This window comes from Hippocampus guttulatus, chromosome 20 (genome assembly GCF_054856545.1).
Source record: "Hippocampus guttulatus isolate MCC_2025c chromosome 20, RoL_Hgut_1.0, whole genome shotgun sequence".
NCBI lineage: Eukaryota > Metazoa > Chordata > Actinopteri > Syngnathiformes > Syngnathidae > Hippocampus > Hippocampus guttulatus.
Window position 1 is genome coordinate 2,839,670 of NC_141280.1, and position 121,896 is coordinate 2,961,565.

Genomic DNA, 121,896 nt, shown 5'->3' on the forward strand with positions numbered 1-121,896 from the left:
TGATTTGGAGCATTCAATAATGCTCAGACTGTCAAACGACACTAAAAACAGCTCTGCTTACTTGGGATGAAAACTCGATTGCGCTCCAGCTCCCCTCGCGCAACCTGTTTATCCGTCAATCAATCTATTAATGTGGGTGAAGTGGCACTCTCTTGCTGTCGCACACACACACACACACACACACACACACACACACACACAGACACCCTCTTAGCGACAGAATGTCAGTTGATAGTGGGGTAACACCAACGCAAGCCTCTCAGAAGGCAGTGAGTGTGTCACAGCATATTATACCAATTTTACACGGCTGCAAGAGTCATTTAGAGACGCACACACGCGCGCACACACACACCTATATAGTATAAGATGCTTATACACACTCGCACACTGAGCCATCACTTCAGTCGTCAGATTTGGTCCTTTTGAAGCACAGCAGAAGTGCGGTAATGTCACAGCCTTGGGCGACAGACTGCAAGCGCCCTGACACCCGTATGACTCCCCGCTTCTCCTCCCCTCCAGCTCACGCCGGCCCTTCCCCCGCAACGGCCCAGCCGCACGCTGCCGACAACAACGCCCACCCTTTTTCCAGCTCTAGAATTGAAGTTAAATATTTTTCCTTACACTTTTAGATCAGTCTCTCAAGCTCAAATAATTTGTTTCCCATACCATCCACAGGCAGGATTTCAGGAAATAATATTTTTTAACTTTTCCCAAATTAGGCATTCATATATTTTGACAAGAATATTCTGGGGATGTGATTCTTCATTTTCTGTTTAATTTGACAGTAAACTTCAACTGGGTGTGCCAGTCAGCAGCTTAAAGTCCCTTTCTTCAGCTCAACTTTGTGATCGCAAATTAAAGCAAATCGTCATCATGACAACGCATCTTGTCTCGAAAAACATGTAAACCGGGTCACTCGTATCTCAAGATCTTTTTTAATCCGTACTCACCCTTAGCGAAATTTCACCTGGCTACGGCATCAGATTTCACACGCTCACAGTCGCAGCTTTCCGGACATGACAACTCAACGTCTCAACTCAATATTTCATCGCTTCCAACAACGCTGCCCAGTTAATTCTCCGCACTTCCCACTCAGCGTTCACACTTGGGAAACGGAAGATGCGGGAAAACGTTGGGGATGAATACAAAAGAGTGTGTGTGTTCCCACGTGCATCGGGCTTCCTCTTTCTTGTACGTGTGGCCCAACTGATGTGCATGTGTTGCGGTTTGCACTATAACTTTTGTGTGTGTGTGTGTGTGTGTGTGTGTGTGTGTGTGTGTGTGTGTGTGTGTGTGTGTGTGTGTGTGTGTGTGTGTGTGTGTGTGTGTGTGTGTGTGAGAAAGAGAGACAGACCATGGCCCGAGGTCATATCTGCGTCAAGCGGCTGCTAGAGCTCAGTGCCGGAGCATGATCCCCTACGCTTTTAATTAGACACATTAACATACACGCCGACACACACTCTTACCACACACAGACACACACTTGGTCTTCACTTGGTCCTCTCTCATTCGTTGCCGCTCTCTCTCCGCCTCCCACAATAGGCCTGTTGCATGACCCGAGGCTATGTCGGCCGCACCACATTAAAACCTGGACTTATCAGCCTTATACTCTCATGGACACTTACACACACTCACACCGGGGCCCACCCGCAAGTCGCACACAGAGCTCAGTAATTATCCAAACAGGATTACACCCCTCCCCCCCGAAAAGTCACATTTTGATGTGATAAGCTAGCTGTCTGTGGTGCTCAAATAAACCTTCGGTCCAGCCAAATCAACAACAGGACTGCCTTCACCTGAGGATCATGAAGGTTGCGGTAGATCATGCGGGATGTTTCCTGATTTATTTTGAAATTTGCATTGCGGCGTCACCGAGGAAAACACATCCGTCTTTTCGCCTGTGGTCAAACAAACCCACCCGCTGAGTAAATGTATAATCACGGACTTAAAAGAAGTGCTCTTGAATTAAATGAGAATTTACTTTGCGTGAACGTAAACATGTCGTAAGTCTCTCGAGCGCAATATCGCGAGCCGAGTCCTGACAAGAGACACGATCGAGGTGACATACCATTCTCGATCGGCATCCCGTGACTCCTCACAGGTAAAGAAACAATCAGTAGCCCGCGGAATCTGTTCTCAAATAAGCACCCTTTGTTGAGAATCAGTAGTTTTCCAGCGGCTAGTTTACTGAGGTTTGGACGTAACAGTAGCCTGGGGGTGCGGAGCCAGGGAGCCTTGAGGCTGCCACGAGGAAGTATTGTGAGTAATAGAGGCATGCGCGGGCCGCTAACCTGCTGTTAAATGCCACCACGATGCAATCGCACTGTGCAGCGTAAGGAGGCTATCGATAAAGCAGTCTGATAGATACCGACCCAACTATTCGTCCGTATTGCGCCACGACATCAAATGAATTCCTTTGCCACCTTTTTTTTTAAAATACGGTACAGTACATTTTCAGTTCAGTTGTATTTAACTTTGACAAACACGACTGTGTTTTCATGGTGGATCTTGGTGTAAAATATTTACACCAAGATTGATCATAAAGTGCGTCACATCAGCATTTATTTATTTTTTTTAACCGAGGCGCTTATTTGTGCAAAGTCAGAACTATTACCTTGCCTGAAAAAATACACACATAGCCATAAAAGCACACCGACAAATGATCGGGGGCCACGGGCAATCGGACATGAGGGGTAGAAAAAGCTCAACGGTTTACGCTCTGAGCACCTCTCCCCTGGAAAACTAATGATTATTGACTCCCCTCCAGCGAGCGATGGGGACGTTGGCCTCGGGGCCTCAACCAGTTCCTTCTACGCACACGTAACAGACACGCACGCATATGCACACACCCGCTACAAAACTACAGTTGACACCAGACACATGCAGCCTCAGAGGCAGAAAGCTTCAGCCATTTAGCATTTTCCTGACAGAAGCCATGCACACACATTTAACTTTGACAGGGCGGGGTTTGCGAGGAAAGGTGCAACGGGGGGGGGGGGGGCTGGATTGAGGGAGTCAAAGAGGAGTGATGGGTGAGAGCGGTGTATGTGGGGGCTGGAAGGGGGGATGGAGGGGTGGGCGGGGGGGGGGGGTGGATAGTCTGCATTTTTTTTTTCCAAACCTCAGTAACTGCATTCTAGCCTGGGGGGCTTGAGATCTGCCACTCCCAGCCAGAGTAGAGGCCCTGTCACTATGTGTCTGTGTCACCGTTTGTGTACTTGTGTTCCCGTCCCGGTGTCTTTTTGTGCATTTCGCCAGCGTGCGCATGCACTTGCGTGCGTGTCCGCATTCCCATCCCGGCGTTGGTTCGTAAGTGTGTGTCACCCCGACTCTGTGTCAGCTGCTTAAAGCTGCCAGGCCGCATTCTGTCCTGGCGTTCTCTCTCTCTGCTTGGCTCCCATTGGCCAGTTCCGTGGTTTCCATTGGTGACCGAGGCGAGGGGTGCTGCCAAGACATTAGATGAGTTTTAAAAGGAACTTTTTCCACAACTTCGAAGTCCGTTTCAGGAATCTGTGAAGACGGTCTGTGGAGATGCACAGCTTGTAGCTTGAATCGATGGGACACGTGCAAACGGCAGCACAGTTGGCAATAGATGAACCGAATACCATCAAATGATTACCAACAATCAATAACAGCAATCAATCACATCAGAATATATATTTTTTTTAACTCTAGATTGTCGTGTATTTGGATAACTCTTAGCTGTTTAAGAAATGTTAGGACTCATTTGTTGGAATCTTTCTTTTGACGCTAAGCGTGTCAGATAAAGCACGCCGATAGCATTTGACACATTTTCTGCTATTTAAACTGCAATTTAAACCAATAACACGACGAGAAGAAATTTCAATTGTAAACTGGGTGGCATGTGACATAAAACATCGCCGAGCCTTTGCTCAGTTTGGACAGCTCGGATGTTTTTTATCGTCACCATCAAGCAGCATTTGACTGATGTGAGGTTGCACTTGTGTGTCTGCAGCCGTCAGTCTCGGATGTCTGACTGGATCCCGAAATATGCGACGGGCGCGGGGGAGCTTTCCCACAACTGACAGATGTGTAACAGCCGCACGGACCCCCGAAAGCCGACCTTGTCAACCTTCAACACGCCACCGTCAGATTCCTGGTGACGAGCTCTAACGGGTGAAATGCCTCTCTTGTTCAATCCTAAGGAGCGTATCTCTTATTTTTTTTTAATCATTGAAATTGTTTGGCTGTCATTAGCAAATTGCGCAAAACTTTTGTTCCCTGACAGAATAACACTCGGCGGACTTCAATTAGATTAGACTAAATCCGTCAGCATGGTAAAATAGTGGTTAGACATCTGTTTTTTGACAGTTCGGAGGTAAGGGGTTCAAATCAAATCCTTCACTGACAAAAAAAAATGAATAATTTAATGAGCTGAATTATTTTATTCCATCCGGTGGTTGCACTACATAAAATCATCCAGATTTGTTTGCAAACAGACCATACATCTACTTCAGAAATGTACAGTATCTGGAACCGGAGGATTTTATTTGGTGCAATCACTTGACGAAATGATATTGAGTCAAGGCCACACCATTTTTTTTTTCGGTTTAGCAAATCTGAAAACGCTAACACATGTAATATTCATCATCTTTGGCGAGTATGACATTTTATGAGAAGCCTTTGATGCTTTTCTCATGTTATTAGATGAATATTGATTTGGACATTGATTGCTCGGCGCGCCAATACAATTGTCGTTAGATGTGAATGCATCTGAGAAGGGTTCTTCGTCTATTTGTGCCCAGTGATTGACTGGCAACCAGTGCATGGCGGGTATCACCCTGAAAACAAAAAAAAAAAAACTGGAGATTCTTGGTTAGCGGATTCTTGGTTAGATTAATTCCAAAGACTATATCGACGCAGCCAAATTTAAACAAACACCTTGAGTTTTGACTTTTCCATCCCAGTCTAGAGAGATGACATATGTCGGGCTATAAGGGGCAAAAAGTCAGACTGTTAACTCCTTTAATTCTGCTGGAAGAATCTGGTTTACCCTTAAGTGTTTCACCCCAAGGGCATGTATGAAAAGTTAATCAGTGCCACTTGGGATGAAGCCCCTCTATTACAATGGCTACTCGGGCATGTCTGCGTGTGCGTGTGCGCGCACGTGCGCAGTGGGCAAAAAGTCATGGTCACTGAGGTGTGTGGAGTTATGTCTAATTGATGAACAGCAGGCCGTGAGTGGGCCGAGTCTAAGCTTGGAGCCCAAGGATCACGTAGAGGAAGAGACGAGTGCAAATGCGCCATGAAATACATGAAATCCAAGTCCATATGGACACATTCAAATGTTTAGCATGCCTGAAGGCGTGAAAGCTTTAATATGAATGTGACAATTCTGTCATGAATGATTTCATGCATTTTTATTGGATCGTTGGGGTCCAAAGTGCAGCTTTTTATTTCATTCAATAGTTGACTTGTCAGGTGGTGTAAGGACAAACCAGTGTGATCTGGTTCTTTGTGCAGTGTGAAAGGAGATATGGACTCCAAGAGCACTCCTATTTCGGATAAGGGCTATTGTCAATAATCTAGGTGTGATGGTTGAGTTTAGGATGGAGCAGCATGATAAACTACATTAATAAGTGTGTGTGTGTGTGTAGTGTGTGTTTCATCAGCACACCTACTTCTCATTGAGAATCGAAGTATTCTGTGTTCAGCATTGGGCAACTCATCGATAGCATTGATCACTCTGTATGGTATGTACGTACTGTGTATGGTAATTCTAGGAAGCTAATGAGACACACACACGCACAGTTCAACCCACCTGAGAGGTAATTGCTTTCCCTTGCAAAGAGGCACCAGAACAAAACATTCATTTATTATTCAGACTTATTTTATTCATCTATTCAATTAGCTGCTTTCCTCCCTCAGCAAACTGAACGAATCAATGCGGCCAGGAGATGTAAAATGCATAGTCCGTCGTCTCCGACAGACACACACACACGTGCACGCAGTCTGTCATGTGAAGCACACACGCAGACATTTTTTTCTTATTTTAATATGTTTTTCAGTCTGATGTCATGTTGAGCAAATATTTTCTCAATGGATCAAAAGTGTCGTTAAAAGACAACAGTTCATTGTATATGAGTGCCCCAAAACAACTCCCTCTATAGTTGTAGAGTGTACTGTAATTGACTTTTAAGATAGGGCGAAAACTACAAATAGACAAACCGTTTTTGTAGTGTCAGGTCAGTACATTAGTAAAATCTAAAGGTGAATAATTATATCACGTGATGGACATCTTCGGGAAAGGGCTCAGTCATATCACCCATGAGTGCCCCACTCTGCTCAATGGGGGTTACAACCGCAGTTTAGACACTGTGAGCTGGATGCAATGCCTGACATAATCCACCGGGCTGCATGGCTTAACCGAAAGAAAGCGCTTAACATTTCGTGAATGGCACTCGCAGACACACCGACACTAGCTCGTGCGTCAGCAACGAACAGATGTCAGCCTCCACATCATTTATGAATCAAGTTTTGACAAAACAGTACTTTCCAAAAGGAGTTTGCCAGAGGTGTGTGTGCGTGTGTGTGTGTGTGTGTGTGTGTGTGTGTGTGTGTGTGTGTGTGTGTGTGTGTGTGTGTGTGTGTGTGTGTGTGTGTGTGTGTGTGTGTGTGTGTGTGTGAGAGCATAGATAGGCTGAAATGCTTTTGATAGCGGTGTCGGGGCATTTTTGGGTCCCTCCTTGGAGGGGCTGATTATCTTTTGCATATTCATATATGCAAACATGACATGAATAATTTCCCTTTCCATCTTTCCCACAAACTCTACAAAGGATAGCTCATTAATTGCAGCCACACAATTAGCAGGATATATTTTTATCATGAATTCTTTTGGTGTTTCTTTGTTAGTAGCATGTGTGCGTAACTTGCAGGACAGCTGATGAGGGAAGGGTCGAGAACGGTGTGCTCATGCTAATTTAGTACGTGTGTGATTGCGTCTGTGTTAAGCAAGGGAGTAGATATTTTGAAATAAAAGCAGATTACATGTAGTTTCTGCACCATCAAGGCAAAACGTACGTGGCAAAACCACAACATGCTCATCTACACACACAGACCAAACATCCTTGTGTTGCTTGTTGCCTGTGGGCCTGCTGTCTTTGAACTGCCTTGCAGACTCCAGTCTGTCCAAATTTACTATGAGAGATCCAGCTCTGCCTGCCTAAACTACTACAAGTCACACACACACACACAGACACGCACACACATTGGCTGCATTTCAGTGCACCCGCACGTCTTGAAAAGTTCACAAAAAGTCACTTCTGTTTTCTACACAGTCTTATACCCTTAAAAAAAAGTGAATATAACATTCTATCAGAACACCTCGGAAAGGAAACAATTTGATCAATAATATATACAACTGCTGTCAATGGCTAGAGTACATAACTGTAATCGGCAAACATTGATCGATTATTTTGGCCGATATTTGCAGAACCATAATTGACTACGGTAATCAGCCGCACCATTAATAGGGCGGGCCCTGTCAGAAAGTTTCACATTTTTATCATAAGGCAACAAGTTTCCGTTATTCCCGCTGCACTGAGTCAACAAGTGCTGAATGTGATAAAAGCCGAATTGTTTCCCTTCACAGTTTTGAATGCACAGGAACGACGCAACAGGATTATTTCAAACAAATTCCTTTGGTCAATGCAACAAGGGCTGCGCTCCTTTATTGTCACGTTATGCAACAAACGTCTTTTCCTTTGCATAAAGGTATGACATTTTCTCACTTGAATGCAGTCTTCAATGAAAAGAGCTCACTCTGTGTTTGTGTGCATGAGTGTGGGTGTTTCAGCACGACACAACCTGTCCTATTCGTTTCTCTCGTCTCTCGACTAATTTACCCACCATGCCTCTCATGTAAGGTGCCACTCTTCCACCACAGCAAAGCAGATGTTGACTTCCACTGAGGCGGGTTGCGCTCATTACTTGGTGTATGTGAACACGAGAAATTGAGACAGAAATGACACGTGGGTGTTTGAAGAATGAAAGGAAACATTCTGCCGCCCTCTCCTCCCATTAAATATATTTGTACATTTCATCGCCAATCAAAATAGCAAATCAATCTCATCCAGCACTTTTCAGAGAGCTCTTTGATGCCGTCTTAATAAACGACCTCACACTTTCTCCATCAACCTCAACCTCACACTGAAATTAAAAAAATAAAAGACTCCTGCAATATTTCTCACTTCACAAAAAAAAAAAAAAAAGTCTTTCCTTTGGGGGGAAAAAAATCCTTGAAATTTTCATCAAAAGCACTTTAATCAGACACTCCTCAGGTCAGCTAATGAGCTAGCAGAAGTGGGGCCCTCGCTGGGCCAGTCTCTTCAAAGAGCTAGCTCATTAGCGTTAGCAACTCTGATTATGATACTTTCACATGCTCCCTTGCATGCACTTATATACTGGTTCTCTCTCTCTTTCTCTCTCTCACACACACACACACACACACACACACACACACACACACACACACTTTGAGAGCCAATGCTATCACTAGGCCAGCTAGCATCATTAAGTGATGAATAGCCAAGGTCAGCGTTTGAAGGCACAATCGCTCTTAAACCAAACTCTTAGAGTGTCACTTTTTGCTTCTGCAATGGCTCCCCAAGTTATAACATTGAAACAGAGGACATACAGAGTGGAGAAAATCAAAGAGAGGCAAAGGAAAAAAAAAACATGACAATCTTGCATAAAGAAATTCATATTTTTAAAAATTTGTTTCCCAAACCAATCAAAGGCCAATGTCCTGAAAACAAAATTAAATTTGACAATAACGAGAAAAAATCTTTACCAAGGCTGAATCTAGCCGAGGCGCCTCCATGTATCTGCTCACTTACTGTAGTATAGAATTTACAAAAACTTCATAAAGGTCATTTCCTTCTTCATAATGGTTTGTAGGTTCATTGGTCAATGCATAATAGAGCCATCGGTACTGGAACATCAATAGATATTCAGGAACATCAAATTCATCCATTCATATCTTTTGTGGTGCACGCACTGAACGTAGTCACGATTGACTATGAATGTCTGTTAGAAAATCTTTAACTGTCAACGTGTTTTCAAGGTGCAATTGTGTGCATGAATGCACGTTATGTGCGTCTGTGTTTGTGTGTACAAGCAGGGAGACCCTATTGAAAAAAAAAAAAAAACTATCCAGTCCGATTAGCTCCATTAGTGGATTAGCCGGATTAGCGGGTTAATTGCTGTCTGTTCCTGCATTGGTTCGCGCAGGCTAATGATGGCTAACGCCAGTTAATCTCACAACACAGCCGCGTAAACCAGCTACTGTCACGTCTGGCAACATGGCACACACATCGAGAAGCTTCCCATGAGGATTAGGAGCAAGAATTGTTTGGAGTACACATCTGTAGCTAATCTCGGATTAATCATTGCAGGTTTAGCTATCTTTTATTGACCACTGTGGCGTGTGAATTTTGTTTGACACGTGTTTTCACGCGGTGTTTTTGTCTCTCACAATATCAGGTCCGCGTCCAACACTTGGCAATGTGAATGCATATGAATATGTTTCCAAAAATGGCTCATACTCGCTATATTCTGACAAACGCTCTTTTCCTAAAAAAATCATGGCGCATTTTAGTTGACCCTGAGTGACTCCACTGCTTTTACTCGACAACGCTAACCAAAACAAACGCGGCCCCAATAGCCACAGAAAAGATGAACGTTTACAAAAAGAAAACATTCAAAGCCCTGTAAAGCGATTTGCCTGCCGTAGGTTGCGGCGCTGAGATCTGAGTGAGAGCGCTGTTATTGATGCGGTGGCCAATGAGGTTTGACATATGGCTTCAGGACAGGAAACGCCAGGGGTTATGGGTAAAATGGGTGCTAGCGAGAGTGTGCAGAAAACCAAAAGCCCGCCCAACCCTATGCACGCTGTTTGCACGCCACAATATTTCTTGTTGGAGGGTGGGCAGCATGGACACACACACACAAACACACACACACACACACACACACACGAGTATAGTGTGTGGGCACCTCGGCCTCATTAAGGGGAAGTGAAGGACTCCCTGCTCATCTTTTAAAGATAAAACAAAGTGCTGTGATGTCATACCTCATCAGCCTTGGCCAAGTAGACGAGAAGCACTTTAGCAGAAAGAGCATAGTGTCTGATCGCCTGAACGCGCAGACCTCCCTCTGACTCTCTCTTGTGCTATTTCACTCGCTCTCTAACTCTCTCGCTCTCTCTCGCACACGTACACAGACAAACACACAATCGTTGTGGCGGTGGATGGTGGATGAGGGATGCATGTTGGTTTGGGGCTAAACATGATATCTCCTTTCCCCAGGGCCAGCCAATCAGAACAGCCTGCCAGGGAAAAACAGCAAAGGCACTCTAGACAAGGACAGGAGAAAAACACACACACACTCGTGAGCACAAGACACAGCACTAAAACAGGCAAGTGAAGCTGCAAAAAACACCCCCCCCCAACTTCCCCGCACAGCAAAACTCCCTCCAAGCAAACAATCCATCGTGAGAAAGAAATGCTTGACGCACAAAACGCAAGTTGAGTGATTTTAAAGGTTACGCAACTTCTTCATCATTATTTTTGCTCCTCACAAGTGGTAATGGCAACACACATACATGGAGGAGACCATGTAGAAAGCCAAACTTCGTCCTCACCGCCATCGTTCTTAGAGTTGCACCAGTGCCCGTGGGGCTGTGCTACCTTCAGGTTGGTGCTGACGGGTGTGGGGCACAGGAAGTGAGTACCTGGGGGGCAACAGTGAGGGGAAGTGCCTAGAGGTCCAGAGTCACCGCTGTGGGCTCTGTTTAAGAAGGAACGATCGGGGCAAAGTCTTTCAAGAGGAATAGTGGCAAAAGCGGCAGAATGGAAGACGAAATCACCAACGTCAATGTGGTGCCGAGAGGAAGAAAATAAATCAAAGTACATTAAAAACCAAAGAAACAACTTGGCCAGGGGAGGTTTCTGTGTGAGAGATAAGCATCGTTAAAATGCCAGAGAACTTAAAATGATTGGCACTTCTTTTTTTTAAAGTATATTTGGATCTATCTATCTATCTATCTATCTATCTATCTATCTATCTATCTATCTATCTAATCCATGTGAGGATAGGATAAATTATCAAAAATTGTATTGCAGCAGTACAGAAAGATAGTTTTAAGTGATGCCAAGAGATGATCCATCCATCCATCCATCCATCATCTACCGCTTATCCGGGGCCGGGTCGCGGGGGCAACAGCTTTAGCAGGGAAGCCCAGACTTCCCTCTCCCTAGCTACTTCTTCCAGCTCTCCCCGGGGGATCCCGAGACGTTCCCAGGCCAGCTGGGTGACATAGTCGAAGAGATGATAAAATCCAAAATAATTTTTTCCTCTAGTTGATCAGCTGTAGAGTACTGCCTGGTTCTATTGCAATTCTGGTTTCTCTTTCTGTTTGACATTCCAATTACATCGTATGTATTTATGGTATTTTTGTATGAATAGCAATGATACAAATCTTACATCATACGCCGATACTATTTTTGTATCTTTTTTTTTAAATCTTGATTACCACAAAGCAGTGGCCCAAGAATAAAGCGGGACGGGGTGGTGAGGTATTTGGCGATGGCGGGGTCATTATGTGCTGTAGCAGCGTGTGGATGAGGGGGCATTGGTGCAGGGAGGGAGGGGTTTGGACATGAGAGGTTGAGGGGATTTGCGCGGGGTGAAGGCTGGGTGGGGGGTGGCTGGTGCTTGGAGGCTGGTAAGCGGCGGGGTTGGGGGTGGACGGTTGGCGCTGGTGGTGGTGGTGGTGGGTTGGGGTGGGGTATCAGTGGGGAATGGTGTCAGCTGCGGAGGCAGCAGGGAAAGCCGACATCTTAATAAAACAGCCTCGGGCTAAATCCCATTAAAGGCCTCAGAGCCTGTTACCACTGCTGGCCAGGTAGCAGACACACACACACACACACACACACGCACACACACACGTAACACACAAAACACATTCCTCACATACACACACATCGGACGCGGGCCTGCGTGTACACACACACGAATATATTATATATGGACCCATGTGTCCGTCTCTCTGTCTGTTCCTGTCTGTCCATGTGTGTGTGGGGGGGGGGGGGGGGGGGGGGATTCTTTGTGGGGTTTGTTTTGTGTGAATACGTGTGCTTTTGCCATCTGACCGCCACATCATTCCCGCTTCCTCTCGCGTTTTCTTGTTGTGGGGTCAAAGGTCATGTGATTTGACTCTCGCGCGTGTAGAAGTTCAAACGTCTCGCAGGAAAAAGACCACAAGTGATGGTGAAACGTTAGGCCCGAAATGACACAAATTTATGAACAAAAACGTTGATCTTTTTAAATTCCAAACAAAGTCGATGCCACCGAAGTACTCAATATGAGTATGGTACTGGAAATAGACGTAAATCATCTTCTGGCCTCCTCTGTCACTGAGTGACAGGTAGATCTCTGTGTCTTTCTTTGCATTGTTATGGTTTGTCCCACCAGGAATATATATCCGTTCGAAAATCCATCCACACTTTCTAACTTTATATCTTCTCCCTCCAGTGTAGCACGCTCTCTTCTCGTCAGTGGACGTCAGATTGTTCCTTTGGTTCCAATCTCCAGTTCTTTTCAGGTCAATGCTGACATTTTACTTCACACTGCATGCAGTGGTGGAGGGAAAACTTCCTGTAAACTAGCAGCTGTACAGATACCATGTCAGCTCTGCAAGTTGTGTCTATTGTCATAAAGATCTCTAGGGCGCATGACAGCGTTGCCGCTGTCTGAGGGACTATTGCATCTCTCAATGAGAAAGATGTGACTTTTTAGCGCCTCCGTGTATGGTTCACGAGGCCAAACGGAAGCAAGTCACCAGCCGGCGTCTCACTTCTGCACACGGCAATCGCCATCCTCTCTCGTGAGCCGTATTTCTAAGAGAAGCACTTCCTTTCATGCACGCGGCAGTGCAACCGTTTGCCGGAGCGGCTCGGGGAAGAGATTTGTCAGCCGTGGCAATTTCTCTGCGGAGCACAACAGAGGCTCTTGTGTTGAGCAGCATCTAAACTGTCCTCTGAGTTTTTATATATTCTGAGGTTGTAGCCCAGAATATCTCGCCGTGGACGCAACGACGCATTTGTACTGCGCCGAATGAAACACCAGCCCACACGTGTGCAAAGTAAGCAATGGGGGCGGAATGAGGGGATCAATTTGCAAAGCGATATCTATACGTCCCAAAGTTGAGTCGAGCCTCCGTGTGACAGAACACACAAGTTCCTGTTGTAGTAAACTATTGTTTTGACAGGATGTCACTTCAGTTCTGCCGAGTGTGTGTGAGAGAGCCGAGCGTCGCGCGCCTCCTCTTTATCTCAGGCCTAAGGCTACTGTCACTGAGCCGGGGGGAGAGTGGGAGACCAAGGCAGACAGACAGAGGGGGAGAGTGAAAGAGAGAGAAAGAGAAGGAGGGAGGGAAAAGAGAGGAAAATGGGGTGGATAATTCACTTGTCAGCTGCCTGATGAAATGCCATTTTAACTGAAGCTGCTAATAGGAGCATTACAGGGGTTCAGCAAGCCCGCGACAACTTGCTGAGTGTGTGTGTGTGTGTGTGTGTGTGTGAGTGTCATGTTGGTGCGCGTGTGTACTGCCAAGAACTTTTTGCACTCCTGACGTGAAGTCTTTTGCCACCAAAAACCAGGACAGTATTGTTGTGCCAGCTATCATCTGTTCTTACCACTTTTTTGTTTGCCATTTTTAAAATATTTGTTTTTACAAAGAGAATGCTTAATGAACTGGTTGTACAGAAATGTATTGCTAGTGCACCATTTAGATTTTTGTGATTGTCGTTTACAGTAGTGTAAATGGGCCGTACACGCAAGGGCCTAACGACCAGAAATGTCTCTCCACGTGATGCTACGCACTTCGACATCACCTCATAGTGCTTCAACAATCGTAACCCTAACTCAGTCTTTAAGTGTACTAAATGAAGTGCTTGTATTTGAGCGCAAAGCGGGGTTGGGATTCTGCATTGGATATCTCGCAGAAACATTGCTGGCTGATGTGCAGTCGCAGCATCACAGCAATCAGGAGCAGTGTCCACCAGCATTAGCGCTTTCAAAGCAACATCCAACAGACACACACAGTCACTCACAAAGAGGAAGGGTTAAGAGAGCCCCCAGGCCAAGTGATTTACGCAAGAATGGGCTGAATGCTCAGCGTCTTCTTCTGCACGTGTGTGTGCAAATGTATATGTGTGTGAGTAGCCAAAGGCTGCATTCTCCAATTTGCATTTCCGTACATTTATATAATAGACTCATTTTAATTGCCCATTTTTATCTAGATAAGGGCACACTTACAAACACATGATCAATACAATTTGTGCGAAATATAATTTAGATTTTTTTTAAATTACTTTAAGCTTCACAAAATGCAACTATTTTTGTTGTTGTTGGGGTTTTTTACGGACCCAAATTTCAATCATGAATAAACTCATAAAAGCAAAAACATAAACCATACTCTCAGATAGTTTGCCTGACAAAAAAGAATCTCTTGTCACTTGAGTTTAAATCCTGACAAATAAACCCTGTCATTGACCTGACATTCTCTCCACCACTGCGGCTGCTTTGAATACGTCTTGATCAATGTCATCTTGTGATGGATAAACACACAATATCGAAATGTCAAGGTCATGTCCACGAAACAATTCGGATGAAAACCTTCTTTGCTTTGCGTTGAGTCTGAATGCCACCTAGTGGCTCAAACGAGAGGCCACGTTTGTTCTCCATCAGGCTTACGGCAGCATGACCGGAGGTCACAGCCAGAGCTACTTCCATGTACACAGCACCCCCTGCAGGCTTTATCTTGAACTGACGATTTGGATCTCCATTCTGTAGTCTCACGGGAGAGGCTTTTTTGTTGTTGTTGTAATTGTTACATTTTGAAGAATAGCACCAAGTTGGGTTGACCACCTCCAAAACTGAGGCTCCATATTGTCAAGAGAGCTACAATTGAGCTCGCTACCTATATCGTCTTACATGAAATAATTCAGTCTGGCTAAACCTGCACGGGGGTTATTTGCTGTCCAGTTGTGCTTTTGTGTCAAAAAATATAGACATACTATATTTTCAAGTCACTTCCAAATACACCGACACCGAATTTAATAGGTAAAGATAATGCTCAGTTTCGTTTAACGCTGTTACCATTGTGGTTATTGTTTACAGTGGTGTACAACTTACACCAAGCACCTGTAAAAGTGTATGAGTATATAGAAATGCTCATGTTGTGTAATTTTATAAACGGGTTGGCTGCAGAGAATAAAGATAAGGAAATTGGCTATTTGAAATAAGGGACTGGAATTGCAATTGCACGTTCATCTCCCTCCTCTTTCGTTAATCAATAAGTACCGTACAATATAGAGTCGAGGAATTTGCTGGACTGCAATGCTGCAGTCTCTCCAACCGTATTCATGTCCCAGCGGCCATCAGTATTCAGCTCGTGAGGAGAAAACAGTGACACTGGATGGGCTCCTAGTGGCTGACTGCGGAGGAGCAGAGGCCTATGGAGATAGACGTAATACACACACACACACACACACACACACACACACACACACCTGCGTGCACCCTGTGTGGCACCTAGATCTCCTAATTTAGCCTCTAGAGAGCTGAGACGTCGGGATGCCAATCTCACAGTGCCGCTCTTTTCCCCACTTAACTTTTTAACAGAGTTTTCTCCACATCACTACCCCCTGTATTTATAGCTACCAAGCCTGGAGCAGCCACGTATTTCTCTCACGATGTGTGTGTGTGTGTGTGTGTGTGTGTGTGTGTGTGTGTGTGTGTGTGTGTGTGTGTGTGTGTGTGTGTGTGTGTGTGTGTGTGTGTGTGTGTGTGTGTGTGTGTGTGTGTGTGTGTTTACCAACTGTTTATTCTTTTTGCTGCGTGCGTATAGAGCTGCACAGCTGTTGATATTGTGGGGTTACGGGGTTTGGTATTTCAGTCAATTTCCACCGAGACAAAGATGAAGCGCAAGGCAAGAGACAGAAGAGGAAGAGTGTGAATCGCTGGAGGAGGAAAAAAAATGAGAGAGCTGAGGAAGAAAGAGATGGCGGTTAAAGGGATGGGGGTTGATGGAGAGGTTTTGAAGAGGATGGAGGGATGAGGCAGATTTCTGGCCGGGTGAGCTGCTCTGAGACTAATTAAGGTGAGGGCAGTGGCAGAGAGGAGGTAATGATGAAGAAAAGGATTTACTCTTTCCATCCCTGCGTCTAAAACACACACCACCACCTCTCTAGACATCATTCGGCAGCCCCTCCGTCCATCACCCCCTCCCTCCATCACCTGCTTTGCCCTCAATCCCCATTTGTTTTGCTTCTTTTTTACTACCTATCCATCAATACTCATTTTGTTCTTCCAACCAACATTTATACAACAACAGAGAGTTGAAGTTAGTGTTAAGGGGCAACAAAAGGTGCAACTAAGCACTGTTTACGACGGCTTGTGAAGTCAGTTGAGCACAGGAACTTTCAAACTTTTGGGTTCAAGGGACCCCTTACAAGATATATGTATATATATATATATATATATATATATGTTATTATTATTCTTTCATAGTGATTGGACAGACATTAAACTCAAACATCATACTGTATTTAATCATAAATGTCAACCTGAAGAACATAAAATAACCTCAACAAATAGTTCTGATTCAGGAACTGTTTGTGTGTAAAACGGGAGCTTTTGGAGCTCTGGACAGTCTGAAAGTTGAGCAGATGTAAATTACTTCTGGAAAATGCACTTTACTCTGTAATAGTAAAACTACAACGAGGACACTTGATGAAGGCAGCAAGCTTTTTAACATGACCTTCTGCTGGGATTGTGGCCCTGATCCTGCAATGGACACGTTTTTAAAAACAGCAGTCAAAAGTAACTCAAAGTACCATTTCTAATAACACCCGTGCATCCATTTTCTATACTGTCTGTCATCATTACGGTCAGGAGTGAGCTGAAAGATGGATGAATGCAACTATTCCCATTCCCATTTATGGATGATTTATAGTTCCTTTAGTGAATGATTTGCACATTTGTAGTACTTTTTCATTCAAAAATAATGTGCTGGAACATTTAAACATACATTTACCAGGCTGCATTCCTGTAACATCTTAAAATGACTTTTCATGGTATTTGTGCTCACCAATAGCCTAAACTTAAATTTTTTAAGGGGTCAATTTAACAAGGTTAAAAAGCAGATGTTTATTTATTTTTTAATATGTAGATCAGCACCAGGAAGCACTTTCGATCTCAGCCCTTTGATGAATGTTCAGTTTGACGGTTAGCCGTTCAAAATGAATGCACTCATCGTTGTTGCTGTTTTTAAACTGCGTCCTGTTATCATATTAAAAACAAATATGATCTTGTATTTATCAGTATATTAGGTATTTCCCAAAGTTATGCAAAATACAAATTAAAATAAAATGCTGCGCATAAAATGCGGGCCCGAGCAAATTTGACCAGGGTGACGTACTCGTGACGTCACCGGGTCGAAGGTGCATTATTTAGTGGGATTTAAAAAAAAAAGTAACTGCAGAGTTAAGACGCGAAACTTTTCTCCAGCGAAGATATACTTTTTTTCACGGCGATGAAGATGTCGACCTCATACCTACTACGCTCAACAAGTCCGCATCTTGCCATGATGTCAACGGTGAGTTTTGAACAATTCGCTTGAATATTTTTCATTCTGTAAAACCGATCATTTCTCCTCAAGTAATGCTTTGCTAGCATCTCTGCCAACGAGCACAAAAACTTGCTACATAACAAATATACTGTACGGTATGCGTGTCTTATTTTTGGGGGCCTTTGCACGTTAAAGTAACTCATATCGGTGGCTTTTTCTACATACAGTAGATGCCAAAGAAAAGGCCTGCAGGAGACATTTCAGGATGATGCTAATGTGTGTTTCTAAACTTATGAGAGTAGAATAATAAATTAAGTAAGCATAAAATAATTGACAATGTCTGTGTCAGACTCCAATCCCCCCATCACCCTAAACAATATATTATATACCTTAAGGTTTAGAAAATGGCTGACTGGATAGATAGTTGGTGAGGGGTATTTATGTGACTGTTGAAAGTAATTGTTGTAGCCGTTCGCCGTTCTCTGAAAATGTGTGTGTGTGTTTTTTTATTTCCAGTATTCCTTACACGGAGACCTGCAAGATCAGGCCCAATATATTTGCAGTAGTTTTGCTTTGGCACCAGGTGGCGCAAGAAGGAAGTATCCCTTCATCAAGTGTAGCTGTTGCACGCAGAACAAGGTAAGTTATATTTTTTCTATTGTATTGTGAACCCATATTTATCCTAGGGGAGCGTACATTCGTTGGAGATTCAGTGTTTACTGACCCGAAACCACCGGTTCCCATATTTTTAGAGTTTTTGACAAGAAATTGTCAAGTAATTGAACGTGTTGAATTTGCAGCCAGTCCAGACATCCAAAGCTCCCCTGAAGAGGAAGAGGAAGAGGTCTTCTGAGACCCTGCCAGAGGCAGCTGTGGTCCACACTCCTAGTTTGACCATCCCACCTGCTTACCTACCAACAGAGGCAGCGCTACCCATTTCTCACTCAGTCATCCCACCTGTCAGCCTACCAAAAGAGGCAGAGGCGCTAATCCCTCGCTCGGTCATCCCACTTGTTGACCAAGTGACAGAGGAAGAGTTACCCGTTCCTCTCTCTGCCATCTCACATGATGCCCTTCCTGTGGCGTCAGTTCTGCCTCGCATCTCACAGACCCCCATCTCCTCTCCATCTGAACCACTGACCATCCACAACCTCTCAGTGGCGGAACACCAGCGCATCTATCACAAAATCGTGGATGACGAATTCAGGTTTGTTTGGCTTAAAAACGTCAACATGTTGTTCGCTGTTTCAAGGTATTGTTTATTAATGTTGTTATTTTTACTGTTACAGGCGCAATAATGGCCGGGCTAGAACTTACAGGCTTGCAGAGGGACGCCGCATAAAACATAAGCTGTGGGAGCGTCTGGGTGGTCCCATGTTCACAACAACAGAGGATGCAGATGGCCGCCTGCATATCGCCCCGTCATACAGCACCGGGGTGCTCCCTCCTCAGTATGAGGTTGATATTTCAAATGAGCCCAAACCTCCAAAGTTTGTCATAAAGATGACGAGAAGGAGAGAGTTTGTGTGAACTTCAGCACGTGGTCTGTTGGCTGCTATGACCTTCAAGTGTCACGTGAAAACACAAGAGGCGGGGGTCACTTTGTAAGGGTCACAAAAAAAAATCGCAAATCCCACGCAAGCACGAGGAGAACAAGATTGTTGTTGTTTTTTTGTTTTGTTTTTTGAAACAGTGTACTTATGTTGTCAGATAAGATTGTCAATCTACTGTGGATACCGATACAGTACAAGACAATGTTGGAGCGCTGAATGTATCTCACAAATGGATTTGGATTTTAACTTCAATTGACTGATTCAGTAATTGTATGTTATTTTTAAAGAACTTTTTGAAATATTTTTATTACATTTTAAGGATATGTACTCAAATTGACCAGTTTCTTTCCAGTTATTTTGATATTTCCAACATGCGCATATTGATGGTTTGTGTTCTGTTTGCCAACAATAATAAATCTCATATACTTCTACACTTGTATTTGTCAATATTTATTTTTATTCAAAACTACTGTGTAAGTCCAAACCGTTTGCACAACATTGTCCAAGGTTCACAAAAAAATTAATAGGCTGTTCCTATGGCCACGAGTCAACTAAATTTCAGGGAAATTAATTTCGCATTTTCAGTGTAATCTTGCCAACTGTGTCTTTACTACTTACTGCTCTGAAAAAAGGTCATTAAAATTAAAAAGCCAGGGGTGGCCTACAAAATTTGCGCAGTTATTTTCAAGCTAAATGACCATCAGTTTCCCCCAAACCTTTTATGTGCAGGGAGTAAAATAAAAGTAAAAGTACACACCCTTTGTTTTTGTTCCTCACTAAACGATGAGATGTATAACCTTTGACCCCTTTCGTGTTCAACTCTCACGATGTGGATGTCCTCATTGGGCAAGGTCACGTGACATTTGGACCCCGTGGCAGGGGGTGAGCTTAGTAGGTTGCAGGTGAGAAGAAGCAGGACTAGCCGTATGTTTTTGAGTGTGTATGCATGTGTGTGAATAGTAGCAAAGTAGCAGCATGTCAGTGTGCCCTGTCAAGAGCGCTGTCAGTCACTCATCCATCCAGCTGGCTAATTGGCTCCTTACCCCTTCTCTCTCTCTCTCTCTCTCTCTCTCTCTCCCTTTCTCTCTCTCACTCCCTCCATCAGCCATTGCTCCTAACTGCACGCCGGAGGCCAAAATGCAGATGAGGACTGCCTCGCGTCAGGGGGAGCTTCTGCTCTGCTTAATTATCCGAGTTTGTGTGTGCGTGCGTGTGTGTGTGTGTGTGTGTGTGTGTGTGTGAGGGATAGACTGCACTAGCTTATCAGTTTAGCCCCCCCCACACACACACACATACACTCAGTTTTCATAGCTGCTGTTGCTTCTATGCTAAACAGCAAAGCATCCTGGGAATTGCAGTGACAGCTCATTTTGGTTTCCTTGCAGTCTCGGTATGAAAGCTGCAGAGAGACAACCTGTCCCTTACCCCATACCCCCCCCCCCCCTACCCACTTATAACACACACTGACACACATGCACACCTTCAAATATACACAACCATACTCCTCTCTCCACAGTGCTCATGGGAACAGGTCCGGGGCCTGTCACCAACCTCCCCCACATAACCCCCCCGCCACCACCACCACGGCTGTGACAGGGCTTGTTGACAAACGCCAGCAGTCATCAGGGCACCATGGGAAATCTTCTGCCACCATTTTGTCAGCAGAATGACAGAAGTTGTTAATGTCTCGCCTCTCGCCCTGACACGAGCCGCAGCGGCTGGCAGACTCTGACACTTGCCGTACACACAACACAAACACAGGTGGTACACACAAATATACACCTTAATGCTCATACCCCGTTGTGCACGGCCAGATCCAACGACACACAGCACGTATACATAAAACAATATGCTACACACACACACACCCTTTATGACCCTTCACACATTGGGTCAGTATGTGCAAAAATGCCTGCCAACAAGTGTAGATATTTAGTGTGAGTGTATGAGCACGGACTGTTAATGAGGATGTGTGTATAGCTCCTAATGACTTAAGAGTGTGTGCGCAAGCAGTGTCTCCATCCAGCACAGATCAATAACATTTACAATCTGGACAGGAGATTGGGCTCGGCCAACGAGTCTAACTGCCCGTTATGAGAGCATGATGAACTCCAGACACACGCACACACACGCACACACAGATACGTATGGACAGTTCTGCTGGCCAGCCAATTGGCACCCCTCTTAAACTAGCCTACTCGCTCCCCTCAAAGCTGCAGCATCCACTTGTGTACACTTAGCGAGCGCCCACCAAATGCAAGTGTGTATTTGTGTGTTTGATACTGAGGATGACAAAATTCCACTCGAAGCGTTCAAAGGCCTAGAAAACAACAAAAGAAACACATTTGTGTAAATGCTGCCAGGTCATGTTTCGAATTGTTGACATTGTATTTAATATTGCTAGCAAAAGGTCATTGTGAGCAGCATTTTAACCTTTTGTTTGTTTACATTTTTGCATTCCCAGGAGTCGTCGACCAGCTAAAATTAATCCAAGAGTGTGACGACGAGTCATCCAGGAGGGGGCAAAAGAACCTAGAACAACACCCAAAGAACTCCATACCTTGCTGGCCTCAGTTCAGGTCAGTGTTTCACGACTCGAACATACAGACACTGGCAAAAAAATGGCATCCATGGCAGAGTTCCCAAGCGAAAACCGCTGCTGCCCAGAACACTGTAGTCACGTTTTATTTGAATTACTTGAGCAAATGCATCATGTGGAGGGCCCCATGACTCCATGGCCATGTTTGTCATCGGCCTCCAAGCAACTCTACGCCCCTGCTTAAGCTTGTACCACTGTACTCTGCTTATCAAAGTATGCGCGGGCACGCCGTGTCAAGCGACACTCCAAGCGTAGCGCGCCGAGCAGGTGTGCACGCGCCTCCCCCCAACACACTTGAGCAGGTGTGCGCGTGCGCCGGAGAGGACGACATGAAAAAGCTCAGACTCCACCCTCTGCCCCCTCCTTCCACGTCCCACTCCTCTCTGCTCGTCCCGCACCAATCCCCGCATCCTCCCTTGCGCGCTCGCCGAGCCAGACGTGCAGATTTGTAGTGACAGCAGCGGATGCCTCCGCCAGTCATCCCCCATAAAAGGTTGTGCGTGATCAAAGGCCCGTTGAGGCAGGGAGGCGGCCCGCCATGTCGACGTGTGTCTGCGTGTCTTGGGTGTCTCGCAGGGCTGAGGCACTTTTTTTTTTTTGAAGCTTTAAAAACACAAAACCTCACCTGTCTCTCTCCCCGCTATTTACATTTGAGCAGCGTTTTGCCATAGCGCTAAAACATTGGTTTTATTCCCCGCGCCTGCAGCCGGTGACAGGCGCGGCTGCATAATCGACTCTCGAGTCAAGCGCGGCTTCAACTGCAAGAATTAAATCTTTAAATACATTTTAAACGGAAGCGTCTGACTGAAGTTATGTTAACAAGGCTCCTCCAACACGAGCAGTCTATGTGTTGAGCAGGCTCCCTTGCGGGTGAGGTAAAAAAAGCGAGGAAATGTTGATATAAATGCAGCGATACGAGGTGAATTAGACAAACACTTGAGCGGGTGATGCTCAGCCCCCCCCCCCCTCCCACTCCTCCCCAAATATCTTCTCTATAAAGTCAACCCCCCCACCCCCAGTCCTCCCCAAATATCTTCTCTATAAAGTCAACTTTATAAGTCAACTGCCATTCACGCCCTTGCATTTCCATATTCACGCTCATTAACATCAGTCATGTAGTCAAGAGGCAGACAGCAATATTCACCATCAATTAATATTGCTGTGCTGACACACCTTGATGCAGGGGCCTACGTGCAAATACCCCCCCACCCTCCCAAAAAGAAGAAGGCAATTCTGAATTCCGATTTTGGGAGGGGGGAAAAAACACTCCCAAATTTTGTTTGCTGATGTGTTTCTTTTATTTGCTATAGCTTCCCGCTGAATAAAACATGGCCATCATCATTAGCAGCAAAGTGGCAAGGCATTTGTGCTCTGTATTGTAGTTTGGGAAGTGGCGTAATCCATTTTTTTATTAAGAATTTACTTGATCACGTGTTCATATTCCACGATTGATGTTAAACAGTGCCGTGAAAAAGTATTTGCCCCCTTTCCTGATTTCTGGAATCTTTGCATATTTATGACGCGAATATTCCAGTTCATCAAATCAATGTTAATATCGCAGAGACAACCAAAGGAAATACAAAATTCAGTTTTTGCAGTTTTAATTTATTTCGAGACACACATGAAAAAATTGCCCCTGAACCTAATAATCATTTCCAATCCATTATATTAAATGTATGGTTACTGTTATTTGGTCTTCTAATGTATAGCTGTAAAATTTACAAAAAAAACCCTAAAACGAAATGAGCATTGTGTCCTCACAACCTTTAATTTCAACAGTTTATAAGAAAAAAAAAATACATTCTAACATGTACAAACGTCATCATTTTAGTTCTTCTGAAGGCCTTAACTTTGTCATGGTACATTGGGCTCAAAGTGCTGACATGATGCGCCTCCCGTTCCCAAAAACCAAAGGCAACATTTCTCGACATTTCACTGCTATGCATAAACAGCCATTTTACACAATCACACCCACTTGAGATTGACTCCCATCTATTCAAGGCAAAGCGGTGCAAATCCATACACTTGGGCTAGGAAGTAAAATGCAGGCGAGAGTGTGTGTTGCTCTTGTGAGGAGTCTGATGCTGTTGGTTCGTGACTGTAATTTACATGCTTTTACTGGGGGTACGCTTCAATCACCATGGCGTGACCCTGAAAAACAGACGTGTGTCAGGAGAAAAATGAATACAAAAAAAAAGTCAAGTTTATGAAAGTGACTAACCAGTCCTCCGGCAGCACATGCTGCCACAAGTCCATACTGTCCTCCTTCTTTCTGCAGTCTGTGTGCGACCGTGGTTACCAGTCTGCAACCGGTGGCACCGAAGGGATGACCCAAGGACAGAGAGCCTCCCCAGTTATTGAACTTCTCCATCGGAGGAGTACCCACCTTTCAGGAATTTCGTGGAGATTGCAGTAAGTAAATGGATAGTGACAGATTCAGACTTTTTTTTTTTTAAATTACATTTACCTTTGATTTTCTTCCCATGTACGTCTGGGCAAACCAATCAGAGTCCATAGCCTTCAGATTTGCCATAATCTGACCCTGGAAAGCACAGAGATAGGCAAAACATCAGCTGCGCTCAGTTACCGCTGTACCGCCGTACTCGGCACACAACTCTTGCGTAACCTTTTCCCAAACGGCTTGCGATAACTTACTGCAAACGCCTCGTGGAACTCAAACACATCAATGTCATTCATGGTCAAGCCAGCACGTTCTAAGGCTTTGGGTGTCGCGTACGTTGGCCTGAAAGAGTCAGATAATAGAATTGTCACCTAAAATCTGGTTTCAGGAAGGGAATACTTATAAACAGAAATATATTTGAGAAAAAAAAAACAATCAGGGTAAAGAACCTGGGGGATGCTCACCCCAGGAGTAGCTGATCTTTGGGGTCCTGAGACACGAAGACAAAATCTCTGTCACGAGGAATAGAAAGAATCATCAATCAAGTGTTATTTGGGGTGAAATGTCAGCTGTGTAGTTACCTCAGGTAGGCTTTCGGCTTGTAGCCCATTGCCAAAGCTTTCTCTTCGGACATGATGAGCACAGCAGATGCACCGTCAGTCTGAAAGCATGAACAAGTATAACACAGGTTGGTAAGGGAAAACAAACAAGAGGCAAAGAAGCTGTAAATGCTGCCCGACCAAAAAGGAGGAGTTGGCGGCGGTGACGGTGCCGTGAGGCTTAACAAAGGCAGGTTTCAGTTTGGCCATCTGCTCCTTGGAGGATGGACGAATGCCGTTGTCCTTGGAAACAATATCACGGCCTAAAAAGTTAATAGGCGAGGGTTTTTTTTAGCAAACAGGATAAGTAATAAATAAACCACTAAAAGGTGTGGGTTCATTGCACACCGGTCTTTCATATCTATTGAGGTTTATTATAAAATACACATGTGAAGAAATATTTACCTGGCACTTTAAAGGAGATGACATCCTCAAGCAAACCTGCATCCTGAGCTTTTTTGGCAAATGTGTGTGATCGCAGAGCAAAGTCATCCTGCTCCACTCTGGAAACGCCAAACGCAGCGGCCAGGCGATCGGCACTGTGCCCCATTGTTTCGGCTGTGGAGAACTCGGCAACGGCGGGCAGCTTCAGGTACGTGAAGGAAAAGGTGCGGCATTATTTATGGATGTGATTTTTGGCAACGCTGCAGACATTTGATATGTTTACAACTGATCCGCATAGAATACATTTCGGTGCACCCCTACTTATTAACAATAGTGTGAATACATACTTCTGGCGAGAGGTGCGCCAGACGGATGCTGCCGATCAAACTGAGCCTCTGGCCGAGGGTCTTTGCCTTGTTGAGCGACAGCATCGTCTTCCTCATCTTGCGGCTGTGACGGATAGGAACGTCCGACATGAACTCGACTCCACCTGCCACTATGGCATCACACTGTCCGGCAGCAATTAGGCCTACCGCTATTAAGGGGGGGAGGGGGGAACAGAAATCAGGCAGGCAAAACAAACCGAATCAGGTTTATTAGTTTGCTCGGAGCAAAGTAAATGATTAACCCACACTGTACTGTATAATGTCATTTTGGGTCACAGTGCAGGACCACATTTCAATAAACAAAAATCAAATCTTGCTTGTTGTGCAAAGAAATACTAGTATTGGCACGTTGCAACTATCCTATGCAAAACATGATGACACTTGTTAAGACTTTAAGCGCCCGTGAAAAAACCTGACAATGACACTGTAGGTCATAGAGGCTCTGCTATACCTGACGTCATGGCCTGGTTGGAGGAGATGCAGGCCATGGTGACTGTGTGAGCAGGGATCCTGTCGGAGAAGCCTGCACCCAGCGCCGCCTGAGAAACACAGAAACACATGACGCTCATCACCAATCCCGGTGCACTACTTTACATATTTGAAGTTAAAATGAGTGTTTAAAATACCTCTCTTGCAACATTGCTTGTCTTAACCTCCTGAATGACGGTTCCATAAATGATGTAGTCCACAGCATCTTTGGGTAGGCTTGTTTTGTGCAGGAGACCTCTACATAAAAAAAGAAAGGCGAAAAGATATTAGCGTGAATAATAGGATTAGTGATGGAAAATGGACACACACTTACTGTAGAGCTGCTCTGGCCAAGTCATGGGGCATCAGGTCAGCATAGCTATAAACAAAGCAAAATCAACATTAAGCTACTGAGGTCCGTTTTCTCATTAAAACTGTCAACGTATATCACATTTTAATTGTTAAAATGGATAAGCTTCCATGAAAAAGCCTGTGCAGATGAAGAGGACACTAAACAAATACGTACGTAGTTCCAGACATTAGGAAGGGGGTTCGTACTCCTTCGACTAGTACTATGTTCTTTACGCCAGGACGGGTCAGTGTCTTCTTGGTTTTTGTCTGAGCTGGAACAAAAACAACTGCAGATTAACACGCTGATAGTCATTAGCCTCATGCTTATGTTCACGCAAACAGTGGGGGTCTGCACCTTGAGCCAGTAGCTGAGTCGTCATGCTAAGGGATCGTGCGGCTGAAACACAAAAGACATCCCGCAAAATCAGCACTTATGATTTAAATAGTTTGAATTAAAATAGGCACAGCAGGGCTTGAAATAGACCCTCCATTTGGCGGGTCACCCTCTGTGATGTACAGTTTTTGGAAGACTTAAGCAATTAGACCAGATGTTGATGGCTTACCATACTGCACAGCCCAAGAGGAGCTGACAGGGGAGCTCCGCATCGACTTCAAGAGCATGGAAGCCATAACGTTCTGCAAAACAAAGTGTGATGTTCCATTGGACTGGTTCCACACCAGAACGCCTTACTACTAGGTAACAAATGAAGTTTAATCTAATCTAAAAATCTAACGGTTTAAATGCCGGCGCAGATACCAAAGCAATCCTTATGTCCTTTAAAATGACATTTAATTGACGGTCACTCAGTCAACCCAACCCTCCTCACCCCGTCTATGACCCTTCACCTAGATTTGCTAACTGGAGAGCGTCCAGACCAAAATGGGCTCAAAAGTAATTTCAAGGTTGATTGTGCATCTACCTTTATTTAAACCGAATATCTACAAACACGCAATTGAAAGATTTCGTTTTGTGTGACAGCAATGTGTTGAGCATGGGACTGTTAGCTTCCTGGCGGCGCTGCATTCTTTCATCGCCAAGTTTCCTTTTAATTTTTTCAAATTATTTTTGTACGATCACAGCATGCTTGAAATAGTTTGTAAAATCCGTTACTTTAATTAAAATGAGGCAACGTTTTTACCTGTACAGTACTTCAAATGTGTATGGCTTGAACGCTACTCTGTCAAAGGCTTAGCCGTGCACAGCACAGATGACTACAAACCCCCTTTCAGTTTCTAGGACCCAAGTTTCGATTAGCTGACCAAATATTTGCCAGAACAAGGTAATGGTTCGAAATGATAATATTGACCTTATATAATTTTGCAGGATTTATACTGCAAATATAAATATTCGACATACAAAATCAATATTATTTACCCTAAAATTAGTCATTATTGTTTTGACTCAGGAATATTTATAGCACGGCGATTTTTTTAGCAACTCATAGTCCAAAAGTCACTTGACTCTCCAAAATCTCTTGCGCCCTCTTCAGTTCGAAAGTCTTTTCTCAGTTTCCACAAGAAGACATGGCTGCTACTCTTTTTGCCAGCTCATTCTCTAGGTTTCCTACCAGAAAGTTCTTCCTCTTGCCAGGTACGTGACACAAACACACATAATAATCTACTGCTTAAAATGGTGACCATCCCTGAATTTAAAGTTTCATTGAGCGAACTGAGGTTAACCTTCGCCGTGATCAGAGTAACAATAATTAGAGATTACGCATGGTGGTGCTATAGTGGCTAAAACTCTTTTACAAACGTACCTGAACATATACGTGTACAGTTCATATTGTGTGTGCTTTGATTTGACGATTAATTCCCCCACAAGAAATGCTTGAAATATCACAAACAAGGTTCAAAGTGTTTTTTTACGATTATTGTAAACAGCAGGGAAACATGCTTTCACCTGTACAGTTCAGTACAAAGTTTTACCGTCTAGTCGGATGTCAACATAATTGTAATTGCAATTAAAACAAAACACAAATCAAAATAAGAGTCTACAATTAGAGGCATAAGAAAACGAGGTAAAGACATCTATAGTAGTTATTGGCATGTATGGTTTGGTATATGTTTTTTTTACAGGGATGATTAATTGGAGCCAATATTGATTTGCAATAATGGGAAAAATATTGACGTCAGAAAACCAAACACAATCTCATACAAACAAAAAAAAAAACCTCGAACTGTTGTCTGTGCAAGGACAAAGTGGTAGTCGACGAGAAGCACAATATACAGAGGTTTGATGTACAAGACTGTGAAAAAAAATAATACAACACAGTATGATTAGAGTCTGTACTGTTAAATGTATGCATTGGTGTGGTTTACCAGTGACACAATATATGGGCAATGTAGATTAAATTTCATAATCTGTCTCTTGTTTAATAGGCTATGCAAGACGGCGCATCTCTGTGTCCTCCTCGCTGGCAGGTAGCTATCAGGTTTTGTCCTTGCGCAAGGACATTGTTCAGAATTTGTGACTCTTACATCCTCATGGGACAGGTGTTGAAAATACTAACAATGCAAAATGTATAGACATACTGTATATCTGACCATCTCCTATTTTACTGTTTTCTCCATCAAGCACGGATACACGTCAGCTACGAGCTCAAGGATGATGTTGCGGTTATCAGACTCAATGATCCAGCATCCAAGGCGAGTCAATGTTTACGAATGAGACACACGGCTCTTTTTTTTCCCCGACTCAGCTTTGTGGTGAGGTACTGTATATGACATGATTATTCATGTGTTTGTGCAGGTGAACACACTGTCTGTGCAGATGCAGTCTGAGCTGACAGAAGTGATGAGTGAGATCTGGTCGAACGGAGCTGTGAAAAGTGCTGTTCTTATCTCCAGCAAGCCTGGCTGCTTTATTGCTGGGGCAGACATCAAGTAAGATGCACTTTTTGTACTTTCCAAACTACAAAATCTCAGACACCGTACATGTGCACTGACACTAATGCAAATTAATGTATCTGGATTGCACATTCAGTTTTAGCTAATGGTAGTTTTGTAGCAGGGCCTATTGCATAAAAACAACCTTCTGTCCACTGTTATGCATTGGTTGTCTTCCTTGGATGCAAAATTGAAAAAAGAAAAAGATTTTAAAGGCATTTGTCTTTATGGATTCCACGGCATGTGTCCTTTCCTTTCTTCTCAGTATGATCCAGGCCTGCAAGAGTCGGGAGGAGGTTACCCGTCTCTCTCGGGAAGGTCAGAAGATGTTCGAGAGGATTGAGAAATCTCCCATCCCCATTGTTGCCGCCATCAATGGCTCCTGTTTGGGTGGAGGCCTCGAGGTGCGTGTTTGCGTGTGTATATGTGTGTGCGCGCTCATTTGTCTAAAATAGATTAGAATAAACAATAAATTGGGAATCTATATTCAAAGTGAACCCTCTAAATCCTCCTTTTTGTGACCTCTGCATAGTTTGCCATATCCTGCCAGTATCGAATCGCTACCAAAAGTCGGAAAACAATACTGGGCACACCAGAGGTCTTGCTTGGACTGCTGCCTGGAGCGGGCGGTACCCAGAGACTACCGCAAATGGTATACAAACACACACTCATGTTAATCGGTTATTATGAAAGGCTCATAAGCTCTGCCGCATTGTTGTGCTAGTGGAAAACGAATTACACTCCAGTATTTTAAGGTCAAGCCTCTCAAGGGGCATTTTAGTTGACAGTACATGAAATATGTCTTTGTGTGCGTGCATGCGTGCGTGTAGGTGGGTCTCCCTGGAGCATTTGACATGATGCTGACAGGCAGGAATATCCGTGCTGATAAAGCGAAGAAAATGGGCCTAGTGCACCAGCTTGTGGACCCTCTGGGTATGTGCTCGGCATGACATTTTTTTCAACATGTACATTTTATTGCCACGCTGGAAAAATCAACAGTCATGAATGCCAACTTTCCGTCCCGCGTATTTATGAGTCGCCTTTATTCCATTTATGTCCCTGCACCTTTCTACATCATGTTCTTTTCCATTACAACTTAATCATGCTCATGTCAAGAGTTTGCTGTATCCAGGTACTGAAATTATACCTCTCCCTTTCGATGTAATGACACTGGACGGACTGTGTCCAACCACTTCAGGTCCTGGTTTGAAGCCGGCAGAGGAGAGGACGATTGAGTACTTGGAGGAAGTGGCAGTAGGCGTGGCCAAAGGTATCGCCAATCAGACGGTTCCCCTTTCAAAAGAGAAAAGTGTCATGCAAAGTAAGTGATGTCGCGGTCGTCCAAATCTCTCTGGAACATAACAGCGGTTTGCTTACTGTTATTCAGCCAAACTGAATCGGCTCACTGTTGAGAACGTTCACCGAATTCATTGTGGGGTGGCGGCGAATACAAAGAAACATAAATAAACTATAAATAGCGCAATGATCCCCGCGCACATTAACTTTGTGTGGGTGTCTAGAGCTACAGGACACGGTGATGGGTCTCGGCCCTGTCAAGAAGAAAATCTACAGGACTGTCAGCGAGAAGGTTCAGAAACAGACTAAAGGACTCTACCCCGCGCCAGTCAAAATCATTGAGGTCGTCAATGCAGAATGTGACAATCAGCAGTAGAATTCAAAGACAGGATTTAACGACTCCGTGTGTGTTCGTGTGTGTGACTCTACATACGAGTAGTCGATCAAGACTGGAGTGGAGCAGGGAAGAGAAGCAGGCTATCAGGCGGAAGCTGAGGTGTGTTTATTGTTTTTATTGTTTTACAAATGATATTTTTTGGGCAAAGCAATGAGGTTAGATATGATATCGTATAGAATTAGAAATAAAGCCACTACATTTCGAGAAGAGTGGAGGAAAAAGTAAAATACTGCAGTCGGGAGAAGATGCAGTTGTGTTGTTGAAATCTATCCGAATGGAGAGATGGAAAGAGAGGAGCTGATTGCATCATGGGACGTCCCTGAGCAGTCTCGGCCCATAACAGTCAGTCCTAAATATAAATGTATCAAAAAGGCACGTCCTCTAAAATATAAATTGAGTGTCTGCTTCCCTGGGGAAAGAGAGAGATTCACAATGTTTCCACCGGAGAGGCGCCTGGTTTCTGAAGGAAGACCATAAAGAGCTTGAGAACCTCTTCAGAATGTATTCTGAACTCTTCTGTTCTACTTTTGGCTCTCGCACAGAACTTTGGCAAACTGGCTGTGACGTCAGAGTCCAAAGCTTTGATCGGCCTTTATCACGGTCAAGTGACTTGTAAGAAGAACCGATATGGGAACCCGGAAAGGGAAGTCAAGTAAGAGCCATCCAGCATATTTGATCCAGCTTTGCAGATCTAGCCATCTACGGCATCTGGTGGCGTTCATGAGATGCAGATTTTTTGCAGATGTACCCAATGACGTGTGCTCCCCGGTCGATGCTGTCCCGCTGACAATTGGCCTTCTGCTCTGTCTTCCAGGACTCTTGCGATCCTGGGCGCAGGGCTAATGGGTGCGGGTATTGCTCAGGTATCCATCGACAAAGGACTCAACACCATACTGAAGGACGCCACGGTGGAAGGCATCAGCCGAGGAGAAGAACAGGTCTACAACAGGTAATATATGCAAACCGTTGGACATTCCCGTCCTAATTTGCAACAAGAAAGGAGGGGACTCACCTCGGTATGTTATCGTCAGTCTCAACACGAAGGTAAAGAAGAAGGCACTGTCCTCTTTTGAGCGCGACGCTACGCTGTCCAACCTCTCCGCCCAGTTAGACCTCACGGGCTTCTCGTCCGCCGACATGGTGATCGAGGCCGTGTTTGAGGATATCAACGTGAAACACAAAGTCCTCAAGGAGATGGAAGCAGTAAGTAAATCCTGATCACACCACTCCTCGGTGTCACATTTCTCCCTGCTAGTTTTCTCACATCTGTGCACAGGTGATCCCTCCTCACTGCGTGTTTGCCTCCAACACTTCAGCACTGCCCATTAAGGATATTGCTGCTGCAAGCAAATGTCCCGAAAAGGTGAGAAGACACTTTCTGTCATCACAGGCAAACACGGCATTCAAACAATTTGTGTCACATTCAATGAGACTTTTCGCATGACCCGACACATATTTTGGACCGAGGCGCTTTCAACCTTCTCAGATTGGAAGCGTGCATTCTCCAAACTGTATGTTTCCATTTTTACACATGTCCAATGGTATTTACATCAGAGGCTCTTCAAAATAATCCGAGGTGTTGTTGTTCGCCGTTGTATTATTTCTTAAAAACTGTTTTTTTTTTTGCAAGCTGTGTGTCTGTAGTTCTGCTGCCAACACTTAATGCGATGATGTGATGCGCAGGTGATTGGCATGCACTACTTCTCACCGGTGGACAAGATGCAGCTGCTGGAGATCATCACCACAGATAAAACGTCCAAGGACACGCTGGCTTCAGCTGTGAGTGTGGGCCTCAGACAGGGCAAGATCGTCATTGTTGTCGGGGTAAGAGCAGATTATCCTCTCTAAACCGAGCCGTAGTATACTTGTTTCCACAGCATGGGTGGGATATTCCTCTAGTTGTCAACAGCATAAATAGCATTTGTAAAACTCTTGGTTTAAGCGTGTGTGTGTCTTTTCTGGAATACAGGATGGTCCTGGTTTTTACACCACTCGCTGCTTGGCTCCCATGCTGGCTGAAGCTGTCAGGGTGCTTCAGGTAACCGAAGGTTTTTCACAGATTTGGCAACCCCATCATAAACAAATGGACACATGAGCACGTTTTCCTCGTTATATACCAAAATAGCCACTCAATTTATTTGTGTGTACCGCAGGAGGGCGTGGATCCAAAGAAGCTTGACAACTTGACAACCAGCTTTGGTTTTCCAGTCGGCGTGGCGACGCTCGCTGATGAAGTTGGTATTGACGTGGCAGCTCATGTGGCTGAGGTACCTTCATCTGCACGAGATGTTGAATGCCAGAGTCGTGTCATTTGAACACCCTGCTCTCAGGGAAGTCCACACTTATAACGCCCAGAAAAGAGTTGGTGTCATACCTCCTCCTGGGAATGATGTACTGGATGTATTTGATTGTAGGATCTCGGCAAAGCTTTTGGTTCTCGCTTTGGAGGTGGAAATGTGGAGGTTCTGAAGACCATGGTAGAGAAAGGCTTCAAAGGTGACCTTTTCATCCGTCCGTTTTCCCGCCCTTGTCCTCAGTAGGGACATTGCTCAGAATATTGTGTTTCCCCACAAATACTCAAAATTTTGCTCGCATTTTTCAATACAGTGTGGCTCGACGTCCTACTTTAACGCAAAACCAATTAGAAAGGGGCTTTAAAAAGCGCAATGAGAACATGACAATGCTTTATCGCTGTCTTTTTGTGTGCTCACAGTGTTTTTATTTTAGGTCGTAAGTCGGGAAAGGGCTGTTTCATCTATGGCAAAGGAAAAAAAGACAAGAGTGTGAATTCCGATGCCGAAGCAATTCTCAGAAGATACAAACTCAGTGCCCCTCCCTCCGTGTAAGGCTGTGGTTCGCGTTTGCTATGTCGTCGCGCCTCTCAGTTTAAGGTCTCCAAAAGTCACCTTGTTTGTTTGTTTGTTGCAGTTCTTCGGACTCTGACATCCAGTACCGGCTCGTGTCTCGCTTTGTGAACGAGGCCGTGTTGTGTCTTCAGGAAGGAATCCTGACAAATCCACTAGAGGGAGACATCGGGGCTGTGTTTGGACTTGGCTTTCCTCCCTGCCTGGGTGGTAAGTTGCACAAAAAGATTCACGTCATTATCCAAAGAAATGAGTTTCAACCGGAGGGTTAGGACATCCCCTCTCGCTCGGTCTACAATTGACCGGTTTGCTTGTATTGAACCACTTAAAATCAATACTGATGGCTCATCTTTGCTGCGGTGTGCATTAAGGTCCGTTCAGGTTTGTGGACTCACTTGGCGCAGAGCGTCTAGTTGGCACCATGAAGCGTTTTGAGGAAGTGTACGGAAACCAGTTCACACCTTGCCAGCTCTTACTTGACCACGTAAAAGACTCGAGCAAGAAGTTCCATAATTGATCCCATCATCCTTCGTCATAAATGTGGGTCAGTTCTAATAAGCATCTCTTGGACTGAATCCATTCTCTAATCATGATAGTTGATGTAATCGTGTAGAAGTTTGTACATTTGACCGCCCTGTAGTTGCAGCTCGAGAATGTTCAAGTAACAAAGACAGGTGCTGAATTAAAAAACTTGGGCACTTTTTGGTCTTGAAGTATTTGTATTCTTTCTATTCCAAATGAAATTGAACCGTGACTAGCGCAATTATATAATAGAGAATTCACTTGAAGCAGGAAGACAAAACTGAACTGCATAAAATTCCCCCACAATTGTCAGTAATCATAAAATAACACCTATTTAAAGTGTGTTCCAAAATGAAATGTGAACATGGACATGCATTGTAACCAAGCATGATTTAATTCATTGTTTACATGACCACATGAAGCGTTTGAAAGTGATCTGAGGTACATTTTAGAAATTCTATTTTTGAGGCAGTGAACATTCACACACGACTACAAACAGAACAACAGTGTGTTGTGTTATCTAAAGAGGGAATGTTAAAAAAGAAAAGCTACATTGTCCCCCCCCCCCCAAAAAAAATGCCACCCATCAGAGAATACTGCAAATGTATTGATTTTATGAATTGTAGATGGCTTCTAATTATATTTCAATAGATGGGCACAAAACCTCAAAGCTATTTTGAAGGATTCTAATTGTCTGAAAAGGGAGGCTGTAAATTACTTTTGGCCACTTGAATGGCGTCATGACCCTCTACTGTGGGTCAAGATAACTTCATTTGTCACCAGCATTGTATATGAAAGGATCCAATGTACCATGTAACTTTTTACTCTACGTCTTTTGGCATCTTCTGACATTGTGCATATTTGACCAAAGCTGTGCCAAAGACATAAAAAAATAATCTATCTTACGTATATCATTGCCATTTGTGAGTAAACCAGTTCCAATGAGGGATTCCGAGAGGAAACGGGTCTGCATGCCACAGCCAATGATGTGTCTGCTGCAGAGTTGGTGGGAGAGGTTTCATTCAAGTCTCACTTGGTCATAGTAGAAGGCACATTTACGATGACTAAGAAGGCACATTCTCACCCCGCTTGCACCAAGTCATATAGTTTGGTTCAGGTTGATATGCAATTTCTATGTTTTTATTGTGGAGGGTTATTCATACCTAACTGATACCATATGATGTCACACTTGTTGCAGTGATTTGGATTGGTCGACAGGGAATTGGTGTGGGTGTTAGATCTTGGGCCTCCACCCTTGTATGAATTGGGTGATCTTCGTGACGTGGAGTCGGCTCAGGTGAAAGTCATGTGACAGGATGTCCTCAGTCAGTTGAACTAAGAGGCTGCCGTCGATTCGCTCCCTCTGGAATATGGCCACCGCGGCCTCCGACAGGCCGATGAAGCGTAGACATGCCGACACTTCCTCCAATGACAGCGCGGACAAGTCGGCTGGGGGGCGCCAGGTCGAGTCGGCGGGTGCGGCCGAACCTTCGGTCGCACCTGTACTTGTCCCGCCTCCCTCCGCACCTCTGGAAAATTCTAAACTGTCCGCCAGCTCAGGCGACGGGCAAGGCGACTGGCGGTTGAAAGGGTTCAAAGCACCGAAAGGCGCAAAGCGACTTTGCGGCGGCGGAGGTCTCAGTCGAGGCCCGGCGCTGAAGCAGTCCATCCACGGCTCGGCCCAGGTGGCCTGTGCCGTCTGAGGGTTGGTTGCATTGTCAGTGGGGATGGTCGAGACTGGCTCCGGATTGGTGGGGTTGGGCGCGGGACAGTCGGTCCAGGAACAAGGGTAACAGTACAGGGAAGTATCTGGAGAGGGCGAGCAGCTGTAACCCAACAGAGAAAATTCACATAAGCGCCGGGCGTAAGTCAGCATGAATCAAAGAACTGATTCTTGGATTTGGAGGTAGTTTTCTAAGGACTTTCCCATGACATACTTTAGGAATAAACAGAACTGATGATGATGATGATGATGATTTGTTCCCACTGATTGAAACAGTCTACAGTAATTCCAAAAGGAAGGTGACTGTACCTGTCCTGCAGTCCTGAGGAGTAGAAGGAAAGATGAGGTCTGGGGCAAGTGGAGGCCTTGGTGAAGCGAGGGGGGACAGGAGGGCTGGGAGCCGAGCTGGGGATGGAGCCCACTTTCGAGCCACGAGGAGGGACTGGAGGAGCAATCAAGTAGCGACACTCTTCTCTCACCTACACACACATACACGCACAGAGAAATGAGAACCACAGCAGGCGCTGTGTGTGTGTGTGTGTGTGAGTGAGAGAGAGAGAGAGAGAGTGAGAGTGAGTGCACTGTTGCCTTGTGTTCCGGTTGGTAAATGTCAAACTTGTGTGACCTTTACACTTTCGACAAAATTCTTAACTATGCTCGATCCACACACACGTCTGCACGCAAAGCTTGCCAGACTAAATTTCAGGCAATGAGTAACACAGTGTGAGTCAGGCTAATAATACAGACGGCGGCTCCCACACGACATTTACAATTCTGTTGTCGGGGGCCATGATTGAAAGTGGGCAATTGAAATCAAAGAATACAAGTCTTATGTGGATAAACAAGGGGGTCACTGTGCTCGAGTTAACTAACAAACGACATCTTACCTTAATCAAAGTATCACAGCAAACATGTCTTTCGTTTTTGGCTTTGTCAAGTCGTATCCTGCATTATTTGGGTATTGCCGTTTACTTTATTGCATAATACTTTGTGACCTTTTAGCTTTTTTAAAAATCTTTCACTAGACATATATTAAGTAAAACTAATACTAAAATTAATAAAAATGGCACTAAACCAAAGCATTTCCCCCAAAATAAAAACTAATAAATCAAAAAGGCAAAACAAAATAAAAAGGAACTGTAATGAAACGATTCTAACCCTGGCGTGCATCGAGAAATAACACTCTGCGTGGACATTGATGTGTTTTGCGCGTACGGCAAGCTGTTTTGTTTGTGTAAGTGAGGTTTAAAATCGCTAATAATTCATGAGCCGCATCCTCACTCTTCAGAAGCGGATGCTGCTTCAAACTGAAGCACGTGTTGGGGAGGAACTCACAGCATCAGATTTTGGCGGTACTGGCGGAGGAGCGGTCACTGTTGTCACCACGGTGCCCAGCGACCCATCCATTGAGGAGGAGGAATGGAAAGAAATGAGGTTAGGTTCCTTTCCAAGGCCGTCCGCATTCTGACTGGTCCAAAGTTCCTCGTAAGGTATCTCCTCAGCGGTCCTCATTTCAGCCTCGGTCCACTCAGGTGTCACATACTCCCTCTCCTCACCTGGTCCCTCCCCCAGCCGGACCCCAAGAGAGTCCCCGCAGCGCTCCGATAGGCTGTCGGAGACCCCGCCCCCGTAGCTGCACATTGACAGCCGTTGCAGGGCCGGCGCCAACGAGTCCTGCGCCGACACACACGTGCGCGATCGTCGCGGGCTCACGCACTCCTCTGTCATACACTCCAACTCGGGACGGGTTTCCCTCACAGCTCGAGAGTAGGCGTCGGGGTCGAAGGCGTAGCGCAAAAGCAGGCTCTCCACGGCCGCCGTGTGCGCGGAGGCGTCGGCCACGTTGAACCGGGGCATGCAGCGTAGCAGCAGGAAGTGGGAGGGCGACACTTCCTGTCGCCGAAGGACCATACAGAGCACCACCGTCTTGCTGACGATGTTGAGCAGTTTGAAGCGGTGGCCTTCTCGTACCGCGTGGCGGTCGTAGGGGTTTTGCGGCGGCCGCGACGGCACGGACACGTTGACGGGGAGGCGCACCCGCTCGATGATGCTGCGCACCGTGTGCTCTCCGCCCAGCATGCCTTGCTCCAAAGGGGAGCGTGTGCAAAAGCGTCCGCGGCAGGCAAAAGGCAAGCTGAGGCTCTGATTGGTGCGATGGTTCATACACACCAGGCAGGGAGTTTTACCTAGCCGCAAAGAAAAGATAACTCAGTCGATGGCAATCTGCAATTTAACTGGGGTATGTGCACGCGTGGCAATAATTGCCCCGTGCGTCGCCATTTTGGGCAGGTACGCTGAAGTCGAAGTCAATGGAACGGAACGTTCTTCCATAACAGCAGTGGTGACTGAATGCTTCGGTGCGTCCCTTCTTACTTGGGGGAGTCTTTCCCAGGCGCCTCAACAGCGCGCTCAGCCCGGTCTTTTCCTTGGTTGGCGTGGCGCATAGAAGCTCGGCCTTCCCCATGAGCGACAGCTCATCTCCAGCCTGCAGAGTGAAGCTGTAGGGCTCGCTGTCCTCGCTGAACTCCCCCGAAACCACCTGCGCAAATGCACACGTGCATGACATCAAGGCCATCAAAAGAATATAAGCAGCCTTTACTTCTCACTTCCGTAGATACAGTCGCCGGCCCCGTCGGGAGTTTTTGTCTGCAATCGTTTCTCCTTTGACACTTGTCAGTGAATAACTGTAGGGATGAACCTGGCATATTCCGAGGGTGGGTGGTTCGAATTTGGTTGTGATCCTGTTCACAATTATTCACTTTGGCAGAGGTCCGCGCTCGACTGAACGCCATTCTAGTCTAGTTGTGCGTGCATAGCAAATGTTTTGGTCAGTGAGTGCCCATAATGTCGAAAGTGTAGTTAAGTCTGCGCATTCCTCAAGAGGGGCAACGAGGCATGAACCTTGATGCTGAAAGTGATTGTTTCCATGACAAAGACTCGGTCGGGGAACACTCCGGCGACCTCCTCCACGCTGCAGAAATACTGGACGGGATCCCTGATGTCTCTGTCTTCATCCAACAATTTGAACTTTCCTGCGGAGAAACAAGAGCGACAGTGAGAGTAAAAGAAGGGTCGGGGCCATTTCCACGCCGCTATTATTGACGAACAAGATTGAGGAGATCAAGGGTACAAAAGAGTCGATTGGAAACGAAGGTACAAAGTGTTTTTGTGTCCCTTTTGACTGCCAGCATTCTTCTTCGTCTGACAAAAACACATCTGCTGCGCACACAGTTCCGGATGACGGGAGCACAAAGACACCTCGGTGACCTCTGACCTGGCACCGGCTCTCGAGCCAATCAACAGTCGACGGGGTCGTCATGGCAACCGGCAAAGGACCCCCATTCTCACGCTGAGCAGAGACACATCACCATGGAGACACCTACACACTCACGCACACACAACCCGCTGCCTTTTCTTTCACTTCCTCGTCCCCTCCTTCGCCCGTAAATCTTTCCCACTCGGTGATGGGAAGCAGGCAGCGTTGCAGACTAGTAACGCTGTTTGTTTTTGTTTGATGGGTGCTCCTTTTTGAGTTCAATTCAATTGGCCCCAAGTGACCCCTAAAGAACAGTTTAAGATGCTATTGCGCTCTGACTCGTTCAAGTACAGGTTAATCCGAATGCTGGGTGGATGTTCTCCTGAATCCCGAGAACCCCGAAAGGTCCCTGTATTTCTTGCCTATGAGGGGGGCGGGGAGAGATTTATTTTTTTGTCTGAAAGCCAGCGCAGAATACCAAACTCCAGCATCTTATTTGCCAGTAAGTCCCTCCTTCATTCTTCCCTGCATTCACCCCCACAATCTCCAGCCAAACAGCTCCCGGGATAAGACAAGACAGAACAATATGTTGCAAATGTTGCATCCCAACACCCCCTCGCTCGCTGGATGACAGTCAAGGAACTGGACATGGGTTCGATGTGACAACAGGGAATTCCACAAGTCCAGAACATGTTAAAAATAGGATGACTGGCTGGAAGTAAAGGCGCAAATGAAAGCCAAAAGATTTGACTACGATGCATGCAAGTCTCTTACAAATACTGGCCCTTTATACATATTCTAAATCAGGGGCGCTGGGATCTTCGATATCTTCTTGTGTTAGCGTACATTGCACCCTAAGCAGCGACCAGTTTTTCGATCAGAGCTGTTGTGATGTCTTCTTTTTAATCATTCAAATTTTGTTTCATCTGCAATTCACCGATGTCACTGGCAAAGGATGGGAATGACCTACGATCATGATGTTCCTGCAAAAGTGCGTCCTGTGCCTCCTCGTCAGGTCCCTACTAAGGTAGGCGGTGATTTCCTTTTCTCAAACTCTTGTATTTTTCTTTTTCGTTCATGTTGGGGGCCCGTTGTGGCTGTTGCTCATCAATGGCATGCGTGCGTGCAGATACATCCCGCTAATCCATATTTTCAGCCGTAAAAGCATTCCGGACTGGCTGTCGGGCGGCTCTGAGGCCCATTCATGTCATGGGGATCATTCAGCTTTTCTGTCCTCTCCAGCTCAGTCATCACTTGAGAAGGAGGCAAGAGAGAGCGGGCAAGAGAGAGCGAGAGGAGCATCCTGTTGTGTATCCCCAGAGGGGGGGAAACCTATATTGCTCTCCTCCTAAGCATATTTGGACTTCCTGGATGAAGTCATCACACAGACATTAGCTCATCACTGCCAGTGGCTTGTGATTCAGCCCAGCAATTACCTGCCATATTTGGAAGTGAGTCAAAAATTAATCATGCGGCTACATTCATGTTTGAAGCGCATTTTGCTTCCAATAATCATAAGATTATGACTAAATAATATTAAATATGTGGATGAAGACATGCAGAGCAAGTAGCAAGACCGAACATGAAAATGCTGTACAAGTAAACTCAATTTATATGTATAAAAAAAGAAAAGCATAATTTACATCACACATTCTTTACTGTACTTGGAAGATATATCTTGCTAATCAACAAAAAAAGTACTTTCCTACCATCCCACAATAAAACAATCATTTGAACTCTACTTGTTGACACTCAACTTCATGTCATCTCTTTAGTTTTACAGAAAAAAATGCGCAAAACATTTCTTTGAAACGAGCAAATCTCGATTCCGCAGCCTTGTATCCTTGGCTCGGTCCTTTATCTGTCAATCAACCCTGTCAAGTGTTCATCTCATCGTACTTCCTTCACTTGACCCCAAATGTTCTCTCATTTTTCTTCAAAAAGGAGCCAGGGAGGCGGGAGTGGTGTGAGGTGACATCAGCGCTCCTCCATCAGCCGAGGAAGCAATGAAGAGGAGGCATAAAGCTCCAGTTACACAGTGAATAAAACGACTGGTCCGGCAGTCTCAAGAACGGGATGGTGGGGTTGAGCTTCGGTGAGGTCATACTGAGCAGACCCAACCCACATCCAGCATTTGCAGTCAGTGAACAGGAGAGAGGGAAACTACCAGTGTTGATTTGTTGTGGCATGACGACAGATTGTCTGGAAGACAGTCTCTCACAAAAGTGAGTACTCCCATCATCCTTTTTTCTTGTATGTTCTTGGGGGGGGGGGGGGGGGGGTGAAGAAATGGCTCTTTACTACAATGTAAAGCAGTCCATGTACAGTATGCATAAGACTGTAAATTGACCGTCCCCACCAATTACATCAACACAAAGTCATGTCTGCGTGTGTGTGAGAACACAGTATCCCCTCACCTTGGTATTGTAGAGGGATGTCAATCTTGGGCCCGATGACGTAATGGCCTTCTTCTAAACTATGAGCGGTCACTGTGGTCCACTGACGGCAGGAGTGGAGCAGAACCACGTCATCCTCTGACAGACCCTCAACACATTCGCCTGAGAAACACACACACACATCCAAAAGCATGGATGGGTTAAACGTGGCATAAACCCCCCCCCCCCCCCAAAAGCCAAAATAAATAGCTATGCGATGTAAAATACGAAAACTCATTCTGTAACACATACTGTACATTGAGGAATGGATGTCCATAATTACCACAGTTGACAGTTCAAAACCCCCAAATCATGCAACACGGCTGGCAGCCCACTATTACACTGTCAACACACACACACACAGAACTCCGCAATAGAGCCATCGTCAAGACAACGGCAGACTCCGACGGAAAGCACCAGTGCATGGTTCGATTGAGTCACACGCACACACGGCAATGAGAGCCTGACTCGTGTTTCTGTTTTCGCGACGACAGAACTCAAAAGATCCGAGCGAATGTCGCAACGCTTTTGAAAAAGCAATTTCCTTCCGCAGGTGTGTTTTGCTTTGTGTGATGCCATCGCAGAAGGCTGGCTCCAAGTCATGACAGAGAAGACCACGGGCCCCACTGTTCTAGGCATGTCTGGTCTCACTGCAGCTACCTGCAAGTTTTCCCTCATCACTTCCATAAAAGTTCTCTTTCTCCTCCAGTTTTCCTTCTATCTGGTTGTTCCACTTTCTGCACGCCCAAACCATCTCAATCTGGCCTCTCTGGATTTGTCTCCAAACCCTCCAGTCTGGAAACGACCCTCTCATGATAGTGTAGATGTTAATTTGTCAAACACCCCATCTGCATGGTGATAAATATGAAATGGAAACAGCGCATGTTCATCTGAATATGATTGAATATCATTTGCGCTGTCTAGCTGCGGAAACAAGCAGCCAGCGTCGCAAATGCAAGCAGGCGTACATTTCGATGGAGCGTGACACGGATGAGACGCGCGGTTTTCTCGACGACGCAAATCTGGAGACTTTCCCCTTGGCGGATCTTTAGTATTCAGCGCATCCGCCGACACGTTGCATCATTTACATATGAAAAGAATTGAGCGGCACTTCAGCAGCACAACAGACACTTTGTGGCTTTTCCGGAGAAGCTCTGGACCAGAACAACTTGGGCAGAACACCCACACCGCTCGTTCCCAAAGTCAAGCCCCCCGAGGTGCAGGGCGACACATTCACTTTGGAAACAAGCAGAGCATATTACAAGAAACGTACAAACGACTTTCATACGTCTCCTCTACAAATCGCTGGTTTAGGATTAAATCTACAGAAGCAAATAACGCTGACTTTGTCACCACGTCAAAATAGCAAAAATAAATGACGCGAGACGTAAATGTATTTCACGTTTGAAAAAAGAGGTCCTTCTTGACGCATATTTTCACTATCTGTATTTAAATGGCTGTATGTTAAGTATGACACAAATAAGGAACATTTTAAAAATACGATCTGTCTAAAATAGACAGTTAAAAGAGCGGTTTATTTTGTAGTCTTCATCGGAAACACGAAATATTTCCGCTGACTTGCTGCAATTAAAACCCCAGTTTGTTAAACTTTACACTTTATCTGCGTAGTTTTTCCAAAGTCAACATCACATGTAATCACTTTAGTCTTTTAGTATTTCTGATTTCGTTTTCCTCATTGCAACACTTGAATTGTGTTTCTTTCTGTTACCTTAACGGCGGGCAATTGTCAAAGTGACAGCACTCGCAACCTAAAAGTGATGTTTCCTGAACGAAGTAGCACCTGCGTGACTGTAAATTCTCTTACCGTGGGCCAGGCGGACCAGAGTGGGCAGACGGAACTTGCTGACCACCGCGTCCAACGGCAGCGCGAGCGGGCCCCAGGAGATCTCCGACAGGCTCGCCGACAACTTCTCCATCCTCCCGGGTCATCACTGTGCCGGAGATGAGGAGGAGGGTTCAGATCTCGGCGGCGGTTGTTTGGATGAAGGTGAGGAGGATGGAGGTGACGGTCTGGTCGTCAAGAGTTTCGCCATGTTTGAATGTGGGAGAAAAAGAGCTGCGGACTGTGTGCGCGAGCTGAGGGAGGGCGCCAGAGACCTTTTTCCACCTCCCCCACTCACATGCTTCAGTAGCAAAGTGATTTAAGTAGCAAAGCCCAATTTAAATCCCACGAGAAAACTAACATAATACGTTCTAATACATTTTTTTTTAAGATGGTGCTCATTAGGCGGGCACAACACATTCACCACAAATCATTCTTGCTTCTTTGTTAGTTATTAATGCTCCCAGATAGTAAAGTTTTTGTTTTTGGAGTACTGTAATTTCTGGAATTTTTTGTCTGACTTCCCGGACCTGCCACCTAACTACTTTTTGTCAAACCAGTACGAGTATTACTATTCACAAGTTCTCACAGACGCATGTTGTACTTTGGATATACAAAATTAAATTTACCATTGCGACAAAATCGTGCAAGCACCGTTCTTAATGCAAATGACGATTCACCAATGTGTCAAACTGCTGCAGTACAGTGTGAAATACCGCCAAGGAGGACTAACTCAATGTTAGATTATTTTTGTCTTCAGGTCTTGTTGCCTGGTATCTGCAATCTCCACAAGAACCGAGACCTTTATCTTATTTTCTGTAGTGTCTGTATGACCTTTACAAGCAGAGGGGAAAATATCACTCATGAAAACAAAACCAAAGAAGTTTGTTCACTGACAACTTTATTAGATCCATATTAACAAGATGTCCAATGTGAATGGGGGCAACTTTACAGCAGGAGGGGTTGGTCAGAAGTGGAAAACCCTAATGTGCTGGCTCTGCAAAAAGAAATACAAATTGAATTAGTCCATGAAAAAAATACTTCAGAAAATTGCACCAAAATAATTGGCTTTTGTGACACTGGCATCTAGAGGAGAATTCATGTAACTGCACAGTACTTGAGAAAAGATCCCAAAATGTCCGTTTATAAAATAATTTAATTAAATGAATTTTCAAATTGCACTTTACAGATCATTCACCAAAATAAACCACAACAATCACATTTCCAGACGTTTGCATACTTACTGTCCTTCACTGCTTTCTTGCCTAAAATGAAAGAAAATGAAAAGTTTGTCACTAATTCACACTAGTAAGATGCAACACCACAATGACATACTTCTGATTAAAAACGGTATATTTCAGGGGTGTCACACTCCGGTCTGCAGGGGCATGATAATCAGCTCTGCAGGAACGTGATCACAACCCTGCTCATTTGAATCAGGTGTGTTGCACCAGGAAGAGATGGAAGACATGCAGCGAAGTGGCCCTCAAGGATCAGAATTTTGACACCCCAGGTCTCTTAGATGACTGCAAAGCTTCTTTAGGTCGATTTTATTACATTTCTAGGGTTATTTTCGACAATATATTATGTATGCATGTAAAATTGCATTTCTAAGTATGTACTCCTCCCAATACATGAAAGTAACTTGCACAGCCAGCAAGACATTTTCCCACACTTAGTTTGGAATGCAAGTTTGCCCCAACAGCAAAATCTTGACTCGCCTCCATAGGAGATTTTGTAGTAGAGGTACGTCATGATGCCAACACCGACCCACATTTCTTGATAGGCCTTGGTGTAGTAAGGGCTCATTTTGGCCCACCAGTTTGCAAACATGCGTCCAGCCATCTGCAGGAGGAAGCAACAACAGAAACGTAAGTAACGTCTTCAGTTATTTGATCACAATGCTATTTGACCGTCAATTGTATCAACTCTCAGTAAACAAAATGTAACGCTAGGAATGCTTTACATTTATTTGAAGTCGATTTATGTCATTTGTTAGTGGCCAGGTTTTTTCTTGTGCAAGATGACGACGAAGCATGCAGCTCATGTGGAATCAATTTAACGTCTCACTGACTTCACATCTGTTCTCCGAAGCTAAACTAGCGATACTAGCTGTAGGCTAATAAGACGAGCTAACTAATCACGCCGATGAATATAACACGCATTTCATGACAAAGCTTTCACTTCATCATAAATGTTAATCACCAACGCAATGCATGACTAAACGAGTTCAATATTGACAGAGCACCTTTCTGTTTGTCACGGAGCAGAAGGAAGGTCAAGCTAGCACCAGTCTCCTGACGTCAAAGTCGTGGTGGTAAAGCTTCTTCTACTCAAAATGACGCAGTTTACCTCTTGAGTTTGTTTGCCGTGCGCCACCTAGCGGACAATTTACCCACTAACACTTAACCGCTTTGCTCAGTTACAAAATAATGCCTGAATGTGTGTATTTTCTGTTCTACCAAGAATTTTCATAGCTAGTCTACCCACGAATTCTATTAATTTTTCTAAATTATTATTCGTGATATGTTTGTCTATGTTTGAAAAGAGTGATCATTCACATAGTCAGACTATGACTCATTCAGTAGCACAACGGCTACACCCACAATTGCCTACCTGTATGAGAGAACTCGATTACATTGATTCATATTGATGAATAGTCTTTCCCTCCGCTGCAAACAGACATCTTGGCAATTGGTCATGTGGAGTAGTTCAAAACGGGTGTAGGTGTAGATCTGCTTTTTGGGGTCATGATGAGTGAAAAAGCATTTCATTATCATTCCAATTTGTGTTAGTGAAGAGCAGGATTATACGACTTGATTTAAGACTTGCTTCTTAGCCCTAGTGTTTACTTGAATGTATTCACTTGAAATTCACAGGTGAGTCTCCGTCACTGGTTTATTTACCACAGTAACGTGATACTTGTAGTACTCCAGACGTGACTTGCACAGGATGACACTTTACTCTCACCTCCGACAACATCAATTGCCTTCAATGAAGCCTCAGATGGGGAATATTTTGCCTCTCCGAACATCTGTTGCGGTCACGAAAGGTCAAAAAGGATGCAGCACACTGCAGTGAGGGAGTGGAATTCTGTTGTTCTCTCAGAGCCAATCAACAAAAAATGTTAACACCTATAATTACAAAGTTACAATTTCAAATGATTCAAGAACAATGTATCAGAGTAGTATATGGTGATTATATGACAATCATAGTTCGGGGTTAAAAGTTCTTTGAAATGTTTCAATGAATTTACACTGATGGTTTGACACCTTTTTGGGTGTACAGGCAATACATATTAACCTTTATTGTAGCCTTTATTGATCCAAGGCACCCGTTTTACATTTGAAAAATATCCTGGCACACCACCAAACAAAACGGCCGCAAAAAGTAGGACGACAAATGTACTTCTGGGGCTGTTTATTTGAACACAAAGGTGATTCTGTAGTTGAAGGACAGAGGATAACCAAAATGGATCTCTTAATATAGTGAATTTCAACTCCATTCAAGTAACTCTTAACTAGTCACATTCTCACAAACGCTAATAACGGTTGGTTGAAAAGGGTGTGCAGTGTGGCAAGTTTTACTTGTTTCATGAAGCTGTGTTTCTGCCCGGCCACGAAAGGTGTGTGTGTGTGTGTGTGTGTGTGTGTGTGTGTGTGTGTGTGTGTGTGTGTGTGTGTGTGTGTGAAAACGCCCAAGTCTTTATTTCAACATGTTCACACCTGCATTCATCCTGCATGTGTGTTGTTGGAGGCTACAGAAAGCGTGTGAGCATTTGGAATAATATTTGCATTGCCGCAGAGAGAGTATGAAAGAGAAATTTGGAAATACACCAGCAACGGTATTTTAAATTATTATTTTTTAATCCAGTATTGCAGGTACACAGTATGCGCTACATAGACTGTATTTGTGCACTAGCTACTCTAATTGCACGGCAACTAAAATATATAATCACATTTTGGTACTGTCTATGCATTATTTGGGGGGGGGGCGGTCCCACAGGATGAGAAATGAGCCTGTCATTTAGCTTTTGTCACTTTTACAGCTCAGTTCATCAGAGAAATCCTGGCAAAAAAAGAACACCACAATTTTCAAAGCAACATAACAGGTGGAAACTTTGAAGAGACACGAAGCACCGTCAAGGAGGTGACTGGGGCAAGCTCGATTAGCGTGTTATTGTGTCACGTAAGGGTGTGTTCACACGGATCTGTTGTTTCTATTTTTCTCTTATTTGTTTCCACTTGCTCACTAAGGAGTGTCCGTTTGTTGCTTTTAATCATTTTGGACAAGCCCGATCTGCTGTGGAAGTGTGTTTCGTAAACCGCACGCGGTTCAATACAGTGTTGTTCGTTTTTTTTTGATAACTCGGTTTCACCGATAGATTCAAGGGCAGAGGACAATTTTAAGAACAGATCCATCACGTCAGCCAGCAAGTGTTCAAAGGAGACGACCTGAAACGGGAAATCCAAGACTCCAGTCAGAAAACAAAGCAGAGGGCGGAAGGCGGCCCTGCAGACTGTTCGACCTTGTTTGAGGTGAGTGAGCTGAAGCAGACTGATCACACAAACTCAGAAAATGGCACTCGATACTATGCAGACCTGATGTCAGCATTCTAATGATATGCAGTGTTTTCCAACCAGGAGTATCTGAGCTCACTGCAGGCGGTACGTGAAGACCAATAACCTGTGGCACAGCTGTGCCAAAATCACAACAGCCTTGTGCCAGCCAAATAGTCTCATTAAAGCTTAGATAAATGATGAAAAGAAACTGAAACTGCGGTAGTGGGTCTGAATTTCAGTCTTCCTGATATATGGATTTGAAGTTTAAATGCCTGTTTAAAGTCGCTCCATTTTCTTTCAGGTAAATGTTATGAGTGATATAAAAATGTTTTTTTTTCCTTTATTTTGATTCCCATAAAAAATGTATATCAATAATTGTCAAGGACTAATACTTATGTTTTGTTGTATAAAGACAATGGCTAAGAATGACAATTTCACATTAAGAAAACTAAATACAGCAAAGCAACAGATGGAAAAACATGGAGACAAGTCAGTCTTGAATGGAGCCCCCGCTCACCCTGTCTGCTACAACGATACGTTACTATGACAACTAGAGGTGAAGCTGCGGCGGATAGAAAATTGAGCCGAGTATAGACAAATTAAAAGCATCATTTGTGTTTTTCGCTTGGAGTCAGCACGAGGTACCAATTTCTCCCCGTCAATTTTGTATGTGGTGCATGCAGCAGACATCACAAAAAAAAAAAAAACTCTCAAATCACACAACCGCGGTGTGATTTGCATTTGCAAGTTCCTGAAATTGCCAGCTCTGAGCAACGTTTGAAATCTCTAGGACCATCACAATCGTCTTGTTGTGCATCACTCGGCGGTCCTTCTTTCTGCTACAGCAGTCTTTAGCAACAAGCGCTTGTGGAACTTTCCAAATTCAATGACTCCAACGGCAGCAGCACATGTGAAAGCGAGTCTGGGCTCCACCAGGATGCAAGTCCACTGCAAAAGCACTCGATGGCGCTAGAAGCCGACGTCCACCTTATACAGCACAATTTTGGTGTCATGGATCTGTTTGTGACCAATAGGTGGCACTGGAGGGTCTCTGCCCGCAGCTGCACACCTGTCCTAAATTGTGTACTGTAATTAGTTGTCACTTGCTGCCCGACCGCTTTGTGTCGGGTCATTGTTTGTTTGTCTCCGTCATGGTTTCCGTTACTGTGTCTTTCGTTACTTTTTTGCTTCGGCCATGGTTTTTGTTTGATACTTTGGACTCTTTTTGTGTTCAGGACTTTGTTCTTGTGCATGCAAACTGTGACATTAAGGATGCAATGCAAGTAGGAAGTGGACATCTTTTTGCCACTTCAAACCCCGTGCAACGTTCAACGTTACCACACTACATAATTCGCCTTCTGTTTGAAGAAATCGGTGCATCAGAATAATCAGTCAAAGAGCAATAATAGAGGATTTTCTTTTCTCAGTATTGTGATGCAAGGTTGAAGGGCCTGGCCTCTGGAGTATCTGAACTGAAAGGAACTGCAGAGTCTCAAAACAAATGCTTCCAGCAGATATCAACATCGCTCTGCAGAAAATTCATGACAACCTTGACAGGTACCGCAAGGTCCCGAACCGCAGCATCCGGTTCTCAACAGGATTTAGTGGGATCACATCTAAACTTCAGTTGTTCTGCCCCCCCCCCCCACTTTGTTCTAGCTGTAAACCGATGGTCCATTTATCAACGAGAGAAACAGAACTGCGTTGACAACATGACTGATGGGGTGAAGCAGGTCTTCAGACAGCTACAATTTAGGAGCCAAACAGTTCAAGCACAACCATCCCAACCGGGCCAAGTAATAGCACCAAACGAGAGCCAATTTTGTACTGATTGCATGTAATGTGTTGAAACAAAAATCATCCATTACTGACCATGAACGCAAAATTACTTTACGCATCCAAGAGGAAGTCAGAGTGTTTTGGTTACGCAAAGTAAACCTAAAAGCAGAGAGTCAAAATGCTTTGTTTTGTCATGCCGTTTCTGTACCTTGAGTGGTATATTTTATGCCCTTAATGTATTTATGAACAGTATTTACATTCTAAAGTCATGTCAGTTGTTATGCCCCTTGAGATACATTTTCTGACCGTCATCTTGTTTTTCCCGCGTCCTGATATTTCCCAATCTAAAACTACGAGGCCCTCAGAAGAGTTTAAAAAAAAAACGCAACGTCTTGCAGTCTCTCGGGCCAGCAGATGACATCGGCAACAAACATTTTCCAACGAAATGTCCATCCTCAGAAAGGTCAAATAAGGCAAGACTAGCAAACTATCCGGAAACCTTGAAGATAACCGATACAGAGAAATCCCTGAAGGCTGGAGGAACGCCAAAGACCATCTTTACGACTGCGATGGAGAGGCTCGATGAAGCCGGGGACGGAGGTTTGAATGGCGCTCTGTCTTGTGAGGGAGCAGAGCGCGAGAATGACAGCGTGCTCACAATTGTGCAGCAAAAATCTGCACCGGACGAGCCTGAGTCGGATGCGTCTCGCGTGTCCGCTTCAGAACTGCAATCCTCACCAAATGGAAACATTAAAAGCCGTAAGTCAAAATCGACTGCAAATCAACAATCTCAGCAAATCAAGTAGTCTCAGGGGTCGGGGGGGGGGCACATTGCATGGCTTCATTGGACATTTTAATCTTGCTGATTTCAGATGCAAAAAAGCCATTTCCGCATGCCAAACAAGAGATTAGAGATTGCAGTCACCCTGGGGGGCAAACACAGCGCTATAAATATTTGATCCCCAAAAGATGCAGTGATTCTTCCATGGCTGAAGTATCTTTGGAGGCCCAGGGGGCGGCAAAAGTAAGGGTTTTTAATTTTTTTATATTTTGTCTTTTGTCAGTCTGTGGCTTTGCATTTTGAAAGGGTACACCATTAAGCAGTCGTGTCGAAATATCTCAACATGGCCTCTCGACTCGCTGTGTAAACTGTAGCTTTTGCCGCCTATTGTGTGGGCTGTTCTCTTCCGAAAAGTGTTTTGAAAAAAATGCTTCGATTTTTACATTCACATGCAGCCAGGTTGCCGTGTGTGGTGCATGCTCATGCTGCCTTCTCATTTAATTGACGAGCTCGTAATCTTCCGTCCCCAGCCCTGAGGCGTACTGTTCCACACGTTGCAAATTCTTGCGTTCGCTGTACTGACTCGCCTGGCTACTGTCAACATGCTAACATGAACAGGAAGCGCTGTTATCCGAGTCCAAACAGGAACAGAATTAGCCTTTTTTGAGGGGTGGGGGTGACCCTGCCCGTGCTTTTATGTGCATTGCTTAGGTCGGATTAGAGAAGTCCTCTGATGTGAGGTTGGAAAAGCCGCCGTTTGACCAGGAGGGCACTTGCGAATCCCCGGGACATCCCAGGTCCAAACGCGGCTCCACCATGCAGGGCCTTTTGTCCGAGATCCAAGACATGGTCGAAAGAAACGACATTATAAATGTGAGTGTTTACTCTTGAATAACTTGACCCTATTTTCTCAACTTGTCTCATTTTCATTCTGTTTCTTACTCCTTCGTTGTGTTGCAAGTTGCATTGACATTTAGTTTATGTTGTAGAGGACGACGCGCTTGGATTTAAACCGGTACCTTCGGTCTTCACCAAGTGAGGCGGAGATCAGATTGATCAGAGCAGTCCAAAATGTGCTGGCTTGCCGATATCTGCCAGCCCAGCTGGATGTCGCGGCTATGGCCAGACAACTGGAGAAGGCGGAGGTACGGAGTCATTTTTACGCTTTACGCTATTCATCTCGGTGTTTGTATAGATTGTAATTTTTTTTTTTTGTATTGGATGCCCCCAATCACAAAATTTTGAACGTCTTTTCATTCTGGCGATTGCAGGCTTACAAGCAACGTGTGCTGGACCAAGTTGCTCTGATGAAAAGTAGCAGTTCTTCTCAACCTTATGCTCCAAATGTCTTGAAAAGACTGCAAGCCCAGTGGACTTCTGCGCTGCTGGACGCCTCGGCCACAGTGCAAGTCAAAACGGCCCAGCTGGAAGAAGCCAAAGAGTATCGCAAACAGCTCGAGACAATCAAAGCTTTCCTGCGTCAAGTCGATACTGAGAAGAAGAACTTGTGAGTAACGAAAACAAACACAAAAAAAAAGGATGCCATCCATGCAGCTGAGTCGCCCCCCGCCAAGGGATGGTGGAACATGCGATTTGATTTTATGCTTCTCTAGCAATTGTACGACTAAGTCAAGTTTAGCGTCGCCACGTTTGAAGGCCAACTCTTGCCAACTCTGTCTTGTTAACGTATGTGTCTTTGTGATATCATTTTGCTTTCTTTTCTTAAAGAGGCGCCTTGGGAAGCAGTGCTCTCCAAGCTGAAAAACTCCGCTCCTTGCTGCAAACCTTGAAAGGAAAGGAAGAAACGTGGCAGGGGCTCCGTGCGTCGAGCAGCCAGTTGGCCGTCCACTTGAGCGATGCCGAAAGCTCGGGCGCTCTTCTCGCTCAGCTTGGAGATGTGCAAGATGAGTGGAGACTTTTGAGCGGGAGTATCAAGAGAGCCCTGTGTCAGGCAGCTAATTCATCCCGTCAATCGTCTGCCCTGATGAAAGAGGCTCAACGGCTTAAAGACAAGATTGAAGCGATTCAGGAATCGGTGGAGTCCCGTGGCAAATGTCACGGCACAAAAAACACGTTAGAATTTTTTGGTTTGAGCGAAGACCTCAAAATGTGTCACCGGCTGCATGTGCATCTACAATCTTTCTCAGATGCTCTTTTCCAAACCGGTATAGGTCAGAACGAGAAGGACAGCATTAAACGTGACCTTGAAGAATTGAGGACCTTACTGGGGACTCCCAAAATCCAGGCCGACCCCTCCATACTTGACGCTGATGCTAACAAGCAGTTCCAAGAATGCATCACGTGGGCAAAACGGATGGAATACCACATCAGCGTTGGCAAAAAGTTGCCTCTTTTCCCCGAAGAAGCTCGAATTCAGATTGAGAAAATGAGGAAATATCAGACGGATATCGTCATCAGAAGGTCCGAGATGCAACGGCAAGAAACGAGGCGGGAAACCGCTGACGCGGACAATGAGGACTACGCCCAAGGGTCAGAAGTCGTCGAAGAGCTGTACGAAACGCTCACTGAAGACTTGGAGGATGTTCTTGACGCGATGATGAACAATCTCCGGGAGAGGGAGGAATTGTTCGATCACCTTGACGGCATCGACGCGTGGCTCGTCGAAACAAACGCCAACAGAGACGCCCGCGCTTATGCGGAGAACGTTTCGAGAGTTGACGTCGGCTCGCTTGAGAGCAAGCGAAAGCATCACCAAGGGCTCGCCGAGGATATCGAATGTCATCTAAATCTGGTCGATTCTTTGGAGAAAAGGTGCCAGGCCATAGCAGAAGGTCTGAGCCCCGGAGAGAGCCATTACCTTGTCAACAGGCTCTCGGCCATCTGGACACAATTTGATGGCTTGCTGGCACAAGAGAGTGCAACCAGCTGGCATTTGGAGGAGCTGATTCATGAGCGTACCTCTTCCGGTGAGGAGCTGTCTACCATCGAGCGTAGCTTAAAGAACATCTCCTCTTGTTTGGACCAACATCATTTCCCCATGACGCAGGAAATCGTTTTAACCATTGCACTGGTGAAGCACATGCTCATGGAACATCAGTGTCAAGTGCAAGAGATTCAACACTGCCAGGAGAGCGAGCGCAGCGCTCTGCTCTGCACCGTTGCAGAACTGCAAGACAGGTGCAAGGTTCTGAGTTTTCATGCTTTTGAGCAAGACAAATATCTGCAACTGAAGAAGCAAATGGAAGATTCAAGGGACGTGTCCCAAGAGCAAATCCGGCAGGTGAAAGATGGAACTTTAAGTTTGGGTGAGAGGTTCAAACGTTGCCAGGCGCTCTTGGTCGACCTCCCGCTGATGAAGACGCGCTGTCAAGAAGCGGCGGAGCAACTGGAGGTGATCGCTCCGGAGCTGCGCCCAACGGAGGTGGATTTGGAGAGGCGGAGCATTAGCGGCGCCGTAGCGGCATTTGCTTCTTCGGAGCAGGCTGCCACGGATGAGATGAAACATTTAGAGGGCGAGCTTCTTCTGGGCCTGCGCTTTTCCTCCGAGCTTCCCGCCTTGACGGAATTCTTCCGAAGAACGGCACGAGAGCTGCGGGGTGCGGAACCAGTCGGTCCCGATGAAAGCGCCGTGGATGTCGCCCTGCAGAGGCGATGGGTGGTGTGGAGAAACATGGAGTCTGCGATGCGCCTGTTGCGCGCGCTGGCTCGGAAAGAGGAAATTGACTTCGAGAGCCGCAGTGATTTGCATTTGCTGGGTGATTCGACCATGCAGGAATGTCATTTACAGATGGTGAGTCGACAGAACATGAATGCGGTGCAACCTTGAAGGTCCAACACGACCACTCGAGCTGCAAAATGATCCGATTGGAAGTTTCCATAAGTAACGCAATCGAAAATTTCAAGTTGTGTGACCTCTCGGGTTTTTGCCACCATATTTGAGCTTTCAGGTTTTCGCAGTGAAAATTGTGTGAGTCTCAACAGATCTTTCTGGAATTTGTCTTCAACAGGAGCGTTTATCCAAGACCCGAGAATCCTTGAAAGATTACCAGTGGGCCGCTCAGGGGGCCATCAACTTTCTTCACCATGCTGAGATCACATTTTTATCGGCTCCCGGTGGCTTCCTTGACTGTACGGAGGAACAGACACAGACGCAACAGGCCATCGAAGCTCTCGAAGAAGGATTTGTTGCCCATATCCAGCATCTTGTTGAACTGGTGCCTCAGCAAGTCTGCCTTTCCTGCTCGGAAACTCAAGATCTGCACATTGGCATCTTGAGTCAATTGTTAGTGGGAAGGGCCGTGCTGGAGGCTCAGGCTCAGCTCAGACTGGAGTCCTTGCAGAGGTACTGGCTCGGTTATTAGGCCTTCTTTTTTCCTGTGTGTTTTGTTTTTTTTCAAGGCGTGTTCAAAAACTGTGTTTCAGATGTGAACTTCGACAACAAAGCCACAGGGTTTGTCACAAAGACATGCGGCGGCGTCTTCTTGATTTCGAAGCTAAGCTTTCGGCGTGTGCGGCGCAAGAAGTGACGTCCTACGAAAAATGTCTGGCGCAACACAAACGTTGTAAGGTAGGCACTGTAAGCCAGTTGTGGCACCGCTCCAGTTGCACCTTGTGCATGAGTTGAAATGTTAACGCCGTTTCGAACCCAAGCTTGGACACCGGAGGCTTTCCTAAAATTCATAACGTGCTTTTCAAGACGCCGCCAGATTCTTTCTTTGTTCTCTCCATTAAAGCACTTGATGGAGGATATCTGCGACCTCGCTAGGAAGATTGAAGAGCTCCGAGAAAGATGTCCCGTGCAGGGATGTGGCATCGGAAAGGATGGAGAGCTCGGCGCCCTCTGGAGGCGCTGGGTTTCACTGCGGTGCGGTGTTGGTCTGCTCATGGCACAAGCAGATCAGAGACTGGAGGAATGGGAGGACATCACAGCTAGTGTAAGTCTCGCGAAATGTATCATGCAAATACTCGGCATCCGTGAAAGCGATGACATTCAACCTTTGTGGGAATTTTAGATTTGATAAATATTCTTCTTTAGGTGGAACAGTGCTGCACCTCATTGTCGAGACTCCAGGCCGAGGTTCCTGACTCCTCCGCTCTCGTGTTCACACAAGATGAACTCCAGAAGCTTCTGGCCCAGGCAGAGCTGCAGCAGGTTGGTCTAGAACGAGAGAGACAAACTTTGGCTACCCTGGAGCACCGCCTGGAGCATGTCTTGAGCTTGACTACTTCCAAAGATCCCGGCAGTCTGCCAGGGACCTTTGGTGAAACCCTTGTGAACATTCGAGAAAACGTCAAACGGTTAGTTCGGTACAGAACATCTTGATATTACTTTCATAGCAGACGTATGGGGGGAAAAAAAAACATGTTCTCTACAGTTTGGAGGAAAGGAATCTCCATGTGATTGCTGCTGCCCAGATTGAGGCAAGGGAAAGGAAGCAGTTTGAAGAGAGGATTGGACAGGTGGAGAAGAGCATGTGCACTATTCTTCCCTTGCTGGGCAACGAAATGGGTTCAGCAAAACACCAGGTGAATTCTTTTTTTTTCTTTCCTTTTTTTATAGACAGCACTGTGTCCTTAAAAGTATTTTGATTATTTTACCACACGAGAAGCGAAAATATGACATTGTTTTCGATTATTTGACAAAAAAAAATTACTTGTATGAATTCAATTTGAACCACTATTTTCTCTCTTTTTATTGATTTTTTTTCCCTCTCTCCTGGCCTCCATTTTCACCTTTTATCTTCACTCTGAAAGGAGCTCACAAAGGATCTGTCCAATCAGAAAGTTAACCTAAAAGGTATCCTGGACGGCGTGCTGGAGCGATATGCTGAGATTCCAGCTGATATTGGCCAGCGAATGCAAACTCTTCAGGAGTCTGTGGAGGAAGCTGAAAGAAAGGTCTCGCTTCACAATAACAACATCCTCAATCATGTCATGATTTGCGGACCAAATTCAAAGTGTCTGTGTCCATTTCCATCTGGCCTTTTCTGCAGTTAGAGCAGAGCGTGTCCGTTCAAAAACTGGCTTGCCAAGTGACAGAGTTGATCTCTGACCTGGACCAAGTGAAATCATCTCTGGGGCAAAAGAGCTCCACTGTCGCTGAGGCCCAACGTGCTCTCAAGGTAAGTCAGTGAGTGAGTGTCACGCGTTTGCCTCACTGGGCCAACGGCATCTCGCCAACTTGACTTGTCAATCAAATGTCCCTGTGTTTTTTTTTCCAAGCACGTGTGGGACGAATTGGACTCGTGTCACAGTCGCTTGATGCTCCTGGAGAGCGAGGTGCAGGATCTGGTGGAGGAACAATCGGAGCAAGCTCAGCTGTTTATGGACCAGCTGACGCGGCCGCTGCAGCTTTACCAAGATGCGGTGCAGACGACTGAGCATCGCACCGCTTTCCTGAGCAAGGTTCGGCACGTGCCGTTTTTGGACAAAGTAATCGGGATATACAAGAACTTTCTGTCTTCTGGACTGACTTAGTAAAGAGCTCTCACGGTGATAACGGCCCTTGTGGCCCACAACCTGTGTTGTGGTCTATACCAAAAGGGTTGGATCGGTTTGGAGGAAGTAGAATTCCTCATAGAATTTTGCTTCGTTTGTGGTCTAGATCCCGGCCTCTCTTCAAGAGTTCGAAGACCTCCTGTGCGGTGCCACTTGTTGGTTTGACGAGGCCCAGGCATGGCTGAGCGCTCCCTGCTCTTTGCCGACATCCAAAGGCCTCCAGAATCATGCCAACACCCTGCAGGTTCGTGACGACAAGCATTCATATCGCAAACGTTCCTCTCTTTGCTCTGCCCCCGCATGCAAAAATGGAACGTGCTCGCTTTACAACTAAATAGACGCGCCATTTTCAATGTGATTCTCTACACCATGATTTGTTGTCATCTACGCTCGCAGCTGGTCCTGGATGACTCGGCGAGAATCAGGAACACGCTGAAGGATTTCCAGCCAGTGCTCGCTGAGATTTCTGCCGTGTGTGATCTCAGTGCGCAGGAGGAGAGGATGGACAGCACCGAGCGACAGGTTGAAAAGATGCAAAAGAGCATTCTCGAGCCAATGGAGCAGCACAAGCAGGCTGTTGAGGTCTATTATACATATTTATAAACCCCATATTGGCCGTGCATATGACTTTCAGGAGTTAATCTGCTCAACTTGCTTTCCAATGCCCATACCAGCCACTCTTGACATAAAAGCCCGAGCACTGAATTTTTATGCCGTCACCTTTTCCAGGTAGTGGAGGCCTTGGAAGAGGAGTTAAAGACCTTAGAGGCGAATGTCCCAAAAATCACAACCATTTTGTCCTCTTTAGACAATTCCAACGTGACACTGAAAGAGCATCTTCACAACCAACAGGTGAAGTTTATAATATTAAAATTGGAAATGTACAGCGGAGGTCCAGTATGGTGTAACCCACAGCTATGAATAAGATGACATAATCCTGTGTGCTTAATAGCCTTAGGATGACGTGGTTTGTTTATTTATTTTTCCTCTTCCACCCCCCCCCCCCCCCCCCCAAACCCGCACCCCGACTTTCCACATCACTTTTTCGCTTTTCACTTGGACCGTGAAGGTGATCCTGGACAATGTCCACTCAATGCAGAAGACATTAGCGGACATGGAGAGCTGCAGAGGAGATTTACGCCTCCCACAGGAAACAAAGGAGACTCTAGTGGTGTTCTCTGGAATCAAAGCGCTCCTGCAGGTGCTGACAGACTTAGAACATCTCACCCAGCAACGAGCCGTTCTTCTGGAGGTAAAAGCACCGACGCTGCATGGAAACCAAACACTGGATTGTGGAATTTAGCGCTGGAAATAATTGGCCCGTGAGACTTGATGGAGCACCGACCTCGGGCCAAGACCAATCATCCCTAAATTGGACCAGCACGAAATTGCTAAAAGTTTAATGAAAATCCAAAATATTTGGGCCTAATCCTTATCCGCAATAAATGAGGAATCCATGCGATCCTTGGTGCTCACCTGCAACTGTATTAAATTTGTTTTGTCCTTCTCACTTTAAACCAGGAGGCTTTTGAGGAGTCAAATTCAGAAGATGATCTGGATGAAGACGAGAGCTGTCACTCATCATCCTCGGACACACTAACGTGCAGTATTCCCGAGGTAGACCTTGAACAGATGCTTTCTATACAATAGTACATTGTCGATATCGTCAGGCTGTGTGAGAGGGCGTTGGTCACAAGCAGCTGCTTTAAATGGGTCACTTCTCAGTAAACACACACACACACGACATAAATGAGTCTGCATATGCACATGGAGCATTTGCATTGACGACTGACATGTTTGTGTGTTAGGACCCAGAGGACACGTTGTGTACTCCAGGGGTGCAAAGTGATGACTTCATTGATCCGGAGGCACGGTCTGACGCCAAGGTAAGTCATCCGTTCATTGTGAAGGCAGTGTTGATGTCATACTGCTCTGACGTATTTTGTATTATACTTCATAACCAGCAGAGCCTAACATATCTTGAATGGGCCTTTAACTGACTTAAGAAATCAACTTTGATTTTAATTTGGTTTTTTTATTTCAGGCTTTGGCCTCTGTGTCCGCCCAATTTTGTGAACCAGTTTTTGAAGCTGAGAGATCAAATAATTTTGAGTCGTCCGGGCTGGATTCCAAGACGTTTGATCAAGAAGATGCTCCAAGTGGATTCACAAGATCACCAACACGACTGAACACTGAAGCTGCTGGTGATGAAGTCCTCGGGTTCCAAATTGTGGCACCCGAGTCTCTGATCTCTTCCACCATTTCTGCCGATGAAGACTGCTCTGCCGCCGTGATCACAGATGACCTTTCTGCACTTCCAAATTTTGACGTATGCGGCCCCCCCACCAACGTACTCTCCAATCAGGCCGCAGCCACAGGGGAGTCCATAGCTACGCATCCAATTCAAGTAAGCCACTGAAATTTATTTTGTTTTTGCTGGATGAACCTTCATATTTTATTCTTCTCAATTTTATCCTGTGAATTAAAGGAGCCAAGTGGACCCGTCATCAGGGATTGCAAAGAGGGAAAAGATCAACACGACTCCGAGCCTTCTGCAATGTCCGTCATGTAAAATCTCCTTTGAAATTTTATGAGCATTCCAAAATACAATCCATGTTAAAATCAACATCGATCCATCATCTCCATACAAGATTGACCCGGTCCAGCGAAGTTCACACAGAGCAGCAACAGTGGCGCCTGCTTCACATTCAAATCGCTCAGAAAGTAGAAAGCCTACAAAAACTTCAGGAGGAGCATCATAAGTCGATTGGCGATGGCAAGGTTGCAACGGTGAGCAAGTGAACAAAACACAAAATGCATCCGAATTGCTTTGTTTTAAAGGGAGCCCACCATGCAATGGAAATAATGCTCTGATATGTAGATATTTATAAAATCTATTATCTGTTTCTGTTTAGGTCCCGGAAGGAAAATTGCTGTCAGCTTCAGCTGTTCTTCAGCATGCAAATGAATCCATCACCATGCTGAGTAAAATCGTATGTCCATGAACAGCAACATTTTCGAATGCCTTTACTATATACTGTACATAAAATATATCTCTCAATAGATCTGTTCCTGCTGACATTTAACAATTTTTGCGGGGGGGGGGGGGGGTAGAGCATTTGCATTCGATACACACATCAAGACTTTGCGGCTGGACCTACTAAGGGTGGCCGCCGTGTTTGTCAAAAATGGCCATGTGTTGTTTCTTAGGTGAGCTCTGCGGATGATCCCGACACGAAGGGCGAGTTATACTCGGCGGCACACAGAGTTCTTCAATGCATGGACGCTTTGACCGACCTTCTGTCGACTCCCGGAGGTGTTGGGGGTGAAGAGACCCAGCTCAAGTCACTACAGCATGAAGTGAATCACATAATCCGTCGGAATGATTTCGTGGGTCTCGCCGACGAGCGGCCCTGATGGTCTCCATCTTTCATTTCTGTGAAGTACGTATCAATGGAGCTGGCGAGTCTTGCTGGCCTGCTGCATGACGTCGAGTCAAAGATCAGTCCCGTGCTTCCAGACGACGAACGGAGCTGTTTAACGTGGCTGCAGAAATGTCTGAAAGCTGCCCAGTTAGTCATCGCTTCTTTCAACGAACTCTCCGTCGACTCTCTGGGTCTTAAAAGCCAGCATCAGGTACAAAATGCTTCGCGGTTGGATACCTTATAAGTGCTCATGACCTTTAACAGATAATTGGCTACTGGGTGCACCCGAAATTGAAGATTTTTAAGATGTGCTGGTCGTCTTCTTAAAATGCCAAATGGACATTGGAGAGATTACCAAATGCCTCGTACTGAATGACGTTAAATTAATCCTCTATGGGGCACTCGTTGAAAGTCGGTGAAATACTGTACTTGAAAATTCTGACGCATGGCAATTATTTGTGTACGTTCCATGCTGATCGAATGACGTTTTTCAATTTTTGTGATATTTTAGGTCTATACATTTATTCATGGTTGTCATTCTTTTTCATATTATCCCACACTTACTGCTTGAAATTAATGAACACAATGAACTCTATATAGACAGGTTATGCAATATAAACACTTTCCACTCAGGAGCTCTTCTCCAACCAGTTATGTTTCATGGAGGAGATGCAGTTGAGTCATCATGAAATATTCCCAAATCAAAAGGAAACTTCCATTCTGCAGGTAATGATTTTTTTTTTTTTTTGGCAAGGTTTTCTGCCGGCGCACATTTTATAATGCATTTCAAAATCTTGGAATGGATTTTGTGATGATGGTGCAACTGCTAGCAGAAAAACAATTCATGGCTCATGGAGGCGTTCATCTTTGTCTGTCAGCAGTGTGTGCTGGGCAGACATGTGAGAGAGAGTTCAGGGGAAAAGCCCCTGATACAGAAAGCGATCCAGTCCTTACTGCACGGAATGCGTAGCCTACTGGATCTCGGTGAAGGATGCATAGCTGAGGGGCCGGCGAGACCCGTTCAAAACATTCGCCAACTACACGTTCGTCTCCATGGAGACCAGGTCCTCGTCTCTTTCATCGCATTTTGGAAAAGTAGTCGCAGTTGGCTAATGAAGTTATATTGACTTTTTTTTTTTTTTTTCGTTTGATTTCATCCAGAAGTTCGCTCAGGTTCTCGGAGCTCAGCTGAATTTTATGCAACATCTATTCCATCGAAGGCCAGATGTGCTGCGGGCTCAGGAGGATGAGCAAGCACAGCTGGAAGTTCGGGGCAAAGCTTTGATCCAGGAGTTGCTACAACAGGAGGTGGCATCTCAGTGGAGAATCCTGGTCTGTGTTGTTCCCCAAATGATATACACCATACAAAGTGCTCTACATTTTGAAGAAGCCGGCCTTTTAAAAATCTTGGTTCATTTTGTGCATTTGGGGAGACAGATGAAGTTCAAAGTTGGCTTACCCAGGGATGTCTTTGAATTCAATGCGATGTCTTTTGACCACATCTTCCCCCCTATCGAGTTCTTATTCATCCACCCATATCGCCGCGTTTCCAATTTCACTCACCGTTTTATCTATGCAATCCCGGACGAAATGTCTCTGGTTGGGCCTACTGCAGGAGTGGAACCGCTGGGAGGATAATTGCGGTCGACTGGGAAGACTGCTGGACGAGCTTGAAGTCTGCATCGGCGGTGCGGAAGCGGCGCAGGCGGAGGATAATGAGGAGTCCCACATAGAACGCCGTCGACGTGCCTGTCAGGTAAGCCAGCAGCCGGTATGTTAAAAACACTGACCGTACGGCACTGTCGGTCAGGAGGAAGTGATCAGCGACACTTTCCGTTTCATTTTGTAATTACAATTCCCTTCCACTGCTGCCCAGGACTCCTGCAGTTTTATGATCATACGACCGTGTTAACGCTTGGCCTTGGTGTCTATTTGAATGCTGGGATTGAAGCTGCTGGCGAAGAGCACTGTTGATTCTCTTTTTCGCACAGCAAACTTTGGTCCAATTGGAAGCGAACCGGGCTCTCCTGGGACAGCTCGTGGATCAGAGATGTGAGCTGCAGACGGATCCTTTATTTGCGCCGTCGGCCGTACAGACAGGGGGTGCTCTGGAGCTGCGATGGAGAAGCATCAGCAGCCAGATGGAACGAGAGCTTCGGCGTTACAGTGACGCGTGGGATGGCTGGGCCAGGTATACGGTAGCGTACAATGAAATTTGTTTTTGTTTTTTTTTCTATTTCGTTGTCTATCAAATTAATAATCTCCAGTGAAATGAATTGAAATGCCATTAATCCATTTCAGCCCTGTAAAAAAAAGAGAATGTAAATAAGTGAACTACTTTTATAAAATGTAATTAGTGTACATCGAGTCAAGCCAAGAAACAACAGCAGCTGTCGTATTGTACATGGGGGGGGGGGGGCAAGTTGCCACTCCTCGCTTGTGAATCTCACAATTTGGGGCACTTGTAGGTGTTTTTTTTTTCCCTTCCCATGCCTACTTGTAATTGTATCTTTGTATACGGCAAAAGCCCTTCGGCATGTGGGAAAAAGAGAGGAAAAGATGCCCTCCACACACGGAGTTCCGATGGGGATTCAAACCCCGATCACCCGAGACGGACGTCGCAACACTAAGTCACGCCGCTGACGTGTTCTGTCTGGAAGCGAAAGAAAATCTCAAACTGACGGCATTAGATCACGTCATCCTGTGGGAGCATGCCATACTTTTCATCTCAAAACAATCCTATCATTTCAACCTGGTTGGCGGTTTCTCATTTGCTTTTCTTTGTTGTTTACGAATACTGTATCGAGTGGATTCATCTGGAACATGCATGATATCGCTAAAAGAAAGTTCTGTTATCAGTATTGGATTGAAGCCCCTGTCCTCTCCTCCCACTTAGAAGAGAAGACTCATGTTCTGCTTCACTAACTGAGATGTCTGTGTGTGTGTGTTACATTTGTCCTCCCCACAGATTCCAGACAGACTTCTCCCTTGTCAGTAAATGGCTCCGTGATGCCAACGAACGCCTGACAATTTGCTCAGAACTCACTGATGCCTCTCACGTGAGCCAGGAGAGTGTTTGCAAGGGTCTGATCAGGTTCTTGGTAAGACTGATCGATACCAAGTACATCAACTGAGGTCTGACTAGTTGCTAGTAACTTGGAAATCATCTGGAGATCCGTCATTTGTGACTATAGTTGTGGAATTACAATTACAAATATAAGTGCAGTATAAAAACTGGCGCACCTTGGTTTTGGTATTTGGAGAATTTATCAGACGCCTCGCTGGGTGTTTTCTGTGACACGCCGCTGACTCACGTGGCAGTTTTGTGGCAGAAACTAGACTTTAGACTAGATAAAAACAGGTCCAAGTCGTGGCGCAGGTGTTGGAACCCGATCTTGGTGGATTTGATCGAAATGCAGGCGGAGCCGTGAGTGCCTCTCCTGTGCGGAGTTTAAAGGGAATGAGTGGAGCAACTTCCAGTGGTCACTCCCACAACAGCGCAAACTTCCCCTTTCTAGCTGCGCCCATCTATGAAAATACCAAAAGAAAGAAAAATTAGACTGAAGTTAACGCTAGACTTGTGGTGGGCATGAAAATGGGGATTAAGATGTTTTTATCTAGAGCAGAGAGTACGTAGGTCCAAACAGCAACATTGTTCCCAATATAGTGTGGGATCAAAATGTTCATTTAAATCCATTTAAAATGAGCATTTTCTGACTGAGGTTAAACTCCTCCTGCAGGACTTCTCTATAGAGATGGAGACCATGTCTGCTCGCAAGGAATCCGCCTCCGGAGAAGCCGCTCGACTGCTCCGTCTGAGGGAAACGGAATGTCCTGGCCTGAGAGGGAGCCTCACAAAGCTGGAGATGACCTGGTGCAAGCTCACCTCTGACCTGACCAGTGCACAAGACCGGCTACAAAAGGTACAAATGACTGCACGTCAACACGTTGTTCACATTTCCATACAATAAATCAACCAGATATATTGATTTTCCACTCGTGTGGCATCGGCGAGTCTTTTTTGCACCGTAAAAGACTTGAGCGCGTCATCGAAATAAGATTTCAAAGGTGGCCGTTTATCAAACATAATGAGGATTTTGGTGATTCCGCCCAGCCCAGGGAGTGACAATCACTCCAGTTGTGCCGCGACTGAGAATACAGTCCAAGAAGGGAGGACGCCTTTAATTTCTCACGCCCATTCATCACCAATGACTACAAACCCAGTTTTTCAACACTTGATTACATTACCGGTTTATTCCAGATGATGAAACAATTTTACTACATAAATTGGTGCTGCTTGTGTAATCAGGAGCTGCTCCAGATGTGGCCACCGATGACGCTGCTGTCTGACTTGGAGGATTGGCTCAAGAACTTGGAGGTCCATCTGGAGCAGGCGAGAGAAAAAGTCCGCGAGGCCACAGACTCCGCTCGGATCAGGAGAAGCCTGCAGCGCTTCCTGGTACGCCCAACCTGTCGAGCCCCACATCCGTCTGTTTTCAGCCGGTCTAGTTCAGAATGAATTCAATTCACTGTCCCATCATCGGGTTCATTTCCAGCAACTTGATGTAGACTTTTTGTGACGAAGCATTCAATGAAGAAAGCTCCATCTTTAAAGATACTACTGTGTGCTAGCGTCACCTCCCTACAAGCCTTAGTTGTTCCAGTGCTGTCTGAAAAGCACGTTCTACAAAAACATCTAATCAAATGTTGCATGAACGACGGGATTCAAAATTTTATATATATATATTTTTCTCCCTCCAGGCGTTAAGGATGTCTTTAGTCAAGGGGCAGCCTCTTCTGGAATTTCTGTCCCAAACTCGCCCGCAGGTGATGGAATTGGCTGTTCAGGCTCGTCTTGCAGAGAGAACAATGTACGCGGAGCAACTCGGTGCCCTCAGGCAACATTGGCTTCACCTGCAGGGGACGCTGGAGAACCAGGTCTCTTTTTTTGGTTTTGTTTCTGGACGCTTCTTCTCCTTCTATATATTTATATGAACGTGTTGGATCTTTATATTGTACTGTAAGTAACTTGCCATGAAACTGCTCTGTACGGAAAGTGTCTTTAAAGTATTTGAATGGATCTTACAAGGTATGTCAGAAAGGTTGCAGGCCTCAACAAAAAGATGCATACTGTGTTTCTTGTGCAGATTCATGGAGATCAAGAGCTGCAATACGCTTGTGCTGCCAGAGAGAGACAGTTGCAGCGTCTCCGTCGGGCCGTTGAGCAGCAGAAAAAGCATTTTAATCGGTGGAAACATCCAACCAGTCAAACGCAAGCTCAAAAGGTTCTGCAGGAGTGGGGGGTATGCAGACAGGATGCAAGTTACAGGTTATTTGTGCGACTCTTTTAATCTGATCTGACAGTCTTGGATTTTTTTTCCCGCCCTCTTCCAGGCTGTTCTCGTAAGAATAAAGGAGCTGGCCGCAACTTTGCAGGGGGTGAAATCCACGCGTGTGCTTGTTGAAAAGGAGCATCCGTGTGATGTCGTTTTTTGTGAGCAGGCTGAGACTGTCGGTCTCGCCTGTGAGGATCTCCTTCAGCAGGTAGAAAGGGAACACCAATGTTAATGATACGTTTTGAGGTGTTCGGAAGAGTTGGGAGGACACAAAATGAGAAAATGTCAATGACATTAGAGTTGAACAAAAAAATGTCCTGGCACAGCAGTATATTGACGGTGTATTATGTGCGAGATCCTCCCGAATCTTTGAGAGATTCAGCAAGATTAACTGTAAAATGATGAATGAGTTGTTTACATTTTATTCTTTCAGCCTCCTTTCCATCCATCCATCCAACCATTCTCTGGACAATATCTCCTCACGAGTCTCAAGCGTGCTGTAGCCTATACTAGCTGTCTTCTTTCCTTGATTATACTTAAGTGACCCCAATGAAGCGAAGCGGATGAGTTCACAACATCAATTATAGACAACAATAATAAATGAAGTCGTAACATTTAATGTGACTTTACCAAAGCATTTCCACAGAGCAGGGAAATAACAATAACAAAGGACCGTTGCCTCATTCATAATGACGCTATTAATCCCACCGAGTCATTGTTCAGTGAACTGATTGTTGCACTTCCAAAACACGGCCTTGAGAAAATATAATTTGATTGATATTAAGAATAGAAAAATATTAATTCCAGGCGGAAAAGAAAACACTAATTTTGTTGTGTGCTGATTCTCAGATGCGGGCTTTGGAGCCAATTTTAGAGCAAACCGTCCAGGAATGGGCTTGTCTGGAGAGAAATCTGCGGGAGGTTTCCCTGCACACCGGCAGGGTACACTGTACCGTGCAGCTTTACGGAGCACTTTTGTTTTCACCGAAGCAGACTGAAGGTTATTTGGAGCTACTGCAGGTGAGCACCAAAGGGCCTTCTGTACATGTGTCACATGTCATGACTCGCAGTCATTTTTCTTGATGTGTAAAATTCCAAATGGTTTGAGAGTCAAAAGATATTTCCTGTGCGCAGCAACTGCAGGAGATGTGCAGACAAGGGGAGAACCTATGGGTCGACATCAACAAATCTCTTGCGATTCTTTTGAAGACACTCGACCCTGCAACAGCCCGGTCACTCAATGATCGAATAGAGAACGCGCAGAAGCGGTCGGTATAGCGTGGACGTACTCATCCTATCCCTTCCATTCATCCAACAAAATATATTTTTTAATTAATGTGACTTTTATTTTAACGTAAGTTATTTTGGTGACTCTTCTGGACTTTTATTTCCTTCACAGAAGGCTATCAAGCTCCCCCCCCCCCCCCCCCCCCTCATATGTGCAGGACATTGGAGTTTACTTTCAAGTTATAAATCCAAAGTTACTTTGTTTGTTCCAGGTGGGAGGACATGTTGGAAAATCTGGAAACAGAACGCCAGAAGACTGACGAGACCCGAACCCTCTGGCAGCAGTATAATCGTACCTTTGATAAGGGCTCCCTTCAGCTGGAACACCTTCGGCATCAGTTGTCCTCCTTTTCGCTTCGACAGGAGCGGCAGGTCGCGGTTCACTCGGCAGAGGTGAGTTCACGCAGTTCACCTTCATTTGTCAAACTCATCGGAGAGCCTGAAATGTTCCTTTTAACACGCAAACTGGATTATTTCTATGGACAAACAGGTGGATGGTCACAGAGTGCACCCCCCCCCCCTCCCCCGCTTGACTCATCACGCACTTAGGCCGCTTCAGCGGGATGAACTCGTGGCTGTTATTCCTCGTTTGGCTGCGCTACGTTGATTGGCCTCATTTTGTACAATCCACAGGCTGCATTAGAGCTTGTTTTTCCATGTTCGAGGGACATGGGCTCCAAACTTTCACGTTTTCCACATCCCCCTTCAAATGTTGGACTTTGGGCCCAGCTATCAATGCTTCAGTGTTTTCTATTTTTCACGGAATGAATTCAGCAACGTGTGAGGATTTATTTTCGAAATGCATTGTCGGTTATGCTATTAAAGGTACTCTAAACAAATGTGCCCCGGTCACCAGTGTCAGCAAGGTTTTTAACCCCCACCCTTACTACTGTTGATAGTCCTCTCTTTCTGTTGAACTTGTTTTATCAACGCAAAGAAATTACAGAATTTTGCCGAGGACCTGCAAAAGAGTGCGACGGATGTGCTGGCCTCGTCGAAGCCTCTCAGTGGACGTCTCAAAGCACGCGTCCAAAATTTGGTCCAATCGGAGATCGTGGGACTGTCGCTTGAGGGCCTCCTGCTGAACCAGGCCATGTCAGACACAAAGAAAAGCCTTCAGGTATTGTCGGGGGAGCGACGGTGCCCATCGGAAGTTGGGTGAACTGACGTAGAAAAGCAACACAGGGTTTGAACACAGAACCTCATGACTGTGCCACACATGCGCTCACTCTGGCCCGTTTCTTTTGGCAGGAAGATTTAGACAACTACAAACTATTTTGCACGCAGCTGGAAGCCCTTGAGCAGCAGACACAAAACATACTGCATGGAGAGAAATCGAACATGAATGACAAAGACATTGTGAAGGTTGGTTTGAGTACTTGCCGAGAGCGATAGTTCCTCATTACGGTGTTATTTTTATTCATTTTATTCCCCCATTGGTTCTTCAAACCTTGCTTTCTTACTTGGCTGAATAGCAGGAGCTGTTGAAACTTATCAAACTGCTTCCGTCACTGGTTGATATCAGCGAATTGAGCGGCTACGTGACCCTCGACAAGCCGGAGAAAGAGGCGCTGCATGCGCTCGGCAAAAAATGGAGCCACGGTGTGAATCGCATGTGTTTTTTGTACAGGTGAGAGAAGTGACAGCGCAATGTCTCATGGCGCTTGTGGAGGCTAGCAAGCCCAATTTCATGCTCTAAAATAGCCGTTGGCGCAAAAGTCTGTTCCTTTTTCCATTTGTGTGAATGCCGTTTTGTCAGAACTCTTCAGCGTGAACATCAGCGGTCCCAAGACTTTCATCAGAAGTGTCAGGAGCTCACGTTCATCCTCGAGGAGCTGGAGTCGGAACCCCCAAGTGGCTTCAACCTCCAAGAGATACTTGCTGTCCATCAGGTACGTCGTTACCTGATCCATTATTGCCCGCGAGGGGACATTTTTGTTCGTGTGCAGCAGAAACAAAACAAACCTCAAGAAGTAAGTCTCTGCATGAAATCATCAAGAGTGGTGACGAAAGATCATCAACACGTGTGGACGCTTGCACAAGCGAGTTGGTGGTTGGTGCACAAGATTCATGAGGCCCCTTGGCTTGATTGACAGAATAGTGGATTTTATTTTTTTTTTTATCATTCACCTCATGGCCGTGAGAGGCATTTTGGCAAAGTACTGCATTATAAAAATGAAACTTTTGATCATTTTATCAACAAAAAAAAAAAAATGGTTTGCCAAGAGGCCAGTTACATTCTTGCAGCTCTCAAATCTCTGCAATGAAAGAGTGAAAGCCGTCAGTGAATTTTGGCACGTGTGTTTTCTAGATGAACTTTCTTGATGGAAATCTCATTCAGCCTTTAGCAACTGCAGATGAATCTTAACTCTGGACATGAAATCTTCGCCGTGCGGCAGACAATTGCCGTTTCCCAAAGAGACTCTGTCGTTTGTAACCTACATAATCATGAACCGTAATAGCTTTGTCATTACTGTGTTGTCTCCCATCCATGAAGAGGCGTCAGATTGAAATGATTACTGGACAAGAGCTTCTCCGAGATCTTCTGTGTGATGCAATCAAGTCCATGGAAAAACAAAAATCAGACGAAAAGTAAGTGACGGAACATTTAAGTTGTTTTGTTTTTTTTTTGATTATACTTTTACTGTTTGATCAGATAAGAAGCTTACCTGTAAGCATGCAACGCTTTCTCACTTTTGTTGTTTCCTCTTGAGGGCTCCACAACAAATAAAGCAGCAAGGAATTATCTTTACTTACTTGATCAGCTATCACAAAATGTTTCCAGGCTGGTCCACCAATATTCTAGTGCAGGGGTGCCCAAGTCTGGTCCTCAAGCCCCTATCCAGCCTGTTTTACACGTCTCCCTCCTCCAATGATGTATTGGTTAAAGTTTTGCGGGTGCAACATCTTTCCCATTGTTGTTCGATGTGCAACTTTAGTTGCTTTATATTGCTGTACTTTGTCAGACACATTTTCGACGGGAGACGGGTTTGGACTGCTGGCATCCCAGTCGAGTACTTGCATGCTTTTACTATGATGCTGTTAGACGTGCAGAATATGGCTTGGCAGTCTCGCTGAAATAAGTGTAGGAATGTCCTTGAATAAGATGTTACTTGGATGACAGCGAATGTTGCTCCACCTGCATGCACCTTTCATGGGTACGAAAACCCCTGCCTCTGTGAAGCAAAATTGGAAAGGGGCAACGGTCATGATAGCGTTGTGAAAGCGGCATTAATAATGACCTAAAGCATATGCGAAGTACTTTGAGTCCTAATTATATGACATAGGCTTCCTCAATTCGAGGTCGGTACATGCCAGTTGCCAGTGAGAGAAGCAAGCCTTTTGTCGGGTCAGACACCGTCGTCAATAAAATAAAATGAAGTATTCTGCAGTTACCCAGCTGCATTTGATTTTTCGCTTGTTGGGTATAATACACTGGATACTCGCCAATGCGACAAAATATAGTAATTTGCAGATGTTTCCGGTCTTGGAAGAGCGAAATGTCCCTCTCCTTGATCCTCCCATAAATTCTGATTGTGGTCTCTTGATACTTGGACAGCCCAAGGATTATCAGTGAGGTCGAAAGGAAAGTTTGTTTCTCCTCTGCTTGGTGGAAGTGCCAAAGGCTGTTAACGGTCGTAAAATGCGACTGATGTTATGCTGATTTGGCAATTGGTCAAAGGAACTATGACTGACACCCGTGTTGTTTTTGGCTGTTTTATTCGTGTTTTATGGGTTCTTTTTTAACGAGAAAAGTCATCACGTTGAGCTATTGATTGTAAAAACCTGATATATATATTTTTTTAATCATACAACTCAACAATTGGACTACATTGGATAGATGTGCTGCGCAGTAGTCCGCCCTTTATGCGTGCGCTTTTTGTTGTGGGCCTTCGTACCAAATGAAACTTTTTGCTTCTGCCGCAGATCTGAGCTCCTGACACAAGCGCTCCATCTGCGAGAGAAGTGGTTCAGGTCTTTGTTGCTGGCCGGCCAGCACCGGGCCGCGACTGGCGAACAGATCCATCAGTGGAGGATCTATAAATGTGGCATGAAGCTTCTGGGCAAGACGCTGAGAAGTGTGGAAAGCCTGCTGTCTTCTGCTCACCCGCTCACTCTATTGCCTTTCACATCGCCGCAACTTGCCGACCAGTGCCAGGTATGTTTGTTTGAAAGTGAGATCTTATCACCACTGCACAGAGCTTGTAAAGCGCTGTTTTCCCAATGAAGCTCTTTGGTGAATGTCGCCATTCAACATGTCTCTCTAAATCTTCTCCAGTGTCTAAATGAAGCTCTGGAGCGCCACTCATCCATGCTCACGGAGACTTTGGAGGCGGGTCGACTTTTGTGTGAGACGACGTCAGACTCGGACAGTCGGAGTCGACTCGAGTTGGAAATTCAGGCCATAGAAGGGGCCTGGAAACACGCTAACTCACTGGTCCAAAAAAGGAGAACCCTGGTCAGCACGACTGTTCAGGTAATTGCGAGAGTAATTCAGCCCGTCAGTGGTGTTATTTACTGAACGTTCAGTTCAGCATTCCTAAGTGTTTGGCCTTTCATGTCATGGCATTTTAGACAGAACTCAAATTGCTTCGGGCAAGAAGTGAAGTACCTTTTACATGTGAGGGCTACTACCGCCCACATGTCTGCAAATGGCCCGCTCTTTGCAGTCGGTGAGGTTAGACATCTGACGTTTATCGTTTGAAGAGCCAAGCGGTAGCGTTGTCATCATCCCGATTGGAGCTTTATAAGAATAGATGCAAGCTCTGGATTGACAGAATCCGCATCCTGTAACGAGTGAGGGTGACAGTGTTGATGTGGTAGGAGAGGGGTTGGGGGGGGGGGGGGTCAGCTTTGCCTGACCCTGATCCCACCATAAACGCACGCACACGAGCACTCTCACACTCTCACACTCGGGCATGGCGTGAGTCGTAGCACAAAGCTCCTGCCAACAGGGATCAAAGTACAGCTCAAATCTATCTCCGATCCACATCCAGAGACAGCAGGGGCTATCGCTGGCCGCCCTTTCGTTCCATCGCAGTAGCTCCTGAAAAATGCAAAGCATATAGAAATGCCATTTGTCAGGAAAATAGAAATGAGCTTGATTTGTCTTTTGCAAATGCTACAAATCCACTTTTAATCGCACGTCATAATTTGTATTCACTCCACTTCTGCTTCTCTTAGAACTGGTCGCGGTGTCAGGACGAGATAAAGGCCAGAATGTGTGAAGTGGATGAGCTGAAGAGGCCGCTGCCCGCGGCGACTGATGCGTCTGTGGAAGCGCTCGTTCGGGTGATTATACCGCAATAGCAGCATTCGTTTGTCGAAAAATAGATTGTACGTTTCCATTCACATGATTTGCAATTGAGCAAAACATTTGACGTGTGATCAGACGACTGCAAATGCTTTCGGTCTTAATAGTTGAGTTTACCGAACAGGGCTGCAGGAGTGACGAAACTGAAAATTGAACTCTGATTTCCACAAACTTATTCTTAACTTGAATTATGATTGATAATAATTTAAAAAAGTGATAAGTGGTGGTATACAGCTGCAAAGTCCCCCCCCTTGCCCCCCCCCCCGCTCAGGCTCCCTCCATTATACTGCTCATTCGAGCAGAGTACTTTGAGTTTACCCCCCTTTTCCTTATTAAATGCCCTCATGGCTTTGCTCCCCTCCCCCTTTATCCCCCCAACCCCCCCTTCCCCCTGTCCCATCCTTTTAATCCGAACGGCCGGAGCAAACAGGAGCCAGAAAATGCGCAGACACAGCTCGTTTATGGCCGGGTGACCGTTTTTACACGCGTGTGTGTGTGTCTCCTGTCTGTCGCCTTTGTGCGATGCAGAAGACGGACCTCTCTTTGCAACGTCTCGCCGGTGGATTGAAAGACGTGGCCTCCATGAAGACCGACCTGTCCCAGTACGTGGCGGCGGCCGATTCCGCTCTGCTGGAACAGCAGCTGGAGCAACTTCATATCCAGTGGGATGAACTCTGCGCCAAGGTGAGGACGCACGGCAACAGTAAACGTGAGCGTCACGCCGTCGTGTTGGTGCGGGAGGAGGGCAAAGTTGATTCCAGGGGTGTCCCTCACACCCTCATTTGGGTGATAAGTGCTCATGTGTGTGAAGGGAGAACAACTTTTTGTTCTTTGCAGCTCATCCACTTGGACCGCACTGTCCGTTTTGGACCCCCCAAAAATGTTTGGTTGAAGGATTTTAGTCCTGACGGCAACTAAAAAGTTCTGTTACCTGGTCCAATCACATCTTTGAAAATAAGTTGGCTGAAAACTTTTGACGACTTTTCTGCCCCGTCCGTTGGCTGACAGATTTCAGCATCAAAATGAAAGCCTCTCCTAACTTTTTATTTTTCCCTGGCACCTCTCAGTATTTAAGTGCCCACTTTTTGTGGTTCATTCAAAAAGCCGTCTGGCAATTTAATGTATTCCCCGGTTAGCATAAAAGTTTAAACGTTTGTTTGTTTTTCTAAAACGGTTGCCGGGAAACTTTCAACAATAAAAATGCTGACCATTTTTTCAGTCCAATCCAAAACTTTTACCGCGGCTTTCAGCATTTAACGAGCTCGACCTGCTCGCTGACTAGTCACGTGGCGCGTCTCTAATTCTGTGCGTGCAACCTTAGTGAAACTTGCTCTCCTTCAGTCTGAACACGGGGGTCAAATTCCTACATTTAAATCTTTTGGCTCAAACACAAACACGCTCTTGTTCTTGAAAAACCCACCGTTATGTCAGCCCGTCCACGAACAAAGATCCTTGCGCGATGATTTACGCTGGCACTAATTGGGTCTCCACTTGAAAATGGATGCCGTCACCTGCCGCACCTTGGCAACCGTTAGCGGGATTCACAGATGCAGCAGGACACGCTGTCCAATTATCGGGGGTTTCTTTTCCTGATTGGTGCTCTTGAGACCTCCAAACGGTGTAGTGGGCCATCCGCACCGTTCCAAGTTTTGTCTTCAAAAGATCTGAAGGACTTGTTTACCGTCTTACTTCCGCAATTAAAGATGAGCTCGCTTTGAATGAGGTCGGCGCCGCGGCAATCTCATTACATTTCTGCAATCGGCATTGAATTTGAAGAACTTCTGTCTGTCAATTACCATGCGATCTCCGGGCGGCTCGCTTCAGAGCCTTACAAGTCCCCGCCATCGAGTTTGCAGGTTGCATGTCGGGGGGGGGGGGGGGGGCACTGGAATGGCTCCGACAACCAGATGGCCCGGCTGGGCTCAAGTGATTCAGGGGGCAGCGTCCATTGTTGTCACTGGAAAGAATCGACTCCTCGCAGGGCTGACAGCGGCTCTGAATGCCTCCTTAGTAGTCAAGGGTCCAGGAGAGCCACAAATTGTGTGATAAAACACAACCGGGGCTTGTTTGAACCAAATAAATGCCACCTAACGATAAAATGTAGTCCCTTTAAAAAAAAAAAAAAAACCCTGCTTTTGACCTCCGCTTTGCAATGCAACGTTTACGTGGCCTTCAGCTGTCATGAGGAAAATGGACCTTGTTAATCAGCCAGACTCTGAAGATTCCCCCTCCCCCATTCCACTGATGATTAAATGATTCACGTGGAATGGAACACGATCATTTTAATCAAACTGACTGATATTGCTGTTGATCAACAGATGTCATCTCCATCAAAAATCAAAATGTGCGTTCATAATCGGACATTTCTTGCATTTTTCTAGGGGGAGGCGGGACCAAGTGGTGACTCCAAAATAGCGTATGCAAACAGATCAAAGATCAGAGACACAAAAGCAATGACGCAGCAATGATGTCGTGGCATCGCCGCACAAAAGAAGAAAAAAAAAATCCATTTGCTTTACAATGATGTCATCCCTATTCTACGCACAGTCACCACGGGGCATCGTTTCGTAGGATGTTGGGATTGTTGTCACGCCATCAGTGTGATTTATAGTCCTGGAGTGAAGTTATCGGTTTGACATTTTGCTTGGGTGACATCACCTCTCATCATTTGCGCGCCATTTTTGAGCTGCGTTACCGCGATGCTTCTACCATGTAATCACTTTCAGAGTTGGGGCAATATTTGTTCGGGTGGTGTAAAACCGCTCCAGGTCTCCGTGTGACGTTTACGCCTGAAACATTTGACAGCAACGTGTTTTCTGAGCTGTGTGTGTGCCGCGTGCACTCCGAGCCTCACGTTTCACTTTCCCAGGTGACCTCGCGCAAGCAGGAAATTGCTGAGCGCCTCAACGCCTGGACGATCTTCAATGACAAAAACAAAGAGTTCTGCGATTGGCTCACCCAGATGGAGAGCAAGGTGTGCCACGGCGCGGATCTCAGCATCGAAGAAATGGTGGAAAAGCTGAAAAAGGTAATTGGGAGAGACGGGACAGAGCCTTTTGTACCTTGGTGTCTCATCACGAGGTGTACGCATCAAAATAATTCCTTCGGAAGTTGAAGGCTCTGTCACCTTTGATACGGTGAGAGAAAGGAGTTGGCACACTTGGAGAGTTGTGGTTCTGTTATTTGCTAAACTGTCTTTTGGTTACTACGCCCCCTTCAAGAAGCTTTTTTTTGATGAGTTATTTCATGAAAGAAAATTTGCTATGCCAACGCATAATCACTTGCAAGGGCAAATGAGGTCAGATTTGCCATTAACATTGATCATGGTGCGTGCCATGTTCAATCTTTCGATAATGTGATTGGATTTCAATCACAAATAAATTTGTGTCCACATCTAGTGTTCATACCGAATGCGATTTGGAAGAACACATTTTTTTCTAATATTGCCTTTTTTTTTAGGATTGCATGGAGGAAATCAATTTGTTCAGTGAGAATAAAAGCCACTTGAAGCACCTTGGAGAGCAGCTGCTTTTAGCCAGCGATGAGGCCAAGCAGACCCAGGTGCGCGCTTCCCTGCAAGAGGTTAACCAGAGATGGCACAACCTCTTCAACCACATCGAGGCCAGGTGAGTACTCAACCTGAATCTGCGCAGTCAACGTTCACTATAGCATGACTCCAATGGGGTAAAAATCCTAATGGCTCATTTCGCTGGGTCAGCACCGCCTCCCAGAACTGGCTAAATTTCAATAAGGCTAAAAAAAGAAAAAAACCCTGCCTAATAGGCGATTGCTCTAAATTGAGCCTATCCCCCTGCTGTTGCTCGCTCTGCTTTCCAGCTGTCAGGAATCCATGACTTCTAATGTTCACAAAGCAGGTTAAGCCCCGCCCCCTAATCATAAAGGAGCCCCCCGCAAGACATTGTTGTGCAGGAGCAGCTGCTTGAATCCCCCGATCGCTCTACACACTCGGCCAACAAGAAGAAAACAAAACAAACTTTTCTCGAATCTCAGACAGAGCCATATGTCCTCATGTCCTGACCGACTACCCTCCTCCATCTCTGCTTCGTCAGGGGGGAGGGTGCGCTAGGAGAAGGGGAGTGGTCTGTCAGCATCAATTATGTCAGTTGATCCCGAAAGCACCATTCCACGAGAGCATTCTAGGGGGACACCCTTGCCAAAATATGGACGGCAACAATGACGCATTGTTTGGAACTGAAAGTCGCCCAAACATTCCTTGGCATTGTCTCGTGAGCTTCCAAGCAGGAACTCGGTGGCTTGTAAATGGACGACAACCAACCAGAAATACTCCTCGTCTCTTTTTAAGATGCTCGATGTCAGTTTGTTTATGTTTGGCTCTTCGTTCAACACAGAGGGTAAAATATCGGTACCATGATTGGAAACACTGACCTCCACTGTCCAAATAGTGCCAGCTCTGAAACTGATACGCGTTCAATGCATTTGAATTGATTTCATCCTTGGATAACATTGTGCAGAATGTAAATCAATCGGATGCTGCAAAATTTGTACTGATATTTGAGGCTTTTTATCTAGCTAGCTAGCTATCTAGTGTGCGTACATTAACGCAACGTTGTTTTCAACAAGTAGCTCTCAGCTCAAGCCCTCCTGTTAAACTTTTGTCCACTACCCAAATATCCTTACTTGATCCTGCAGGCCCCCCACCCCCTGTCACCCATTCCGCTCTTGTCCTTCTCCGATGGAGCCCTGACCGGGGTTTTGTGTCTTTGTTCAGCTCCCGCATTAAGCTTCTGGCTTTTGTTGAGCTGTCTAAAGTTAGATAGGGCAAGTGAGCGCGAGAAACAATTTAGTGGACTGCGGAGGGGAATTTACAGCGACTATGCCGTTTTAAGCCTGAAATGTCACCTCCAGGCAGTGTGTGGTCTGGGTGTACAGCTCTGATCTTTGTTTAACCGACTCCTGAATGAGTTTAAATGGCAAATTATGTCAACCCTATGATGTGTGCGTGTTTGTGGAGGGGTCGGGGGGAGGGAGGACTGAAAAGATGTGCACTCATCTATCCATAGCGATCCGTATTTATTGAAGTTAAACACTATACAAGTGGAGCCCATTTGCAGTTAACGTTTCCTCCTTGAGGCCAGAACCGTTCAGGCTTGATTTTTAATTTTTTATTTTTTTTAATTCATTATTTGCACTGAGAGCATCCCCATCTCCACACTGACCGGCCTCGATGATCCTCAGCAGGAGGGAGAGGATCAAATGGGGGTGGAATTAACTTCAACTCCCCAATGGGACACACCTCAGGCTTTTAAAGTCACAAGGGGAGAGCTTCTATTGTCCCAAGCGTTACCATGACAGCAGTCAGGGGGTCTGTTGCCATGGAGACTGTGGGGGATCTCATGATAAACACCTGAGAATTAACTAGAAAGACCTTTTCGGCTATTTTTTTTTTTTTAGATCCCTCCTTGCTTGAAATGTTTACCTTTTTGTCATGGATTGTAGGGAAAAAAAGCTTGGAAGGCCCCATGGCTGGAGCAAAAAAAAAAAAAAAACTTCAAACTTATTTTGGCCCTTTTTTTTTCCTCGTGTGAGCAATCTTTCGAGGCAACTAAATAAATAAGGAAAATTAAAAGACAATCTAATTGCAACAACAATTTAAAATCTCATTAAAATTCCAGGTTAGATGATCCATTATCTGCTGTATTCGTATTAGTCTTGAGCCCTTAAAAATAAACTCTTTTTCTTGGAATCTATTTTGCGGAGTTTTCTCTATTCCCATCTCTTTTCTCACAGTAAAATCTGACCTATTACATTTTGAATTCAACACAGCTGGAAACTCGAAGTTTCGTGCGTGCGTGCGTGTGTGTGTTTAGAGTGACAAAGTTGAAGGAGACTCTGTTGAGAGTGCAGCAACTGGACAAAAACATGAGCAACCTCCGATCGTGGCTTTCACGCGTGGAGGCCGAACTGTCCAGGCCCATTACCTACAGTGTTTGTCATCACCAGGAGATACAGAGAAGGCTGGCTGAGCAGCAGGTAGCGCATACACACACACACACACACACACACACACACACACACACACACACACACCATATTCTTTGCCCATCTTTTAGATTAATCATAAATTGAGATCACTCCATTGTTTGATTTTGGAAGGGGTTGGCCCACGCGGCCGTCGAGGTCTTTCTAATGTGTGCGCGTCGGTGGGCCTGAAGCAACGTCTGCTTTATTCAAGGAGCTGCAACGGGACATCGAGCAGCATATGGAAGGCGTCACCTCGGTCCTCAACCTGTGCGACCTTTTGCTGAGGGACGAAGACGCCGCCGGCACCGCTGAGGCGGAAAGTGACTCCCTGCAGGAAACCAGTCGTAGCCTGGACCAGCGCTGGAGGACCATCTGTGCCATGTCTCTCGACAGGCGACTCAGGTGGGAACTCAAATAGGGCACCTTTGAATCAGTCAGTGCAGAAACCAACAAAAACGTTTTTTAATAATGTTTGGAAGAAAAAAAAAATCCATTAATACGTCACTCTGAAGTAAAAGGAGCTCCTATTGATAGCAAGTGTTCCATCTGGACATTCTATTTTGTCTGCTATTTTAATCCAATGTAGGATTGAGGAAACATGGAGACTGTGGTGCAAGTTCCTGGAGGACTATTCGCAGTTTGAGGATTGGTTTAAGACGGCGGAGAAGACCGCCGCCAACCCCAACTCGGGAGACGTTCCTTACGCTGTTGCCAAGGAGGAGCTGAAGAAGTTTGAGGCAAGTTGAGGAGGGGACTCGTGTGTTTGACGCAACGTTTCCAATTGGGTCTCGTTAGAATCAACAGTTTCGGGCAAAACGTCATCATTGCATAACAAATACCTTTCAGAGGTTCCAAAGGCAGTTGCATGAGTGGCTGACCCAGTTAGAACTCATCAACAACCAGTACCGCCGGCTGGCCCGCGAGAACCGTACGGACCGTGCCGGCCAGCAGAAAGCCATGGTCCACGAGGGCAACCGGCGCTGGTACGTTCTGCACCGGCGGGTGGCTGCCGTCCTCCGCAGACTGAAGGTACGGGTCTAGACCAAAGCTGATGGCGAAAGTCTGAAGATGAGCTGGCTCTTCATCCGATCCTTCCTCTTTCGCTCTCCTTCTTGCAGCATTTTACCAGTCAGCGAGAAGAATTTGAGGGCACTCGGGAAAGCATGTTGGTGTGGCTGACGGAACTGGATCTGCAGCTGACCAACGTGGAGCATTTTTCTGAGAGCGACGTTCATCACAAGATACAACGGCTTAGTGTGAGTTCCGTGGATGGACCACCGTGCTAAATGCCATTTTGGGAGGAAAGAATTTCAAAAGAATTGTTTTTGGCTCATTAGTTGTCACGTGATGGAACGACTCTAGTCATGCTTGTATCAAGTTAGACTTGACTAGTTTTAGGGCTTTGAACTTGCTTGGCGCAAACTCCTAAAAGGATTTGACTTGCTTCGGTATTCCTGAAACATGACATGTCTGGCCCGTTTGCCTTTGGAAACGTTTCATGCGGAGGTGTCTCGGCTGCGACGTTATTCATTGGTCTTTGCTCGTGCAGAGTTTCCAGAAGGAGATCATCCTCAACACGGAGCGCATTGATGGGCTGATCGTGTTTGGAGAAAGTCTCATCCAGAAGAGTTCACCGCAGGATGCCGCGTTGATAGAAGAAGAACTGGAGGAGCTTCATTCCTACTGTCAGGAGGTTTTCAGCCGACTGGTTCGCTTCCATCAACGTCTCAGCCAGCCGCCGGTGAGCCCCATTTTTATCAGTTGCAAAATTGTCGTATTTCATCTTTGGAATGACAAAGGTTAGGTTGTCGGACGGCATCACGGGAACTGTAGAAATCGATTTTGGACGCAGGTGTTCACGGAAGAGGTGTTCATGGAGTCGAGCTTGGAGCTGATCGGACGGCCCTGGCTCGGGCGGGGTCAAGGAAGCCTGCCGGCCACACCCTCCCACTTGCTGGCCTTTCCGCTGGAGCAATCGGGGCGGGAGACGCCGGTGAGCGTCGACTCGCTGCCGTTAGAGTGGGACCACACCGGGGATGTTGGCGGCTCATCATCCCACGAGGATGACGAGGATGACAAAAGACACAAGGAAGAGGGAATTTACTTCAGTGCTTTGTCAGGTAGAAAGCGCATTTACTCAACTCTTGGTCCGGTTGTTTTTTTTTAAAACGCACACTTAATGGTTTTCACAGTCTCAACAATTACCTGTACAGGTACGTCTTTGTCCGTCTCCGTGCCTTCTCTTCTTCCGTTCGACTCGAGAGGCGTTCATAACCGCCTCCGAAAAACGTAAATTAACGATTCCTTCAATGAAACTACGAAAATTAAAAAGAATACATCAAAACAGAAAATCAAGCAAGGAAATCACTAAATAAATTCTGTAGGGGGGGGCTAAAGAATTTATTTTGGGATTTCCTCACTGCATTTGTTTGATGAGCGTTCAGTCCGATCGGACAAACGCACCCATAAGACTACAAATGTACCCCCCCCCCCCCATAAGTTATTGTGTGTCAGTATCGGACAGGTTGATGGCTGCCTGCGAGTCTCCAATCTGGCCATCACCGGCAGATGAAGAACCTGACGCCGGCGACCACAACGTTCAACCCGCCCTCACCAGCACGCCGGTCAAGCTAGTCCATGTACGTTGCACAAATACCGTCCCACCAGATCCAAACCAATCAGTTTAATGTGGAAGCAAAGCACTGAGCACTGAAGGAAACCGAATAGGCTGTGGATGGAGGTCTCAGGACAACCGCCGATGCCCAATTGCACTTATTGTGTATCATTTTATCTCCAGTCGCATCAAATGTCCCAGTGCAGTGACAAAATTGATGACATGAAAAGAGCTTGTCTGATCCTGGATGATGATGATGATGATGATGATAAGGAGCAGCCAGAGATCGGTTTGACAAACTCAGGTGGCTCAGGCAAACAGTCAGGTGAGCAGCGCTTAGAAAAGGAAGATTTACGCATGTGTTGAGAATTTGCTTGCATGAGAGGCTCCCTCAGCTGATGTGTTTGCTCTCCCAGGGGTGATTGAACGCTGGGAACTACTGCAGGCTCAGTCCGGGAACGAGCAAGACGCCGACCCCCAGGATCCGCCCAATGTCACATCTGACCTCGATGAGGTCATTTCCTGGTTAGACAACATTCATCCGGAACTGGACCGCCTCCAGCAGTCGCATCCAAGCAACAGGATTGTTGACATGGCAACCAGAGCGAATGAGATGAAGGTAACGGGCATGCCCTCAACAAAATAATCACAAGTGCAGCATCATGAAAAATACGGACCTGCGCTACTGTTGAATTGTTAATTTGCCATCTTTGGGTTTTGTTTGTCCAAGCGCATTCTGGAGCGCACTGGCTTCTGCAATCCATAATATGCGCTCCTCTGACACGGTATGGAATTCTTAGGATGAACGCTAATACGGTAATTGTTTGGCATAGTTTCAAGACAGATGGGCGTCCTCACTCCAGCCGCTGCGCTGAGCCGGTCTTGGGACTGGCCTACAGTTTGCACCGGCTTGTAGGGCTGAATGATAAATATATTCCTGCTCCCAACTCCCAACCAACAATGGCGGTCAATGCGATATTTTTGACACACTCGACTGTGAAGGCAATCATAAATTTGAGCATTGGCGATTCTTGAAAATTATTTTGCGTGCATATCCCTTTTCAGGAGATGAAGGAGATGTTTACACACTACAAGCCTATCATGCTGTCAGTCAACCTGCGCGCTCTGCAAGTCCCAGAGCAGCAGGAGAAGCTCGTCGATTTGAACCAAGCCTGGAGCCGAGCTTCAACGCTTCTTCATCAGTGGGAAACCAGTTTGAGAAGGACTCTGATGCGCTGCCAGGTTAGAAGAAATCGAAATTACTGCCCAGTGAAGATCTTATTTTAATAGTCGCTCGGTCACTGACGAGCGACTCCTTTTTCGTGGGCCTTTTCAATGATTCGGATATGTGTTAAGTGTTTCCAGCAAAAAGTGTATTCTCAGTGCCACTTTGAACACAATGTTATTTGTTAGTTATTTGGGTGGATATTATGCAAAAGAGAAAAACAAACCAACAGACGTGTCTGAGAACACACCCTCCTTGGAAGCGCTAACGTCAAGCCGTCTACCGTACAGGAGTTTGATGAGAGCCTCCATTCCCTGCTGCTGTGGCTGGCGCGCGCCGAGAAGAAACGCGACGCGGTCGACATCAGAGATCCGGAGACACCTCTTCAAATTCTGAAACGGCAGCATCGCTCCCTCACTGTAAGCTCGGTGTGCATTCAGCTGACTTTGTAATAAGTGCAGTGAGTGGCTCCTCACATTTGGGAAGCCGAAAGATTGGACTTTGTGAAGGTCATAAAATTGTGAAATTGGGTCAAGAACGGTGAATGGAAATTTGCATTCCATTGACATGCGGTAGATTGTTAGTTTGGATTCTGCTTCTGACCATAAAATGAAATTTGGGGCCGTTGTATTTATTTTGGGCAGGATGCCGCCCTTGAAGTAGTGGAACACAGGAACCCCCCCCCCCCCCCCCACGTGATGTTAAAATACTGTACAAGAGAGTCAAATGATAAAAATGGGGGATGAACATGGTGTCCCGTTGTAAAACTTGACCCCTTGCGTTACGCATGTTGAGACACGGCGTAGTCCAGCTTCAGGCGCCCTCAATTTTGGTCAGCTGTGGTTGAACCCGTGCGCCTGTTCAGGCCCTGCTGGAGGAGCTCCTGGAGAGGCGGAGCCAGCAGGCTTCGCTCCACACCCTGTGGTCTCAACTCCAGCCAGAGGACGGGGGTGAGGGGAGCCACGAGGCCCAGGAGAAGCTCCACGTGACGGCCACCAAATTGAAGTTACTCTTGAAGGACGTGAGCGAGGACCTGAACCTCCTGCATCAACGTCTAGTAAATGCGCAGTTTGATTTATTCTGACCTCTCCGAGATGGATATCAAAATGGTGAGTTCTTCCCAAATCTGACATTCTTTATCTTTTCAAATGCAGGACTGCAACACTTACAAAGGTCAAAATGTCCCTTTGGATTCATCTCAGCACATCACCCGAACAAAGGAGTCGCCTTCCACTCAAAAGTATTTACTCAATATGAAGAAGAGAGGTTTGAATCAACAATGGACATAGAAAGAATGTTTGAGTATATTTTGTCTGTGCGTGTGTGTGCCACCCAGAGGGAGGAGAGACTCATCCCCACCGCGCTCCTTCTTCTGTCGGGTCCTGTGGGCTGCCGTCCCATTTCACCTCCTCCTGCTGTTCTTGCTGCTCCTCCCGTGTTTGGTTCCCCAGTCGGAGAGAGACTCGAGCTGCACTGTTGCCAACAACTTTGCCCGCTCTTTTCATCCCATGTTACATTACACAAACGGACCCCCGCCCACTTGAGTAAGACTTGAGCACAGGTGCGGGGGGTTTAATACAATACAATACAATACATGCAGATTTATATAGCGCTTTCACAACAACAAAGTTGAAAAACTTTAAGACGAGAACGAATAAATACAATTCCCTTTTTTTCCGAGCGCTGGTCATTTTTGTGACAATTACCATGAAGTGCATTCAACAGCGTTCGTACGGGTCCATAAAGTTCATAAAAATCATTTAAAAAATAAGTTGTAAAATGATGTTCTTAATTGTCCATAATTTTCAGGGAAATCTTCTAAAATCCATAAAAATTAACCTGCGGTGTTCATTTCATTTGTGTATGTCATTTTCCCCACCCTTCCAATTCATAGTTTTGTCGGAACATGCAGGACCTGGTACCCGCTCTGCTTTTTCGCCGTCTCCGATTAGTTCCGACGATGATCATGTGATCACTTCAGGTCATTCCGGCAAACAACAATAGACTGACGCCATCCTGGGGCAGTGAATGGATGGTTTGGTTGCCGGCTCATCAAACAATTACCGTATTTTCTGGAAAAATCTATTCATCGAATTTATCGATCTCAACAAGTGACAGACAAATATGTAGCAACGCCACTCGAGCTAAGCGCGCCTCAGCAGTCAATAATCCGCTGCTCTCTGCTGTGTGTGCCGTGTGCATCAGCTAAACTTAGCTGTTGTTTGGGCTAGGCTAGCTTTTTGTTGTCGTAGATCAAAGTGTATTTGATTTGTGACGTCGGTTGCTTGGTTGAAACCAAAGGACGTGCGCGTGCGTACATGTTCGCGCGGACTCACACAGGATTTTCGACTGCTGAGGCGCGCTTCGCTCGAGTGGCGTCGCTACAAATATTCCGGGACAATGCTATTTTCAAGTGGCGTGGCTAGAGAAGCCGGAGTTCCGTGTTTGGGTCGGAAAAATTGCTGGCGATTATACATCGGCCTACTGCCGAGTGTGCAAGAAGGGCATCTCCGTGAGAGGTAAAACTTGTCATAGCCTCCTGGTCAAGTCAAATGCATTGAGGCAAACAGCAAAACAGAATAAAATTGATCGCCAAGAACTTGCAAAAGAGATTGAGGAGAAAACTAAGTCACTGTCTGCTATTCCCTAATTGTCGTATCAGTTTCATATTTGTCATTATTAAACATGTCTGATCATTGAAGGTGATATGAGGGAAAATAATAGGGTTGGACCATTTGGGATTTAGACTTCTGACATGTGTTTCAACTGTTCAGGTATACTGGATACTGCTAAGATGGGCAATCAGTACTACTGTTAGTGAAACCAGATTTTTCTAAACCCTGTCCATGTGACCCATATGACCATTCGCTCGGTTCTTAGAGTTGTGTTTATTCTAAAATAAATTGAAGTTTTATATTTTCTCAATTTAAATTTTTCTTTGTGTGGTTTATTTGAGAATTAATTAAAAATGTTGTTTTTTTTCATTTTCCTACCTGCGATACAAGTAGCAAAGTGAAAATTTGACATATAGTATATGTCAAAGGGTTAAGTGAACACTCCTAAAAATAAAGATGTGCCCTTCCTTTGGCAGCAATGATTTGAACACCAGCTCAGTGATATGTGGCTTTCTGTTCAGCCCATGTATTGCTGAGCGGGCATTAAATCCACCGTGAAATCCCCGCTGAATGGAGAAAAAGTCCTTAAAAATGGCTATATTGGTCCACAAAAGTCATTAAAAGGTCCATAAATAAAAATTAAGTGGAAGAGTGGGAACCCTGTTCAAGTAAAGTAGCGACAAAGTCGTTAAGAGGAGGGCTGGTTCGATCCCGGCTCTGGCCTTTCCATGTGTGTTTCCTAATCCAACAAGTGTAAATTTTGATTGTACTTAACACTGAAGACTATGTGTCAGAAAGACACTGTGTCAACTTGCGGTACTGCACCTTACTACATATGGTCGTTTCGGGGGAAAAAACCCGCCTTATTATCCATGGTCATTGAAGAAAAAAAACGCCTGATTTAAGACCATAAATTGTGAGGCGCTTTTCAACGACCAAGTATAGGAAGGCATATTTTCCCCTCCGAAACCACAATGTAGAGTAAGCAGTGTTTCGCCGAAAAAAAAAAAAAAAAACGAGCATGGATAGTAAGGCGTTATTAGCCGAAAAAAAACGTCCATGTATAGTGAGGCGTTTTTTGCCGAAAAAAAATGACCATCTAAGTAAGGCGTTTTTTGTCGAAAAAAACGACCATGTATTGTAAGGCATTTTTAGCCGAAAAAACCGACCATATATAGTAAGTCGTTTTTTGCCTAAAAAAAACAACGACATACTATACTGTCGTTTTTTTCGGGCCAAAAACACCTTACTGTACATGGTGTTTTTTTTCGGGCTAAAAACGCCTTACTATACTATGTAGTTTTTTTCGGCCCAAAAACGCCTTACTATAGTATGTCGTTTTTTTCGGGCTAAAAACGCCTTACTATACTATGTCGTTTTTTTCGAGCCAAAAACGCCTTACTATACATAGTCGTTTTTTTCGGCCCAAAAACGCCTTACTATATAGTATGTCATTTTTTTCGGGCCAAAAACGCCTTACTATACCTGGTTGTTTTTTTCGGGCTAAAAACGCCTTACTATACTATGTCGTTTTTTTCGGCCCAAAAACGCCTTACTATACCTGGTTGTTTTTTTCGGGCTAAAAACGCCTTACTATACTATGTCGTTTTTTTCGGCCCAAAAACGCCTTACTATAGTATGTCGTTTTTTTCGGGCTAAAAACGCCTTACTATACTATGTCGTTTTTTTCGAGCCAAAAACGCCTTACTATACATAGTCGTTTTTTTCGGCCCAAAAACGCCTTACTATACTATGTCGTTTTTTTCGGGCCAAAAACGCCTTACTATACCTGGTTGTTTTTTTCGGGCTAAAAACGCCTTACTATACTATGTCGTTTTTTTCGGGCCAAAAACGCCTTACTATACCTGGTTGTTTTTTTCGGGCTAAAAACGCCTTACTATACTATGTCGTTTTTTTCGGCCCAAAAACGCCTTACTATAGTATGTCGTTTTTTTCGGGCTAAAAACGCCTTACTATAGTATGTCGTTTTTTTCGGGCCAAAAACGCCTTACTATACATGGTCGTTTTTTTCGGGCCAAAACCACTTTACTGTACATGGTGGTTTTTTTCGGGCTAAAAACGCCTTACTATACTATGTCGTTTTTTTCGGCCCAAAAACGCCTTACTATAGTATGTCGTTTTTTCGGGCCAAAAACGCCTTACTATATACATGGTTGCTTTTTTCGGGCTAAAAACGTCTTACTATACTATGTCGTTTTTTTCGGCCCAAAAACGCCTTACTATAGTATGTCGTTTTTTTCGGGCTAAAAACGCCTTACTATACTATGTCGTTTTTTTCGGGCCAAAAACGGCTTATATAAATGGTCGTTTTTTTCGGGCTAAAAACGCCTTACTATACTATGTCGTTTTTTTCGGGCCAAAAACGCCTTACTATACCTGGTTGTTTTTTTCGGGCCAAAAACGCCTTACTATACTATGTCGTTTTTTTCGGGCCAAAAACGCCTTACTATACATGGTCGTTTTTTTCCGGCTAAAAAAACCTTACTATACTATGTGGGGTTTTTTTTGCTAAAAACGCCTTACTATAGTATGTCGTTTTTTTCGGGCTAAAAACACCTTACTATTTTATGTCGTTTTTTTCGGGCCAAAAACGCCTTATATACATGGTCGTTTTTTTTCGGGCTAAAAACGCCTTACTATGCTATGTCGTTTTTTTTCGGCCCAAAAACGCCTTACTATAGTATGTCGTTTTTTTCGGGCTAAAAACGCCTTATTATACATGGTTGTTTTTTTCGGGCTAAAAACGCCTTACTATACTATGTCGTTTTTTTCAGGCTAATAACACCTTACTATACTGTCGTTTTTTTCCGCCCAAAAACGGCTTACTTATATACTATGTCGTTTTTTTCGGCCCAAAAACGCCTTACTATAGTATGTCGTTTTTTTCGGGCTAAAAACGCCTTACTATACTATGTCATTTTTTTCGGCCCAAAAACGCCTTACTATATAGTATGTCATTTTTTTCGGGCCAAAAACGCCTTACTACATGGTCGGTTTTTTCGGGCTAAAAACGCCTTACTATACTATGTCGTTTTTTTCGGGCCAAAAATGCCTTACTATACATGGTTGTTTTTTTCGGGCTAAAAACGCCTTACTATACTATGTCGTTTTTTTTGGCTAAAAACGCCTTACTATAGTATGTCGTTTTTTTTGGGCTAAAAACGCCTTACTATAGTATGTCGTTTTTTTCGGGCCAAAAACGCCTTACTATACATGGTTGGTTTTTTTCGGGCTAAAGACGCCTTACTATACTATGTCGTATTTTTCCGCCCAAAAACGGCTTACTATAGTATGTCGTTTTTTTCGGGCTAATAACGCCTTACTATAGTATGTCGTTTTTTTCGGGCTAAAAACGCCTTATTATACATGGTTGTTTTTTTCGGGCTAAAAACGCCTTACTATACTATGTCGTTTTTTTCAGGCTAATAACGCCTTACTATACTGTCGTTTTTTTCCGCCCAAAAACGGCTTACTATACTATGTCGTTTTTTTCGGCCCAAAAACGCCTTACTATAGTATGTCGTTTTTTTCGGGCTAAAAACGCCTTACTATACATGGTCGTTTTTTTCGGGCCAAAAATGCCTTACTATACATGGTTGTTTTTTTCGGGCTAAAAACGCCTTACTATACTATGTCGTTTTTTTTGGCAAAAAACGCCTTACTATAGTATGTCGTTTTTTTTGGGCTAAAAACGCCTTACTATACATGGTTGTTTTTTTCGGGCCAAAAAGGCCTTACTATACTATGTCGTTTTTTTCGGGCTAAAAACGCCTTACTATACATGGTCGTTTTTTTCGGGCTAAAAACGCCTTACTATACTATGTCGTTTTTTCGGGCTAAAAACGTCCTACTATAGTATGTCGTTTTTTTTCGGGCTAAAAACACCTTACTATATATACTATGTCGTTTTTTTCGGGCCAAAAATGCCTTACTATACATGGTCGTTTTTTTCGGGCCAAAAACACCTTACTATACATGGTTGTTTTTTTCGGGCTAAAAACGCCTTACTATACTATGTAGTTTTTTTCGGGCTAAAAACGCCTTACTATACTATGTCGTTTTTTTCGGGCCGAAAACACCTTACTATACATGGTTGTTTTTTTCGGGCTAAAAACGCCTTACTATACTATGTAGTTTTTTTCCGCCCAAAAACGCCTTACTATAGTATGTCGTTTTTTTCGGGCTAAAAACGCCTTATTATACATGGTTGTTTTTTTCGGGCTAAAAACGCCTTAAATGTAAAAAAAACGCCTATGTCGTTTTTTTCAGGCTAATAACGCCTTACTATACTGTCGTTTTTTTCCGCCCAAAAACGGCTTACTATACTATGTCGTTTTTTTCGGCCCAAAAACGCCTTACTATAGTATGTCGTTTTTTTCGGGCTAAAAACGCCTTACTATACTATGTCATTTTTTTCGGCCCAAAAACGCCTTACTATATAGTATGTCATTTTTTTCGGGCCAAAAACGCCTTACTATACATGGTGGGTTTTTTCGGGCTAAAAACGCCTTACTATACTATGTCGTTTTTTTCGGGCCAAAAATGCCTTACTATACATGGTTGTTTTTTTCGGGCTAAAAACGCCTTACTATACTATGTCGTTTTTTTTGGCAAAAAACGCCTTACTATAGTATGTCGTTTTTTTTGGGCTAAAAACGCCTTACTATAGTATGTCGTTTTTTTCGGGCCAAAAACGCCTTACTATACTATGTCGTTTTTTTTCGGGCCAAAAATGCCTTACTATACATGGTTGTTTTTTTCGGGCCAAAAAGGCCTTACTATACTATGTCGTTTTTTTCGGGCTAAAAACGCCTTACTATACATGGTCGTTTTTTTCGGGCTAAAAACGCCTTACTATACTATGTCGTTTTTTCGGGCTAAAAACGTCCTACTATAGTATGTCGTTTTTTTTCGGGCTAAAAACACCTTACTATATATACTATGTCGTTTTTTTCGGGCCAAAAATGCCTTACTATACATGGTCGTTTTTTTCGGGCCAAAAACACCTTACTATACATGGTTGTTTTTTTCGGGCTAAAAACGCCTTACTATACTATGTAGTTTTTTTCGGGCTAAAAACACCTTACTATACTATGTCGTTTTTTTCGGGCCGAAAACACCTTACTATACATGGTTGTTTTTTTCGGGCTAAAAACGCCTTACTATACTATGTAGTTTTTTTCCGCCCAAAAACGCCTTACTATAGTATGTCGTTTTTTTCGGGCTAAAAACGCCTTACTATACTATGTCGTTTTTTTCGGGCCAAAAACGCCTTACTATAGTATGTCGTTTTTTTCGGGCCAAAAATGCCTTACTATACATGGTAGTTTTTTTCGGGCTAAAAACGCCTTACTATACTATGTCGTTTTTTTCGGCCCAAAAACGCCTTACTATAGTATGTCATTTTTTTCGGGCTAAAAACGCCTTACTATACTGTCGTTTTTTTCGGGCCAAAAACGCCTTACTATACATGGTCGTTTTTTTCTGGCTAAAAACGTCTTACAATAGTATGTCGTTTTTTTCGGGCTAAAAACGCCTTACTATATATACTATGTCGTTTTTTTCGGGCCAAAAACACCTTACTATACTATGTCGTTTTTTTGGGCTAAAAACGCCTTACTATACTACGTCGTTTTTTTCGGGCCAAAAACGCCTTACTATAGTATGTCGTTTTTTTTCGGGCCAAAAACGCCTTACTATACTGTGTCGTTTTTTTCGGGCTAAAAACGTCTTACTATAGGCGTATTTGGCATGCACTTTCGAGGGTTGCCAGGAAAAAGTATGTGTTGTATTTTCACACATAACTGAGCGGGGTTGCCTGGACCGAACACCGGCAGGTATACCTCTACACTACCAGTGACAGTGACTTGTTCTGCACTATAGGCGTATTTGACATGCACTTTCGAGGGTTTCCAGGAAAAAGGAACTAAGTGTTGTATTTCCACACATAATTGAGCTTGGTTTGAACCGGGGTTGCCTGGACCAAATGCTGGCGTGTATACCTCTACACCACCAGTTACTGTGACTTGTTCTGCACTATAGGCGTATTTGACATACACTTTCGAGGGTTTCCAGGAAAAAGGAACTAAGTATTGTATTTTCACACATAACTGAGCGGGATTTGAACCGGGGTTGCCTGGACCAAACACTGGCGTGTATACCTCCACACTACCAGTGACAGTGACTTGCCCTGCACTATAGGCGTATTTGACATGCACTTTCGAGGGTTGCCAGGAAAAAGTATGTGTTGTATTTTCACACATAACTGAGTGGGGTTTGAACCCGGGGTTGCCTGGACCGAACACCAGCATGTATACCTCTACACTACCAGTGACAGTGACTTGTTCTGCACTATAGGCGTATTTGACATGCACTTTCGAGGGTTTCCAGGAAAAAGGAACTAAGTGTTGTATTTCCACACATAATTGAGCTTGGTTTGAACCGGGGTTGCCTGGACCAAATGCAGGCGTGTATACCTCTACACCACCAGTTACTGTGACTTGTTCTGCACTATAGGCGTATTTGACATACACTTTCGAGGGTTTCCAGGAAAAAGGAACTAAGTATTGTATTTTCACACATAACTGAGCGGGATTTGAACCGGGGTTGCCTGGACCAAACACTGGCGTGTATACCTCCACACTACCAGTGACAGTGACTTGTTCTGCACTATAGGCGTATTTGACATACACTTTCGAGGGTTTCCAGGAAAGGAACTAAGTGTTGTATTGCCACATATAACTGAGCGTGGTTTGAACCGGGGTTGCCTGGACCAAACACTGGCGTGTATACCTCCAAAAACGCCTTACTATAGTATGTCGTTTGTTTTCGGGCCAAAAACGCCTTACTATATACTGTGTCGTTTTTTTCGGGCTAAAAACGTCTTACTATATACTATGTCGTTTGTTTTTGGCCAAAAACGCCTTACTATACATGGTCGTTTTTTTCGGGCCAAAAACGCCTTACTATACATGGTCGTTTTTTTCGGGCCAAAAACGCCTTACTATACATCGTCGTTTTTTTCGGGCTAAAAACGCCTTACTATACTATGTTGTTTTTTTTGGCTAAAAACGCCTTACTATAGTATGTCGTTTTTTCCGGGCCAAAAACGCCTTACTATACATGGTTGTTTTTTTCGGGCTAAAAACGCCTTACTATACTATGTATTTTTTTCAGGCTCCAAACGCCTTACTATACATGGTCTTTTTTTTCGGGCTAAAAACGCCTGACTATACATGGGCGTTTTTTTGGGCTAAGAATGCCTTAATATACAGTACATGGGCGTTTTTTGGGGCTAAAAACGCCTTCCTATGCATGGTCGTTTTTTTTGGGCTAAAAACGCCTTCCTATACATGGTTGTTTTTTGGGGCTAAAAACGCCTTACTCTACATGGTCGTTCTTTTTTTTTACTAAAAATGCCTTACTTTGCATGGTTGGTTTTGGGGGCTAAAAACGCCTTCCCATACATGGTCGGGGTTTTTTTGGGGGCTGAAAACGCCTTACTATACATGGTCATTTTTTCCGGGCTAAAAACGCCTTTCTGTACACGGGCGTTTTTTTTTAGAAACGCCTTCCTATACATGGTCGTTTTTCTTCGACTAAAAACGCCTTACTATACATGGTGGTTTTTTTCGGGCTAAAAACGCCTTACCATATACTATGTCGTTTTTTTCGGGCTAAAAACGCCTTACTATCGTATGTTGTTTTTTTCGGGCATAAAACGCATTTCTATACTATGTCGTTTTTTTTTCGGGCTAAAAACGCCTTACTATAGTACAGGTATGTCGGGGGTTTTTTGGGGCTAACAACGCCTTCCTATACTAGGTCGTTTTTTTTCGGGCCAAAAACACCTTACAATACATGGTCGTTTTTTTCGGGCCAAAAATGCCTTACTATACATGGTCGTTTTTTTCGGGCTAAAAACGCCTTACTATACTATGTCAATTTTTCAGACTAAAAAAGCCTTACTATACATGGTCTTTTTTTTTTGGGCTAAAAATGCCTTACTATACATGGTCGTTTTTTTCGGGCTAAAAACGCCTTTCTATACATGGTCGTTTTTTTTACTAAAAATACCTTACTTTGCATGGTCGTTCTTTTTTTTTACTAAAAATACCTTACTTTGCATGGTTGGTTTTGGGGGGTAAAAACGCCTTCCCATACATGGTCGGGGTTTTTTGGGGGGCTGAAAACGCCTTACTATACATGGTCATTTTTTTCGGGCTAAAAACACCTTTCTGTACATGGGCGTTTTTTTTTAGAAACACCTTCCTATACATGGTCGTTTTTTTTCGACTAAAAACGCCTTACCATCATACATGGTCGGTTTTTGTCAGCTCAAAAAGCCGATCTCACGCTGCCAGCACCCAAAGTCGGAGAGTGTCCCACTACACTAACCATTAGACCACGGAGGCTATGCTGCTACAACTGACTTTGTTGCTACTCTAGCAGAAAGCACCAAAGGGGGGGGGGGGGGGGGGGGATTCAGGTGGTGTCATACTGTGGGAGTCGGTGTACCTACTGTTGAGTCTGCGTGGCATCATTCAGACCATTTTTCTGCCTGTGGAAGCAAACACTGACAACACGTTCAGAGGCTTACAACGAAATCATGTTTTGCACAATCACAATCATTTATTGTCTAAGTGTACTCATGTGCATTCCAAGTTTACATTTCTGAACATCAATAACATGACCAGTATCTGTGTCACCTGTCGCTTATTTTACGTCAAATAAGGCGATGATCGTGAAAAGAACCCCTCTCCTTCCCACAGCTATTGGTACTGTACAACAAAGAGTATTTGCGAGATGATTTCATGATTAACACGTTGGCCGGCTGTCTTTTCACTTTAAAATGTTACTTATTGAAGCATGGCGTTTAAGTAAGCGAACACCAAATATGACGGGGTGATAATTCATGCTAAAATCGCACAAAGCAGACAGGCTGAACTGGTACATATTTACAACCTTGATTTTTTTTTCTCTTCCCCCTTTCTCTTTCACAAAACATTCAGTGAACATTTCATTATTTCAACAAAGCATACAAATAGCAAAAGCTACAAGAGGATACAAAAATAGTTTTTTTCCCCCCTCAATCAAAATTCTAACAGGTAAGTGCAACTTTGCCAGAAATACAGTTGTGGTTATAAACTTGACCAAAAAAAAAAAACTTTTTTTTTTAACATAACCTCCAATTATTTTTTCCTCTACTCAAAACACAAGTACACATTTTTTACCCTTTTTTGGACAGTGACAAACTGAAAAATGTATTGTCAAGCTGAATTAAAGTTTTGATGGAAATTGGTGGTTTTGTTTTCTGTTGGTCACTGATGGGTTGAGCTGTCTGCTACCGTGCCTCGCCAGTGTTGACCTTGAACGGTAGGCTCCCGTTTGGCATCCTTTCAACTGCCAGTACAACTAGTCTGGCTCCCCTTGCTGTATTGCATTTAAAACTCCTGCCGCTGCCAATAGGACGGATATTTTCGGCCAGACAATGTCTACCTATGCCATTGAATGAGTCATAATTGAGACCTATGTATGCTGCGATTAATGAGGACGCCCTCTGCTGGCTATTAGGACAATCCGACAGGCACTTTGAATACTGGCTTTGGTCGGGAATCTCCATCCACACTTTTATACGACCCCAAAGAAATAATGTTCTAAAGTGTGTTAATCCTGCCTGTTTTTTTTGATGTGCCATTTTAACCACAACCAATTGAATGTCGCGCAAGCACATTTTGTGGATTCTGTCAATCTTGTCTTGGGCTCAGGACACAGGCAGGCGCAATTTTAAAATAAATAAATCATCGCCATTTCCTCTAGTTTGTGTATCTGGTCCCATACTTTTTTTTTGGGGAACATAGAAATTGATCATCTACTTTGTAAACTGGCCTGAATTATTAGCTAAGGCAAATGTTGGAGACTTCCGGCGCCCTTTTATTCCCTTTATTCAAATAGAAGGATTTAAGGCACTACCTTCAGGTGAAGTTTTCAACGTCGAGAGGGCGCTAGTGGTATGTCCTTTAGCAATAAACACGAAAGAGCACAGCAACAGAAAAGATCAATCAGGCTAACTAAGGAGGCGGCTCAGAATAAAAAGGATCTCCGAGAGCGAGATCACCGGCATGGACCAATTTGGTGCACAAATGTGAGTTAAGTAAACAGCAAGTCGTTTTTGTCTCGTTTCCATTGCTGAAATTCGATTATCTTTTCACAATTGAAAAGTTGCCACCTAACTGAGTACGGGTGGTACCTATAGGCCTTGATGCGGTAAGGCAATGAATACAGTACTGCACGAGTTAACATTTTTGAAAGATGTGAAGTCGTTGTGCAAAGAAAATCATGAGCTTCTACATTCAAATGACTGAATTTCAAAACATCTCATCACAGTCTTTTTATTTTTTCTTTTACTTCTTACTCTAACTAACTTTTCGGCAAAGTGATAGAAATCATGGCATGTGAATACGTTTCAAAGCCAAGATGTGACTGGATGGCTACGGGGCATCACCTCTGGTCGTGCAGCTATCGGAGGAGGCGCTAGTGGAATCCTCGTGCTTGGCAGGAACATCCTGCTGCTCCGAGGACTCCTGCTGCGGAGCCCTGCTGGGTAGCCGGGAGCTGTGCATGATGTGGGCATCCAACATCTCCAGCAGCAAGTCATACAAAGGCACCATGTTCTTCATTTTCATGCAGTGGAGATGATCCATGCCTTTGTTGCTGCGCATGGAAGAAGAAAGAATAAAATTATGATGCATTATTATTGGCAAGACGTATATCTGGCTGTTGAAGTGGTATCGGTGTTGTAGTATCAGGATATATTTATAAGGGCAAGCACCTGTACGAATACAACTACAGTACATCTCAGATGTCGAATCCCTCACCTGACGTGTCGGATATGCGAGAGGAGCATGAGTAAGTGGGCCAAGCGGGTGTACTGCTGGCGGAACGTCAGGCCCGTTTTGGCGATGGCCCACACGAGGGCGTCGGTCACGGCGTCGAGAAGGCGCAGCAGCTTGGAGCGGCTCTGCAGCTCATCGCTGCCCTCAGAAGAGGTGAGGCACATGTCTGGAAAGGAAAAAAAAAAAAAGACACGCGTGAGGGGAAGGATCTTTCTGAATGGATGCTTTGTCCATTTGCAAGATCATTCCGAAAGGTATGACGAAGCTGCTGGCCACATCTCATGTTCAGATTCGCACAGGTGACGTCTGGAGTCCGCCACAACATCACTGATAAGATTTGAGGACCGCTGGTTTAAATATAGAGCAATGAAAAGGGATATGCACTATTTGACCTTGATCACCAGAGTGCTGATAAGTAACAAGAACTCGTGTCAACTTGAACAGCAAAACCCAGACATCTTACGAGTGGGTATCATTGAAAATTGAATCGAGCCCTCGGAACACCGAAAGAGCCGATGACAAACGCAACTAAGAGCGCACTGAAAAGAAAATCACAACCTTGTTTAGGGGGGTTTTTTCTGCCGTCATTCGAAATTACTATGTTTTGCAAGTCGTTCAAAACAAAGTGTGGTGTTTCTTAAAAAGACAAAAAAAAAAGTCTCCCTTTCTCTTTGGGCGAGAGAAAATGGCAGTCTTCCTTTTTCACCTGATTTGAACCCGGGTACTGAAGGTTAAATAAAGACTGTCTTCTCTGCGGGTTCAAATCGCAGCGTATTTTGATGTCCGCATAGAGATTCTTTCAAAGTCCGACATCTGTTTTTGGTCTCCATCGGGTCCGGCGGGAACACTTTCGTCCTTTCAGCGGCTAAATACATCAGAGGGTCTTCAGTCAGCCAGCCAGTAGCTTTCGACACTGTTCACCGACTCACGTAGAGCGAGAACTTGAGCGTTTTCAGCTCCAAACACTAAAGTCGAGGGATAATGGTGCAAAATGTTTTGCACTTTTGATCAAAGAATATTCATGTCAAAGAATTGTAATGATCATTCCCAACCTGGAAGGAACTGGAGTTCTTTTTTTTTTTCCCCCTTGAAAGTCTACACGAGCAGCACTGAAGCACATTCAACAGTAACTGCAAGTGAAAACGGCCCGTTTAATGACTTCTCTGGGCCTGTAAAATAAGATGTTGAAACCACGAATCTCATAAAATGTGACTTTTGATAGATTGTTTTCCATAAAAAAAGTCTTTGCAGAAAACTCTTTTTCATTCAGAAGTTCTATAAATGTCTCTGTTGCAAGAGCTGGATTTCATGTGATTAAAAATTGACTTTTTATTGTTTGTATACAAATAGTTGGGTCACTGGCTCGCCTTCCAAGTCATCGAGGGTAAAATTAAACAACCGCATAGATCTTTTATGTGCCTATTTCTGAAAATGTGGCTCTGAGCGAGCGGTGCTGCACTGCTGCTGCACTTTTACACTGCCCCAGTTTCCCCGCCCATGACATGATCAGCTGGGCAAAGATCCAAAGCCACTTTCAAGCAATTGTCTGAAAGACTAAGCCACCGTAGAGCAAATACGAACACTCCCGATGGAAGAAGCTCCCCATGGCTCCTGTAAAAATCTTCAGGCCCTTCTTTATAATAAGATTTCGTTTTATCTCAGTATATTCTATGCGCACATTTTAACCCAGAACTTTTTTTTTTTTTTTTTTTAATCAGCTCCATGAAGACCGACATTGTTCATGTGCTCGGCTGATCCTCCAAAAGCTCTGTCAAAGGAGTAACGGAAAGAGCCATTCAAATTGGTGCAGATATATTCATTAAATCAGATTTTTTTGGGGGGGGGGGGGGGGGGGGAGATAGTGCGACGTGTGCTCTGCACAGCTCCGGTAACACGAATTCATTTTATTTTCTGACTCACGGTTATTACACAAATGATGAGACATGATGAAAGCTGTGCAAACCCCCCCCTCACAAAAAACACGAACCCCGTTCAACTGTGCGAGTAGCTCAAAGGAAGACAGCCCAACACAGCACTGCCCGACTGATTGCCACAAATGCAGTGTCCTGTTGTAACTGGACCACATCATGCGCAACAACGTTAGGCAAGGGTACGGCTGGACACACATGCAGCGGCGGCGGCAGTGTGTGTGTGTGTGTCTGTCTTTGTGTTGACTCACTGGAGTTAAGGAGGATCATGGCCTTGAGGCAGACAAACTCCTCCCTCTGCAGCTTGAGTTCTCTCACCCTGGATGTGGCGGCTACGAGCATGTCAAAGATCTCCACGAAGCCCTGGACGCAGCTGCCCTCTTCCCTGCCACACAAATACAACCGTCGTTATTTCCTCTTCAGGACAGAAAAAGTTCCACGGATAACTAAAGGAGAATAGTTGATTGAATGCAGAGCAAGTCAAGCATTTGCGTTAATGTCATATCAATCACCGGATAAACAACATCCCCTGGTGAACAAGGGAATGGGATTAGGGCAACATGTCAAGACATACCGCATCGTCAACATTTTTTATTTCTCCCCCCACAACCTCTTCAGTGATAAAGGTTAGAATCTGAACCTATTCTTTCAATGCATTCTTTGTGAGACCACAACGTTCTCGGGCGTTGAAGTCAGGATAAGAAATCGAGTACCTGCTCAGACTGAGGTCAGGAGAGAAAATGAGTTTCCCCGGGTGGTTGACCGACCTCCACATCAGTCCTATCATTAGCACCTCCAGCCAACAGCACTCCAACATGTGCACCTGGTCCAGAAGACTGAGCTCCACAAACCCTGAAGAGGTCACAGGGTGGGATGTGTACAATGCTTAGCGCTGACATGTCAAACATCTTTGCTTTTTTTTTTTTTTTTTGCTTAGTCAAGCATCACGGTGGATCTGTATGCCTTTTATTTTTTATTTTTTTTTTTTAAATCTTGGAACAGTTTTTCTGGGCAAAAGAAGAGTTTGATATACTTCCTCAGGTGCTTATTTATCGGAAAGGCGGTTGGACTTTCAGACGGGATAGACAAAAGAGAACGGCGCAAAAGAAAATAGAACACAACAGTAAATGACAACGATGATCATTGGAGTTGCATTTTTTATTTTATTTTTTTGCACACGTGGACCGGGAAGGCAGCGCTACACCCGATGAGGAAAGCATATATAATCGAGTCGAGACAGGACAGGCAGGGGCTGTGATGACTTTGAGTGCCATCAAGACCCAGTTTGCTTGCATTAGCTCTCATATTAGTCATGACTGTGCCCTCTTTGTATGAAAATGATCAATTTTCCATCATGACTGTGACCTATAACCCTTAACGCATACCTGGGATCTTCTTGGCCCAGCTGATCATGTGAACCAGCTCCTTATCAGCGAGGTTGGTCAGAGACATCATGACGTTGGCTTCGGTGAGCGGCCCCCTCATATCCTTCATCAGGTAGATTTCAGGCGGCTCCGCCTCCATTATTCCCTGGATTAGCTGCTCCGGGGTCAACGCGGGCGGGTGGAGCTCGGAAACAGCCGCCGGTTCGGTTAACGCCTTGGCTCCGTGAGTCTTGCTGTGTGAGGACAAACTCACTCGCCGCCTCTGCTGGTTCCGGTAGTTTCCACGCTCCTTGCGCATGCCTGAGACAACGGACACAAGATGGGGCGGGGAAAAAATAATGCAGGAGAAGAAAGAATGGCGATGATCATAAAGGGAGTGATCGGTTAGCGATATGCTGTGGTCACTCATTAGCCTAGCAGAGTCCTCACAACAGCACGATGAAATATGACCATATTGTGGTTAGACAGATTATTGCACAATGTTTTCTTTTTTTTTTTTTTGGCTACAGTTTTATAAGGTTTTATATTTAGTCCGGATTTAGAGTTGTGCAATTTGAGGGCAGTACAATGTTGTGCCAAAACATGCCTCAAAGCCTGTCATTTCTTGACAAAAACGTGCATACAGCCGATAAGGAATATTTGAAAAGGTATATTTTTGTGCGTGTTTTAAAGTGTTGATAGCATGTGGGAGGACTTTTTTAAAATCTCATTTGAGTTTTTTTTTTAAATTACGGTATTCTCCGCACTAAAAGGCGCACTGGGTTATGAGGCGCACCTTCAATGAATGGCCTATTTTGTCATTTTATTCACATATTGGATGCACTGGATTATAAGACGCAATCTACAATGCATCCACTAGATGGAGCTACACTCCTTCCGCTCGACTCGAGAGCCGTTCATGACGGCCTCGGAAAAACGTAAATTAACGATTTCTTCAATGAAACTACGAAAATTGTAAATGCATCAAAACAGAAAATCAAGCGAGGAAATCTCAAAATAAATTCTATAGCCCCCCTACAGAATTTATTTTGGCATTTACTTGAGACGGACAAAGACGTACCTGCATTTGTTAAGACTGTGAAAACCATTAATAAAGTGTGCGTTTTCAAAAAAACGACACCACAGCACTCCTTTTTTCGGAGCTGCAACAAAAACTTATTTAATAAAGCAGCGACACAGTTCACTGAACCAACAGCACGTTCATTGCGTGCCATTTGAAACCTCGGAACCTCACATCATATGTTGTAAACCAAAGACCATCCCGTAGAGGACTTTGAAGGGTGGCTCACCGCATTTGGTCATGCCAGCTTCGTAGCATTTGCGGAGGCGGCACGCCTGGCAGCTCTTGCGACGGTTCTTGTCTATGGTGCATTGATTGGTTGCCGGGCAGATGTAGTCATTGTGGCCTGAAGCAAAGATGACAGGACAGATGAAAGTCAAGATAAAAGGTAAGCAAGGACAAATTCAAAGCAACACCGTCCTTGCAGACTCTGCGTATACTGCAGCTTGTGGAAGAGGAACTCAAATCCCAGGGCAAATTCACAAAATGTTTGGAAAAAAAAAATCACGATACGACATTGACTAAGAGACGTTTCCGTTTGCCTCACCTTGAATGCTCCTCTTGAAGAAGGCCTTACAGCCTTCACAAGACCAGACGCCATAATGGTAGCCAGAGGCGTAATCCTGGCAAACGGCACAGAAGTGGAGGTCTGCTTTCCCACCCGATGACACCACCAGCTCCTCGCTCTCGTGGGAGCGCCTGCGCTTGCTAACAAACACGTGTGTCAGTCAAGGTTTATGGTGGTGTACACTAGACAAGCGCACGCGCGTGTGTGTGTGTGTGTGTGTTCATTTGGTTGAAAGTGTCAACCAGTATCGTGCGCTATTGATTTGACTTTTGACCGCATGAAAATCAATAAGGCACAAGCTCAGACACAAAACAAACAGCAGAATCGACCCGTGAACATGCGGCGATTTGACTTTGGACCCTCGCATCTTAAATCCAGATCAGCGTTCAAAACGGATATTCTTCCTGGTCTGATACGGCGCAAGAAAGTTGAAGCGCACAGCCTGAAATTGGAGAGACCAGCAGAGAACTGACCCTGGACATGCAATTCACGTGTTCTTGTTTTGGCATGGTGCAAATCTCTTAAAGATTGGCGGCAAATTGTGACAGGAAGCGATGATGATAAGAAACGTGTCGACCTATGACCCCCATAAAAAAAGTTGAAACGCACGACCTGAAGTGACAATGAACAATGATTTTGAGCTTCCTCAAGCATCCCGAATTGTCTGTGGTTCAACATTAGTCGGGTTCCGGTTCGCACTCAAACGCAATTCAATCATCTTAAGGGTGAGGATTGTGACCCAAACGGTGTCAGGATTTTCGGATTGGATTCCGTTCTTGCTCTGGTTCCGATTGATTGAAACATTGGGATGTTTCCAGAGCTGACAAAGTGCATCTGCAGATTGGACCTTGGAATCCGGCTATCGCAATCACTTTCGAACGGATACTACCTTCGTATCGAATCAATGATCAAAAGTCTAAATATTTTCTCGCTCCAAAACGGTGAGATGAACAAGGTCTGAGCCACAAATGATCTCATCTCAGTCAATTGGAGCGAAAATGATGCGTCTACCACAAACAATGCATCTTTGTTCATGTACCGGTACTTGTATCTATGCCACAGGAAGCTCCCGGTTACGTTCTTGCGAAAACCTGAGTCCCGGTCCGAAGGGGAAAAATCTACGGGAGTGCTCAAAGCGCTTTAACGCTGCCTCCAACGCACAGCATCAATAGAAGAAGATGTGTCACGGCAGCAGGAAAGGGCAACCCCCCCCCCCCCCCCCCCCCAAAAGAAAAAGTGACGCAAGGTCCTACCTGGCAGTCAACTCGCAGCCCCCCGGTGACAGCTCCGCCCACGGACTTTGGATAGGCTGACTCTGCTGAGGGCGTACCTGGGAGGGATGCAGCGGTCCGGGCGGGCCCATGTGGCCCTGGCTGGGCCAGAATAAGGAGGGCCTTAGGGACTGGTGCACAGGCGAGCAGTCTGAAAGTCCCGGCCCAGTGTAGAAGATAGTTGGACTGTAGAAAGGGATGGTGGTAAAGTCATGGCTGAGGTCGGTGTAAGGGGAGGGGATACAGATGGGCTGGCTGGTTTCGAGGGACAGACCCGGGGAGGAGGCACTGTGGATGGGGGAGAGGACGCGACAGCCCACTCGACTGGAGTCCACCTCCTGGAGCTGAAGGAGGGGCTGAGCCTTGTCTGTGGCCATCGCTAGCGCAAGGATGTCTCTCTAAGGCTGGGCGTCCGACATCGTCCATGTAGGATGGCACGGTGTTGGATACGAGACGACGACTTTCCGACTGTAAGAATGCCAAGCCCCTTAACCGGTGACCACTGAATCTACTGACAGCGGACACCGTTATGACCACTGAGCTCTAATTGTCCCGTGACTTAACTGTCAACTTCCTGTGTTAGGATGTGTCCTATGCACAATATTCCAAAATATCCCGGAATTAAGAGAAGGGGTGTCTGGTCTATGCCAATGAAAGGACAATGTTGAGTGGTTAGAACGGCCATGGGGATTCACTGAGGCAGACAGGACATCCCTGCAAGACAAACAAAAATGGACCCAAAAAAAAAAAAAAAAAAGCCATGAGAGCGCGTCGTGGCACATCATGATGATGTCACTGCAGAGTTGACCTTTTCGACATGTCTCTCACTCTCGGACGCTAAACAATAATAAAATTTCTCATTGCTTTACATATGCCCAAACACTATTTGCACAAGCTGTCAAATATAAACAGCACATTTCTTACTGGCTTAATACTATTGACAATCGAGTGCACACAAAACTGCACCTTATTTGTTGAAGCCCACTCCAGCTCGGCGAACCTTTCCTTCGTACATCGAGTGTTTCTTTGTTAGATCCGATTCCGAGCTTTTGTGAGGGAGGAACTTGAAAGTAAGAAAAGGGGATTCCTAAGTGTAAGCACTTTGTATTTTTTTTAACAGTGAATAAGACAATAAAGCCCCGTTCCATTTTCCATTAAATACACTTTGAGTTCTCTCATTAAAAAAAAAAAAAAAAAAAAAAAAGGTTACAGTCTCCAGGACAAATTTAATAGGGTCCTCCTTAGCCTCCCTTCGAACTTCTCATGGAAATCAATTGTTTCTCCCCAAAAACACAATAAACATGCAAAGCAACGCCTAAACTTTGTGCACAGCCGAGGGAAAATATTCTTCGAGGTGAAAATCTTTCTTCCTGTCGTCATTAGGGTGATGAGTAAGCTGGAGTCTGCCTGGACTGGTGGGCAGCCAATACATGTTACAAAAAAAACAAACAAAAAAAACAAAACAATGCCAACTACTAGTTCGTCTTACTGCCCTAGTTTCTCTCATTACGATTCCAAACAAAAGCCTGTGACCCGACGGAATTTTAGTGTTAGTCTTATTCATACCGCTCATATTGAAAGTTGTCATTTTCGCCTTTTTATATTTAAAATGCTTTGGCAGCAGAACTTTTTCGTCTTCAAAACTCAAATCCATTTCATAGCCACATACAATCTTTGCAAAGATACAATTGTTAAAGGTCAAAAATAACCATCATCATCATCATCATCAGCATCATGGCCACCCGCTGTGCCATTTCTGCTCTAAAAATCTTGCGTTTGCCCACTATTTTGCATATTTGCAGCGTGTAGGAAATGTTAGCCAGAACGGGAAATATGATTACAAATGCACTTTCCGCAGACGCCCGTTAGATCAATAGGCAACACACACACACACACGTCGGATCCCAGGAAAGTGTTGCTTTGCTTTCACAACATCTAATACAGCGCACCCAGCGGAGTTAATCATTCCTGGGTGCCAGCCGTCTCATCTTCACTCACAGCTGGAGAACATTCTTGGCTCCTTTTTGGCATCGCTATCATTTATTGTCAGTTTGTTCGGACGCGAGTGAGGGTTAACCATGCACTAAAGGAGTGAGTGATCTATCCAGTCCAACTTCACGCCATGTCGGTATCGTCATCTGGTGAACGGTCGGAATCTATTATACATTGACGTTGGAATTAAACAAGACAACGTTCCCAGAACACAGCGACCCTGTGATGCGATCACTGATTAGTAGTAAGGAACACTTATTCAAAGTTGCGACAACTAACCCCTGCTCTACATGAGTAAAATCATAAATACTGGTGAATGCTGGCGAGCGTATGCCAACGTCGGCGTACCGCGCAAGACTGTGGTGAGAAACTGGGATGGAATGCTCAGCCATCCCAATTTATTTTCATGCGTAGAAGTCAAAGCACTGAGGCTGAATTTTAGGTATTGCGTTCAAGTTATTGTTCAGGATTCATGACAGAGTTTTCAGTCGCTCGGACAAAATTGTCCGTCCAAAGTTTCAAATGTTTTGGGAAATGATCCAATGATGGTCGACAGACAGACAGAAGGTCAAGTGCGCTGTCGGGGGAGTTCAACTTTACCTCAGTCACCTGGGCGGGTTCATCAAGCCTCGCCAGACTTCTAAAGTCAGGAAACAACCCAAAAGTTAAAGACAAAGGTTGAAGTTTAACGACGCCGACTCGCAGCTCACTAGTTTGGTTAGTTTAGTTCTGGGTACGATTCAAGAGGCATCGTAATTCAACACCAAGGCTTTTCACTCGGACTGACTCTACTGTGCGCAAACGATAAGTGGGGGGGGGGGGGGGGCCTTACTGTCTTCTTCCATTAAGTTTCCTATAAACTTAAGTCTGTATCCAACTAAGTGACTACTAAACCAGATGAGTCACACTCGGAAAACAGCAAAATAAATGTAAAAAAAATAAAAACACGGCGGGGCTGCGCGTCTTAAACTGCCATTTGGGGGTAAACGCAGATGTGGAGGGTTGACCCGCCCTCACTGGAAGCTTTGACCTTGACTTGAAAGCTGCCTCCCCTCTTGTCAAACATGCATTGTGTGTATGTGTGTGTTTTGTTTGTACTACAGTGTTTATCGGCGGGTAATGGTAAATGTTAAAAAGCAAAAGCGGCGAAAACGGCACCACGCAAAGCGCCACCTATGCACTCCCATCTCAACGAGACTCATTCAAAACTTGTTTTTTTTTTTTTAAATGAAATAATAAATCAAGTTTGATCGCCTGCACGCCACTAATTACATTTGCAAATATTTTACAGACCTGCACACTCCCACCATGCACACAAAAAGGTCAGCGCCAAGTAAAGTCCAACTATAAATGACACAACTTTTCCCAGCCATTAAAGAAACATCCACGCTTTGAACACAAACGCTCAAGGCCGATGCCGTTTCCCATCCATCCCTCCCAAATAAAACCTCCCCGCCTCCTTAATATCGCGGATATGAAACGGCTGTGCACCAAGAAGCTGCACCTTCCTCTGTTAAGGAGTGGTAGGTGGTCCGTGCCAGCCAGTGGGAGTCAATCGTCGGGAATTTTAATCAAGAAAATAGCTACCCCCATTGTCAACCCAGACAGAAAGTAAAGCAGAGCATGACTGGGATTCAACCCTTATTTGTTACCTAGTCCAACTCGGTATTCTTTGTTTTTGAAAAACAGATAGCCAGATGGGGGTATTAACGGCCACAGTCCGACACCAGTTTAGTTCTGTAGAAAACTCGACTTCAAATCTGTTGCATTAAACCCACAGCCGTAAATATGCTTTCGGTTAGCAACAAAATCTCGATCAAAGGTTACAAAGCTAAGAAATGAACACACCGTGTGTGCTAACCAAACAACAAAACTTGTCACGGCACAGTTTGGACAAAGTGCACGTATCTCTGAACTGTAATGTTCACAAGAATAATCCTGGCTGGTCCAGCAAGCTACAGGGCAGTGAAGCATTTTATCTGAGGGTGCTATGATGATGACAATAGATGCTTTATTCCAAGCAATACACATTTTAGAGTTTGTTCATTAGAGAAGGTTGCTTTCTATTTGATTGCAGCTGTGATTTGTTGTACTCCCAGAGTGTCGCTGATGCTATACAATTTGGGATCATCTAAGTGCAGCGAACTAGTAGTTTGGAGAGTGCTAAGAAGTCGAATTTACATTTGTATCAGCCCCAAATAAGAGGAATGTTTTTAATCTTGCAGAACTGTTGCAACGAACGATCAAACAATTGCATTTACAAGCTATAGCCATAAACAAATTTGCTGCGGACTAAGTGACTATTTTGACAACACTATCTGCATAAAACAAAACTTGGTGGTACATTCGCAGAAAGCAGCATTCATCAGTCAATCATTGTTTTGCAAAAACAACAAAGAGGAATCAATGAATTGAAAAGCTGAATCGCTACAGTTCCAACTCAGAACCAAAAATGCGAGCGAGTGAGTGATAGCGCACTGTTATTTACACGCGGTGCTAAGTGTTTGTTGAAAAGCTCTTGTTTAAATTTAATGACCCCAACACGCCGTCATAAGGTGTTATTACACTCGAAGAGAACCACGTGTGCGGTAAAAAAAAAAAAACGTTAATCTAATCCTTGCGCTCAGAGTACAGTATTATTAAGGTTATAAAAAAATAAAGTACCATTACTGTTAAGTCAGAACGAGATTGTGCACACTCTAGCAATCTCTTGCACCACTGTTATCAGTCACCTGTTTAACCCACTCGTGAATTCAGTGGCGTTCAAGTGTCATCGGATAAAGCAACGCACGCAGCTCGGGGCCTTCCACTTGTTGCTTCAGCAGAAAATGTTTGACATGTAGCGAGTGTAGATTCTCGGGACTTTAAGCGAAACCTCCCTCCACGCGTGGTGCCCGTAGAGGCAAGAACAACAATGTACATTAATAATAATCCTAAAACAACAACTCACCTTCAATGCCATATGCGCAGCCGCACAAAGTTGTCGCGGCTCTGCGTCGCCACGACAAGTCACTTGGCGATATCTCGTCACACTCAAGTGTGGGATAAAGTGACAACTGCACGGTGTTCCTGACAGATTGCGTTCAAAACGAGCAACTGGTGAACCAGCTCCGAACCAGGGGGGCCAACTGGAACCTGGTAAAACCCAACACAGTGAGTTAAGCAAGATCCGGTTCATCCCTCCAAAATAAAGCGATTTCATCACTTTTGCCAAGAGGCCATAACTAATTTGTCATCAAGGGGGGGGGGGGAACAAAACTGCCAAGCAGACCCGTGTAATATAATTTATTTTTCAATCCAGAGATTTAAAAACTAAATTTAAAAACCCTGCTACTAAAAACGCAGTGAGTCCTCTTTATATACTTTGCACTGCTTATCAAAATGATATTTGTTCTTTGTTTTGAATATGGGCGCAGATGACAGGGTTGAGATCTGGGCCACGTCTCCCCACTTTCATAATGACCGCACTCTGCCCCGACACCACCACGTGAGAATGCATAGATTTTTAGTTAAAAATACAGGTGTAACTGTAAATCAAGTGCGAGCACATAAATCCACAGCGAGCGAGCAATAATTCGATAAAAAGGGGTGGATGAACACAAGTCTGTTACTACTACTGGGAAATAACATCAGACATTAACAATGAAAACGTAATTCTTAGCAACTATTTACACAATGCCGCACGGCATGCTGGGAGTTCCAGCCTCTATTTCTTCCTAAATTTGAATCATAGAATCCAATCTATGTCGCTGGTTTTGAAAATTTTGGCAGAAAAATGAAATAAAAAGTCTAATTGCTATGGCAAACTCGTGGTCAGCTTGAAATGCCGCACAGTTCTGAAATTCATGTTTTTTAATCTCAGCTCTGGCCTCATGTGTGGCGTTTGCATATTTTCCCCAAGGCTCCAACATGCATGTTGAGTAAACTGAAGACCCCAAATTTCCATGTGTGTGTAAATGTGCTCTGTCTGTCTGTGTGTTGCTGTCAACATGGTAATCCTTCCTGGCGGGTATCATGAGTGATGTGCACAGAGTGCATGAAGAGTGACTGAAAAGCCAGGACTGCACTGTTAAAATGCTAAACAGGATTATGAATCATTGGTGATTTAAAACCTGGGCACGGTGGAGTGGTGGTTAACACGGCCGACTTACAGTTCTGAGGTATGTTGTTCCTATGTGCAGTTTCCATGTTGTCCCCTGAGCTTGCGTGGGTTGTCCCGGATGCGCCGGCTTCCTCCCACATTCCAAAAAAAACAACAACAAAAAACATGGTAGGTCGATTTAATGCTTAACTTCCAAAACGTGTCTGAGAGTGGTTGTTTATGCATATATTCCCTGCAGTGGACTTGCGAGCAGTCCAGATTGAACAGAATTGCACAACGGAGGAATACAAGAAGTCCCAAGTGGTCTAAATGATATTAAACCACTGTTTGTCAGAGATTCTTTCCAATGCAAAAAAATGTACAAAAACACAACTCAACCTCATCCACCTTCCCTTTTTGAGTCCTGCTGAGTTGTCGTGAGCAAGGCCTCAAAAACGATTCATCAGCGTCCGCTCAGATTGCTCTGACATCCCTACCATGCATCGTATTTCTGATTTGCGATGAGCTGTTGTGATCTGCTGTATTCGCCCGTGATTTCTTTGAGTGAGGTTTCACCTAAACGATGAGCATCAGTTCATTCACATGCAATTTTGGGATGGAATCACACCTTCTGATTACTCAGCCGAATGAACAAACGAGCTGGGCGGAGGTGTGGCCGCTACTTTCAGCTCAACTCCTGAGCTCTGTGTGTGGAAGGGAAATTGCCAACAAAAGCCCGAGACTGCAAGAAAACAATGTGGCATTTAAAAAACAGATTAACGCAGTCATGTTCAAAGCATCAATCTATGAATTGAACAGCTCCGATTGTTATTTGGCATGCTTTGATACAGCCGAGGCATCAACCAGCAAACTCGTGACTTTTTTATTAATGGAAAGAAAACGAAAAAAAAAAACAAAACGGGAAAATAAGAATCATTTCAGATTCATGTTCAAAGCATCAATCTATGAATTGAACAGCTCCGATTGTTATTTGGCATGCTTTGATACAGCCGAGGCATCAACCAGCAAACTCGTGACTTTTTTATTAATGGAAAGAAAACGAAAAAAAAAAACAAAACGGGAAAATAAGAATCATTTCAGATGTCGACAAAATGGATCCTTTCTGAGCTGTAGTAATACTCTCTCCGGCTTCAGTTCCCTTCTCGACACTTGCTCACTGCCACAAGTCAGGATGTGTGTCTAAATTGTCATTTTCATCCTTGTAATTTTCCCTCCCGAACACGGACCACCACCTACCACCTCACCTGCGAAGATAATCTTTCCAAATTACGATGCACTCATTTCTCTACCTCTCAAAAGCCAATTTGGGTGATTACGTTTTTGTGGTTGCTCAATCCGTCGCGGCTTCAGAAGCTCATCGGACGCGGGAAGGTAATGGACTCCCGTCTTTACGTTCGGACACACACGCGCACACACACACACACACGCAACAAGCTGCGAGGTGCAAAATGTGCTATAAATCACTCCAGCTGCAGCTTTCACATCTATCATCTGGTTCACAGCGCTTTGATGGCTGATTTTTTTTTTCACCCCGCCAAAGCTAGGATATTAACAACTGGCTTTGCGATACCAAATTTTACATTGTATGTTGTTCTATGACCCGAAGACATTTTTTTTCCTCCAAATAACAACTCTGCTCTTACTTTGTTTTATTTAGAAATTCCCCGACTCCCTCTTTCTTTACTGTGCTGACTGCTGTACACTGGAAGCAACATTTTATGGCAGTCATAAGGACGATTGTACATCTTGTGTATCTTCCTTTTGCATGGTTATAAAATAATCGCTGTCAAATGATTAAAGGCAATAATTCTGCGTGGAGACTTGTTCGGTACAAACTGTCAACCATGCCCAAAGTGCCCTTGCAGGCTTCTATTTCTTCTTATTAACAGGGAATCATAATTTGCTTTCATTTTAAATTGAAGTGTATATTCTTTAACTTTTTCCATCGCTTAGTTCTGGCAGTAACAGTGCTTGTTGAGTTCCCACTCACTGACGGTGTAAAATTGAGTGGGAACGGTTGATTGTGCAACCGGTCTTGGTACGTACCGGGCATTGGAAGGTGAAATATAGTCGGGAAGCGGAGAACGCTCGGCTGGGGGTCCTGACCTCCCCGCTTTTGTTGGCATTCGCCCCCTAAACACACACACACACACACACACACGGGGGAAAAAGAAAAATCAAATGGGCATTCAGCGGAACAGAAAATGGCTTTGATCATTGCTGGTCTAAAATATGGTGAAGAGGGCAATATGGTGGATGCTTCCATCAATGATTGACTAACTCAATAATTTGTCCAATAAATGTGACCTTGTCCTTTTTTTCTTGTCAGATTACAAAAAAACAACAACAACCACCACCCTGTATTTAATAGAGTGTGATATTGGCTTTATTTGATTTCTAAATGTAATTCATTTCTGCATATGGCCCGGAAGTGCAACAACATTTCTTCTGTTGTAAGTTTGGAGTCTTGCGCGATTGCTATTATAACGCAATCATATTGACAGTGTTGTTGTGCATGGATATTAAATCACAATTTTTTGGAGGGGGGTGTTTTTCTTTTCGGGCGGAAACAGCTGGCAGAAAGAAAGGAGAAGTCCTACGTGCCCATAGAGAGAGATGGAGTCATCAGTAAGAGGAACACAGATGGTTATACCCCCCTTTCAAATTCATCATCCCAAAGAATTGTCCTCCACTGTTCCTATTTGGCAGCGCCGATTCCGTTTACTGCGAAGTGTAACATAAACTCGGCTTGTAAACACTTGATGAGTTGACTCACCCTTACGTTTCCGGTTCCATGATCCCCACGGGAAACCTGACGTTCCATCGGAGTCTTTCCATCGTCCCATCAGCAAAGAAAAGTGGGATGTTTTCCAAAACGGTTTGCGTCAAAAGCAGGAATCAAAACTGCTTGACCCCAAGGCTGGCAAGGTCAGGCCAAGGTCAGAGGTTCACGCTGACCTTTGAGGCATGGGACAGGGCGGCATCACATGCTGCCAGCTTTGTAGAAGTGAGAGTGGGAAGTTATTGCTCATATTTCGGCGATCTGGCACACGAGGCGACGCTGGGGGGCACGGCCTTTGCTTTTTGGGTCGCTGGACTCTCACACTGTGGGAAAACATTTCAGTTGCCATCCTCGAATATATTGCAGTGAAAACTATAACTAATATTACAACCAAAAAATAAAATAAAATCAAGCATTTTCCGAAAAAAAAAAAAACTAAACTAAATTTAAACTAGATGAGAAAAAAAAACCTCTTCCTGCTTTCCACTTACCTGTGCGGCTTATATTGATTGCACAGGCTGGATGGCGAGTCGAACAGTTCATTGGGGCCTCTGCCGGCCACGCGCAGCCTTGGGTTTAAATGTGCCTGGTAAGAATTGGGACAGCAAAACAATGTACGCAAGAGAAACTTGAAAATGGTCAAGTGGTGAGGACATGCTCTACATTTGATCTTAAACATTAAAGTGGAGCGGGAAAGAAAGAAATTGAGAAGAGGGCAAATACTTTCTGACAGCACCGAATGCCTGCGCTGAGCAGTTAGAAAAATAACCCTCATAAATCAGAGGGGGTCAGCAACTGATCTCTCGCAAAATCTCAAATTTCGCACACTGCAACCAAACTTGTCCCTGTTCGTTTAACTTAATCGATGCCACGATTGTTGACTTGGAGGCTGTCTTGAGCGAGCGACTCGAGAACAGTTCCAGCTGCCACAGTTCCATGGACTAAACCTATCAAAAACACAATTTTAGTTCACGTGAAAGGTAATTTCAAACAATCTATTCTTGGCGGTTTGTGCAACCCCAAACAGAACAAGTGCAGGGCACATATAAACAAACAAACCCTTCACGCTCACATTCAGAACCTTTTAGAGTCTTCAGTGAATCAGACAAGCATATTTTTGGAATGTGGGAGGAAGCCGGCGTGCCTGCAGAACGAGCTCTATACAGGAAGGTCAGAGCCCAAAGCCCAAGAAACAAAGGCGGTAAAATGATGACACGTGTAAAAGATAGTGCAGGCTGACAGAAAAAAAAAAAGGAAAAAGTCGAGTGACGGTGTTCAAAGCGGCACATTTCAAATAAAATGTATTATTATTATTATTGTGGATTGTATTGGGACTTGTCACAACCAACATAGGTTGCCATAACAAAGAGCAAGGGAAGTAGCACACATTCCCTGATGGCGTAGCGGTGCTATCAGTACGATGGCACCTGGAGATGGGGTTTTTTTTCCTCTTTCTGATAAGTCAGCAATAATTAACACTGAGATATGGTTGATTGAGCACTCTATTAAAAAAAAAAAAAGTCAACTCACATCATAATACATTGTGGCATCGTTTGGTGCAATCAAAGAACATGCTTGAATGAGCCCAGTTAGCTTTTTACTAACGAGTCTGTGTAAGCTAAAAAGGAAAAAAAAAAAAAAAAGACAGAGGGAAGAATTCTTTTGATCACACGAGTCAAGGCCAGACCAGACTGTGATCAGGAGATTTATGTCTCTACACTTATTCAGCTGGATCATGACTATCTGTGATATTTTTTTTCCTCTCTCTCTTTTTTTGTGCTCTCTAAATGTGCCCTTTTCCACATCATAAAAAAAACAATGTATCCATAAACTGTGGAAGGTTTCAGATTCTGTTGATTTCCTTACAGAGGCCAAAAACCAGGAATGACTTTTTATATTTTTCCCCTGTCCTGTTTGGATGAGCATTCTATTCTGCATGAGATTTACGCGACCGCTATTGTAAGATTTATTTTATAGAGGACAGAAAAGACAACGAAGCGTGTCATTGCGAGAGTACGCTCAGTCAGATTACTTTAACTTCATTAGTCAAGGCGGACAATTACACGAGACATCTGGTGGTGTTGGCATGCGAGTCTACTTTGTCGCAGGTGCTCTCATGATGTCGATAGCAGATTAGCGATAAAGCGTTTTGTCGTGCTTTTTATCACCTTTTGTAAAGTATAAAAGTATATTACAAAATTTCGCAGCGCATGTCCTGATGAAGATCAGAAGGCTTGGTGTACGGTGATAACACTAATTCGAAAAATCATCGCATTGGCTCCCTATGAGTTTCAGGATCGATCTTAAGTTAGCTGATGTTCGTATACCAGAAGAGGGGTGCACTTTTTTAGCCTCACTTAACAAATCCCCTTCACCCATCACACCGAGCCTTCACTCATCTAAGCTAGAATTAGCACTGTAAACACACCAACATGGCTGCTATGTTGGGAGAGGCTTCAGCAGGCCTGCGGCCCTCACGAAGATAAGCGGGTCGGAGAACGCATGAATGAATGGATGAACAAATCGACACAAATTAAATGTGCACGTGCGCCCTGGTGTCACAAGTCCAGTTTGTGAAATTTGAGTTGGAGAGCTCAGTGTCCAATTTTCATGTCCCAAGCTTTTAATCATTGGCCAGCATTGGGATCACAAAGATGGAAAGGTTCACATAGAGTGTGTGGGAGAGGTCGAGGTCGAGAGAGAGAGAGAGAAAGAGAAACTGCAGAGATTTGCATGTCATTTCTGCTGCTGGTTTCCTGCAAAAGACGAAAGAGATTATTTACTGCCGCAGAGCGGCGTGCCTCACATACTCGTTTGGTACACGTTGTGATGTGGGAGTAATGCAGCTCCACTGAAGAGCAATTAAAACCATCCAGACTGTTAAAAAAAAAAAAAACTGCATACAACCGCACAGCCCACACAATTATTCCACATTTAATTTCTGAGAAATATTATGCAGCTCTTTTTAATTCACAGGTTCAAGAGTGTTATTTTAGTGGGTTTCGAGTTTTATGGCGCTTTCTTAAAATCAGGCCAATGAGAATAAATCAAATTCATCTATTCCACAGAAAACACACATTCCTCCGCATCTGTCATTCATCCCAAATTTCCCCTTTGGGAAATTGTTTTCGTCCGTGCTTCCAAGGGGTAGACACCACCAGCTTTTAAAACATTCCATTTATAATATATGTAGTTTATATGTAGGCTTTGTTTAGAATCACCTTAGCAAAACCTACATCATCCAGTCCAACTGCTCACATGGGTGGGGGGGGCTCCACTGAAAACTCAGGCCCACTATCTCAAAAGTGGAGTACCATACACACAAACTGATTTTTGGATATCTTTTGAAATGTGAGAGACTCCACATAGGACAAGGAATTGGAAGACTAATAGCAAGAGGCGAGGCTAATATTAGCTCATCATACACATTTCTCACAAGATTGTTCTATTTTTGTTTTTAATCCTTATTTTTGGGCTGTTAAGAGCGCTTAAAATACTTATATTTCATAGTTTGAAGAAGTGTTGGCATGGGTGGGGGGGTGGGGGGTGTAATTGGAAATCACATCAAGTATTGCTTCCCTAAAAGCTTGTAGAAGTTTACAACTCGACCCCCAAGGAGAGCAGACAAGGACGCTGTGCAGATGTAGCAGACTGCTGCCAAATACTGTACTTTTCTATTTTACCCCTTCTCAGCAATAACAACGACTCTATTGATGGATAGAGGCAGGCTGCCACGCAATGTCAGTTTGACGTTGTTTGGTTAAAAGAAGTCTCCTCGCCATTGTCGTCAAGGTATGTTTGCAACCATCTGGAACAGTTCGAGCCCCGTCAAGATGGACAGAGAACCATTGAACTGCAATCAAAGCGGAAAGATAACGTATAATGTTCCGCAGCCACAAAAATTCTGCCGGTTTTCTGCATGGGGAATTCATCAAATCGAGCGATTGTGTTTCTTCCTGACCAAACTTAAAAGCCATTTCATGACTTGGCCGAGCGCGTTTGCAAATGAATCACGCCGTCAGCGAGGAGACGCGAGGCGTGTTTACGACGTTTTGTTTTGACGCGAACGGGCAGATTTAAAGTACACTGGTCACAGTTGAGTTTCAGACGCAGATTAGCGCGAGACTATGCGTCATAAACGAACACACAACATGATGCGTGTCAAGATAAATTACAACGACCCAAGAAGAAAACAGCCAGACGGGCTTCTAGGCTGTAAACTTTCTTTTGTTTTATTGTTCTCCGTCTTGTGAGAATCGTTTTGTGCCTAGAATGCTTTTATCATTTTTATTTACAATTTGGTATTCAATCAGACTTGACAGGAGAACTATTGATTAGACATATCTTTATTCATTTTCAAGTTATTTATATATAGCACAATGGCCTAGTTTGGTGAGGTTCAGTTTGACTTTTGGCTTTGTTTCCTGTGTGGAGGAGGCATGTGTTGGTTTTCCTCTTCTGGAATCCAAAAACATGAAAGTTAGTTTCACAAAGGTGCAAAATAGTCCATAGCTGTGAATGTGAGTGGTTGAGTCTTTAAATGTACCTTGCAAATGAATTAGCTGGGATTAGCCTCCCGCTCGCCCTGATCGCTCACGAGGACAAGCATGTTTTTAATAGTTTATAAGCAAAATTCTCTTCCATCAAAAGGAGGAAATAAACGGAACATTTTTAGTTGCAGTATGATTTATTAATTTTCTTAAGTACACTGTGGCTTTGTGAAAAATACCGGACCAAAAAAAAAAAATTCCTAAAGACGGTTCACCCCTGACGTCCCATGGCGCGCTACCATAAAAACTCTTTTCTGTGCTTGAAATGATCAGCAAAGGATTCAATCATCTTGCGGGGAGGAGAAAAAAAGAATGTTGTGAGCAGGAGAAGCACAACTAGTGTTATAACGCCCCCTCGTGGTCGACCTCCTCACTTACACCAACCTGCCGCCGCCTCTGACGTTAAAAAGCTCCATCCACCCAAACATCCCTCCATCAATCATTCTGTCCAGGCCCTGGCTTTACTGGGACAAAAATTATTAACTTGTAATATTTGGAGCCGATCCCAGCTGTCTTCGGGCAGTAGTGACCAGAGTGCCGCCCTAACACTGAACAAGTAAATAAAAATGAATTCGTACATAAAACTGTGCCAATCCTTATACATTTTCAATGACAAAAACATGCACAATTAGTGTATACACACACACACACACACACACACACACACACAAACAAACCCTGAGTAGATGTTGATACAAAGGGAGGAGTTCAGTGAACTGTAAGACACTAATGGGATCTCTGACAATATGATTAACTAATGAGACTGATGGAAAGGACAGCACTCCATCACCCGACACCCACCGCACTCCCCTTTCCCAAAATGAGCCCCCCCCCCGCTCCTCCCTCCTAGTCGATACATTGCTCTCCCATCTGCTGCTGTTTGTCTCCCTCCATTTTAGTCCTCATGTGCACCACCATTATTTCATGGATCACTTACAGCATCCGTGTTTTGTTTCCGCACTCGTTAGCTCCAATAAGTGGAGGTGAGACGCTTTCAATTTAAAATTAATGAATCGCCATAAAAGCGCACATTTTAATCATTATTTCTGTATGACCTATATTTAATTCTGATATTTGTTCCATCCATCCGTCCGATTTTTAACTTTGGCAACAGCCATAATCTTGTGCAAGCTGATATCTGCTCCCGCATGTTTTATACCTTATTTGCCATCATTGAGTGAGGGGAGTGCGCGTTGCTTCGCAGTGTGAGCCTGACACCAGCTGGGCCATAAATCCTCCTGTGCGAACTGTGTGACTTGCAGCTTTTACCACCTGCCTGTTGTGATTACAACTTGCGCTCAGTGGGATGACACATTTGGCCGAAAGACAAGCCTGCTGTGACTTCGACTTCGTGCATGTGCGAGCTCATACTCATCGGAGTCTGAACTGCAGGCGCACAACTTAAAATGACGATTAAATTTCACTTTGTTCATTCAACGGGAAAAAAAAATAGCTTCGATTTGGAAGAATTCTTTTGGTCACACCTTTGACCAGATGTATATGAATCAAGAATGCAAACAAACCTACATGAGTGCTAGTTAACGGTTAACCTGTGGTCATGCTTCATTTGCCAGTTACCGCTATAGTACCCTAAAAGGTTCTGCTCTGGAGAGGTCACGAATGTGTGATGCTGATGTCGCTGGCGTGCCTGTAGCCCACGACATGAAAATCAGTGACGTTGTGCTTCATTATCACTGGCTTGATTTATAGCGGCGCAGCCCAAAAAAAAAAAACAAACAAACAAAAAAGTTCCCTTTGTGCGCCAGAATAAAAGCCTGGAATGTTGAACCCTCCACTGATCGGGTAGTGTCTTGTAATTAAAAAAAAATAAAATAAAAAAGAGCATGCTAATCATTAAGCCATCCTGCAGCCCACGTAATATGCAATCACTCTAATGAGCGTGTTTTATGTTAGCGTTGAGCATATACTTGAGCAAGCACACAGTTAGATTTAGAGAGCAGAGCTCATTTCATTGTACTTTGATTTTTTTCCATTTTCTCCCCAAAACCCCGTCCAAATTTCTTGACCACCGACCCTACCACTGAACACGTTAGGGTTATATTCCAACAGTAGGGGACAGCATTATCAAGTGTAGCATAGAATAAGATGTATGCAAGTGAACTAAATCTGGTTTTGAATGTTGAAGATGTAAGGATACATTAGCAGACCCCTGATAATGAGGAAGAAATTATTTTTTAATTGTGTAGTTGTACTTACCCTGATTGAGTGATTTGTGGGGCAGCGTGGTAACTCGGTGCTTAGCGGGACTGTCAGAGTTCTTACCGTCGGGGTTTCAATCTCGAGACAGGTCATCTAGCGTGTACTCTGGCTTCTTTTCCAGTTTTTTAGCATTTCGGGGTGGCCCACAGCCCTGGATCCCACAAATATAGATCCTCCCCCTGTAAATAGCACATTTCCACATTCAAAGCCAAAACAAGAGGAATCTGTAGCATAATTGAAAATCGTTAATTGGTTACGTGGGGCAAAACATTTTTTCTCTGCAGAAACCGACTTACCTTAAATCACGGTCGGGAATGTTACTACCATTTTAGTTCTAAGATGTTTTTTTGTTTTTCATGTCTAGGAAAGCTCGACATAATTTCATAATGGCCTTACCTCGTGAAGGGGTGGCACATACCAAGAAGAACGAGGTGCAGATGCAATCATATCGTTTTCACTTTTGGTCATCACAGTCCACCTGCAACGCAATTTAGCAAGCAAACATGTCAGATTTTTAGACTCGTTTAGCAGAAATGTGCACTCTACTTGACAGATCACAATACAGGTTACTTTTTCTTGTTCTTTGGTATTCATTCATCCAACGGTATGGATATACTGTGGCGTGATGCTGCCTCTCACAGATCGATCTTGGTACTACAATTTACATGTCAAAGCATTGTCTCAATCCCACAACCCAAAACGCATGTCTGTACTATATATGAACATATTTTCATCGGCCTGTACTTCATCCCTCTTTTGTGTCGTTTGTACTAGAAAGCGTGTCCCCATCTGCCTATACATGTTCTGATTATTCGCTGCAGCAGTCGGATTGATTCCTAGTGAGGAGGAAAAAAAATCAATAGGCAAGGGATAAAACAGCCACTGAGTTTAGGAGTATAATATATGTAACACCATAAAACCTGTGAATAAGATTTGTTGCTGTGTGTTGTTTTTTGTTTTTTTCGGGGGGAGCAGGATAAAACATTTTCACCAAATTTTGTGAAGGGGTGGCTGAAGAAGGCCCTCCAAAATTGTAAAGGCCCACCATGAAATCGTAAACGGCTTAGTCCCATCTGTCTAACCGCAACTAATCTTAGATCCATCTCCAATAACCAGAACATAGCCTGATAGCCACAATGTCTTCTCTTTTGTCAAAGGAATTTCTATTCTCTTTTTTAAGTCCCAATGGACCTATTCCCCTCCCCAGACAACACAAACGCGAAATCATCTAACATTAACATCTTGCGTGATTCTCAATCTCTCAGAAATAGCCTGTTTGTAATTATACACACCACACGACCAAAGACCAAAAAAAAAAAAATAAACCAGTGCTCCGCTATTTATTTTCTTTCTTTGAAGATTTTATTTTATCCTTTTCAGTCACAATAGAACCCTCAATATCAAAACAGTCTAATCTTCATCCACCATCTTAGTGAGGAAGTGGTCTGCTCATAAATAAATGAACAAACAGGATTCTTCTGTCACTTTTGTTCAACCTGGCCATCACAGACTAAAAAAAGTGGAAAAGCAAACAAGAATGCTCAGCGTTGGTCTAGAACTAATTAACGGGGTTTTCACTTAGTCACTGTATGCATCACGTAGAGTAAAACCAACGCAGCCAGCTAGATGACGGACACAGGAAGTCTCCGATAGGCCCTGTTGAAACTGGAAGACACGAGTCTCTCCCCTTTCCACACATGCTTGTGAATGTGCCGCCGTGGATTTATCTTTGGCTCCGCGCCTGCTGGTGTCCATGCTGCGTTTAAGTCCTTTATCAGGTGTCAGCTGCGGCTTCGGTGTCACCCAAGTATTGTTGGTTTCCGTTCACACTTTGCTTTTAAAGTGAGGCGGTCGGCAAATAGAAGCGCCCGCAACACTTTCGAGCAAGCGCTGAAGAAGTGTGAAAATTTTTTGCCATTACAGCGCATCAGAGCAAATGAGATTTCAATTCCTCCCCAAAATCCTATCCTTCAACTCTCTTTCCTTTTTGTTTGTAAAGGGGGCAAATTACTGTATATACTCTATAGTGCGGTTTTAGTCAACAATCCAACCTGTCTGCACAGTTTGAAAAGTCCCACGGCTGTCCGTGGGAAGAAAGGAACATAAAAGGAAAAGTGAATGGACGGTTGAAATGCAGTGTTGTCTTGTCTGTATTATTGCATTTAGCGGCTGATCAGTTGGCAGGAAAGGCAGCAGGCAGTGTGGGAACGTCACAACATTGTTCAGACACCGCAGTGGTCTCACAGCTTCTTAATAGGACGTGAGAGAAGATGTAAAGTCATGCCCAGATACTAGCTGGTCTGATTAGTGGATACAAAGAAAGTTCCAGTTCTGAAGCAGAACTTGGTTTTAAGCTACAGTACGAAGTGTAAATTAAAGGCAGCAAACTTGCATCTTTCAGTAAGCTGAATATCAGCTAAATATGTTCACGTATTGTACAATATTACGCATCTTACTGTTTGTAGGTGACAAATGTGTTCGACATATATTGCATAATGCGGTAGATAAAACTGAAAGGACATGTTGAAAGTGAACAGTGCGCATACTGTACATCATTTTAATTCGGACTGGGAATCTTGATCTTGGGCTGGAATTTTCTCCTTCCCTTTGATGCTTCTCCAAGGGTAACTATTTATACAGTACAGTCATCACTTGTTGTCTGGAAAGTGCGAGCCCGTGTTGCTCTGTAGGCCCTCACTGCACTCGCATGTAAACACGGTCGCGCTCAGAATGCTGCCCTCTTATCAACAGGAACCTAAAGTTCCTCCAGTGGAAATGTCTTTGTTCCCCCTTCGACTGCCACACAATGAGCGCGACTCTCTGGAGTCGTCTGAAGGCAGAGCACCGCAAGACTTTGCTCATTCCACACATAGCACAGTCAAGGCGCTGACCTTGGCGAGAAGCTATTAAGATTGTTTTCGGAGGAACACAAACACATACGGTCGTTGTGGTACACAACATCTGTCACAGCAAGGCCCTGCAAAAATATCTGGAGTACGATCGCTTGGAGCGAGGAAGCCATGATAAGCCGTGATCAGAAGGGTCAGAGGTGAAAAAGTACGGAGAAGGACATTAAAAAGCCCATCATTTAATGGATCATCGAAGCATGTTGAGCCCTTTAACGTAGAACTTATCAAATTGTTTAATTTCATTATGTTGGGGTGTAAAGGCAAACCATCACTGTCCGAATACCCACAGACCTAAATGTATTACCCGCAATGAGACACGCAAACACGGACGCACATGAGACCCACATGCAAACACAAAAGCATGGATATCCCCCATAATGAGTGGCCTCATGGCATCAGTCAGCCTGAGCTCCGTGCCTTTATCGTGATGTCTTTAACCACATTACACCCCCCCCCCCTCTCAAGTCCAGATCCAATTTCCCTGTCAGACGAGGTTGCAGTGTGACGAGGCCGCCTGCTTCAATGTCGTAAAAAGAAAGTGTTTTCGACTCGGAATCGTCAGCCACTGCACTTCTCTGGCCGGATGGGAACAGGAACTTAATTGGACGGTTGGGTTTAGGAGGGGGGTTGGATCTAATCTTATCAACCTTTCATTGTTTATTGAGTGGTTTTATGGAAAACGGTTTGGCAAGGTGTACCTGAAATATAATAATGGTGAATACGACATTGCTATGGAAAACTTGACTGACTGCGATGATCAGAACCGCAGAACCAAAAACAGTCTACTTTCCGTTGTTTTATTGCCACCCAAAAACTAAAATGTGATTGAATTAATGGAGCACAATAGCAGTGTGTAATACGCCTGAGTGGAAGCGATTCTAGATTGAACGGCCGAAGCTCCAGAATAGTGCTTTGTGGAGCTCCATGTGATAGACGCCGCTTAGAAATGGAGTACAGTGCTGGCGGAATTAAGTTCAAGTTGCAATTGACTTTACTGGCCTTATAATTAATACCCATGTGAAGCATTGAAGCAAAGGTGCAAACATTGAAGCAAAGGTGCAATTCATAGGCTTGTAATAGTCGTAAATTAACACGAGGTGAATCCAGCCGAGGACATCCATTGCTTTTATTACACCTCCACTCCATTATAAAGTGAGGAGCTGATAAGCTCATATTGGCTTGAGTTACACT

The 121,896-nt window shown here is 44.6% G+C and overlaps 7 protein-coding genes across 21 annotated transcripts; 3 read left to right on the top strand and 4 right to left on the bottom strand.

Annotated features, from left to right (window-relative positions):
* Nucleotides 1-17,620: 17,620 nt before the first annotated feature.
* Nucleotides 17,621-19,186, top strand: LOC147187511 (uncharacterized). Its single transcript, XM_086099706.1, has 4 exons — nt 17,621-17,683; nt 18,173-18,295; nt 18,457-18,863; nt 18,946-19,186. The coding sequence occupies exons 1-4, from the start codon at nt 17,621-17,623 to the stop codon at nt 19,184-19,186; spliced, it is 834 nt and encodes a 277-aa protein (XP_085955832.1).
* A 4,206-nt stretch (nt 19,187-23,392) lies between these two features.
* hadhb (hydroxyacyl-CoA dehydrogenase trifunctional multienzyme complex subunit beta) lies at nt 23,393-27,624 on the bottom strand. The gene is made up of 16 exons (XM_086101077.1): nt 27,537-27,624; nt 26,961-27,033; nt 26,753-26,794; nt 26,573-26,669; nt 26,381-26,425; nt 26,205-26,304; nt 26,030-26,117; nt 25,540-25,727; nt 25,214-25,394; nt 24,950-25,071; nt 24,791-24,870; nt 24,674-24,721; nt 24,464-24,551; nt 24,276-24,350; nt 24,030-24,194; nt 23,393-23,959 (listed from the first exon to the last, which is right to left on the bottom strand). The coding sequence occupies exons 2-16, from the start codon at nt 27,025-27,027 to the stop codon at nt 23,924-23,926; spliced, it is 1,422 nt and encodes a 473-aa protein (XP_085957203.1). The 5' UTR covers nt 27,028-27,033; nt 27,537-27,624; the 3' UTR covers nt 23,393-23,923.
* Nucleotides 27,625-27,888: 264 nt separating this feature from the next.
* On the top strand, nt 27,889-39,156 carry hadhaa (hydroxyacyl-CoA dehydrogenase trifunctional multienzyme complex subunit alpha a). Of its 7 annotated transcripts, XR_015097658.1 has the most exons (22): nt 27,889-27,988; nt 28,780-28,821; nt 28,976-29,046; nt 29,150-29,283; nt 29,552-29,690; nt 29,819-29,938; nt 30,117-30,219; nt 30,485-30,607; nt 30,807-30,925; nt 31,022-31,078; nt 31,522-31,631; nt 31,794-31,928; nt 32,011-32,182; nt 32,256-32,342; nt 32,663-32,803; nt 32,949-33,017; nt 33,133-33,246; nt 33,394-33,475; nt 33,707-33,821; nt 33,908-34,053; nt 37,377-37,522; nt 39,024-39,125. XR_015097658.1 is itself a non-coding variant. In XM_086100368.1 (21 exons), exons 1-21 carry the CDS (start codon nt 27,922-27,924, stop codon nt 37,397-37,399), a joined length of 2,169 nt encoding a protein of 722 aa, XP_085956494.1. In that variant the 5' UTR covers nt 27,889-27,921; the 3' UTR covers nt 37,400-37,531. The 7 variants fall into 7 exon arrangements, 3 of the variants coding, with proteins under 3 accessions (XP_085956494.1, XP_085956493.1, XP_085956495.1); XM_086100368.1 differs by lacking the exon at nt 39,024-39,125 and having other exon boundaries at nt 37,377-37,531; XM_086100367.1 differs by lacking the exons at nt 37,377-37,522; nt 39,024-39,125 and adding an exon at nt 34,215-34,544.
* On the bottom strand, nt 34,741-43,899 carry garem2 (GRB2 associated regulator of MAPK1 subtype 2). The gene is made up of 7 exons (XM_086100370.1): nt 43,605-43,899; nt 41,762-41,902; nt 38,990-39,120; nt 38,462-38,627; nt 37,424-38,274; nt 36,398-36,567; nt 34,741-36,191 (listed from the first exon to the last, which is right to left on the bottom strand). Exons 1-7 carry the CDS (start codon nt 43,714-43,716, stop codon nt 35,600-35,602), a joined length of 2,163 nt encoding a protein of 720 aa, XP_085956496.1. The 5' UTR covers nt 43,717-43,899; the 3' UTR covers nt 34,741-35,599.
* Nucleotides 43,900-44,506: 607 nt separating this feature from the next.
* On the bottom strand, nt 44,507-46,007 carry atp5mj (ATP synthase membrane subunit j). The gene is made up of 4 exons (XM_086100414.1): nt 45,871-46,007; nt 45,344-45,467; nt 44,867-44,887; nt 44,507-44,619 (listed from the first exon to the last, which is right to left on the bottom strand). Exons 2-4 carry the CDS (start codon nt 45,465-45,467, stop codon nt 44,606-44,608), a joined length of 159 nt encoding a protein of 52 aa, XP_085956540.1. The 5' UTR covers nt 45,871-46,007; the 3' UTR covers nt 44,507-44,605.
* A 4,273-nt stretch (nt 46,008-50,280) lies between these two features.
* Nucleotides 50,281-85,338, top strand: syne2a (spectrin repeat containing, nuclear envelope 2a). Of its 6 annotated transcripts, none has more exons than XM_086100239.1 (67): nt 50,442-50,722; nt 50,836-50,987; nt 51,456-51,617; nt 51,734-51,889; nt 52,016-52,251; nt 52,473-54,495; nt 54,713-55,047; nt 55,128-55,272; nt 55,439-55,639; nt 55,741-56,003; nt 56,081-56,231; nt 56,460-56,603; nt 56,699-56,827; nt 56,928-57,110; nt 57,310-57,447; nt 57,600-57,785; nt 57,933-58,055; nt 58,273-58,455; nt 58,725-58,820; nt 59,012-59,089; nt 59,248-59,610; nt 59,692-59,762; nt 59,855-59,993; nt 60,119-60,196; nt 60,414-60,563; nt 60,648-60,839; nt 61,262-61,354; nt 61,507-61,692; nt 61,790-61,960; nt 62,244-62,384; nt 62,620-62,819; nt 63,597-63,729; nt 64,369-64,551; nt 64,938-65,087; nt 65,390-65,566; nt 65,776-65,931; nt 66,023-66,172; nt 66,814-66,984; nt 67,099-67,232; nt 67,464-67,644; nt 68,189-68,371; nt 68,503-68,616; nt 68,727-68,881; nt 69,011-69,143; nt 69,749-69,843; nt 71,179-71,410; nt 71,531-71,728; nt 72,436-72,543; nt 73,094-73,249; nt 75,435-75,593; nt 76,025-76,191; nt 78,415-78,577; nt 78,780-78,970; nt 79,155-79,305; nt 79,415-79,597; nt 79,687-79,824; nt 80,118-80,309; nt 80,421-80,688; nt 80,761-80,781; nt 81,083-81,207; nt 81,366-81,507; nt 81,578-81,801; nt 82,248-82,424; nt 82,698-82,826; nt 83,273-83,464; nt 83,562-83,647; nt 83,744-85,338. In XM_086100239.1, the coding sequence occupies exons 1-67, from the start codon at nt 50,533-50,535 to the stop codon at nt 83,949-83,951; spliced, it is 12,783 nt and encodes a 4,260-aa protein (XP_085956365.1). In that variant the 5' UTR covers nt 50,442-50,532; the 3' UTR covers nt 83,952-85,338. The 6 variants fall into 6 exon arrangements, with proteins under 6 accessions (XP_085956370.1, XP_085956365.1, XP_085956368.1 ...); XM_086100242.1 differs by having other exon boundaries at nt 81,599-81,801; XM_086100241.1 differs by having other exon boundaries at nt 68,730-68,881.
* An 8,311-nt stretch (nt 85,339-93,649) lies between these two features.
* Nucleotides 93,650-107,276, bottom strand: esr2a (estrogen receptor 2a). 4 transcript variants are annotated; one of them, XM_086099641.1, is made up of 11 exons: nt 107,093-107,276; nt 103,117-103,213; nt 102,425-102,864; nt 102,133-102,336; nt 100,859-101,019; nt 100,541-100,657; nt 99,252-99,551; nt 98,580-98,718; nt 98,118-98,251; nt 95,921-96,104; nt 93,650-95,756 (listed from the first exon to the last, which is right to left on the bottom strand). In XM_086099641.1, the coding sequence occupies exons 3-11, from the start codon at nt 102,574-102,576 to the stop codon at nt 95,534-95,536; spliced, it is 1,614 nt and encodes a 537-aa protein (XP_085955767.1). In that variant the 5' UTR covers nt 102,577-102,864; nt 103,117-103,213; nt 107,093-107,276; the 3' UTR covers nt 93,650-95,533. The 4 variants fall into 4 exon arrangements, with proteins under 4 accessions (XP_085955767.1, XP_085955766.1, XP_085955764.1 ...); XM_086099640.1 differs by having other exon boundaries at nt 100,859-101,010; nt 102,133-102,864; XM_086099638.1 differs by having other exon boundaries at nt 102,133-102,864.
* Nucleotides 107,277-121,896: the final 14,620 nt, after the last annotated feature.

Excerpts from the sequence above, each read along its gene's own strand:
- atp5mj (XM_086100414.1), bottom strand. The coding sequence starts at position 45,467 with ATGGCTGGACGCATGTTTGCAAACTGGTGGGCCAAAATGAGCCCTTAC. Across the intron at positions 44,888-45,343 it reads CTACAAAATCTCCTATGGAG|GCAAGAAAGCAGTGAAGGAC; the intron begins GCGAGTCAAGAT and ends CTTTCATTTTAG.
- hadhaa (XM_086100367.1), top strand. The coding sequence starts at position 27,922 with ATGGCTGCTACTCTTTTTGCCAGCTCATTCTCTAGGTTTCCTACCAGA. Across the intron at positions 29,691-29,818 it reads GTTTGGGTGGAGGCCTCGAG|TTTGCCATATCCTGCCAGTA; the intron begins GTGCGTGTTTGC and ends ACCTCTGCATAG. Across the intron at positions 31,632-31,793 it reads AACCCGGAAAGGGAAGTCAA|GACTCTTGCGATCCTGGGCG; the intron begins GTAAGAGCCATC and ends TCTGTCTTCCAG.
- hadhb (XM_086101077.1), bottom strand. The coding sequence starts at position 27,027 with ATGGCTTCCATGCTCTTGAAGTCGATGCGGAGCTCCCCTGTCAGCTCC. Across the intron at positions 25,728-26,029 it reads CAACCAGGCCATGACGTCAG|CGGTAGGCCTAATTGCTGCC; the intron begins GTATAGCAGAGC and ends CCCCCTTAATAG. Across the intron at positions 24,195-24,275 it reads ACATGGGAAGAAAATCAAAG|GTGGGTACTCCTCCGATGGA; the intron begins GTAAATGTAATT and ends AATTCCTGAAAG.
- esr2a (XM_086099639.1), bottom strand. The coding sequence starts at position 102,527 with ATGGCCACAGACAAGGCTCAGCCCCTCCTTCAGCTCCAGGAGGTGGAC. Across the intron at positions 99,552-100,540 it reads AGCTGGCATGACCAAATGCG|GCATGCGCAAGGAGCGTGGA; the intron begins GTGAGCCACCCT and ends CCGTTGTCTCAG. Across the intron at positions 98,252-98,579 it reads CCTGACCTCAGTCTGAGCAG|GGAAGAGGGCAGCTGCGTCC; the intron begins GTACTCGATTTC and ends TTTGTGTGGCAG.
- garem2 (XM_086100370.1), bottom strand. The coding sequence starts at position 43,716 with ATGGAGAAGTTGTCGGCGAGCCTGTCGGAGATCTCCTGGGGCCCGCTC. Across the intron at positions 38,628-38,989 it reads CAATCACTTTCAGCATCAAG|GTGGTTTCGGGGGAGTTCAG; the intron begins GTTCATGCCTCG and ends GCATTTGCGCAG. Across the intron at positions 38,275-38,461 it reads CCTGGGAAAGACTCCCCCAA|GTAAAACTCCCTGCCTGGTG; the intron begins GTAAGAAGGGAC and ends CTTTGCGGCTAG.
- LOC147187511 (XM_086099706.1), top strand. The coding sequence starts at position 17,621 with ATGAAGATGTCGACCTCATACCTACTACGCTCAACAAGTCCGCATCTT. Across the intron at positions 18,296-18,456 it reads GCTGTTGCACGCAGAACAAG|CCAGTCCAGACATCCAAAGC; the intron begins GTAAGTTATATT and ends TTGAATTTGCAG. Across the intron at positions 18,864-18,945 it reads ATCGTGGATGACGAATTCAG|GCGCAATAATGGCCGGGCTA; the intron begins GTTTGTTTGGCT and ends TTACTGTTACAG.
- syne2a (XM_086100239.1), top strand. The coding sequence starts at position 50,533 with ATGGAGAGGCTCGATGAAGCCGGGGACGGAGGTTTGAATGGCGCTCTG. Across the intron at positions 52,252-52,472 it reads GATACTGAGAAGAAGAACTT|AGGCGCCTTGGGAAGCAGTG; the intron begins GTGAGTAACGAA and ends CTTTTCTTAAAG. Across the intron at positions 63,730-64,368 it reads AGGGTCTGATCAGGTTCTTG|GACTTCTCTATAGAGATGGA; the intron begins GTAAGACTGATC and ends CTCCTCCTGCAG.